The sequence below is a fragment of the Hemicordylus capensis genome, chromosome 1 (genome assembly GCF_027244095.1).
Source record: "Hemicordylus capensis ecotype Gifberg chromosome 1, rHemCap1.1.pri, whole genome shotgun sequence".
Classification (NCBI taxonomy): domain Eukaryota; kingdom Metazoa; phylum Chordata; class Lepidosauria; order Squamata; family Cordylidae; genus Hemicordylus; species Hemicordylus capensis.
Genome location: NC_069657.1, coordinates 377,897,286 through 378,022,775, shown reverse-complemented (window position 1 = coordinate 378,022,775; position 125,490 = coordinate 377,897,286). Strand labels below are relative to the sequence as shown.

The window sequence follows — 125,490 nt, the reverse complement described above, 5'->3', positions numbered from 1 at the left end:
CCAGGGCAGACCCTGCTTAGCTATGAGGACAAGTCTTGCTTGCTACCACAAGACCAGCTCTCCTCCCCGCCAAAGAAATTATTGATGCCGCCAAAGAAATAATTAAACAACATATTGTGGATATGGAGAAGCAATCTGATTTAAGCCTCATTACCATCAGTAGTATTCCAGGTGGCTTCTCAAACTACCCTCAGCCAGCTGCATACCTCACAAATCTGTCTACTCTCAAGCAGAGGAGAGTTTTCTTGCTGGTGCCGTTTAATGCCCTGCCATTTCAGGTGGCAGATTTAAGAGAATACCGCTCAGGAACTGGCTATGTCCATATGGTCCAGGCAATATCGAGTCCATCTCACATGTTCTTTTATACAGTTTATATTATAGGGACATTCTCATTGCCTAGATTGAACCACTTCTATAAAATATGCCAGGTTGATCAAAAGAGTATTACACTTCCGTTCTTCTGGAAGACCAGTATACAGTAATTACAGCTGGGGTAGCAAGAATATGTGTACAGCATGTAAACTGAGATGGGAACAGTTAATTGTAATCGAGTCCTCTGTAGGTATAGGTTCGGATGCTCTATTACACAGTCCTGTTTTGATTTTAATTTTATTTTTTATTTTATCTTTTGATTGCTGGTCATTGACTGTAATAAAATTCATTTAACAAATATGTAGTTAAGTGATCTAGTAGACAAGATATATATGGACTTCCCAAAACCTTTTGAAAGCTTCTCACTAAAAGCTTCTCAGTAAATACAGTAAATACAGCAGCTCCTTAGCACAAGAACATAAGAAAAGTCCTGCTGGATCAGGCCCAAGGTTATCTAGTCCAGCATCCTGTTTCCCACACTAGCCCACCAGAAGCCTCTGAAAGCCCACAGGCAAGAGGTGAGGGCATGCCCTCTCTCCTGCTGTTACTTCCCTGCAGCTGGTATTTAGAGGCATCTTGCCTCTGAGGTTGGAGGTGGCCTATAGCCCTCAGACAAGAGGGTGTGCCCTATTATGTATCAATAACTAATGAAAGAATAAGAGCAAGAAGGTAGGAATAAACTGACAGCTTTCACAATGGAAGGAAGCAGTGAGATTAGGCTTGAGGTAGCATGTGACATACTTTGGCAAAAGCCAGACCTTCATAGGGCCCACCAGATACTTGCCCTACCATCCCTTCCTCTCCCGGGCAGCATTTTAAGAACTTGTGTTCACTTTTTGCTGCCCCTCTAGCTGTGGAAGTAGATATCTCAGTGGAAGCTAGTGGCCACATTTTTGGTTTACCAACAAAGCCCCGGAAACCAAGATGGTTGTTGCCAAGAACTTCACTTTCACTGCTGCCACAGATGGAAGCAAACAGTTTTTTAAAAAATTAAAAAGCATCCAGCACAATGCCAAGATAAGGTTCTCCCTGTCCCACAAATCAGGAGGGGCACACATGCTGCTGGGTGCTTTTGGGGTGGCTCTCCTTCAAACAGCTAGCCCTGAGGTGATTCCCCCATGGATCTGTAACAGTGTACAGCACTATTCCCTCTAACAGGGATTCCCAGATGTTGTTCACTACAACTTCCAGCATCCCCAGCTGAAGTGGCCTTTGGCTGGGGATTCTGGGAGTTGTAGTCAGCAACATCTGGGAATCCTTGTTAGAGGGAACATTGATTGGGAGTAGTACTATTTAACTTATTCCTGAATTATTCAGATTCAGGGAAGCATAGGGAATTAGGAAGGCTGAATTAAGGTGGTAGGAGGCCCTGGGGCACGTGCAAAACAAGCCCCCCCCCTCAAAATTCCTTCAAAATGAGTATGCTTGCCATCTAAAACAACACAAGAAATGCCACAGGAGGAGTCTTTTGGCACCTTAAGGTGCATTTTTGTATTCTATTAGTTGCAACAGTGCAAAACAGCCCTAAAATAAAAAACAGAGTGGAAGAAAGAAAGAGAGAGAAACTATTCAAATTCTCAAATTCAGATAAGTGGACAAGTATACCTTCTAAAGGAGGGACATAAGAATTACCTTGTAAACTAGTCCATCCAAAAAAAAAAAAAGACACACAACAACCTAACAAAGCTTTAAGAGGATTACACAGAATTCATAGAGGGAGAGAGGTTCATCACCGACCATTAGTCATGATGGCCATGTGGATCCTTCATGTGCTGCGGCACTGGCAGTATATTTTTGATATACCAGTTGCAATCTTGTGATTACAAGTTATTCAAATCTTCTCAAACACCTTCATCATAAAGATCGTAAGAATTACCTTGGCAAAAAGGTCCACTCAAGAGGAAAAAGCCACCAACTTGCAAGCACTCTAGACATATGAGATCTTCACCAATTTGATTTCAAATCAGATAACAGATTTGCATACATTGAATTACCCCAGTTTCTTAGGATTTATGGGTAAGCAAGCATTTTGGGGTAGGGAAGAAAGGCAGCTTTTAAAACCAATTTCCCAGGATCTGCTGTGCAAAGTCTTTTTTGATTCAAGTGTTTAAGAACACCTGCATCAGTTGAAAGTGATTTCACTCTTTGCAAAGAGATATAAACTGAAAAACTGAGAATTAAGCATTTCCTGCTCCCCCCAACAAAAGTACTTGATTTTGTGGCCTGTTCTTATACATTTGAATCAAATCATTCACCTGGCCTTAGCATGGCTGAAGCTTAAGGGGACTATAATGGGCCAGCTCTATTGCACTCTTCATAAAAACTGGAAAGGTATCAGCAAATACTGATTTTGTTTTTAATGGTGATGCTAGCTCACTGGTTGCTTTTGTGCTGTTATTGAAATTTGTTTTAAATGTTTGTTATTAGAGTGATGTCTCTAGTTGATTTGTTACTAAGGTTACTGGGCACCTTGAGAGCTTTTTAGAGGCATATGGAAAAATGTCAGTTTCAAAATATATGCATATGTGTACGTAGTGTCAAAATGGCCCTGTGGTTGGCTGAGACCTCACAGCAGTCAGCCCCATGCTGAGGCCAGCTCTAAGCTCTTGCTTGGCTTTTCTACAAGGTGGCAGCACAGATGCATGTGAACACTCGGAAATCACCTGCAAAATGGACCAACTACCACTGCATGCTTATTAAAGGGTGAGTGTCCATGCACATACAACTTGCATGTAGTCACATTTACACTGAATGCATCTATTTTTGGCAGTAATCATGAAATTCTAGTCAGTTAGCAATGCTATTTTCAACAAGATAATGTATACTCATTGGACCCCCACATCCTGTAATTTAAGAATTCCCAATGTTGCAACAATAAAGACATTCTTAATAATGAAAATAAGCAAATAAAGAGTAGTTAAAACAACTTTGCAAACATTTATGATCTACATGTAGTATTAGTTTGGGCCAGATGTTGGCTATTAGTAGACATATGAAGATAATTTATACAGCAGTCAGCTGCTATGCCAGCTACTAAATGCTGTTAAAAAATGCCTCCAAACTGTAGAATCTACAAGGTCTTAAAATATATATTGCAACACAACTAATTGCATTTCTCATGTAGTGCATACACACAGTACATACCAGAAATATTACTTGCTTGCGGTTTTATAGAGTGTTGCTTTCTAGTGCTATTGATCCCGAATTTCCATCCTACATTCAGTTAGGCACTACACACATTACTATACTGTATGAAGACGGAGACAGTCCCTGGGGAAACCTTCAAAAACCAAGAGAAATACAGTGTTGTTTAACACTTCACAGAATTGTTTAGACCTTCAGCTTAAACTGCTTTCTCTTGCCATTTGTTTCCTACGTAAAATAACTATCAAGCATATAGCTAGACCCATGTGAAAAGGCTAGGCTCAGAGGTACTTTTTGTTCTGATGCATCAAGCACAGTACTACCTACTGCAAGTTTTTTTTTTTTTGAAGCAAATACCTAAAAAGGGTGAGGGGGGTTAGGTCTTGTTGAAAAATGTGTCAATTTTTGATTCACAAATATTTAACAATGGACTATGATAAGCTTCGTGAGCAGTTATCAGGAAAGTACTGGACCTTTTAAAGTTCTCTAGCACTATAAATATCATTCCCCTCAGCTATTAAGAAAAATATTGTTCCTGGAGGACTATTAATTGGAAAGCTTGCTGACAATAATTTCCAACATTTTTAAAACAGCTGAAGAGTGGCCTGAAGGGACAGGCATCGGCAGAGCTTATTTTTGTCTGTAATGAGTGGCACACAGGGGTCCTGTAATGGGAGAGTTTTAGAACTTGGCTCAGCACAAGCAATGTGACATCCAAGACAAAAGTAGCCATTTAATGTGCCTCAAAGAATCCTGACGTAATACTGCTGTAATGGGGTACAATTAGACGCTGAAGCCTTCTATATTCAAAATTACTCTGATTTTTAATCACATCATTGTTTTTTCTTGGTTCAGAGCCAGTTTGCCTCCCACAGTCAAACATTATCAACAGGATCCTATCTATGCTTAGCTCGAGAGACGTCCTCTTGGTCTTGGTGCAAATTTCTTACAAACATGCTTACCTGTTTAGGATTTCAGCTTCTTCAAATCTTGTTTTCTAGACAAAGCACTTGTCATGAAAGCCATCAGTAGATGGAGGATGACGTAAGTGTGGCTTCGTCACATTGACAGTCCACACATTTTTCATGCTTTTCCCTTACACGTGCTTTCTGTTTAGGAAAAGCATTACCATTAAAACAGTACTTAAGATAGTAGTGCTGCTCTCAGCTTCTATTTTACAGCAGGGTGACCCACTGCCAAAGCTCTCCTTTGTGGGGTGCAGGATCCACTCATCTTTTGAGAATGACCTCTGAAGTTGAAACATACTGAATTATAAAACAGTACAGTGTTTCGCAGAAACACTGGCTTAACTTGCATGCTATCATTAAGTTAGTGCCAACTAATGTTCAATGAATAAATTGCTGATATCTAGACAAAGGAGAGATCTCATGATCTGTTTTTAGCTTTATCTACTTGCATTCATCATGTTGACCATCTGAATGTGAATAAAATCACATGATAGTGCAGTTATGTGCACATGGAATTATATAGATGATTGCCTTTTATTATACTGATTTTTAAAATTCTTTTTTATGCGCTTCCTTGAGGGCCTTTTTGGCAGAAAAGAAGACTATAACATTTAATAAAGTTAATACAATTTTAAGATAATAGCGTAAATAGATTTCAGGAAAATAAAATTAGCTAAACATCTTTGATCTGCCCCTTCAAGCATACTGAACAGTATGTTGTGGCACTTTATATTGTACTTCAGTATACAACAATGATTATACACCAAAGACTCTGCATACTCTAGAAAATTCCCAGACACTGTGCTGAGAGTCTGTGCACATGCATGGACACAAAGAAGCTAAATTCTGCATCCTAGATTAAGAACGTTTACCATGCAGATCCGTGGAATTCATCTAGCTTGTTTTAATTCTGTGAATCCTGGACTGGTCAAAGAGTTGAAATCCTTCCTTAACACCTTATTCTCCCCACAGGCCTCATATTTTACTTGGAAGTGCATTGTTGTATGCACTTCCAAGCCTTTTTAAAAAAAGCATTCTTAAGGCCAGAAGTTTATTTTAAATGAAGCAGATGTTTTTGGAATTGCAGATTCTGTGCCCCGGTACCAGTCTTAGTACTTCTTCAGTGCATCTACTGAAATGCAGAATCCACAGAATCCTTGTAGGACCTTTCTGCAACTTCTGCTGAATAAATTTTTCTAGACAGACCTTTCTCATTATTTCAGTTTGTTTCACAGTCAACTCCACTTCTTCTTCCCTTGAGTTAGCCATATCCCTAGGAGGAGTTAATCCCTCATTGCTCTATAATACCTAGAAGAAATCTATTGAGATTTTATTAGCATAGTCCACCCACTGAATTCTTTGTAGTTCATCTGACAGTGTTCAATTTGGAACAGATTAGGCTCAATCCTTGACTTTGCCAACAAAGCTCATGGCAGCTTTGGATGTTAGTCTGTGCTTTCCAGGCACAATCTGGCTTTAGGTGGTAAGACAAGGGTTTGAAATGCCAGACTCTAATATATGATAGCACTAAGAGTACAATTTACTTGCCTACCCTCTGTACGGACAGGGACAGTTTTACCCACCCAAACACCACTGTATTGCAAAGAGTGGAAAGTTCTAGTGTGTCTCAGGAGTTCACTCGTGGGTCAGTTTTAAAAGCTCTGCTTATCAGAGGCTGCAGCTTCTTATCCGAGTTGCCATGAAAAAATGCAAGCAACAAATTGCATCTCATTAAGCACCAGCTTCTTGCTCATTATAGACATGTAAACCAACAAAACTATTATGTAACTTGCTTGGATTAAAGTAATGTAGAAAGAGAGAGCCTCCTTAGAATGCTAGCTGGATCTCACCGTGGACCAGGATACAGGTGTCACGGACTCCCACCTGAACACGTCCCCTATTGCAATGGGATCCCTAGTAATTTTGGCTTAGAGGGACATAAGAAGCCTTATATATCTTTGTCTTTCTTTGATTAAAATACCATCTATTTCATCTTCTGCCTGTGTGTGTTTCTTTGTCTTGGCACCAGGAAGGGACTGTGCCCATGGCACAATACCCCCAATGGAGGACTCTATAATCTATTCATTTTTTTGCTATCCACAGTGTGTGTCCACACATACACACACAGCTTCTGTAAAGCCAGATGACAGAGTGAAAGCAACTCTTCCAACATGTACCTTCAGAATAGATTGTTTCCCTGGTTCAAGCTGAGCGAATAGCTGGCCCTGCTAACTGAGCAAAGAGGCACCTTTAAAGTAGTGATTCTCTTGTATTTAACAGGGGGAGAGCAACTGGCCTATCCAACCCCAGCACAGCATCAGTGGTTGTTGCTGTGTTTCTTTTAGGTTGTGAACCTCCTGGCATCAGGGAAGCAACTTTTTTTTTAATATTCTTTTTTCCTTTGACTTTTGTTGAAACGTGGTATATAAAGATTTGTAGTCATAGTCAATCCAATACAGATATAAGCCACCAGGCAAAAATCACTTTTAGCTTCCTACAGAAGGCAAAGCCTGCCCAATTCTACACAGAAATGCTGCCAAACCTCTCTCTTTAAACTAAATGCTTTAATAGAAAAAACCAAAAATACAAAATCTCTTTCCTGAAAGCAGAAATATCTCATCTTCTCTTTGAATGACAAAATTAGAGCGTTTGCTTTTCCCACCCCCAGATTCTGCATGCTTGCACTCTTGTATGAAGACTTCATGAAACAACTCATATTTCAGTATTTAGTGGAAAATATCAAAAATGGCAAAACTGCATCTTCTCACAATTAATAATTTAGTAACACTATTTTCCCATCTTGTGGACATCTTTGTCAATATTCATTTGCAGAAAATAGTTTTGGTGAGCTGAAGTGTGCCCCTTTCTATTAAGAGGCCAAACGTGCCGCTAGCTCTTTTCAGCAGGCACAATACTTATCATCCTATCAATCGCCTACTATTTTGTGACTTCACCACAGTGCAACCAGGTTTGGAAAAATCCCAGATTTCTGATCTAGAAGAACCCCAAGTGTTATAGCCTGTATAAGGAATCCGACAACAAAATAGGTTTTTCTTTCCAATATGATGGCAAATAATCTGGTCCCACAGAAAATTCAGTGGAGAAATTGCGCTACACAGTTGATACAGACACACATACACAAACAAACCTCACATAGCAGAAAGTAGGAGGTACCCATTAATGCAAGATATTTAAGTGCAAATGCCAAGTTGATATTTTAGCCGTTTGGACCAGGTTTTGGGCTATCCCTATAGCAGAATGTTCTGGGTTGCTGGCTTTCCCCCATTGCTTCCTGCCTTTGCACTTAGCATACAACTACACTGAAGTTCTCCTATTGCCTCCTTTTCTTATCTTTTTGCAACCATGCAAGACATTTTCAAGTACAGATGGCCCTCGTTATCAGTGGTTTCAACAGCCACAGTTTCACATAACTGTGTACGGGTCTTAGAGACCTGGCTTCTTTATCCACGGTATAAAAATAGGCTAAAATTCACCTTCCGGTGTCATTTCTGGCCATTTTACAGTGCAAAGCCATTTTGTGGCTCTTAAAAAAAAATCCTACGATTTCTTGTGAAAATTGGAGGAATGGGGTTTTTTTTTGGTGGGCATTGCTGGAGACCTGGAGAGTAAGGTAGAATGCTTTATTTTTCTTATTTATGATCTCCCTCTCCATTTTTAGCCCTTTTGTGTGTGTAGGAACCTAACCCCTAGATTCCCATTGGAGTAAGGTTTCATTATTCGCGGTTTCCTTATTTGCACCTATAGGCGAGAATGGAACCCCCGCGAATAACGAGGACCACCTGTACAGTATTTCCATCATTCTGGACATGTCCATCAGGGGAAAGACAAAAAAAATGTTCACAGTCAATTATATATAATTTCAGTTTATAATAGACTCTGGTTTTCAATAACCCCACCCTCCCCCCATTTATGATAAAAAAGTTAATGTTCCTGATTCTCTTGTGCAATTCCAGTCACTAGGAGAAGGTTGCAGGCCATGAACTGTACACTCAGTACATTATTTATCTGTCCAGTATATACACCAACTAGCTCACTGGAAGAGCCATCTACGGGGGCATTGCAGTAAGTGTTTCGAATATCCCAAACCCGAACAGAATTGTCCATAGATGCAGAAGCAATCAAACTGCTGTCCGGACTAAAGGTAAGGCTGGTGATATTATCAGTGTGTCCTCTCAGTTCCTTGTAAAGCGTGCCAGAAGCCAAGTCCCACAGCTTAAGCCGCTGATCTTCACCTGCTGAAGCCAAATACTTACCATTTGGAGAAAATGCAAGTGACAACACTGGGCCACGGTGACCCGTGAACAGACGCACTGTGTTTCCTTGCTGGGTACTCCACAGTCGCACTGTTTTGTCTGCAGATCCTGTAGCCAAGTAATTAGAATTGGGATGAAACTTAATGCAGTCCACGTCTGCCAAATGACCTGCATAGATCCGCAGTGGGTACGTCCGATCAAATGACCAGAGCCTTGCTGTGCGGTCATGGGAACCACTTGCAAAATACAAGCTGCAAGGACTGATGTCCAGATCCCACACAGGATAGGCATGCCCTTGGTACAACACTGTGTTTGTGAAACATCCAAGGTCCCAGTATCTGATGGAGGTGTCTTCTGAACATGACAAGAGCCCTGAACTGTCCGACAGAAACCTTGTGCTATATACTGGCCCACAGTGGCCTCTTAGTATCTTCATTTCTGTACCCACGTTATCATCTTCATCCTGGATGGAGCAATAAAGACAGTTTGTTAATTTGTTTAATGCACATGCCAGAGAAAGGTTTGCGGTCTACATTCAAGAAAGTTATTGGGAAATCTTTCTTGGATAGAGAACTCTGTGTAGTCACAGAAATGTGACATTACTGTACATGCAATATAAGACTGTCTGTGGAATTCTTACCTATTGTATATTTTCGCTACCATATTTATTTAGTACATTTGTAAACAGCCCTATACAAAAAATGTTCCTGGGCAGTTCACAATATAAAAACCATTAAAACATTAACACGATTAAAACAATTTAACATGCAATAAACACTCTAAAAACTAAAGCTTTAAACCTATAAACTAAAAGCCTGACTAAACAACTATGTTTTCAGGTCCTTCTTTAAAACATCCAGCAAAGGGGAAACTAATTTCATTAGGAAGCACATTTCAGAGTCCCAAGGCAAGTCTAGAAAAGGTTTCACCACCAACCAAGCCAGTGGCAACCGCACCTCCCTAGATGATCTTAACAGGTGGCGAGGTTGATGAAGAAGGCATTCTCTTAAATCAGGCCTGCAGAACATAAGTCCCGGGAGCCGGATTCAGCTGGCAGGGACTATTTTGCTGGCCCCCAGGTATCCTGCAGCAACACAGGAGCTGGAAACTGCCTTATAGCACCATCCTGTGCATGCTTTCTCAGAAATATGCTCCCTGGTGTGCCCAGTGAGGCTTATTCCCATGTAAGCATGCCTAGCATTGCAGCCTGAAAGCAACAACAATGTAGGGAGAGGAGAGGACTCGGCATTTGTTTGAGGCTGGCATGCACTCTAGGAGGCCCACTGATTGAGCAGGGACAGGACCTATTCTCTGGCCACTATCCTTGGTTAAAACTATGGGTCCATTGACTGGGGGAATAGATCCACAAGTAACTAATAATATCTTTAATTTTAATGTAATAATGCGCTAACAATTTGACCTCGGCCACCAGGGCATTTGAGTTGTGAAGCTCTGTCTTAAATGGTTCAGAGAATTAAACAATAAATAGTTCAGACTCCAAGATATAAGCATCAATATTTCAGGGATTCCCCCACTCCACTGCAGCCCCCAAAGCCATATCTTTCACCATTCTCAAGGAATCCCCTGACCCCAAAGAGCCATGTCCTGAGGGCTAAGGAGGTTGGGCATGTCCCTGGAATAAACTTTGTTCTACTTATGCAATTTTGGCTCCAACACATCTTTCTTCACTTCCAAACACATTGCTTCACTTTCCTAAAAGTGCTTTATGGAAGTGAAAATCAGAAGGTGTGTGCTTATGCACTAAGTGCATTTACAACCACATCATAATTCCCTGTAATATTCCCATGTTTATATGAAGAGGTTGTGTGTTCTTTTGAAAGCAGCTTTTCTACTTCCATTGTGCAGTGAATCTCAGTCCTCTCTCTGTTCAATAGCATCTTTAATTCTCAAATCACAAAGCAAAAGAAGCCCAACACAAGTCAGTAGAAATTCAGGCACTCAGTGAACTTTGGGGGAACGTAGCACTTCAAAGTGATTATCAAGCCAAGTGTCTCACTTCTGGAAGGGCAGACTAAGCTCAGAAGCCGCGGGTGGGGAGTGGGGAGCCTCCTTTTCAAGAGCAGTGCAGCTATCAGAACAGAAAGCAAACAGTCATGTGTTACCCATCCCTTACATTTTATTATTCAGCTTATCAAAGTCTCCAAGAGCAAACTAAGACTTCTCCTGGACTTACAGATGTCTCGTTTTTAATAAAGCACATACTTGCTTGTCTTATACAGTATTATACATCTGGCTGGGTTTAATATTCTGAGGAACAGTCTTCACACTGAACTCTTTAAAACACTTTCCATCAACTTTCTTCAGAAGTATTAAAAGTTTACAGGGCTTCATAAACAAAGCTATGTCCTAGCATGCAGACCACATGTCCAAGTTATGGATCAGAGGAGGACAACTTTTTGAGCATGAAAGGCTGCTACCATTCCTGTCTTCCTTTTGTGGGCAGCTTCAGTAAAGTTGTAAGTGCTCTCTCACATGGCATCCTCTCTAGTACAAATGTGGTTGCTTTTAATGCACACTTGAAGAAGAGTTGGAAGGAGGTCAAGACATTTCTAAAATTGGTCAGTAGACAAGGACAAACCAATACTGGTGGATTTTTTGTTGGAATATAGATAAGATCTATGCATTAGTTTGGAGAAAAAAGAATCAGGGTACAGTTTTTTTTCCTTATTTCTGTGGTTAAGGAAAACCTCAAGGCCAACAAATATTTATAATAATCTGATACAACAAAGGGAGTGCAAGATCCAGAATAGCAATGTCAGCCAAAGCAATTTCACTAGCATGATATAGTTTAAGGATGCAGAACAGAATGCAGTATGATATAGTTTAAGGATGCAGAACAGAAGAAAGTAACTTCTGTTCCAGACTAGTTTTGCCCTAGTGGAAGACATTGCACTACCGCTAACATGGAACATAGGAAGCTGCCGTATACCGAGTCAGACCATTGGTCTATCTAGCTCAGTATTGTCTTCACAGACTGGCAGCAGCTTCTCCAAGGTGGTAGGCAGGAATCTCCCTCAGCCCTATCCTGAAGAAGCCAGGGAGGGAACTTGAAACCTTCTGCTCTTCCCAGAGCGGCTCCATCCCCTGAGGGGAATATCTTACTGTGCTCTAGCTAATTGTTTCACAACCTCCTATATGTCCCCGAAAAGATTTTCCACTAGCAGGGGTACAACATCGCAGAACAGCACAAACCACTTTGTAGTTTTCCTCGCATTATATAATTAGTCTGGATCCTTCCCTAAGTACTTGGGATAATATTAAGAAGTTACTTCTAATTTCTCCCCAAGAATCACCACCATACAATGTCATTCCTAAATGAGAGAAAGTTACAAAGAATTTTATCTGCAGGTGCTCCTTATGGACGGAAAAGATTTATAAATTTTATAAAGAATGGCTGCTTGAGCTATGAGGGGATACGTGCTTTAAAAGTGGGCGAGGGGGGCACTAGACTTCCCTTAAGTCAAGACAAGCATTTTGTATGAAGAAATGAGTACAAAAGAACCTCAGTATTCGCAGGGGTTCTGTTCTCTGCAATTACCGCTGATAAAAACACCGCAAATACTGAATCAGGTCTATGGGATTGTGGAGGTTAGGATCCTGGAGGTCTCCTCCAAAAAATAAATAAAATAAAATAAAAAAAGACAACTGTAAAAATGGTCCTAGTAACACACATGGTGGGGGGAGGGGGGTGGCCTACCACACTCTGCGGGTCCCTAGCGATCCAGCAATACACCCCACCCCCAAGAGTCTCCATTCCACCATTTTTTGGTGAAAAATCAAGTTTGTTTTTCTATTTAAATGACCACAAAATGGCTCCTGAGCTCAAAATTGCTGCCAGAAGTGATCTCCAAGGTAATCTCTGGCCACCCCCAATCCGCAGTTCTGTGGATTAGGCCCTCCCCTGTTTCCCTCCCACGTATACTGAGGTCAGGTGTCAATTACCCAAATGCGGATCTGCAAAACTGCAGATGCTGGATCTGCGAGTAACAAGGTCCTCCTGTACAGACACTTAACATGATACGAAGACATTATTTAATACTGTGACTCAATCAGAGGTTTATTTTCCCATTATAATGGTATTTTGGTAGAGATAAGCTGTTCAATTTAACAGAAATTTAGATTAAAGTGGGAATGATCTGAACTGTAATATTGTTATGTGGAATCATCATACTAATATTTACCCAGTAAGTTTAATATCCTACTGCAGATTCAGGCAAATCCTTGCAAACTGATGCATAGATGGTGCAAGATAGTGGTTAAGCGAAGAACAATGTATCTTATACAAAACGAAAATTGTTAAGTAAAGCCATTTATTCTAGTTAAGTCTGTGACTGAGACTTTCTTGGGAAATTGCCTGTTTAATAACCGTGCTTAGAAGTCCCATAAGGGGAATAGGGGTTCCCCACATAACACAGGGACATGGAAGCTTTGCATTAGATACAGTCTGCAATGAAGACTTATATAGCCAGGCATCCACAAATCCATTTGCCAGTGGCGAGTGCTCCCAGCTCTCCAGAAAGAACACCCATCACTACACAGATCTCCTCACCAGAAGTCTCATTCCTACCTTCTCATTTTTGAGAAGGTAAGAAACAGCAGGAATCCTTTCTGGGCAGTAGGAGAGAACTCCCATTGTTTCTTACTATCTCCATACCCCAATGCAAATCTGTCGCAGAGTCTCTCTTTCTTTTTACCCTTTTTGCTGTGCTTCCAAGGATAGTAGCAGATTAAACAATGCTGATTGTACTCCTGGAGATTTGGCTTCTGCTGGCTGCCATCTTTTTACTCTATGAGACAGGAAATGGCTCTGCATCATGTTGTAAAGTCATTTCCAGCCTCATTTGAGAATAAAAAAAGATGGTAACTGGTAAGAGCTAGCTGCCAGGAACAGTACCAGTCCTTCATACACTGTTTGTTTCACAGCTGCCTGCAGAGGAGTGGCAAAGAGAAGGAAACAAGTACTGACATGGACAGACACGTTGTGTAACATTTAATTTGTCTTGTAGCAGTTGCGCAAGAGCTGTCTTGTACAAGACTTGCACAAGACTTGCACCAACACAGTAGCATGATGGATGACCATGAACCATTCTGCACAATGTCAGCCAGTTTCACTAACAAAGTTACCCCCCCCCCAAATGCAGTGAGTAAGTTTTCTTGGAAAACTACATTTGAGGGGCTTAACTGAAGGGCTACTACAGTCTGAATCACCCCATTCCACTTTTGAAGTTGGAATTTATTAATGGAAACCCACAAGAAGCACGAATCTGCCACACTCTATCAACATACGACGGAGGCATGTATGGGCACCCGTAATGCTCACCTGAACGCTCACCCAACCAGAGCTGTTGCTATCTATCACCTTACTACTGCCCAAAAGCTGCCTGGGTCCAGGCTATTTAAGAGAGCACCTCCTTTGCCACGAACCCTCTCGTCTTTTACAATCTTCTGGAGAGGTTTGGTTACGGCTGCCACCAGTTCATCTGGTGGCAACTCAGGACCGGGCTTTCTCTGAGGCTGCCCCAGGGCTTTGGAATAAGCTTCCTGCTGAAATAAGAGCAACTCCTTCTCGGTTTGTTTTCAGCAAGACCCTCAAGACTCTCTTGTTCTCACAAGCTTTCAATTAGAATTAATTTTAATAATTTGTTTTATATTGTTTGTTGCATTTTATGTATTCTCATCTGTGATTTTTAATATTAAAATTTCTACACCGCCTAGAGATATATGTATCAGGAGGTATAAAAATATGATAAACAAATAAAAATAGAAATAAAATAAGCTACAACTGGGAGGCGGACAAAACACACTGGTGATGCAATTTGCATGGATGGAGAGGCTCACTATGACAAGCTCTGAGAAGCCCTTAAGTGAACTATTCCAATATGGACACAAGGCACTCCACCCACACTCCCAAATATATAAAGGCGACAAGATATTCTGACCTCCTCATCCAACATATCACAAGCCAGGCGGATTCGGGACACATCTACCAGATGAGGTTCAGATTTCAGCTTCTTGGACCGCAAGCTCCACAGCTTTACAGACGAATTGTCAAAGCCAGCAGCCAGCAGCTTGCTATCTGGCGAGATCTCTGCTGTGTTCAGCAACTGCTCAGTGTTATAGAATGCATAGAAGCAGATAGTGGTGAGCGAGGGAGGCCCATCTTTGACTCTTTTAATGCTATCCTGCAGTATGTCCAAGGCTGCCTCATTCTGCAGGATGGAAGCAGGCATATCAGTGGGCTCCAGGCCATTGCTTTCACTTCGTGAAGAGCCACCACTAGCATACAATTGGTAGTCCATCCTCTTGGCTGGTTGCACATCTAAGTGAATGTGCAAGGAGAGGACTTTGCAAAGAGCATTGTTGTTGTCACTTTGGAGGTAGCGAAGGAGGAAGTTGTAGCTGTCTTCTTGGAGGCGGATGACGTACTTGTTGTCCAGAAATGCCCGGAGCTTGAAGTTTGACAGGATGTCTTGAATTGTTAGGGTGGTTTGCAACTGCTCAATGATATCCTTCTGGCTGGCATTCTGCAAGAACATACCATGGAAGCGACTATAGAAACTGTCCACTGTGCTCTTTAGGCCATTTTGGACCATGTTAAGATGGAGGTAGACAAAGAGGGGATACAGAAGAGGCATCACTTCATGGCTGTGCTGAGAATCTGAATCTAGAAATCAAACAAAAGAAGAATCACTTTATTCCACTTGGTTCTTGCACGGATTACAATGAAAGATTCACCATTTGCAAGAGCTGCTGCAATTAGCCTTTATTTGTGCTATTAAAATGCACATCACACGATATTCGATGCAACTTTCAGCTCACAAGAAACAATCCTAAAACAAGAGCCTTCAGATCTGCTCCTAGTCACAGTTTACTTTTAGTTATGTATCTTCCCTATCCAAGATTATTTCTAGAATGCAGTTAACACAGTTTAGGATGTGAAATCCCCCACTTTATCACTTGCATTTAAGGGCATGCTGTAGACTTGGGAGTGGAGGAAAATGAAGCCACCAGCACAGTTTGTTTTGAACCTGTACTACAACATGCTGTGCTTCACAGTTTTATCTCTGTTTTTGCTCGCTTGTTTTCTGTCTCTCTGCCAAAGTAAATCCCAATGGTAATTCCAAGAACAGTGTGTAATGAGTTCCTGATTAGGATACACTGTTCTCTGTAGACATCTGCATAAGCACCCTACCACATTCTATCTTTCCTGGGACCATTTTCTTTCACTATTCAGTATGCTGCATGTGCTGTCAGGTCCAACATGCCCGTTTGCTAGGACACAGAGACAAATCTGTAAAGGATGCGTTTAAGATATGAAAAACCTATTCTGCCCTCTAACCTGCATTTATCTTCATGGAACCTCTTCACTTTCTCACCTTCATTTTAATGATTTTTTTCCAACTAAGTATATAGAGCATTCCAGTCACAAAATTATGTGACAGGTAGTGAAAGGTAGTGGATCTACCAAGTAAGTATTACCAAATGAATGAACAAATACATAATTTGCTGTACATATGCCATGAGTACAAAGTAAGAATATAGTGTCAAAAAGCATGAATATCTCTGACACTTCCTATCCCAACGTATCTCACCAAAAATAATTTTGACTAGAAGGTGATCTCGGGCAATCCTGCATATTGTTGAAATAACTACATAGGAAGTTGACTTATACCAAGTCAGACCATTGGACTGTCTAGCTCAGCACTGTCTACACAGATTGGCAGCAGCGTCTCCAAGGTTATAAGCAGAAGTCTCTCCCAGCCCTATCTGGAGATTCCAGGGAGGGAACTTGGATCCTTCTGCATGCAAGCGCTCTTCTCAGAGTGGCTCCATCCCGTAAAGGGAATATCTTACAGTGCTCAAATGCAGTCTCCCATTCAAATGCAAACCAGGGCAAAACCTGTTTAGCAAAGGGGACAATTCATGCTTGCTACCAACTAATGAAGGCACTACTTGTATTTAAGAACTTATCTTGTATGGTTATTCTCTTAGCTATTCTTAATTGTTGTGCAAGTCATTCCTGATAATGCAATTGCTCATATTCTAGTGTACCATACATTGCTACCCTATGTTACTCAACCCCCAATGCAGAGTTATTTCCATTCTAACTGCTGCCAGTAGTATTATTCTTAAATCTTCATGGAGGAGGTCAGAATCTAAATGGTCTGAAACTGACATGATTGCTAATTGAGGGTCTGGAGAGAGTTTGTTTCGTAATGGTTGCCATACATCCTCCAAGTATTTTGCTACCACTGAGCATTCCCTCCACAAATGAAAGAAGGATCCCTTCAACTCACATCCTCTCCTACACATAGGGCTGATGGATTTATGTTGTGTAACTTCTGAGGGGAGAAATACCACCTCAAAGCTGTTTTAAGTGTATTTTCTCTTAATTGGGATGACAGATCTACATGGTAGCAGACCACATTTTACGCCAGGGCTCTGGTGACGTTTCTTGTTTTAAATTGGGTCTCCATTTTTATTCCATCTCCTGTCCCTAATGCTTTTAATATAAGAAAATGATAACTTTTGGAGAGGCACAAAGGCTAAAGGCTGATCTTTATCTACAAGCATTTCAAAGGCCTTGTGGCTTGTTCTCAGATGGTAGGTTTAGAACTGAAGTATGTGATCTGGAATAACTGGAACAATTGTACTGGAAGGTCCCCTAACCTGTCCTTTATTTCCTGTCTTGATAATGCTTTCCCTTGATTGTAAATGTCTTTTGTTCTAGTCAACTGATATTTAGACCATTTCTTAAAGCTGCCAGTTTTCCCAGGGTCTACAAATTATGGATGGAAAGTGAATGGTAGTAGTGGGAAAATATTTGGTACAAGTCTGTTTGCCCACTGTTTCCATATATGTGCCAAGTTTTTCAAAAAATGGTTATGTATTGGGATCATCTGTTTTCTTCTGTCTGATAGAAGCAATACTTCCTCCCGGCCTTCCCCCATTAAACCTAACCTCTAACCCTAACCTCTATGCTCAAGTATCTTTTGGTTGCATCTCTCAACAAATGGATTGCCTGGGCCAGTTGGAATGCCTGGTACTATAGGCTTATATTGGGAATTACCAGTCCTCCCCATGAGGTTTGTCTATACAATAATGCTTTGGTTAACCTTGGTCTTCCACGGTTATGGATGAAAATATTGATTTTCCTTTGCAGCAGGCCTATCATTTTTCTGGGATTTCTATTGGCAATTGATAGAACAGAAAATTAAGCTCAGGCGAAAACATCATTTTGATCGAGATTATTCTTCCCATACATGACAGTGAACATTTTTTTCACAGCCTAAGTTCCTGTATTAGCTTTGACCAAAGTGGACTAAAATTTAAACTGTAGAATTCTGAAAGTTTTGAATGAATGTGAACTACCAGATGTTTTATAGAGCTTTGAGTTGCTGGTTTACCTAACAGAATTTACACTTGTGTAGGCACTCTGACAGATTAGAGTTTGGAGGGTCTGATTGTGTGTAATTAATTTGGAGCCCTGCTACCTCACCACATTTTCCCACCATTTGTTTTAGTTTTGGTGAGTCTGATTGCGGATCAGATAGGAATAAGATGTCACCTACAAACAAGCCTATCTTATGCAAGACACCTATCTCCCTTAACTGCAACATTGGTGTGTAGTTTTTGCTGCTAAGGGCTCTGGCACTAAAATGAATAGCAATGGGGACAAAGGGAATCCCCGTTTTGTGCCTCATCATAAAAGGCAATGGTTTAGAATCCAACTGAGTAACATGCACCATAGCTTTCAAGGGTTGACACAATTGTTTTACATGCAAGACTATCCCCCCCCACACCACCGCTCCAATATATTCTAGTTAGCAAACAGGAGGAAATTCCAGTTCTGGCGATCAAATACTTTATAGGCATCTAATGAAACAACTGAAATCAGAATTTTGTAGAGCTGAACATGATATACCACATTAAGGACACTTTTCACATCATCTGACAATAGATCCCACTTGAGCATGGTGTACATATTTAGGAATCACTAAGCCCAACCGGTTTGCCAATATTGATGTGAGAAGTTTCATGTCCTGCATTTTCTTTCCTTCTTGGGGAAGTGTTGGAAAGCTTTGGGATTTTTTGCCTGTTACATATGTATCCTTCCTTCAGTCCTGCCAATTGTTGCAAAGCCTGCAGCGCTCTCACCACCGCCCCACAACCCTGCTCCAAATCCAGTTCTAACCCACTGTTAGGAGGACCATGCAGGACTAACAATTGCTCCTGACCATTTTTTATTATTTCAATTTCTATACCACCCTTCCAAAAATGGCTCAGTGCGGTTTACACAGAGAAATAATAAATAAACAGATGGCTCCCTGTCCCCAAAGGGCTCACATTCTAAAACGAAACATAAGATAAACACCAGCAACAGTCACTGGAGGTAGTGTGCTGGAGGTGGATAGGGCCAGTTACTCTCCCCCTGCTAAATAAAGGGAATCACCACGGTAAAAGGTGCCTCTTTGCCCAGTTAGCAGGGGTGATTTCGTAGGTAAAGAGGCATCCAGGATAATCTGTGGTGCCCTTTACAACCTACAGAGAAGTAGTTTAGCCAAATCATCATGAGTCTTTTCTTCAGGCTTATAAGTGCTAGGCTGGGAAGTGCAGTGCTGCTCTTTACCAGGCCTAAAAATGCACCAGATATCTAGTGGAGACGTGGCAGGGACATAAGGAGGGGCCATTAGTAGCTTTCCAGGCTAGGATTGGCCTGGAAAGTCCAAGAATCAGACAACTTGTCCAAGACGTAGGATAAGTGTCATCCTGGATATGAAATATTTAGGAATTTGAGTGGGAAGATAGCTTTAATGAATCTCGCCCCATTTTCCTGTTGCTTCTCTCCAGGCACTGTAGCTACATGGTATAAATGCTTGAAAGCCCCATCTGCTTACCCTTTCACTGGCACCAGGACCGCTGACTGGCTAGGTTGGCTCTCAACATATGGCTCAGTAAACCCCTTCCCCACTTTCTGGATCATCTCTTTTAGAGTTAGGGCGGGTGGTAGTAGGCCTCTAGATTTAGCTATGAAGAACATGGCCTCCTTTTTGAGCACTCTTTCCAATCCCAGTCAAAAATGCAGGGTTTTAAAATTTGCATCCCACCTTTTGATGGTTGTATCCAGGAATTTTCTCTGACGGATGTGGCAACCCTAACCTATGCCCTCCTCTGAACTTATCCTCATGAGTGGTGACAGAAGGTCAGTTTGTGCTTATGCTGTGCACTGAACTTCACCTTAACGGATCTGGTGTTTTGCTTCATTACTCCATTCTTATTTTTGCAGTGGAGAATAAAATATCACCAGAGTGAAGATTAACAGTTAGCAAAAATGCCAACTCTGTAGCTTCAGGAACTGATGTCACAAAAGTCATTTGGAAAGGATAGGTGAGTAGCAGGCTCCCCCTCCCTGAGCCTAACCTCTTTATGGGCCCAGTGTCCACAGCTGCAGCACATACATTATGTTTTTGACTTGACAAACACATACTTCCTATGAAGTTGCTACCTACCTGTAAGAAAGTTGCGTAAACGCCCAAACTGTACTTCATATTGTTGTGGTTCTGCTAGGCAGGGTGCAGCAGAGACAATGTTGGCACAACCCGACTCAGATTGAACTGAGGGAATAAATGAGGGTTAAGCAAATTAGTTTCCAAAGGGCACTGAAAAGCTTTGTATAACACACTACCATTCTCTTACTGAATGATGCAAGGTGAATTCACACATGCAACCAATTAAATGTGCTGCTACAAAGCAAGGACAGTCACCAACAAGCCACAGACTCTGTCTCACCCAGTATCACTATCATCTCAAACACAATTTTCAAATAAGGCTGTTCACATGTTCAGTGGAGAGTCACTGTCCCAATACAAATATTTGATAAGATCCAGCAGTGAATCCTTCTCACAGTTGTGAATGTCTCCCTCACGCAGGTATCATGATTACTGATGATTCTTCAGCAAGGCTATTAAGACAGTCCAGCACCACCCATGACTCTACTTACTTTGGGAGATACACAGCCAATTAAGTTATGGCAGGCTGGAATGCTGTTTGATCATACTATTAGAGCCATCAGCATTCTAGGAAACTCAGAGGGGATTCTGAAGTGAGCTTTTGAGGCAAAGTTACTCAATTTACTCAAAGTTACTCAGTTACTCAAAGTTACTCAAAGTTACTCTGGCTACCACGGAGAAAACTTAAGTCATATTAGGAGTACAGTATACAAACTAATTTGCTATAAGCAGATTGTATTACATATTGAATTCAATCCTTGAGCAATTTAAGTCAAACAGAATGTTGCCATTAACACAAATACATCCAAAATGTTGTGCGGGCTCACATAAATTTATTATACAAATAAAGTCATACTCAAGACTAAAGAGCATGGTTACATTTTCCTTCATGAGTTAGAAGAGAGGAATGTGAGGTTTATTTCCCCTTTGGAGGCATTTATTAATTGGCTAGAAATAAAATAATTGTCTATTTGCACAGATTTATAAATTTTATGTACTATTTCTAAGCTTTTAATGTTCTTGTTTCCAATTTTTTAGCTGACATTATGGTGTTCTGCCTCTATTTCCTCCATCCTTCTAGTCTATCCAGCTCCTCATATTTAAATTAACATTTATTTTCCATCCTACGTATTCAACAAAGTCTGATCCAAAGACCTGCAAAATGAGTACTTTGGATAAGATATACTGTACTGCGCTATCCTGCTGGTCCCAGGTGCTCACCATGGAACATGTTATGGGTAAAGCCATTCAGCATTAAGGTTTTAGCAGTAGCTTACTTAAAACCATTCTTCCAGCACACATTGCTCCATTGCTCTTTCACCCCTTACAGCAAAAATACTTTAAATTTTAGTTTATTAGAGGCCTATAAACAAAGCTATCAGTTTTGTGCATTGAACAGGAAATGATAGTCTCCATTTCATCCACTGGTGGTTGATTTGATTAAGTGCCATCAAGTCGGTGTCGACTCTTAGCAACCACATAGATAGATTCTCTCCAGGATGATCTGTCTTCAGCATGGCCTTGAAGGTCTTTCAGTGGTGCATTCATTGCAGTTGTAATCGAGTCCATCCACCTTGCTGCTGGTCGTCTTCTCTTTCCTTCAACTTTTCCCAGCATTATGGACTTCTCAAGCGAGCTGGGTTTTGGTATAACGTGTCCGAGCTTTGATAGTTTGAGCCTGGTCATTTGTGCCTCGAGTGAAAGTTTTGTTCTATGATCCAGTTGTTTGTTTTTCTGGCTGTTCATGGTATCTTCAAAAGTCTTCCCCAGCACCTAAGTTCAAAAGCATCAATGCTTTTTCTATCTTGCTTCTTCAAAGTCCAGCTTTCGCATCCATAGAGTGTCACAGGAAAAACCATCATCCCAACTATTCTAATCTTTGTAGGTATAGGCACGTCACAGCATCTAAATATCCTTTCCAAGTCCTTCATTGCAACTCTACCAAGTGCTAGTCTGCAGTGTATTTCTTGACTGCTGGATCCTTTACTGTTGATGGACGATCCTAAAAGGCAGAAGCTATCCACCACTTCAATGTTTTCATTATAACTTCTGAGGCTGGTTGCTGTACCTGTTGTCATTACTTCAGTCTTCTTTACATTTAGTTGTAGTCATATATTTTCACTGTGCTCCTTGACTTTAACTACTAGAGCCTGCAGATCATCCGCATTCTCAGCTATCAGAATGGTGTCATCAACGCAGCACAAGTTACTGATGTTTCTTCTCCAACTTTAAAACCACACTCATCTTCTTCCAATCCAACTTCTCTCAGTATATGTTCAGCATATAAACTGAATAAAGAGGGAGAAAGTATACAGCCTTGTCTTACTCCTTTGCCGATCTGGATCAGTCTGTTTCACCATGTTCCATCTGGACTGTGGCTTTCTGTCCTGTGTATAGGTTTCTCATGAGAACAATGAGATGTTCTAATCCACAACTTGACATGGTTGATGCAATTGAAGGCTTTTCTGTAGTCCATACAGCACATATTGACTTATTTCTTGTATTCGTTGGCTTTCTCAATTATCCAGCGTGCATCAGCAATAATGTCTCTTGTTCCTCGGCCTTTTCTGAAACCAGCTTGGACATCCGGCATTTCCTTTTCCACGTAGGGCTCTAATCTGCATTGGATGATCCTGAGCATTATTTTGCTAGTATGTGAAATTAAGGATATTGTGCAATGGTTTGCACAGTCTGTTAAGTCTCCTTTCTTTGTATGGGTATGCAGACTGACCTCTTCCAATCTGTTGGCCACTGTGGTGTTCTCCAAATTTACTGGCATAATTTGGTTAGAGCCTTGACTGGTGGTACTAAATCCTAATTGTTGGGAAAAACCAAACACAGTGGGCAGGTTCAAACTGTCCTTGGATGGCACTCAATTAGTTGCCCAGCAAACTCATTTTTTTGTTCTAGAGAAACACATGCAATTAGTGTCCCAAATGCACATGCCTAAGCTCCATAAGATACACTGTCAGATGCTCCAACATGCTTCTCCTGCATTCAAAAAATATAGCAATGCATAGCAAAAAAAAAAAAAGTATGAGAAGATGCTTCTATAAGTTTGTCTTAACGGATGTTTTACTTTGTTTTTATTCTGTTGTAAACCGCCCAGAGACATAAGTTTTGGGCGGTATATAAAAATGTTTTAATAAAATAAATAAATAAGTTTGGCATCTGGTAACCCTGCCCCCAAGAATACCTAAGCTTCAAACGCACACTCATAACACTAGCATTAAACACTTTGAAATGTCATATCACACGAAGCTGTTTTCCTTATACTGTGGTGTTGACTTTATAAATGTTTCCAAGTTAAGAATTATTAGTTCTTTGGATCCAGATTTATTAGACTTAAGCTCATAAATATTGTTACATATGCTCTGCAGACTTCCTTATATTAAGTCTTCCTTATATCACTCTTATATTAAGACTGTCTCCTATGCCTGAATTGGAATATCACTGCTCATAGTTTTAGTTAATTTAACTTCTAACAGTCTATATGTTTTGCTTAATTTGATTAATAAGCTATCATTGGAAGAAAATAATGGGTGGACCATATCCTTTGAACAGAAAAAATATTTATCTATTGCTTAATGTGAAACATTGGCAACAAATTGTCACAGGAATACACTGCATTTATGGTAAAGCTGATCCCACTATTTAGTGATCAAATTGATCCCGCTATTTAGTTATAACATATTGTGTGGCTTTTGTGGTGGACATGGCCTAGAGCAGGTCTCAATCATTTAGTTCATCTCAATGAACATGCAGTTCTCTTTAGAATCCCCAAATTTAATAATTTAACCATATAATTCTCAGCCGAGTCATTTCAGAGCATTTTGCCTTTTTCAGACTTCATAGAGTTTTTGTACAATTCTCAAAACTCAAAAACTTGCTGTTCCTATATATCAGGGTCCCCAGATGTTGTTGGGCTACAACTCCCATCATCTCCAATCTCTATGATTGACAACGGATGCTGCAATCAAACAACATCTGGGGATCCAAGATTGGGAACCCATGCTTTAAAACTATGAGGAAGTCTTACTAATTACCTGTTAGATTAGCTGCCATTTCTTCTGCAGTCTGACACAGGCGCAGCCCTTGTTTCAGAGGACCTTCTGAGTCTACGTACTGCCTGCGTTTGAGGTAGCAGGAAACTGCCATCTGAATCTGTTCTGTGCGTACACGTTTCATGACCTCCAAAAGAAAAGCAAGCAGGTTTGCATCACAAAGAAATGGCAAAATTACAGAGAGGTTATGCAACAATGTCTTAATACATGGTTATTGGATTAGAAGTTGGCATGGAAACTGAATCAACATTCCTATTTTTCACTCCAAAGGCTGATATAGTACAAGATGCATCACTTACCTATTCACTATGCTGGTTAAGATGTCACGTGGAACCTTGGTTAGACATAGGGCTTACTAGATCTATACCTAAAGTTTCAAGTGAGTTATAGATCTCTGGTTATTTGAAGGAAGTAGATTAGAATAAGCCAAGATTGGTGGGGTCAGAAGACACAGCTAATCTTGGCTTAAGTTAACCTAGATAGCAACCAGACACTTGCATGGGGGTGGAAAGGAGAAGCATGCATTCCCAAGATTCAGGGATGTGGCCCAGCTCTAACTGAGGTTCCATGTGACAGGTGAACCAGCCTAATGAAATACCTGCATATCACAGGAAGTGATTGTAGATCTCAAAAGCATTATGAAGTAGGAGTCTGAGGCAAATGAGATTGATGACCATGAAATGCTTTTAGGATTGCAAGTAACTGAACGAAACATTGACCCCATGTTGTTGCAGGTGTCAGAGACAATTTGACAGTCATCACTGGCTCTACATGTTTTCCTTACCTTTGCTACTCTGTACAGTATTTTTTTAAAAAACAAATTACTTCAATTATATGCCCACTGGAAGGGAACACATCATCTAGTGCTTAGCATACTGGAGTATTAAAGATACTCCAGTTATTATATAATAGGGGTGTGCAAGGTCCAGAGTCCCCCCAGTCCGGCACGGGGTGGACTGTTACTTTAAGCGGGGGGGTAGTACTTACCCCCCCGGCCACTCTTCCCCCTCCGGCGCTGGTCCGTTTAAACATCTTCTTGGGGCGGCAGAGTTCCTCCCTGCCACCCCTGCCCACGTCGTTGTTCCTTAAGGCTAAAAGAGATGAGAGCTAGCGGCATGCAAGCGCCCTGCGCGTGCTTGTTTTTGATGCTGGCGCGCGCGCGCCACATACGTCACGTGATATATGTGGTGCGCGCCAGCGTCAAAGACGAGCGCGCGCAGGGCGCATGCATGCTGCTAGCTCTCATCTCTTTTAGCCTTAAGGAACAACGACGGGGGCAGGGGCAGCAGGGAGGAACTCTGCCGCCCCAAGAAGATGTTTAAACGGACCAGCGCCGGAGGGGGAAGAGCAGCGGGGGGGGGGGGAGTACCACCACCACCCTGCTTAAAGTAACTTGCCCCCGCCCATCCGAACCGCCGGACTGCCAAACCGGTCCGGAGGTCTGTAACGTGTGCCCGGACCGAACCATGCACACTACTATTATATAAATGACTATTTATTTATTCGCTCATTCATTCATTCAATTTATACACTGCCCTTCCTAAAGTGGCTCAGGGCAGCTTACAGTGAAATAAAAAACACATAACAAAACAATTAAAATAAGAAAACATTTACACCATATTAAATCTCATTAAAATTCAAAATTCAAACTAGTTATCATTAAAAGCCAGGTCTTTAAGTCTCTCCTGAAGGTCCTGAAGAAAGATAATCCTCTTGTATCCACAGGGAGCGCATTCTACAAACTAGGGGCAACAACTGAGAAGGTCCAATCCCAGGTCGCCACCAGATGAACCAGTGGCACCCAAAGACGGACTCCTCCTGATGATCCAAATGAGCAATGGGAATCTTGTAGAGAAAGGCGCTCTCTCAGGTAACCTGGACCTAAGACATTCAGGGCTTTAAAGGTAATAGCCTTGTACCTTGCCCAAAAATAACTGGCAGCCAGTGCAACTGTTTAAGAACAGGCATAATGTGGTCTCTTCAGGATGCCACAGAGACCAATCTGACCAGTTTTGGACTAACTAAAGTTTCCAAACTATGTAGAAGCAGCCCTACATAGAGCTGCATTGCAGAAGTTTAGCCTGGACGTTACCAGCTGGTGTGCCACTGTTTTCAGGTCATTATCCTCAAGGAATGGGTGGAGTTGTCAAATCAATCATAGCTGGTAAAAGCACTCCTAACCACAGCCTCAACCTGAGGCACCAGGGTGAGACTCAGGTCCAAGAGCACTCCATTGCTACGAACCTGTTCTTTCTGGGGGAGTGTAGCCTCGTCCAGAACAGGAGGTTCTATCCCGTCTTGCAGATTACGAGCACCTCTGTCTTACCTGGATTCAGCTTGTTTATTATCCCTCATCCAGCCCATTACTGCCTGTAAGCAGGCACTTAAGGGGCTAATGCCATTTCCTGATAATGACAACAAGGAAAAACAAATTTGGGTGTTGTCAGCATACTGATAACACCCAACACCAAATCCCCTAATGACCTCACCCAGCAGTTTCATGTAGATGTTAAAAAGGATCAGTAACAGAATGTAGCCCTGAGCAACTCCATAGAGTAGCTCCTGTTTTGAAGAGCAACTGTCACCAAACACCACCATCTGAAATCTACCTGAGACACAGGAGTGGGACCACTGTAAGACAGTGCCTCATATTCTCAAATCCCTCAGGCAATCCAGGAGGATACCGTGGTCAAGGGTACTGAAAGCCATTGAGAGATCCAAAAGAACCAGCAGAGTCACACTCCCTCTGTCAATTCCCTGGTGTAGGTGATCTGTCAGGCTAACCAAGGCTGTCTCAATCCCATAGCCCACTGTGATGAGATGGAGGTTACGCCAGGTTTTCCTGAGAACTACCTGCAGTAGAAAGGAGAGGTCTATCAATGGCTACTAGTCAGAGGGCTGTGGGCCACCTCCAGCCTCAAACACAGGATGCCTCGGAATACCAGTTGCAGAGGAGTGACAGCAGGAGAGAGGGCATGCCCTCAACTCCTGCCTGTGGCTTCCGGAAGCGTCTGGTGGGCCACTGTGCGAAACAGGATGCTGGACTAGATGGGCCTTGGGCCTGATCCAGCAGGGCTGTTCTTATTGCTCTGATCCTAATCTAGGAGCATGCCGCTTCTTTGAGGTAGACTGCCACCACCAGTTGAAGATGGATCTAAAGCCACTGACCAGGCTTAGACACGACTTCAACAACCTAGAACTGTCTGGCTTGGGACTTACAGGCACTGTACAGCCAGAGTCCACACAACCTAGCTCTCTAGACAACAATATATTATTCTGAAAACAACTCCAGTAGCGAATGACCTTCTGAGGCACATGGGGAAGAGTTTTGCAAGTAACCCTCCAGAACCCTTTAAATCAGACTGAAACCACTTCTAAGTATATGACATTGATGAGGTTTTCCCTAGAAACTGGAGGTTCCTCCTCTTTAATGGGTCTGAACTTACATGTCTAAAGGTAGGTCTGGTTTGAGCTGGTTACTTATTGTGAAAAGGGCTTTACGCCTGTAGCTTGATTCAGGTGGTAGACCATACCACTCCAAGCAGCTGGTCCATGTTCTCAGGAGTCAAACTGGAAATGATCCAATCTAACCTTGCATAAAGGATTGCTGGGACATCTCCATAATCCGCCCTGCAGAACTACTGGAGTCCAGACCAGCCAGAATGTGAGATATTTATCTGCAGAGAACTCACTGAATGCATCACAGTGAGACACTGTTTCTGAAAAAAGATTTGAAACAGGAGGGGCTTGAGTTAAACCTCTAATAATCCAGAACAGCTCTGCTGGATGAGAATTTGCAGATGCAATATGTGCCAAATAAAACTGCTTCCTTGCTGCATGTATTGCAATAGCATATGCCTTCAAATGGGCTCTATGCTGTGTCTTATCAAATTCAAGATGAGTCCTCCTCCATTTGCGATCCAGACTGTCACTTCAGCTCCTGTAACTCTTCAATATACCATGAAGCTGACTTTGAAGCGGATCGGAGAGGACACTTAGGAGCAATCATCTACTGCCCTGGTAAGTTTCCTGTTCCAGGTATCCACCAGGGCATCGACAGAATCACCGGCAGAACCAACTTCAAAACCCTCCAAGGCCCTTTGGAAACTACTGGATCTAGCAGCCTTCTTGGACAAACCATTCTAAAAGGTTCACCACTCCTGTAGAGGTCAGACATGACTGTGAGACCAACCTTAACCAGGGAGTGGTTAATCCATAATAATGGGGAAACTACAGGAGACGCCATTCATGGAACATCCCCCTGATCCAAGTAAAGGTCCAAATCAAGCATGTGACCAGCAACATGCATAGATCCAAGGACTAATTGGGATAGGTCCATAGTTATCATGGCCGCTATCAACTCTTGAGCAGCACCATACAAGCCAGTCCCAAAGAGGACACTGAAATCACCCAGCACCAAAAGCTTGGACTCCCCCCACACCAACTCAGTGACTAGCTCCATCAGCTAGTTAGGGAGTCTGTTAGGCAGTGGGATAGATGGTATACTAACAGAATCCCCAATCTATCCCAAGTCCCCAACCTAAGGTACAAACACTCAGTATAAGTCAATTCTCTCACAGGGATCCTGGTAAGAGAGATATTATTCTTATGGACCACAGCCACTCCTGCATCCCTGCTCAGAAACAGAGTACCTTGGGTGAAGATGTTGAGCCCACACAGGACTATTAACCTCCACTAACCAGATCTGAGTTATACAAGTCGTGCCAGCTCTTTCATACACGATGATTTCGATCTTATTTTGAATTGGCCTGGCATTACAAAGGAGAGCATGGTTAAGTTCAGTGGGGAGTTGGTGGGGACTACTCCCCGAGGCTGAGAGCTGACCGTGCAGCTGGAAGGGGAAACACTAATTAAATCCCTGGATTCCCTTCCCTTTTAAAGGCATGCCAGCCTGCCAATGCCCAATCCTCTATTCCCCAGAACTACTGAAAATAGCTGGCCCAATCTCATTGAATGGGCCACCTGCTCCATCCTTAACAAGATTGCCCAGACACATCCCTGTGAGCAGCCTGGCACAAGTCACTAAAACAAAACACTAAAACTGGAGAATCTTGAGCATAACTTCCCCTCAGACCTCAGTCCTACACCTAAGGTCGGGAACCAAAGGTCCCCTTTGGTGACCATCTGCAGGTGTGCGCCTACCAGTGGCTGCACTCTGGCTTGCTCCAGTTCTTTTAAGCCAAACTCCCCAGACCCCACCTCTCATGTGGACTCTGGAGCCTGGCTGATGGAACTAGCCCTCAGAGCTGCAGCTTGTCAGGCCAATCAGACAGTGACTCAGCTGGCAGAAGGAATTCCAGCAGCTGCTCTTCTCTGCTGGTCAAGGCCAAAGGGTGGAGGCAAGGATGGCTCGGTAAATTTCCCGGCTCAGGCTAAGGAGATTCAGGCGGGGAAAGAGTCCAATAGCTCTACTCAGCATTATTTATACCATTTTCTCAGACTTTCTCAGTCTGAAATGTGAAAAGTCAAGAGTTAGTTTCCATTTTCTTCACGTTTTTCTCTTTAGGTTTCACAGTTTGCTGGCAGTGTCAACTTGCTTAAAAGTTTCTATTTCCAGATCATTATCCTGTTGCTATAACCTAAAGGTTGATGTAACAGGTGTCATTCCTGTAGATATAAGTTTAAGACATGGAAGAATTTTCTAATTTCCTCCATAGTCATGGAACTGAAATGCACAACACAAAACCTGAGAGAAAGTTAAGCTATATGGAATGCCAGAAAAGTGCTTGAGGTGCTGTGAAACAAAAGCACCCTGAGTGTAACAAGAACTGTTGGAGATGGATTTGTTCACCCAGAGTGGCTTATTTCCTACATATATATCCTGACTCCCCTCCAGGGAGTTTAAGGCAACTTACACAGAGTTATTATCAGACAGTCTCTCATGCAGCCACACAAGAACCAAAGCTTAGTTAATTTTACTAAGATCGCTGCATGATGCGCCCTGGATCATGCCCCTGGCACTGGTTCTGGGGGCACAGAAAGGCTTAGTGTTAGAACCAGTAAGGCTCTGTGGGAGCAGATCTGATTTCAATCTCTAGCCTACAAAAAATACGTCTGAACAAGTTTGAAGTCTCACTGAGCTAATTTTCAACTTCAAATTTCCCCCAATTAAAACTAGCATTTGCACAGTTCTAATCACCATTTTTGTATTTTGTTCAATTTGAAGAGAGAGAGAGAAATTACTACTTTGCTAGTTACATCTACTATCTCCTGAAAAACATAGTTTTTCATATAGTTTAACATATATGTTAATAGTTTTAACCTCGTTTTAAAACATTGTTTAAAAATTTTGAACTGTTGTAATGTTTTAACTGTTTTGCTATCATTTATTTTAACTAATGTTTTAATTTTTCTGTTGTCATTTGTTTTGTTTTGTTGTAAACCGCCCAGAGACATAAGTTTTGGGCTGTATAAAAATATGTTAAATAAAAAATAGATGAATCTATGGCTACAGCAACACCCTAGAGATGGTTAATTCCACATGACAGGCAAAGGCAAGAGACGTCTGCACCCTTCTTAGATTTTAGGCTCAATCTGCAACAACTACGGAAATGTAATCTGTTACCTGCAAACTGAGTGAAAGAATTGAAAGCTTTGTGTTTCACATGATCTGAATCCAACATGTAATTTGGGAAGAACAAAAGTTCCCTCTTCAAAGATTTATGTGCATGCAATCACACTACTTTCACTAATAATTACCAGAGACATGCTATCAATGATAATCAAGAGGAACTAGTTATGAATCTTCTTCTCCCTTACAGAGATAGAGAAACCAGCAGTACTTGATTGTACCATCAAAACTATGTCCCTAACACAAGTGATAAAACATTTGCTTATGCACCATGATGCTACTAATAACTGCTGCACCATATATTTATTTTGACTGCAAACTCTTTGGGATCAGGCCACATTTTGTTTAAAATGTATGTTATTCTGTATACTAGAAAGTATATTGATGACATAATACAACACAAGCAAATCCAAACAAGTAAACCCAACCCAAAAACAAACAAACCCAGAACACATTTCACTTTTTTTAAAAAAGAACGAATCTAATCAGAGGCTTTTAAAGGGAAAAAAATTATAAAGCAAAGCCCACAGCTCGGCTTGCTCCAAACAGTGCAAAAGGCGCCGGTCCTTTTGCATGCTATCCCCACAGCGCATTTGCAAAAGAGATTTTTGAAAAGCATGGGGAAAGGGAGGACAGGAAGCTGAAGAGGAAGGATGCACTGGGACTGAAGTCCAGCTCTTCCTACCGGCAGCTCTGCGTTGAATGGATGGACAGAAGCGGCAGCTGCAGGGGAGAAGAGGACTGCCCGCCTCCACCCAGGGAGGGCCCGAGGGCGCTTCCGCGCGCCACACTTGGCTCGGCTCTGCTCATCCCGCCGGGGAAGAGGAGCAGCCGCATGCCAAACAGAAGGGAAAGGGGGGGGGGAGGAGCACTCACTGGAACATCGCAGGCGGGGAGAGAGAGAGACGCGATGTTTGACTCGCAGTCGCCGTGCAGGCACGAGACGGAATTCCTGGGCTCGCTCGCGCCGTCAGTCACTGCGCCCAGTGGCGCGAGACGCCACTATTGCTACTGCGGACCCCGGCGCGCGCGCGCAGTCCGTGCAGGTTCTTCGCGTTGCAGCGTCTTCTGCTAACAAGTCTGGCTTGGATGTCCCGGGCTGCGCGTGCTGCTGGTGGTAGGGATGAGGATGGTCGTGTTACTGCTATTGCTGCTGCTCCTGCCGCCGCGGCTCGAAGCAGCCGCTCCATGACTGACGGACTGACACAGAGGGGGAAGGAGAGTGGCTGCGCAGGCGCAGCCTTCTACCCAATGGGAAGGCTTGCCTTATCGGCGTTCGGCTAGGAATGCCTGCGAATCTGCTCGGCTTGCTCAGCTCGCTTGTTCCAGTTAAGGTTACGGAGAAGAGAGAACGAAGATGAGCCGGAAGAAGGAGCACGTGCGCGAAGTGACCGGGAAGGGGGCGGGGCCAGAGCGTAGAGGCGAAGCACCGTGAAAGAAGGGAAGAGGCGCCCTCGCTACTGCTGCAACTGCGTGAGTAGATGGGTGGACGGTTCGGTTGGTGGCTGTTAGTATGCTCGGTGCAGAAGGCAGCGTGTGAAAAAGTAGTAGAAAGGGCGGTTGGGAGCGGTAAAGCGGCTTCCAGTCGTAGTGTGGACCGATTCCAGGCATGTTTACTCATCGAAAGGATTCTCATTCGGTTACATGGGGTTGCTCTCAAGTAAGCGTGCTTGGGACTACAATCCTAGTGATACGTGGGACGCTTATACTTATTAATATTTATACATAATCTCAACAAAAAAGAATGAGAAGGTGGTTCTCTGTCCCCAAAGAACTCAAATCTGAAACGTGGGCAGGGGGGCACGAAGGAGAGAGACGCCAGCAACCTCTACTGGGAGGGATGCTGTGCTGTGATGACTGGAGGATGTTTTGTGTCAGAATATTTAATTTTTTCAGAGAGAGAGAGAGAGAGAGAGAGAGGTGCTAAAGCACCTCAATGGAAGTCTTGCCATCTAAAACTCCTGCTCTTTAATTTTTAGGACATGTGGTGTCAGGAAGGCACTCTTTACATGTCTAAGGGTCAAATGCCTGTTATGGTTCTGACATTACTATCTGGCAGGGGATATTTCTCTACACACAAATGTAGCTGCTCAGTGAGCACCAGGGTGAACTGTGGGGGACTTCAGAACTGTTCTGAGTGTTGTCAGTATGATCTGAGAGAATGAGAGATGGGCAGGGCTACTCAGTTGGAAAACCGTGAGAGTTCTGTGGCTTGCTGGGATCAGATATGATGATGAGGCAATCCATTTCACTATGAACGTTCTGTTAGGGCTGAAACTAGCGGTTTCTGCCTTTGATGAAGATATCAGGATTGGTTTGGGAAATGTCATCGGTTTTAAACTCGCTTCAATTGACCTAACCCTGTTGGGTTTTAGTGCATTTTACGAATGGAAATGGGATGCACTGGAGTAGTGTTAGAAGGCAAATGTGCATGTTCATACCTGTAGAAGTTGCAGCTGCAGCCTACTAACTTTGTGTGACTTGGTTCATTGTTTTGGACAGAGGCTTATGAAGTGTCTGCACAGGTGTGCCCCATGGTCCTAATTCAAACTACACCAGAAGTGTGGAAAGCTGTCTCTTTAAAAGGAGAATATACAGTCATCCCTTGCCAATCAAGGTTTTCCCAGTCATGGTTTTGAGTATTGGTGACTGGGAAATTCTGACCAGTCTTGTCAACCATGACCTGAGTATCCACAGTTTGGTGAGATTTTTTGTGATCGGGGGGGGGGGGGGTTCGGAGGATCAATCCACACATTTCTCTTGCTGATCCTGCTGACTACTTGCTATTTAACATGATTTTTACCAATTGGGTGTGTGTGTTCAAATTACCTTTTAGCTTTTAAAAAAAAATGTCCAGAGGTTCAATCTGTGCACTCCTCTTGCTGACTCGGCAATTTTAAGGGAGTTTGGGGGCAATTTTTGAGCATGTTTTCGTTTATTTTTCAGTCTTTTCGCGACCACAATCCCCCTAACTCCCTGTTTCCCATAGATTTTAATGCCTTGCCAACTGCGAATTTGCCAGTGATGAGGCTTTGCTGGAACTGAATCCTCGCGGTTGGCAAGGAATGACTGTATTACAGTGCAGGAGACTCCCTTTCAGTGGTGTATTATGGGCAGTATAGGTTGTTCCACTGCTGCACCTATCATTGCTTTAAATTGCAGTGAAGTAGGGGCACCACAGACAACTGTGAGTGTCATACAGCTTGCTGGGGTCAGATGCATTAGATCAGCTAAGCTAGTTATCTAAAAATGCATAGTCACTTTTGTATATTTATGATCTCTCATAGATTTGGCTTAGGGCTTGATCCTAATTGGGAAAGAAGAGGGATCCCTCCTCTTTTCTGTTGAGGTTGTGAATCTCAATGTGCACCTTATTTTCTTGTTCTTTGTTTCTTGTTCCTGGTTTAACACCATGATAGTCATAATTATGAGTAGTGTTTTTTGAATGTTCAAAACACCTCATCTACATTAAGTAAGCCTTTCAACAACATTGTAAAGCAGATCAGTAATTTTGTTGTTGTTTTAATCCCAGTATTGTAGATTGGGAGAGGGTGGGGTTGAGATAGGCTTGCCTAAGCCACTTAGTGAATTCTTAGGAGAAGTGAGGCTTGAACCGTGGGCTTCCTAGTTAACTCCTCATACTGTTAGCCACTACAGTACACTAGCTCCATGCTGATCAATTATAGAAACCAGGATTTTTTAAAAAAAACTGCTTTGAGGAAATGCTCCTGTGATAAGAATAAATTAGAGATTTGTTGCACAAATAAAGCTTATTTTTTATATTTGTATATATATTTTAGAAACTGTTACCATGGCTGCAATTTACTCTGGCATTCATCTGAAGCTGAAAAGTACAAAGACATCTTGGGAGGACAAACTCAAATTGGCTCAGTTTGCATGGATTTCTCATCAGTGTTTTCTTCCAAACAAAGAACAAGTAATTTATTTTCCTTGTGATAGGAATTTCCAAAATATTGTTTGTGTATACAGAGCTTTGATTTGATAGGTATACTGTAATACATAGTTATATTGTATTTTATTATTTATTTTTTACATTTATATCCCGCTCTTCCTCCAATGAGCTCAGAGTGGCGTACATGGTTATTTTTATCCTCACAACAACCCTGTGAGGTAGGTTAGGCAGAGAGATACGTGACTGGCCCAGAGTCACCCAGCTAGTATCATGGCTGAATCATGTGATTCAAACTCAGGTCTCCCTGGTCCTAGTCCAATACTCTGGAAGTGTTCAAATATCAAAGTTACAATCACTTGCATGAAGCCTACTTACTTTGTTTCATTTTTCATAAGCTGTTTTCATTGATAGAAAACCCCATTGTTAGTACGCTGCTGTACATATTTCTGTTATTTTTAGACGACTTTCCATAAGTATTTGCATAAGTGCAGCCTTTTTTCTAGTTTTTATAGAGGCTCTATAGGCTTGTCTTTCCTGGAATATTTCTCCTATTTCAGGATGAAAGTACATTTGTTGGACCATTTAGTGGCACTGTGTATAGAATAGTTGTGTACAATCTGCATTTAACTAACAGCATGATTCTGTTCATGTCTAGTTAGAAGTAAGTTCAACTGAGTTCAGTGGGTAAGTGTGCAAGGGGATTGCAGCCATATAGTATGGGAACATGCACAATGCCGTGGGTATTTTGTGATGAAAGCAAACTACCTACACTTTTGTCTTAAAATACCTCAAACAATAAGAAAAAACATGTTGGCAGTCTGAGAAACTGCTCTAACTGTCATGCTGATCTGTGAAAGTTGTTAATTAATAATTAAATGATAGATAATAAACATTTTGCATAAGTGACTTTTACTACAAGTTTTGCATAAGTTTTTTTGAGAAAAATGAACTACCTTACACCTAATTAATATTACAGCATATGAAAAATGTTCATAATTTTAAAAAGTTTTGTTTTTTTGCACTTTGGTGCATCACATTATTATGTGTGCTTCTTCCTAGAGATCATCATCGTCTTCTTCCTCTAGTTTCTCGTCCTCTGGAGCTTCATTCTCCATCATGTTGTCATAAGCATCCTCTTGATTCTGTATGTTTTGAGATGCACAGAAACACATGTTGCAGCAGATCAACTCTGCTTTACGAACAAGCTGCATCTTGTTCCCTAGCATCTGGAGGTAGTGTATCCACACCTCACCAATTGAAGTACAGCCTTTGGAGCTGGGAGTTGATCTGTCATTATTGGTATCCAGACATCCCCTTCCATTTTCCAACCATATTTTTCAGGTGATGGGATTACACACTTCATTATTCCAAATGATTGTTTAATGGTGTGCTTGTAGTATTGCACGGTGTAATACATCTCTTGTAGGTGGAAGGCTCTCAGACTGGGCTTGTTTCTTGGTGAACAGCCACCACCTTAACCTATCAACCTGTGAGATCTGTGTATGAGACAAGTAAACCTGACATATAAATTCCCAGGCTTGCAAGTGCACTTATAATACGATCATTGGCATTCTTGAAAGCTTTCTAGGCTATGTGGGAATGTTGCATTTGCTAGTGTCAATTACTTTATCTTCATCATTAGCTTCATCACCTACTCCACTGTTTTTGCCTGTACAAGGAATGCTGCTTACATTTAGTTTGTGAGATCTAACTACTGATCATCCCATAAGCCAGCTAATGTCTGCAAGACAGGATTCTAGTAATTGTGGTTGGGAGTGATCTTTTACATTGAATGAGGTGTATACCAAACTTGGTTTTGCTGATGGTTTATGACAATCCAAAAGTTTACTTATTGTACTTGGGCATTTCTTCAGTGAGTGGTTTTGGGTTCTGCCTGTTAGCTCAGTTATTGGTGCCTCCTCTTCATCCTCACATCTCTGATATATAGCCATTGCTGTTCCAAGAAGGGTTCGTTTACTATGGGGCATATCTTCAGCTAAATCAATATTGTCTGTTGCAAAGAACATGAATCTTCCTTCAACTACATCAGGAGGCAAATAGATGCCATCATTGACCAGCATTCTTTCTACAACAGTTGTAGCTATCTATGCCTCAAGTCTTAAAATCCTGTTATAGACAACACACAAACCAAACTGATGCAACATGTTGACAAGTTTCTTGCTCCGAAAAGCTTGGCGATCTGCTATTGCAATTCCCAGTTGTTGAGGCATTTCATGGGTGGTCCTTAGAGTCTGACTTCTTGATTTGGACCTGGTCCTGGGACAAAAACAAAGACACTGTAGTCTGAGCTAAAATCATGGCATGCTGGTTGACTTCAGTCTTTTTCTCCCCTGTGGATAGGCTTGTGTTTGGTCCCTTGAGAACCCAACCGAAGAAGCTATACATTTCACTTGGAACATTCCGATCTTTAACTTCTGTAAGAACCAGAAAAATACCCATCTCTCTGCTTTGGTAATAAGTTTTCATAGAATCTTGGCAGCATCATAGAGTATTTTCATGTCATCATTTCCGTCAGTGTTGCTTTCTTCTGCTAACTGAATTGTAGGTTCTCTTAAAATCTTGATAGAAACATGTTCTAATTCATTCACTCACTTAGGTTTATGGAATTCTACACTTGGTATATCGTGTTGTATAAGTTGCTTTATTTTTTTGCAGCTGGGATATGTCCACATTATTTACCACAAGGATTCCTCTGTATGCCTCTTGAAGATGAGCCATGGTGACTCTATTTCCATCCACCAATGTATTCTCAAGCAGACTAAGGAATTCAGTTTTGACTGCCACCTCATTCGCCTTGCTTGGTTTTTGTGGGTTAAGTGCTGAGAGATTGACATTTGTTACATGTGTTGCCCAGTAGCGTTTGTGGTATTTAATGTCAATAGCACGTGCATCTTGAGGGTCAATGGATGTACAAAGCTTGACAAGCAGTTTCTCATTCTCACTTTTTTCAACTGCATCTTTAAGTGACTGATGAGCATTTTTGTAGCAACTAAATGCAAAGGGTCCTTGTAACCCGGTCCATTCTCACAAAACAAACACAATTCCCTTTTGTAAGGTGATGATCGAGATTGAGTAAAGGTTGACGGTACTGGGTCTTCCTCAGTACTCAATTTTATCTTTTTTTCATATTGTTCTTTGGCATGTTTGAACATTTTGGTATGAACAGTCTCTTGATAACATTTTCTATGCTTGAAGATCTTGCCATGTGACATCAAGTTTCCTACTAATCTCAGGAAAACTTTTGTCTCCATTCTGAGCACGCTCCCTGATAAAGCTCAGTCATTTTTCATAGGATATAGCAACAGGCTTCTCCACCAATGCCACATTTCTCTCTCTCTGACAGATGATACAAACTGAGTAGTCATTGTCATATCTTGCTACCTTAGCTCCACAAACTTCAGGGTGGGAAATGCCTTCTATTGTTAATCAATGAACAACAGTCTCAGCAATATTTGAGTGGCTCTGAGAATCTGAAACACACAAACACAAATTGAAAACTATATTAAAACAAACTTGTACATGCCAAAAACAACCTCAAACTAGGAAAATGTCATGATCAGCTGAGGTTCAGCTGGTTTCCACAACATGCAACTCCCCTTCCCCAAATCTCTGATAATGTTGAATTACATTTATATGTTATAAAAGGAGTTAAATCACTGACTAACTGTGGTTAATTACCTTGTTTGTTAGTTTAACAGACATGAATATTGCTTTTGCATTACATTATAAAGACTCAGCTCGAATCCAACAGATTGCAACATAGAGCACATTTGAAGATCTATGTTCAGGCAATACATGTGGCAAAGAAGCAATTCTTTACCCCCCGTATTGCAGCCCCAAGTTCACGTCCAGCGGAGTTGTTCAGGACTGTGAGAGGGCTAGTATGTGCCCCTCCTCCCTTGAATCAGAATCTGGAAGCATCGGTTACCCACTGTGATGTGTTTAATGAATTCTTTGTGGGGAAAATATCTCGTATTTGAGCCGACTTAGACTCCATCTCCACAATTACTTCAGTGTCTGATGTGGAGGTTTGCAGTGCCTCCTCTTGTGTGATTAGGTTTGATCAGTCCCAGTTTGTGACTTCTGAGGATGTGGATGAGCTGATTGGAACACTGCAGCCTACCACCTGTTCTCTTGACCCTTGCCTGACATGGCTTATACTATCTAGCAGAGGGATTGTTGGAGGAGGCCTGGTAGAGATCATAAATGCTTCTCTGAGGGAAGGCAGGATGTCTCTTTAAGGAGGCAATTATTAGACCATTTCTGAAGAAGCCTACCTTGGATCCCTCAGAGTTGAGCAACTGCAGGACTGTCTTCAGCCTTCTGTGGCTGGGTAAGATAATTGAGAGGGTGGTGGCCTCCCAGCTCCAGACCATCCTGGAGGAAACTGATTATCTAGACCCATTTCATACTGGCTTTCAGGTGGGCTATGGGGTGGAGACTGCCGTGGTCTGCCTAATGGATGATCTCCAATTGGGAATTGACAGAGGGAGTCTGACTCTGGTCCTTTTGGACCTCTCAGTGGCATTCGATACTATTGACCATAGTATCCTTCTGGAGCGTCTGAGGAGGTTGGGAGGCACTGCTTTGTGGTGTTTCCGGTCCTACCTCTCGGGCAGGTTCCAGATGGTGTCCCTTGGAGACTGTTGTTCTTCAAAATCTGAACTTTTGTATGGTGTCCCTCAGGGCTCCATATTGTCCCCAATGTTACTTAACATCTACATGAAACCATTGGGAGAGATCATTCAGGATTTTTGGTGCAGGGTGCTATCAGTATGTTGATGACACCCAAACCCCTGCTAACTTGGCAAAGAGGCACCTTTTAATGTGGTGATTCTCTTTATTTAGCAGGGGGAGAGTAACTGGCCCTATCCACCCCCAGCACAGTACCTCCAGTGACTGTTGCTGGTGTCTGTCTTATGTTTATTCTTAGATTGTGAGCCCTTTGGGGACAGGGTTCCATCCTTTTTGTTTATTTCTCTGTGTAAACCGCCCTGAGCCATTTTTGGAAGGGCAGTATAGAAATCGAATGAATGAATAAATCTATTTCTCCATGTCAACATCATTGGGAGAGGGCATAACCTCCTTAAATGCCTGCCTGGAGACTGCAGACTGAATCCAGATAAGACGGAGGTACTCATTGTGCAGGGTCAAAACTTGGGAGATTAGTTTGATCTGCCTGTTCTGGATGGGGTCACACTTCCCCAGAAAGAACAGGTATGCAGTCTGGGTGTCTCAGGTTGAGGTAGTGGCCAGAAGTGCCTTCTATCAGCTTCGGCTGATATGCCAGCTGTGTCCATTTCTTGAGATAAACGACCTCAGAACAGTGGTACATATGTTGGTAACTGCCAGACTGGAGTACTGCAATGCACTCTATGTGGGGCTTCTCTTGTATGTAGTCGGGAAACTACAGTTGGTCCAGAATGCAGCAGCCAGGTTGGTCTCTGGGTCATCTCGGAGAGACCATGTTACTCCCGTACTGTAGTTTTTAAAGGCACATCTTGTCACCCAGACTTTTAATTAAATATTGTTTTAAAATATTGTTTTAAATTTTTTAAATGGTTGTAATGTTCTAACTTTACTGTTATTTGTTTTGCTTTGTTGTAAACTGCCCAGAGACGTAAGTTTTGGGCAGTATAAAAATATGTTAGATTAAATAAATAAAATTCCTAAAAAAACACCTTTCTACTTTAATGAGGGATTATAAAAACCAGAGCAAATTCTCAGACTGCCAACATGGTTTTTCTTGTTTGTAGAATTATTCTGAAGATAATTACATAAGTGTTTTGCTTTTATCACAAAAATCCCACGTTTCCAGATCAACATATATGCTCCTGCACTAAATATTGTTATCATTATTATCATTAATTTTATCATTATTATCATCATTGTCAATTTTATCATTAATGCATTATTTAAAGCATTACTAAAGACTTGATCCAGCCACAATTAATTACTTCTAATGACCCTTGATATCAATGTGATAATTGAGCACATAGCCAACTTTCTTCCACTGAAATCAGTGAGACTGTTTATTTTATTTTATTTTTTTGGCTGCAGGTATTACTGGATTGGGTGAGTCACACACTTGTTTCTTGTTATAAGAAGCTTGAATTGCCAGATGAAATAATTGAGAAGCTTTGGGTATACCTGGACAACATTCTTCATAGCAGGAAACTGCAGAATATTTTGAAGGATGGAAAAACAATCACCCTGCGTTTTTCAATTGCACAGGTACAGTAATTCAAGATGTCTGTATTTACAGAGCATTATGGGTGGCCTCTATCCTCCTGCGCTCTGCTTTCCCCCCTCCTGTTATAGTTTTTCTCTGCTAATCTGCATGTCTGTTTGCTGATCTTGTCATGTTCCCTTATGATACTGTGTTGTATCCTAACTAGTGTGAGTTCAAGCACAAGTGCTCTTCCCTGCCCGCTCCCTTCCTATTGCATCTCTGAGTCCCTTGAAGAGTTCAGGGACTTCTGGAAACCAGTTACCAGTGCCCAGTTTCTGGGGGTTCCCTTCTCCCACTACAGTCACACTGCACTGCATCCCATGCTATCCTTGATGGTCCTCTCAAGTGGACTTTAGGAGCTTTTTTGCAGTGGGAGGGTCTTGGGGAGTTGCAGTAGAGAGGAGAGGACAGGAAAATTGCTTACCTGAATGCTATTGCTCATGCACTAGATAGACTATAGCCTATTGGACACACTGTCCTATAATGTGTAATAGCCACTTATACACGGCGGCCAATATTCAGACTAACCATCCACCAGCCTGCCAGGTTTTTCCATCACACAAGGGGGGTGGGAAGAGAGATTTTCAGTGATCTCCTTTTCCCTTTTCAGTTGCCTGTGCCTCCAAAAACTATCTTCCTGAGGGTCTCTCAGTCCTCAAGGACATTGATTCTGGAGACAGGGTGACTGCATAGGGAAGGAGAGAGTGCCGGAAATCACACCACACTTTGCTCATTAGAAAAACTGGGCAGACAGCAGAGGGTTTCAATGTTCTTATTTAGATTCTATCTAGCTTTTGACCAAAGGTCCCAAAGCGGGTTACAGTGTCAATAAAAAAAGCAATAAATACATTAATATGTCTGTCAACCTCTCTGATGTTGGCTGCTGTGTGCCTGTGTGTGTGTATGTATGTGTACAGCTGTACCTCATTATCTGTGGGGGTTCAATTCCCTCAGATTATCATGGGTAACGAAACAGTGGATATTGAGTCTATGGGATCACAGGGATTTGGTTCCCAGACCAAAAAAACCCAACAACACTAAAAGGCAACTACTATATTTCAGTAGGCCTTCCTCTATTAAATTTATTCGGGATATCAGACAGTATCGTTGATCTTAATTTCTGTGTTAATTAATTTCTTAATTTCAGAACATTGACCATGATTTCTTTGTTTCTTGTTTAATCTTCAGGTCATAAATGAAAGGCTTTCCATTTATTACACTCAAAAAACCCTGAGGAATATCAACACAGTGCTAAGTTGTTGTAGCGGCATCCTTTCCACACCGCTCTCCATCGTTTATACCGCAAAATTTGAATTGCTGGTGGATCTTCTGAGCAAGTTGTCCTGGTTAGGATGCTGGCAGTTGTCATCCAAAGATGCTATATTCTCCCAGTTGTTCGATGTCCTTCAGCTGACCTTCAAGCAGTACCTCCTGATTCAGAGGCAGCAAAGCAATGCAAATCGTGTATTTGGACAAGTGACTAAACACCTGCTTCAACCTTGCCTGCTCCTGAGACATTTGCTCACAGCTGGGGTGTGGATGCAGTCAGATGATGGTCATGGCCACCAACATGTGAGCAAGGAGATTCGTAACTGTGTAGACACTTTGCTGAGGGCTGGACTCTTCCAGTCGGAGCTCTTGCCCTCCTATAGAGAGGAGCTGATGCCTGAGAAGGAATCCTGCAACATAAAGAAAGGGCCTCTGAAAAGTCTCCTGCTGCCAGCCAGCACAATCCAGGCTGCGTTAGAGGATGCAAGTTTTTGTGAGCCAGCTCTTCATGGGAAAGTGGTAGCAAATTCAGTGCCTCTGCTCTTTAAGCTCTTTTTGGAGTCTTATAATAAAGCTGAAAACCACCTAGTCTGTTTCCACATGCTGACCAGACTTTTTGGCTGCCTGAGGATTTCTTGTCTAAAAGGAGATCTTTGGAATGACAAGCTTTCTCCCTCTGAATGGAGCCCAGAGCTCCTATCAGTGGAGCAGCTTCTGAACTCTGTGCTGAGCAACAGTATCTATAATGTTGCTGTTGACAGGATTCGGCATAAGGAAGTCCAGTTTCACTTTTACCGCCGATTGGCACAGACTCTGATAAATTACTCACAGGCTACTATACCTGCCTGGTTTAGATGCCTCAAGGTCTTGATCTCATTAAATCATTTGATTGTAGAGCCTGATTTGGATGACTTGGTGGCCTCTGCTTGGATTGATGCAGAAGTCCCTGAGCCACGTACAAAAAAGGCTCAGGAGGCTCTTGTTAACGTGCTCTTCCAGACGTATGCCAAGTTGCGGCAGTTCCAAAAACTCTTTGAAGAGATTGTGTCTGTCATCTGCCGTCCGGCTGCAGAAGAATTAAGGCTCCCAGTTCTGCCTGCTGGTATCAGAACCAAGCTCTGTGATTGCCTTCTAGATCTGCCACCTAATCAGATACTGGACATCTTATCTCTCATATTGGAGAAATGTCAGACATGCATTATTCCAGAAGTCAAAGGTGATTCTGATGCAGCCTTGAAACTTCATTCCATGAGTGTGTTGCTGCATTCGATTCTGTTCAATATGAGGAGCTTGGATGATTCCACCCCATTGCCTGTTGTGCGTCGGTCTCAGAATCTGTTGGAGACAATGAAGGGAGAGGTCATCCAGGCTTTGTTGGACCTACTGAAGGATTGCCAGGCAGAGGAAGGGGATCTGGAACTTTGGGCAGAGAAAGTTAGGGACTCTACTCTCCTCCTTGCTTGCACTTGGGTAATGACTGATACACTGTTTGAGTTAAATTGCAGCAAGTATGTCTCCTCACTTGCCAAAACAGCTCTTGCAGGTTCTGATTTGACTGTAAGCTGCTGGGACTTCTCGGCTCTTCTCCCTGGCTTGGATGTACAGTACTGGGAGAAGATAGTAAAGCTTCTAGGCTCTTCATACGCAGGGAGTAGATATTGCATGGAATGGCTAATGCTTCAGAAAATGAAGAAAATGTTGATGCATGCCAGCTCTCAGACTGAGGCCTCATGTCAGACTTTGCAACTTGCTGCAGCTTTTGTCCTTCATTCTGGAAAACCTTTTATGACCGGAGAGGAGACTGAACCGTGGGATGGCAATGCAGGCACCATAGATAGTTTCACTTACCCAACTGCACACTGGCACCTTGTAGTCTCAAACCTTCTTATCCTACACCCCTATCTTTCCCTGAATGATACACTGTATGTTGCAGAAGTGCTCCTGAAGACACTGCTGGTGAGTCAAATGCAGGTGGCTCTTGCTGACAACAATGATTCTTTAATCACAGTTGGAAAGGTGTCCAGAGATCTTCTCTGCAGTCCTCTTCTTCCAGAAATGCAGCTGCTCCACTCATCTTTCATAAGCCACATAATTCAGCATTGTTCTAGTGTGCTATACCCTACAGTTCAGAATGCGACCTACCAGCCTCTTAAACAACTGTCTGCAGAAAATATTCCCTGGTGTGAAGGCATGCCATATGGCCACAGTGCCAGTTTAGGGCCTAGAGATCAACCCTCCATGTGCTGGATAACGATGGAGGAAGTTGCTCAGAATATATTATCCTTGGTGAAAGAAAGACCTGTTGCTTTGGAAGAGCAGGATATCAAAAAGCTTTTGAATTTGCTGGAGATAATGTCCTCATTGAATCTGGACAGCCTCTTCCCTGTGGACCACATTCGATGTTTTCTTTTGCTGGTATCTTTGGCTGCCAACACCAGAGCAAATGTTGCATGCCATGAGGCTTTATCTTTGAAGTTCCTGGCAACCTGCTTCCACCTCCTAGCATGCCTACAGACTGGCAGAAATGTAAACTCATCCTTCAAGGTTTTGCATGCCAGTGATGTTCTTGAAGTTCTCCTAACCTCCATGTTTTCAGTCTGTGAGACTTTTGTCGGCATTCGCTTAACAGCTGCTCCTTGGGATGAACTTCTTCGTGCGATCCAAACCTTTTTGGAACTTTATCTTCAGATAACTCTTGAGAGGAGGCAGAGTGTGCAACTAAACATGGAAAAATTCACATCTTTCCTCACAACATGCCAGCTGTCGGCAGCGAGAGGGAAACACTCTGAGAACTGGAGCCCTGCAGCCGAGCAGCTTCTGTTGGTGGCACTAACTGCAGAGTGCCACGTTCTGACTTTGCACCTCCAGCAGCAGCATGGCAAGCGGCAGGCTTCAGGAATGTTGCCTACTTTGCTTGAACAGGCAGTGCTACAGACAGGAGCAACCATCCAGCTCTGCCTTAGAAACAACACAAAAGGACAGCCATTGCCTTTAGCACTGATACCGTGCCTTGCTACCCTTCTGAAAGCAGATTTAGCTTGTGCACATCCGGTGGGCCTTGGGACTGGGGAGGATGAACAAAACAGTCCTAAGGAGCCAACCAAATCTCAGCTCTCTCACAGTGAATTGTACCAACAATTTTACACCAAGATGTTGAAAGAGCTTCACTTGGCAAATGGCAACATCCAGTTCCTTTGCTCTGCACTGCAGTTCTTAACTGCCTTCTGTTCTGTGCCAGACTTGTATCCTGCCCAAGAAATGCCCATTGCTGTATTTCACACCATCAGGAAACTACTTGCGGGTATGGAATTGTAATGCTCCCTAACCCCTCTATCAAATATAGGAGCAAGGTGACGGGTTAAAACCATTTAAGAAAGTCTGTCTAGTGATGCTAGGATTGACCAATGTGTGTCGGTTCCTAAATCCAGGAATGGTTGATATTAGCACAGAAGGTTAGTGCAGAAATAGTACTAAAGTCCTTGGGGGAGAACCATTTGGCATAACTTTACAATGTATCCCCTGTGGTAGGTTTCCTGGCACTCATTTCTATAGCTCTGCTGTCTAAAATTCAACATTATTTCAGGCTCTTCACAGACTTCAGATTGTGGCCACTAATGTAGAATTTGAGAGTTAAGAACATAAGAATAGCCTTCTGGATCAGGACCAAGGCCTATCTAGTCCAGCATACTGTTTCACACAGTGGCCCACCAGATGCCTCCAAGAAGCCCACAGGCAGGACGTGAGGGTTTGCCCTCTCTCCTGATGTTGCTCCCCTGCAACTGGTTGCTCAAAGACCTGAGCATTCTTAAACTTGCCAATAGATTTTTCATCATCTCTTTTTTTAAAAAAAGAAGAAGCAGTTTCTGTCCCCAATTATTGTAAGCCAGAACTTTAAAGGGGGGAACGTATTGTGGATTTTCTGCTGAATATTTGCAGATCAGAGGCAGTATGGATCAGTCTTCAGACCTGGGTGGGGAGCAGACTTCCAGGAGAGCTCAGAGGCTGGACAAAGGGGGTTGTAAGTTGGGTCTCAAGCGTTCTAGGACTGAAGCTCTGGGAGCCAGAAGCAGCAGTTAGGTGAGCTGCTGTCCCAACAGCAAGAGCCTGCTTCTGCAGGGCTTATCAAGGCAGAAGATCTGAGGCTGTGTGCCACCTCATTCGTACTGGCAGCTGGGTCTGGCCTCTCCCTTGCACTTGAGTAGACTCCCTGCTTCCCAGGAGACCTTTCTGTGAAAACCCAGGCCGTGCTTCCAGGCGCTCCTCCACCGTACTTGTAATTCCTCCCATGTTTTTTTATGGTGGCGAGCAGGCTGCCTGAGAGCCTCCTCAGGGTCTGGATAGTTGAACGGTAATAAAGGGTCAGCTGGCTTGCTTGCACTTCTAGAGGATCACCTAAGGACCCCATTGAGGGGTCATGCGCCGGGGGGGGGGGGGGGACATCTTCCCTGGGGCCTGCAGACCTGTCAGGCTCTTCCAGGCTCAGGTCAGCTTTCGGTAAGGTGCCTTCTTGTGAGTCGTGTGGACCCTCCTCTTGGTGTGGGGGGGGGCTCCTCAGAGGAGTCCTCTGTAGATTCATCTGAGTCCATCTCCCTGCTCAAGTCCTCCTCAGGTGAACCAGGGTCGATCATGACACTGGACCCCACTGGGTCCTCCCATGCTGCCTCATGGCTAGATGAATGCAGGAGGCAATGGGCAGCATCTAGATAAAGTCAGTCATGATTAAGTCCCACTAGCTGGCATTTCATGCAGAGGAATGTTGTGTGCTGTTCTGAATATTTTGTACTGTTTTTATGCTTGTGTTTTAATTTTTTTAATCAGATTTGTTTTTATTTTATTTTTAGCTCAATGTTTTAATGTGTCTTTTTTATAACCTTGTTTTTAAATTTTATTGTGAGCCGCCTTGGGATTTTCTTAATGAAAGGCGGGGAATAAATTTCACAATAAATAAATGTCAGTGTTATTTGAAATCTGGCAACTGCCCAGATTAAGTCATTCCACAGCAGCCCTGTTGCCAAACATGGGGCATGAGTGGGACTTCGTCATGGCTAACTTAGCTCCCCTTAATTTCAGATAGTCATGGCTACCTTACGTCCCATTAATTTCAGTGGGGCTTAGTCTGGATGCTGCATTGTATACTTAGTTACTAGGAAACCTCCCATCTCCTATCTACAGCAGCTATTGAAGACTTCCAACATGAAATTCATGTGGCAGGAAAAGCTTGACTTTGTGAATATAGGAATCTGCCTTATGGCACGTCCATCTCATTCTATGCTATCCATACTAATGGGAGCAACTCTTCAGAGTTACAGACAGGGGGCTCTTCCAGCCCTACCTGGAGATGCCAGGGATTGCACCTTTCTCTGCTTACAATGCCGGTGCTCTACCACTGAGCTATGATCCCTCCCCTAACTGAAGAATAGTGAGGGCCTGGTGAATTTCTCAGCTAAGTGAGGTTTGAACCTGGATATTCCCACTGCACAGTACTATGCTGACTTCTGCAGTTGAGGCCTATGCCAACTAGAGGGTGGTTATCTAGTTTGGAAGCATATATATGTTATGAATAGTAGAAAATAGTTGATTGCTACTTCAGTACAGTTCTGTATATTAAGTGTGACGGGGAAAGGGTGTGTTCTCTGCCTGAAAAACATTAAGGCTCATGCAAATCCACTTTATAACTGATCCTTAAAATGGTTCAGCATCTAACAGTATATTCCATGGGTCTAAACTTTCCGATGATTGTTTATTTTGTACCTTTGCAGGTCCTGGAGTCACAGTCCAAGTGATTCAAGATCTGGAAATGCAGCTAATGGAACTGATTGCCCAGCTGGTGAAGAACTGCACAACTGGTGACTTCTGCACCATGTTGAGGCTGTTGCTTGAGGGACTAGATGTTTGCAACATGTGGAATATAAATCCTCAAGTAGGGACATTTCGTTTATTTGCTTATCTTTCAGATGGATAGCCTGTCATGAATCAGTAAAGGCCAACCCCATCCCACCCTGCTTTTCTATTACAAGCTCTTTCTTAGTACCATATGAGGAGACATCCATGTGTAACTTCTTATGCACATATTAAACTGCCTCTTACTGAGTCAGACCATCTTACCCAGTTGCACTGGCAGTGACCTTCCGAAGTCTTGGCCAGAAGGCTTTCACATCCCATCTTTTGGGGAGACCTTTTGCATGCAAAGCATGTGCTCTTCCAACTGAGCTAGGAGTCCTCCCCAAAAGCACTTTAGCCTTTCCTGTGTGAATGAACGCCTTAAGTGGGGAATTGAAGCCAGGTCTCTGGACTCAATATATCATTCTATCTATGTTTGCTGTATAATATGCCTTAACATTTGAGTATCGGCAACTACATGACCAAAAACACAGGCATGGGGCTGTTGTTTCCAGAACACATTCCTCTTTCCTTTGTTAATTCTTGAGCCCAGCTGCAAATGCACGCACAACTTGTCAAATGTCAGAGTAGCTGTAATTCCAAATAGTTCACTTTGCTCTCTATGCATGCACAGTCAACTCTTGCTCTTTGCTGAGTCTACATCTCTTCCATGATAGACTAGACTGTGCCGGGTGACTCTGATCTGCCTTTTATAAAATAAAAAGGTTTTGTCAGTAATATATTTCATCTATGGGTTATTACAATGATGTGTTGTAACAATGAAGAATTTTAAGACATGTGCAAAAGACCTTTTCTGATGAGAACTCTATCAGAGAATTGGCGATAAAAGAAAATTTTCACTCAAAAACATTGAAACAAATGAGTGAGCATTTACTCATTATTGCGGGTTTTTCTCCCTTTGTTTTGTTTAGGAAGTATTATCATCTGTTATGCTAATCAAAGTGCTACTTGAGTGTCCTTTAAATGGAGAGAAAGAGAAGGCATTCTGGCTTTCCAGTCCCCAGATAATCACTGCTTTAGTTGTAAGTATCACTGTAATCAGAAATGGCTGTTTATTGAAAAGATTTGTATTTATTGAAAATGATACTTCCAAAAGCCTCAAGCCTATGTCAGTGACATGACATCCAATCCCCATACAGTAGCTGGAAAGTGGAGAACTCTTCTTGCTCCTGTTCTCTCTCCCAACTTTTTTTTTTGTAAAAGAGGATAGATTCATGCTTTGTCATAGGGGAGAAGTGGCACACCATCTCCAAAGAATCAAAATTTAAATAAAACATTTTAGGTAGGTGAATGAAGGAATAGCCTTGCTGTTTTGTGCAGCTTTTTAATGTTTTGTTTAAAAGGATTGGATTGGCAAGAAAGGAGGCACCCAGTGCTCAGCTCCCGAAAAGACCAACAGCCTGAGACAACATTTTATTAATCTGTTGTTTGCTTCTTTTAATATTGTAAACCACTTTGGGTGCCTTTGTCAAGGCAGAAAGGCGGTATAAAAATGTAGTAAGTAAATAAATATGCTATGCACAAGAGTCAAACAGTAGGAGAGCACCCAGTTTTTGGATGAAGTGGGTAATGTTGCTCCCCCCCCCGGATGTGTATGGAGCCAGATCCCTTTTTGCTGGGGTGCCTTTAAGGGCAGGGAAGGGTGCACCCTACCCACCACATTCCCCCCGGTACTCTGTGTATAAATAGTGCGGCAGGGCGGCAGCGTACCTCCTTGCTGCTCCGTTGTTTGCACATGATGCATTATGAGCCCATGATGCAGTGCTGCTGCAATATCAAATGAAGGGGTGCTTTGCAGTGCTCTCTGTAATAGAGCACTACTGGCAACAGTAGATTCTTCCTGTGACGCTTGTCCAGTCATAGTAGTAAAGGATATGCTTTTTGGGAAAGTATTGCATTTTCCCCAGGTACTACATGTAATATTCCCAATGCTGGGAAAAAGCAGTATCCCTAGAGTAGAAGTGCAGCATCGCAACATCTGGAGTGTGTGCATCAAATGAGTAAACTCGATTGAGCTAAAAATTGATTATGACTTGCTGTCAAAAGCATATGTAAACATGTACAAAGTCAGACTTGAAATATGTTGGATATAGCTACAGAGTTGATCACACTGATATACAATGGATATTTATATTCCGCTTTTCATAGATATAAATAAATAAAAATGGCTCCCTGTTCCCAAAGGGCTCACAATCTTAAAAAAGAGACATAAGATAGACACCAGCAACAGCCACTGGAGGGATGCTGTGCTGGGGATGGATAGGGTATGCACACAGACATGAATTTACAGTTATTGTTGCACGTTCAGAAAAATATTTTGTTTCTGAATTTTAATTGCATGAATGCCTGCTTGGAGTGGAGAAGAAGGCACATACTTCCTTTTTCGACTGCCTTTTTTCCTTCCTTTTGACATAGGTGCAGACCAAAGAGGCTTCTCAAGATCAAGCGATGGTTCCTTCACTCATTGTGCCTATACTGGAGACAGTGGCTATTCTCCTGCGTCAGGGAGAAGGGATTATCTCCAACCCTCATCATGTTTCTCTTGTCTTCAACATTCTTCTGACTGTTCCTCTTGACCATCTGAAGATAGAGGACTATGGTAGCATCTTCCTGGGAATTCATGAAATTCTCTTTTCCATACTACAGTGCCACCCTAAGGTAATGGGCAGATAGTCTTTTCATTGTTTTGCCTTGTCTCACTTTTAAAAATAAGATCTGGGAGTTCTGTAGTGATTTCTGCTTGTTCAACAACAGCTGTAATACAGATGGGTAGCAGAATATTATAAGGCTATTCACATGAGAAGCCTAACCCAGGCTAGGGCAGCCCAGCCTGGGTTAGGTTGCTCGTATGCTGCACTGGGATTGTCCCGGTGCTGCTGCCTCACCTAACCCTACTTTTAACCCTGGCCTTTAGCCAGGGTTAAGGGCACAAGGATGTCCTCAGTCCCGGCACCTTGTGTATGCTTGTGTTGCACTCAGTCCAAGTGTACACAGAGTTGGGTGCCTAGAATGTCTGACTCCTGGGTGAATCACCCAATATACATTGCACGGTGCATGGAGGGATTCCTGGAGACTGGGGAAATGAGTCCCAGCCTCCAGGGAACCATGCTGCACAGAGCAGTGTGGCTCATATGGGCTCGCGGCAGCACACCAAAGATTTGCCAGCCAATTTGTCTGGTGGGAAGGTAGTTGAAACTCTGCCTGCCCTCGCCACCCTGGTGGCGATCATGAGTATAGCCTTTCTATATTTTACTGTTAGGAGGAACTGTATCTCAGTGACTAAATTTCTATATTGAGACCTAAGGGATATCCAAAACCCATCAGAGGACCACTTCTGAGGTTGCACTTTACGTGATGCAGGTCTTAAGGCTACATTTGCATATACTTGCTGGTTTAGAATGAATGAATGAAAATACACATACACACACTCTCTCACACACACACTGAAGTCCAGGATTTACAGTAGTTCATAATAAAGAACTGCGAACAGTACACACAAAGGATTTGAGTCTAGCAATCTTATGCATGAAAGAAATCAGTGTGAAGAGCTAGTCTTCAAATGCTGTAGAGCAGAGGTTTTTCAGCTTGGATTAGCTGGTATTCTATAGTATTTGGGGACTCCTTCAGTTTATGTACAAGTCTGCTGGACTCAAGTCCTTCACCTCTACTGTTCACATTATTTTATAATGGATTTCTGTACATCCTAACTTCAAATTAAAGTAGTTAAGTTTTGCTTCCACAGTCTGTCTATGCCAAATCTTTGGCAACCTTTTGTAGATCTTACAACTCGACATTTAGGTTTGGGGTATAATATTAGATTGCCCCCCCATCCTGTCCCCCCCCCCCACAAGTGCTACAATGCTGTATTTAATTGTTTTGCAGGTGATGCTCAAGGCAGCTCCGTCTTTCCTGAACAGTTTCTATAGACTGGTTATTTCTGTTATGCATGATGGAAGACAGAAAGGAGATGGAGGTTTGATACTGATTGTTTCTGTATCCCATTTGTTCCTTTGCTATGATGCAATACTACCTTATGTAGAATACTTTTGCATAATGAGGCAGGCTGCGTATATCAAAATTTGTACAGAACAGAAGTTTAGGCTCTTCAGCCATGCAGTGGTTCTTCAGATAGTAGCCACTTGTAGAACAATGAAAGATGGCTGCCAGATTAGGCACTACAGGCAGTTCTGACAGCAAGAGCCAGTTCCTACATCACACCCATGTGTTCCCTGAACATATGTATACATAATGCACGTATACTCCTTCCATTTGCTACTCATGACCACCTCTGTCTAAACTTTTACTGCACATGACCATGGGTTAGCTGCCTGCAGAAGCATTTGCCTGTTGACAAGCAGCCAAGAAAACTTGGTCCTATGGGTTAGGAAATGGATTTCAGACTAGGACTCAGTTCTGCTGATGTCATTTTGGAAAGCAAAAGTGTGAGAGTTCAGCTCAGGAACATTAAGGCAGTACATCAGAAAGTTGCTGTAGTGCCACCACTATTATTTTCCATGAGTCTGACCACAAAATAGCCTTGGTCCTCCTGCCAAAGGTGCATTGTACATTGTTCATTCTCACATTAGCCAGTGTTGCTACAAAACACAATTACCCACCGTTTGGTTGGTCCATGTATGCACACAAGTTCTGATGCACTCAAGAAGCTCCTGTATGTACAAGGCACGAAAGGTTCTGAGCATAATTTTGAGTGTATTTGTGAAGTTCCCAACATTGAGATGAATAGGAAAGTCTACATATGAAGCATTCCTTGTATATGTTGGAACTTCTGTGTATATTTGGGTAAGAACCTGCAATGTAAATTCCTGTAGCCTGTAACACAGTAAGGGGGGACAAAGAGAGAAGAGCTGTTCTTCTGGTAGCAAGCATGACTACCCTTAGCTAAGCAGGGTCTGCCCTAGTTGCATATGAATGGAAGACTTGATGTGTGAGCACGGTAAGATATTCCCCTTAGGGGATGGAGCTGCTTTGGGAAGAGCAGAAGGTTCCAAGCTCCCTCCCTGGCTTCTCCAAGATAGGACAAGATTTTTTTATTGAACCAACAAACTACCAAAGCATACAGTGTGTTACCAAAGCACAATTATATACAAAGTGGTTGTTTGTACATGATATATCTACAAAGATTTACACACAATGATTTGGAAACCCACAAGGTTGTGGAAAAAAATGTGGCTTGTTCGGGAGGGTCGCAAGGAGAAAGCCACTTCTCAAAAAGGCCACATTAAAGTTCATTTGAGCTTTGCCAGAAGGCATCTTGAAGATTCTGATGCCAAATGGAAAAAGGTCTTATGGTCAGATGAGACCAAGATTGAACTATTTGGCCTCAACACCAAACAGTACACCTGGCGTAAATCCAACGCAGCTCACCATCCACAACACACCATACCTACAGTGAAGCATGGAGGTGGCAGCATCCTGTTGTGGGGGTGTTTCTCTGCCTCAGGGACTGGGGCTCTCGTTAGAGTAGAAGGAAAAATGGATGGGGCAAAATACCGTCAGATTCTGGAAGAAAACCTGCTACCCTCTGCCAGACAGTTGAGGATGGGCAGAAGATTCACCTTTCAACATGACAACGATCCGAAGCACGCAGCAAAATTGACCACACAGTGGCTGAAGGGGAAAAAAGTGAACGTCCTCATGTGGCCCAGTCAGAGCCCAGACCTAAATCCCATAGAAAATCTGTGGGGAGATTTGAAGATCGCAGTCCACCAACACCTACCATCCAATGTGACCAAACTTGAACAGTTCTGTATGGAGGAGTGGGCAAATATTGCTCTGTCTAGATGTGCAAGGTTGATAGAGAAGTATCCCAACAGACTCAAGGCTGTTATTAAAGCAAAAGGTGGTTCAACAAAATATTGACATTGGGGTGTGTGTGATCCTTTTTCAATCTCAATAATTCTTGTTTTTTATTTCTGACACTTTTTCTGGACTGTAATTGTGATGTTCTTCAGTTGGGTGTTATAGGTTGCATTGGATAAGTACAGCTGGTGAAGGGAATTTTCTTTGTGTTTTCATTTCAGGATGTAAGGGAACCAGAATTTAAGGTCTATCAAAGGGGGTGATTCTTTTCAATACCAACTGTATATGCAGGTAGTACTGTAACTTGGGGGTGGGGGATTTCAAGGCACATCAGGGCTGAGAGAGATTCCTGCCTTCAACCTTGGAGAAGCCGCTGCCAGTCTGTGAAGACAATACTGAGCTAAATAGACCAATGGTCTGACTCAGTATTTCTCCAATTTTTGGAAGCTTTTACTGATATATTAACTGGCTGGAAATGATCATCATAAAATGTCCTGTTCTCTGCAATCCCATGTGAATGTACAAGAATGGTACTACTACTACTGTGAACACTTATATACTGCTTTCAACAAAAGTGCTCAACATGCTTTACATGGGAAAATACAAAATAAATAAGATGGTGTCATGTCTCTCAGCACTCAGTTTAACAGGAAATATGAGACTGACACCGGCAACAGCCACTGGAGGGATGCTGTGCTGGGGTTGGATAGGGACAGTTGCTCTGTCCCTGCACAATAAAGAAAATCACCACTTTTAAAAGGTGCCTGTTTGCTCAGTTAGCAGGGATAACATGTTTGTTTGTTTGTTCTCCTTTTAAATTAACATAACTAAAGTGTCCGTACAAATTAAGATGAGATTCAAATGTCAGTCTCATTCCTCTATGTAGAGCTCTCTTTTGTAGTAAGGGATAACTTGGATATTTTATTAAACAATTTATTTTAAAAGCTCTTTTATTTCTCTGCCTCTTCAGTTTGGCAAACTGCAAAACAAATATAAAAACCCAATGTGGTGGTAGGTTAATGTTGGTTTCTCTTTATGTTTATGTTTCTCTTTATGTTTGCAAGAATAAAAAAATCATGTGTGGGTGTGGTTTTTTGTTTTAATATAGATATTAATCTCAGATTTTTAACTTGTTTTTTCTAAGGGACCACAGATGAATTTGGAGTGATATTGAAATGTGCCCACTTGGTGGAGCGGATGTATAGTTACATTGCTGCAAAAACAGAAGAGTTCACTGCATTATCTGCCTTCATTGTGGCCCAGTATGTGATTGAGCTGCAGAAGGTAATAATCAGCTATATATGCTAAGGACATATTTATTTTTAAGAACAGGAAGTAAGATATAATTAGGAGGACATGTTGGGGAAAATAATGTGTTCAGCATGCATCAGATGCTATAAAAAGACTGTAAAACTGTGCAGAAAAACTCTGGAACATTACAGAAATTTGAAACCAAGGTAGAATTTTATTAAGGTTTGGACATGCATCATACTAGTCTTTTAAATATTGCTGTAGTGTACAAGTAGAGAACAGACTGAAATGTTGCAACGCTGAACTTATTTCCTTGCTTAGAAGCAAAATCCATAGATCGAACTCATTAGGAAAGATTTATTTCTGAGTAAGTGTGATTAAAATCAAAGTGTAGTATGCAGGGCACACAACTGACACATGCATGCCTTGCTTCAAAAAATGATGTAATATTTTTGGAATTGCTTTAATTTAGTCTAGGTTCTCACTTCTGTGCCAGTTATACAGCAGGCTGATTTGTGTGTTGTGGGGGAATACTTTAGAAGGAATCTCCACTGCTTCTGATTTTTAACCTGCCTCCTGCTGTTTCTTCACAGCCTGTGAGTTTTGCCCAACTGTGCTTTGAATGTTAGAAATTAAGGTTTGTGTGCTTCTTCCGCCCCTTGCACACTCCAGTTGGCTCTCAGACTTCCTTTTTTGCTTTAACCAGAGTTTGCTTTAGTGTCCAAATTGGTAACCATGGTGTAAAGTGGATTTCCAGTTTTGGTTTGGAGGCAAACAAAGCCAGAGAACAATTTGTTATGGGATGGCTAACAATGTTTATTTTATTATTATAATTTGTGGTAACCCTAGTTTGTCTGATATGGATGTCATGACAAACTATGGTTACAGCAAACCTGGAAGTGTGTGAAATCAAAATGTGAGACAAGAAGAAGAAATCAAAATGTGAGACAACATGAGCCTGACGCATGTTCCCAACAGCCAAATATGGTTTGGCCATGACATTGGAACCAGTGTCTCTTCTGCTGATAGACTAGCTTAATTTGGGATGTTCACTTGCTCAGAAGCAGGTATTACTATCTGTATTCCAAGTTGCTCTTGGCATATCTCTGTTGTGTTGTGTTTTCCTCCATTTTTAACACATATGTTAACCAATTCATACCCATTTCAACATTTGTGGCACCTTATTGGGGAAGAACAGGTAGAGAGAGAATTCTGAATTAAATCAGAATTAAATGATTTAATTCAGATTAAATCTGAGCCATTTTTGGATGGTTGATATATAAATGAAATAAACCAGTGGGAGAAACCCTTCTCACAAACACTCAAATAATAAATTTCCCGAAGTTGCCAACACATAAGGGTTGCTCTTACAATTCTTAATTGGGTGGAAGCCTCCTACTCAAATTTGGGAGGCGGTGTGGTTAGGGGGCACATGCTAACGCACAAACCTACTTAAAATGGGGATGGACCTGGGGGGCGGGGTGTCACCAGAGCACCCCTCCCCCCCCAATGTCATGCAGACATCCACAAGCTCATGTGAAATACTGAATATCACATCTGTCATTTACAGAGAGCAATTTCCTGTTACTAATGCGGGCAGGGGGGAGACAAATACAGAAGAATCTGAATATGTGAAGATGCTCTCTACACAAACACTAGCTAAGTGGTCAGAGTATAGGAAACTGCCCTTCTGCTCATACTCCTGTCCCTGGTCACAGTCCCTGTATATTACAAGTACCATCTCTCTTTCCTTTCTGCTATTATTAAAAATTTTTAAAGTCCATGTTATATGCAGAAGACTGCAACCAAAATAATATTCACAACTGGATTTTAAGCCACGATCTTGCTAATTCTGGTTTGGTATTTGGAGAATTCACCAACAGCATCAACCTATGTCAAAATGTTTTTTCTGGCTCTCTACCTACAAACATTTAGTATCAAAATGGCAGCTGTAATTGTTTGCTGAGATATTTATTATTATTATTATTATTTATTATTATTATTTTGATTTCTATACCACCCTTCCAAAAATAGCTCAGGGTGGTTTACAAAGAGAAACAATAAATAAATAAGATTGCTTCCTGTCCCCAAAGGGCTCACATTCTAAAACGAAACATAAGATAGACACCAGCAACAGTCACTGTGCTGGGGGTGGATAGGGCCAGTTACTCTCCCCCTGCTAAATAAAGAGAATCACCACGGTAAAAGGTGCCTCTTTGCCCAGTTAGCAGGGGCACAGATTGACAAAAGGAAGCTCTTCTACACACAACGATAATCAGCCTATGGAATTCTCTGCTACAAGATGTGGTGTCAGCCAACAGCCTGGATGGCTTTAAGACAGGTTCAGATAAATTCATGGAGGACAGGTCTATCAATGGCTACTAATCGGGTGGCTGTGGGCCACATCCAGCCTCAGAGGCATGATGCCTCTCAATACCAGTTGCAGGGGAGCAACAGCAGGAGGGAGGGCATGCACATACCTCTTGCCTGTGGGCTCCCCAGAGGCATCTGGCAGGCCACTGTGTGAAGCAGGATGCTGGATTAGATAGGCCTTGGGCCTGATCCAGCAGGGTTTTTCCTGTGCCCTTAAAATGTTTTGTCTGGTAAACGGAACCAACATTTCTTGACTCCTAGCCAGTGATAACCTGTTAGAACCCCATTAATAAGTTGCATATCATGAACGTCCACTTTCTAATGGCTTCAGGACTACCTTTGATTATTTCTGTTGATAATTTGAAAGGCAGCTCTCTCTTCTTCACTGCTGCTGTACTACATGGACTGTCCTAGCGATTCTAAGTTCCATGCGTTAAGGAAGAGTTTATTATTTGTCTGAAGAAGAAAGGGAAAGGCTTGGATTTTAATGACAGCTTCTAGTTTAATTTCCATTATTCTAGGAACTTAGAATGACGGATCTGGCAGCATGAAGCTAATTTGGGCTTTCGGCACAGAGAGAGTTTTTTCTGTGGCAAAAATAACTTGATTTCTAAGGGCTAGCTTCAGCAGTAAGATGCTGCTAGTGCTGACATTTTGTGGCAAGGTTTGCGGGGAGCCTGGAGGATACAGCTGATGCTTAGGTGGAGAAGGCTTTACTTCCAGCTCTGCCTTTTAACGTTGATTATTAGGTTTTCTGGTTTAAGAGGATAACACATAATGAATGCAAATCTCGCTTGAGGGGACAGGTTGTGTCTGTCAGTGGCACTTTTATGATGCAGTCCTATGCAGGTTTGCTTGGAAGTAAGTCCCGCTGTGTTCATTGGAGCTCATTCTCTCGTAACTGTGTGCGGTTGGCAAACTGCTGCCAGCCTTAGAATACAGTGGCCTTCAGTGGCCTTCAAACCCTCAGGAGCATATTTTCAGGGGTAACTTGGGGACTTCAGAGGGAAAAGGAAATTATGGCATGGTAATAATGAAACAGGATATAGTCTCTTAAATTTTAAGGATTATTTCAAAGCCTCTCAGAATTGACCATTTGCAATATTTTTTGCTGTTATTTATTTGGAAGGGGACTTTATAGCTATGTTTAATAAATCTGTTTTTAAATGTTATTCTTATTAAAAGGTGTGTGTGTGTGTGTGTGTGTGTGTGTGTGTGTAATACGGCAAACAAAAGAAGATCTTACAGTCAGATGGAATATGGCAAATAAAAGAAGGTCCTAGACTGTGTTGGGCCTGCCAAGAATATATCTTCTCAGCACTTTTCCTAATGAGGGGAAAGTAAGTGTGTGTGTGTGTGTGTGTGTGTGTGTGTGTGTGTGTGTGTGTGTTTAATAACAAGTTTTAATATATCATATATGTTTTGTCTAGGTGACCTTGCACCCTGCTGTAAAGAAACATCTAACTGAAGGAATGTATCACATTCTTGATCTGTGCATTGAACGTGATATCAAGTTCTTGAATGCATCTCTACCAATGGGAGTAAGAGAAGTTTTGAAGGAGCTGTATCGGGACTATACTCACTACCACAAAGCTCTGAAGCAAGGAGACGAAAAATATACAGCATGAGCAACCCTTTCTTTGGGTTCAGAATCTCGTAGGGATTTTCCTCATGATGAGCACCTGCTGTTCTTAAGGATTTCTGTACTGGTTTATGGCACTTGAGTTAGTCTGAAGTCCAGGGACTGTGCTCATCTTGGTAGGTACCTTTGGAACTTTCCCTCTGGCTGTAGCAAACGTTTGCATTTCTCAGGACAGCAGGAAGCATTTATTTTTTAAAGAAATTTTTTTTTTGAAGAAAGTAATATAAACCAATTTGTATATTGCAAGGACAAAAATTAGTTCCATGAAGACAAAGTCTATTTGATGTTCATCCAGATTTGGCTTGGTACTTCATGTTGGGGATCTTGTTCCTCCTTTGTGCCTGAGTTGAGAACCTTCAAGAGAATGCAGCTTTTCTGTTGCTGCAGGCAATAATCATTTATACTAAAGAATGCAACAGTTTCATTATTTTTATATTTAGGCCAAGAACATCTGTAATTGTATGATGTTATTAACTAATTGTTAAAGCTAAGTTTTTGTTTTTTTAAACTGGGTTCTCTCTTCTATCCATCAAACTGAGACTCTAGTGAAGTACAGTCTTGCTGCAGCATGTATGCGCTTTGCCGCTGGCCTGTGATGTGTGAGCATATGATTGCTCAAATTGCCTCACTGTCCTTCCAGCATAGCTTCATGGTGGTTGAGACTTCAAGATCTGCCTTGTCTTAAAGGATAGCTGGGGGAGGACAGGAGTGGGAAGGCATCCCCCCAAATCATTCCTTGTTTGTCACATTTGTGCCTTGGAGCAGCATGCATGGGCTTAACCCTGCGAGGTAAGTTAAACTGGGAGACGGTGAGCCTCCCAAGGTCATGTAGTGAGCTTTATGGCAAGTGAAAGTTTGAAGCCAGATGCCTCTGGTCCAAGTTCCAACACTTTTCCCACCAGCTGTACTTTACAAAGCTACTCTGCATAACATACTTTGAGAAATCTTTGCCAAGTATCACTTCTTCCTTGTGGCTTCTTCTTCACTTCTTCTACTGTGGCTTCCTTGTGCCACAATAGTTTAGCATGTGGTTACTTGATGTTTCTCAGGATGTTACAGTGAAACAGAAATTGGGGAACTGGTATGTTGCAGAGCCTTTCCCTCACCCCCGTTTGGAAGCACTGGAGAAAGGTGATGGAAAGGCAGCAGGCATGTTGTAGGGGAAGAGCAGGAGCAGGGGAAATATAAGGGGGAAGAGACCCTTCTTTCTTCCCAGCCCTCTCCCAAATGCCTTTGTGCTGTTTGCAGTTTCACGGGCACTTATTTCATCAGTAACATAAATCCTGCTTTGAGTGTTGTGATTCTGCTAATTATGCAGACATCTCTTTCCCCCTCAACTTCTAGCTTCCCTAGACTTGATGCTTGTCAGAATCAAGCAGAAAATGGAGTCCACAGTGAAGGATTCTCTTTGCAGGAACAAAACAAAAAGTTTCTGACAATGCAACTGAGCTGTTTCAGATCCCTCAGGGAAAATCCTAAGAACTTTCAAATCTCACATGGAGGAAAATTAGATACCTGGCAGCAAAAAAAGGAGCAAGACCATGACTGTGAAGCAAAATCCAGAATATTTTGGTGGGGCAGAAATCTGCCTAGCCAGTATCGTGTTGCTAGGTGTAGTAGTCCTGGGCAACTCTTGAAAAATTTAAAAGTAAAGGTTTGAACTTCAAACATAAAATACTGAAAACCTAAAACCTCAGTCAAACCTAAAATACTGTTTTCACAGTAAAGAATTTGGAGGCTCTTCTTCCAAGGTAACAACCTCAGTCTTTGTACAACAGGGATTTTAACAGTGTTCCAGCTGTATAGCCTTTTTGACTTTCATGGGTCATGCATTTGAAGAGAGGTGGTCTTGTGGTAGCCCCCTTAGCTAAGCAGGGTCTGCCCTGGTTGCATATGAATGGGAGACTGTAAGATATTCCCCTCGGGATGGAGCCACCGCTCTGGGAAGAGCAGAAGGTTTCAAGTTCCCTCCCAGCCTTCTCCAAGATAGGGCTGAGAGAGATTCCTGCCTGCAACCTTAGAGAAGCTGCTGCCAGACTGTGAAGACAATACTGAGCTAGATAGACCAATGGTCTGACTTGGTATATGGCAGCTTCCTATGTCATTATGCTTTTGGAGAACTCTTTGGGCCAGCTATCTGTGCATACCACAGATGATGAGCCTCCTGAAGCTTTCATAAGTGATTCTGGGATATAAGATGAGTCAAGAACCCTTGATTTTGCAGTGGCTGTCCCTCTTCTGCCAGTTTTCTTCAGCCTCTGAGTCATCCCTTTGGCATATAAACACTGGGGAATTGAAAGTGAGTCAGGAGGTTGCTATCCTTGGATAACTGATCATGTAAACAGCCTCAAGACAGCAAGGAAAAAGATGCTAAAAGGAAAGCCAAATACAGTCCTTATATTAACATTTCTTGCAACATCTCAATGATTAATGGATTGTATCCAAAGGCTCCCTTCCTCCAGATGAAGCTCTTTCTGTTGAAGGCAGGAAACCTTTGTGTTCAACCTAGTTAATTTATTCTTGCCACTGTTTCTGTGGTAGTAAATTTCCTCCATTATTGGGTCCACACAAGAAGCAGAATGAATGGTAGTATCCTGAGGTAGGAGTGTCGACTGTGTCACTCCAGGATGCAACTGGGTGTGTGTGGGGGGGTGTGTGTGTTCGTGTTCGTGTTCTCCCATCCTCTTCTTTGTAAACACACAACTCTCTGGTGTTTTTGCTTGTGAGGAAATTTTTGTTTATGTAGGGAAGCATTCAAAAATGTGATTCCCCAACTGTAGTAGGAAGTGATACTGTCCATTCTGGTCCTTAACTTTCCTAACTGAGAGCTGGTATACCTGTAATTGTAACCTTCACTGTGTGTTGTATGTTATGTCTGTGGTATTTTTCACATGGTGGTTTAGTATTGGTAATCATAACACCATGGATAAGTCAGGACATGAATAAAGAGCTGCATTGGGCATTGTAGCTTGTGTTTTTGAGTGTCTGAGTAAAGTTGCTATGCTGATCTCTGTGCCTGGATAGCTATTGCCAAACTACCAAGGGTGGCACAGGACTAAAGGAGAGCTTGGACCACACAGGACAAACAGGGCCAAAAGAAACACCACAAGGGCACACACATGTGCACACAACCTGCACTTCCCATTCTGTGGGATCAACATTTTACAATCCTTTATTTGAACTTTTATCACAAGAGGGAGCCATAGACAAGAGTCCATGACCTGACTGCAACAATCGAGTGCAAAATTGTATTTCTTAAAGTGCACTAACTCTTGAAACAGCAGGGGGCTTATAGAAAAACTGATCTTGTAAGAAGCCCTGTTTCGATTGGCATTTTAAGAAATGGTGAATGGTATTACCAGTGTGGGGAGAAAAAGATGAATGCATGTGCACACACTCTGCCTTGATACTGCCACTCAGAACAAAACTCATTCTGCACACAGATGAAAAAAATTAGAGAACATTGATCGTGCCCAATGTGTTCCCAAGCAAACGTTTGTTTAAAGAACGTTTCCTTTGAACCAAGATCTCCATTGTCCATTTCAGCAATTATGACAGCATATGTTTCAGATACTACAATCGTAGAAATTGTCCCTGAGAAGCAGAGGTTTGTCAGTGATGATTGGAGAGTTCAGTTCATATGACCTTTGTGCATCCATGTGTCTTCATGGGTATAAAATTAGGGCTTATCCAAAATGCACCTCCATTTTCTACACCATATTCTCACACAGCAAAAAGGGGCTATTTCAGTTATTTTTCAGTGGAGGCTTGGACATTCTGAGACAGTTCTCAGCCCATGGGTGGCTGCCGTTTTGTTCCCCAGAGGTCCCCTCGGAAACACACTATGTGCAGCATTATCCACAAGGGATTCTGAGGGGAAACTTAAGTTACTGATGAAAGTCACCTGCTGAGGAAAGCCCCATAATGCTGCCACTGCCACCACTCCTGTCTCCAGAGAGGCAACAACAAAGAATGTTAAAAAGGATAACCACCTACAACTAAACACAAGTAAGCTGCCCCCAAAGGTGTCTCAGAATTTCTCTTAGCCCCCCTCAAAACTTCCCATTTCAGCCCCCCCCCCGCAAGACTGAATATTATTCAATGAGCATTTTCAGCTTGGCACTAAAACAAATGAAGCATCTGATGTACTCCACTATGCCTGTGAATTTCTTGGATGATCTCCATCCATCTGGTCACTAGTCTTCCTCTTAATGTGAACACACACACAAAGTTTGTTTATGAGGTGAGCAGCCTTGCCACATAGAATTCAAATGTACCTCTCCCTTTCAAACGTTGATCTTTGAGTGGTGGGGGGGTAGGGAGTGGGAATGACCACCAATCAGTTCAGCATATTTTGCAAAAGAGGTTGTCAGTGGATCGTGTTGATTGGCTGCAGCTTGTGAAGTTACAAACTCACCCCATCTCTAATCCGTAGAGCAATTTTACAAGTCCTCTAAACATTATTTGCTTTGCTTTACAAAGCAAAAGATGGACAGACAGATAAATGTAATTGTGGTACTTTTTTTTAAAAAAAGTGTAAAAGGTGCACAGCCTACCTGAAGAATGGGAGAGGGACAAGACTGACAGCAGTACCTAGAGAGAGATTTTGAAAAGACAAAATATATCAAGCCTTCACTTCAAGTTCCCACTTGAGTGCTGTTATATGTGGGACAAGAGCATGGAACCTCCAGGTGGGAGCCAGAAGTGTTGCTATCGCTTAATTGAGTCTGATCTCTTGGCTGACCCAGGATTCTGGTGTACATTAAACTGGAAGTCTGGAAGGATCCAGGGGGTGTAGAACCTGCTACAAATTCTGCTTCACCAAGTTAGGTCTGTCTTTACCCTTGGTCTCTTCTGTCCATCAGCGGCCGATCAATGGGTTTTCATTGTTAACCAGTCTCCCTAACTATTGGTTCCACTCCTTGACACCCAGTCCCTTTTCATCACTTTGGTTTGTGATCCCATTCATTTCCATGTTTTTCTGTGCCTCTGGATTACACCTGCTTTTTCTCCCCAGTCTATGAAACTTCTGCAAAATATTTGCAGAAATCATTATCACTAACATGTTACATTAATCAAATACTTTCCTTTTTTAATCCAAAGGGCCATATGGTGTCCAAATAATTAGGAATTATATCCTAATTCCTTTCAATTTATTTTCTCTGGTTTACTGAACTGTACTGAGAGGTGCCTCACTGTTTCCCCCCCTCCCCAGGGAAAACAGGCTCCTATTTCAAGACTGGCTATGAATGCTTTCTTAATGCTACTACCTAGGTACCATGTTGAGTGTGGAGGGCACTTCCAGAGAAGGTTCTTGATTGCTGCCTATAGCTATTGAACTGCCTTCCACTGAAGTTTACCAGAACCTGAGTAATCTACTGTTTGTGCTTGGATTTGGTGGGCAGAGGTTTAGCCACTAAGAAGTTATTCTAATTACCTACTTTATGTGTTACCTCCTGCAATTCTTCAGGATGCATGTTTTAAATTAGTTAATCCACAATCAGTTACTGTTGCGTGTGGTTCGTAACAACTCAACTGGGGTAGCCTGACCTTCCACCACACTGCACCAGAACTGGAAGTTGCTCCAGTATTTCCAAATGGAACTCCAGTACTTTCAGAAGATACTGGTCACTGAGACATTCGGGGCACACTTTAGTTTACACAGATTGGGATTGATCTACTCTACACATTGCCTTATGTCCATGTCCTGAGCTTCTTAATAATCATGCACCTCATCATGGCTGTAACTTTGATGTGGCATGCTATATGGGTCTTCTGGATTAAACAATGTGAACACTTCTGGGGGAATGCTTTGAGATATATTGAAAAGAGTAGGTGAACATGTTTAAGTTGGTGTTGGTGGTGTTGGTTGGAATCAAGGGATTGGTTGGGAGCTACTGTTTTGTAGCTAGTGTTTTGTTTTGGTTGGGAGCTAACTTACCTAGCAAGCAAGAGGTTGCCGGTTTGAATCCCCGCTGGTATGTTTCCCAGAAAATGGGAAACACCTATATCGGGCAACAGTGACTTAGGAAGGTGCTGAAAGGCATCATCTCCCAGGTGGCGGAGAATGCCGGCTTCCGCCAGCTGCTCTGCTTGCTCCTGACTACAAGATCCCCTCCTGCACCCCCTTCAGCAGGTGGGTAGTGTCCTCCCATTACCAGGCATGCAGGGAGATTGTTTTGGGGACACAGCACTGCGGATCTGTGAGCCAACCACAGTGGGCTCCGCTCTGCTTTCCTGTCCCTCATGGCACACTGGTGGGAGCGGGAGAGTGGGGGGACATCTTCATGGCCAGCCCCTCACATCTGGCCAAATCCAGGTGGGCTGTGGTGCATGTGGAGCTGCTGGACACTGACCACATGGCAAATCAGCTGTCAGTGATTACCGAACGCCAGGTGGAGGAATCGCTGTCCAGGCAGCCAAACATTTGCCGCGGGTTCCTGGTCACCGACAATGGTGCCAGTATGTTGAGGGCAGCTTTTCAGCAGCAGTTTGTATCTATCTGTTGTATGGCACACACTATGCACCTGGTCGTGTCAGATGTGTGGGTTAGTTGGACTGAATGGTCAGCCAGTCGGTTCAAACGAACTGGTTTGTGAACCCCACAGTCAGATTCAAATTCAAACCGAACCGTGGAAAATGGTCCACACCCACCCCTACACCTTATTTCTTTTAAAGGGACCTCTGCTTAAGAGTTCATTTCACAAACCACTGTTTTTTTAGCGTAAGTATACAATCTTGCATTAAAACAACTTAGTTATACAAGTGCTTTGTTAGGATGTCAGCCAATGAATACAATGAAGTCTATAGAATACTTTTGACATGAAAAGAGTTTATAAAAATTATTACTCTTAATGAATAATGCTTTCATTAACAAGCGTGCAGAGTTATAAACCACAAACTCAGTAATGGCTTTTTTGGTCTAAGAAGTAATAAGTTAGAAGAGCTTATGCACACAGGAGGAGATTTTACTTCATGGTTCCTGTTTTTCCACTGGGTAGTTGTAAACCCATACAAAAGGTTCAAGATGAGCATAAACATGGAGGGAAACTGAAGTCTAACTTTTGAGCAGTGTGAAATTGTGGTGAATAGAAGCACATGAGAGCTAACACTTCTAAAATGTGTTGGTGGGTTGTGTTGGTTCCTTGTACAACCAACCCTGAAGACAAAGACGAAGTATCTTCAGGCCATGGGAAGAATCGTGCAAGAGAGTCTTACTTTAAAGAGTGAAAATAAGACATTTCTGAGGGAAGACTCCAACAAGCTAGCTACGTGACTGGAAGCGGACTGCATGCCACAGGAAAGACGGCTGCAGAAGTGTGCCCAGGTGTGGAATCAAGGGGCATACTGAGTGAAGCCAACATTCTTTAAGTCAACCCACAAGCAGGTAGCTACACCTCTGCAGCTTGCACTTGATCTGTCCATGCATTGTACCTCCTGGGAGCTTTCCAGACTAGCTGCTGAACAGCAGCAAAATGCCTCCATTCAGGCAAGTCACATTCGGAACGTAAACGGCAGGGGGAGCAGCAATTAACAACCCCCAAACCAGCAACGTTTTCACTCCGGATGTACGACGTCCTTGCTGTATATCACAGCAATTAAATTTTCAACAAGGCATTGGAAATGTGAACGGCACCCTGCTGTCTCTGTAGGGACTGCGGTGTCACGATGCAGGAAGTGTGGAAGCACACTTCAGGGATATGTCCTGACCCCGTTGTAGGGTCTAGTCTGGAAAGTGCCCTGGCAGAATATTTTTTTTTCCTGTGCATTCAAATAAGCAAAAAGAAGAGTTGAAAAAATACAGCTCTTTCATGAATTGAAGGGCTATCTGTCATGAACAAATCCAACAAAATATGGGAAGAACTGGGTGTCGTCTGGTTGTCCCACTTTGAAATAAAAGCTGAAGGTGGAATAAATCTCTCTCTGACTGGTTCCACCCACCACAAAGTCTCTTGGCTCCTTCTCAAAGCTCCTCTTCCATGCTCTAACTCTGATCCTCCAAAGGAAATATTTTAGAGCCTTAAGGTTCTTCGATGGAGAGCATTATAAAAATGCAACTTAACATTTTGATCACTAGGAGCATGCACAAGGATTGAACCACAGGAAGCATTTGCACTTCCAGAAACATTACTCCATGAAACATGAGTGGAAATTACCATACAATAAATGGTTGTGTGAATGTCTGCTTATCTTGTTTAATAGTATCTGGAGAGTTATTAAATCTCTTTCAATTGGATATTCATGCACTGGTTTTCTGAGCTGACTGCAACCAGGACATTTGAAATAGCCAAGCAGTGCCCACATGAATACATCATTTATCCAACATCCTACCTTGCAAGGTATCTCTCATTAAAATGCATTGATTGGCTCCTTGCTCTCTTTCACACACACATTAATCTTCCCACTTGTTTCAGCTGCCATTTTAGCTGCCTAAGCCTCTGGTTGAAGCCTTTCAAGAATGTGCAAGTGTTTTCAAGGGAGGACAGGTATGTAGATGTGAATAGCTTGGAACTAATTTCCATACTCTGACATTTTCAACTTTGGTAACTAATTATTTAATGGCCTAATGCAATGACGAGAGGATATAGTATATGTCTCACAAGAATGCATCCAAGAGAAAAGTATGCCTTTAAAAACCACCTCTCTCTTTCTATTATTAGCCCAATGCATCCAGGAAGTTTTTCACATGGGGCTTTTAAAGCCCTTTAACTTGCATGTCCTCTGGAATGGAGGGGTGAGTTCACATAGTGACCAAATTTACCCCAAATTCTCTGCAGGTTATCAGGGAGCAGTTTACACCCAATTCAGGTTTTTCACTGCACGTTAAGAGTGTAGCCTGATTTATACCAAGGGTGAAAAAAACACCCCACTATTTGCGTCGGTTTTTTGGGACAACTTCGAGTTTGTAGTAAAGCCTGCTCTGTGTAAAAGTTGCAGGTGAGCTATGCAGTGATGTCTAAGGACCACTTTACAACTTATATGAAATGTGTTATTATGGTTGATATGCGTTCCCACCCCCAATAAATAGCAACAGTGAGGGGGGCTGATCCTATTCTGCACCATGATGTATACTAGGCATTGTATACACAAATGCCTAGTATTTGTGTATACAATGCCTAGACAAATCCACTTGCCAGGACAAGTGCCTCCAGCTTTCTAGTAAGCAGGACACCCAGCACCATGCAGATCCTGCCCCCCGAAGTCCAGTTTCTACAACTTTGTTTTGGGAAGGTAAGAAATGGCAGAAGACCCTTCTAAGCAGCCACAGGAGAGGTTTCTACTGTTTTTTTTACTGTCTCTATATCCTAGCTCAAATTAAAGACAACTCTCTTGTAGTACATCTGTAGTGTAGGAGTTTTGTCTCTAGATTGCTGAAATAGTTTAGTCACTTTTAGTTACTGAGCATGGTCAGTATATATTCCTGTATTGCTTGCTGCAGGCTTACAAAATGGACACAGAGGCCTGTGTGTTTTAAAGGTAAAGTGTGCCGTCAAGTCGATTTTGACTCCTGGCGCCTACAGAGCCCTGTGGTTTTCTTTGGTAGAATACAGGATGGGTTTACCATTGCCATCTCCCGCCGCAGTATGAGATGATGCCTATCAGCCTCTTTCTATATCACTGCTGCCCGATATAGTACCAGCAGGGATTTGAAACAGCAACCTTCTGCTTGTTAGTCAAGCATTTTCCTGCTGGGCCACTTAAGGTAACGTGTGTGTGAACCTGTTACTAAAACAAAACTATTTGGACCTAACAGTACATGCCTATCTGTCTAGTATGCCAAATCAACATGTTCTATGTGGCTGTCTAGCATGCCAAATTAATCCTCTGAGACTGACTGTCCCTGCCACAATCCGGATCTAAAACACAATTTCCTCCCATTGGGAAAAATCACTCACCAGATGTTGCTTTATTGGCCATTCAAAAAGTATTGCCTACCCAAAGAGTGCTCAGGTTTCTTTTACAGTCAGATCATCCTGGACACCAGACTCACAGCATGCTTGTGTCTTAGCATTTGGATTGTGGCAGGGGAGAAGAGAAGCCCCAAATGGTGCCCAAATCCTGCAGCTGGAGACAGCTTTGATATTCCTGCACCCTGCAGTCAGACTTAAGGAACATTTCTGTACATTAAAAGAAAATCCTGCCACTTGCTTCTGTCAACTTCTAAGGCCAGAATTTCACCCTTGGCTTGTGTGGCCCTTTTAAATCTTCAAAGTGCTTACAAACATTAATGGCATTAATTAAATGTCCCCTCCTTCCTTCCTGCTAGCACAGTTTATTAAGCTGAATGCATTTTTCTGTGGGCATCTCCGGTGAGCAATCAAATGAATACATTTCTTGCTAAATTTAATAGGCAAGGTATGAAAGAGGAGCTGACAGGAAGAGAGGAAGATGAACAAAGCTCTGTTGCTGACAGAGAAATCACTGAGCTGCCCCCTTCAGCAGCCTATGCTTGTATTGTTTATGTATTCATTACTTTTAATGTATTTATTTGAAAAACAGATACCCCACTGCTAGGGGCTATGAGATGCCCATAGCAGTTAACCATCGTCACATTAAAACAAAAACAAAATCAAATACAGTAACGTTAAAAGCAAGAACAAGACCAATACAAGTCTGCAGTGAACGCCATATATAAAAGGACAAATGAGATTAAAAATCTGCTTCCTGCAGCATTCTTTTAGTTCATTACTTCCTGCAGCATTCTGTTTGCAAAGCAGCCCCTCAACCAAACAGGCATACCCATCTCACACCTAGAAAACTCCTTCCAAACCCCTCTTCCACTGCTGCCCTCCTAATCATTTCATTTAGCCCACTTACAGTACGATCCTGTGTGTGTTTATGCAGAAGAAAATTCCACCATGCTCAGTGGGGCTTCCTTATCGGTAAGTGTGCCTGGGATGGCAGCCCTAGCTCACTGGGAAGTAAACTGCTTGAAACACAGTGCTGGGACCTGCTTCTGAGTAAACAAGAACAGGATCAGGCCATCAAGTCTTCTGCCACTTCTCTGCAGCAATTTTGCGTTCTCCTTTTACCTTATAATATTAAAGGGAGTTGGTTATGAGTCTGTGACTAATACAGCCTACTTCACACATTACATTTTAAAGTGTGCAGTACACTTAAGATATCATTAGGAATGTGCACAAGCCGTTTGTGCAGCTGCTGGCAGGGCGGGGAGTGGTTCCCTCAAAAAGCAGGTAAGGAGCTCCTTACCTGCTTGTTCACCGCTCGGCTGCTTTTCCGCCACACACGGTTGTGGCACTGTCCCCTGCAGCCTCTGCGTGGCATCAGCACACACATGGTCGGTGCCTGAGTTGGTTCGATGCTTCTGCGATGCGAGCTGATTCGGCACCCAAGCTGGCTCAGCACTTCAGAGGAGGTGCCAAACCAGCTTGTGCACATCCCTAGTTAAAACGTTTCCAGCCAAAGGTGTTAACTATGAAGGTAACAAACTCCTGTTTGCAAAGATATACATCATATATAGGTCCAGAAGACACGACTGACTGCATTTCCGTATTGACTGTTCAATCCACAGCAAATTCAGGTTTGTCTCGGTATGAAATGACCCTTTTGCTAGCCATATGTATTCAAAAGTTAGTTATTTTTTCCCTACAGCTAAAACAAGCACAAAACTAACTCAATGGGCCCTTTCTCGCGATCCTGTGAGAAGGCTAGTGGGTGGGCAGCGGGGAAGGCTGCTTAAACTCCTCTTCCCTGCAGATGATTGCTCAGTCCTTGCTGGGAGCGCTGATTGTGTGCCCAGACGGTGACCGGCTGCCCCAGGCAGTGCGGAGGTTTGGGGGCTGGGAGCCTGCTCCTGTGTCAGCACTGCATGGCACCGACACACGAGTAGTTAGCTTCGGCTAACAGGTGGGCTCTCTAAGTGGGCTTGCTGCCAACAAACTTCCAGTGGTTCATGCTCGCAGCCAAGCTGCATGTGAGAACAGCCTCATTGTTTACAATTGCCTGTGTGTTGGCTCCCACCAAAATTAGCTAGAAATGGATGAATGATACCCGAGATGGTTAAAATAGGAGTAATGACAATGTATTCCCTTTACTGTCTGTCTTGTTTTCTGAATTTCCATAGGTGGAGCTTTTTTTTGTTTTCTTTTTTATCTCTTTGTTCTTTGGGATGTTATTTGTGTATTTTTGCCATGGTCACTGACTTAAACAATAATGTTTAATGATGCCGAGTCTGTTGAAGGATCTTTTCCCCACCTTCCAGTCTTCCACTCTAAATGGTCCCTTTGTAAGGGTGAACATGTATCTGGAACCACACTATTTTTCTCCCTGTGTGGTTCCATTACATGTGCAAATGTGTCTTAAGAACCCTGTATGGGGAAAAGCTGTTCTTTGGGACTGGAGGATTCTGCGTGTAAAAATAGCTGGCAGACAAAGTACTCCTTCCCTACTGTTTTTCTGCTCAGAATTGCCCCCTTCTAAAACTGCTTTTCTCTACACAATAATGTATCAGGGATTTATGTCAATTTGCATGCAATGTGTAATTAGGCACTTGGTCAACTGGAGGCATGGCAGTTCTGGGTTTACTACGTGACTAGAAGAACCACCTCCTTGCTTCTATAAGGACTTAGATCTGCCACTAAGACCACTTTATTTGTGCCTTTCCAGGTGTGTTTGCCACTGTTTCTACTGTTCTCACACTGGTCTGGGTTTAAGGAATTTTGTATATGTGAGTCAGCTTCCTAAATTCCTGTCGGTTGCTGTCTATACTAGGAGTCGATTGACAAGTGGTAGGGAGATTATCAGGATCTAAGGCTGCTCTCCATTTATGGGTGTTAGATGAGATGGCAGCAACCAATATTTTCTGTTGTTTATTGCTACAGTGTGTTCTTTCCTTTTAGTAGCAGTTATTACTTATTGAGGCTGTTCTCACGCACACCCTAACCCAGCCTGGGTTAGGTTGCATGTGAGAACTACTGGGATCGGGCCTGATCCCCACTGGGAAGCGCCACCTAGCCCAGCTTTGAAACCTGGCTCTTAGCCGGGGTTAAAGGCTTGAGCAAGCCCTTAATACAGGATTGCGTGTTCACTGGGGCCATGTTCAGCCCCAGCAGACACAGAGATGAGCACCCATCTCCTGGGGGAATCTCCCAATGCACTGTACATGTCGCATGGTGGGATATTTGGTGGCTGAGATGCGTCATCCCAGCCTCCGGAGCTCTGCGTTGCACCATGCAACTCAGATCGTCTGTGCACCCCTTGCACACCCCTGCTGGCCTGTGCCTCCCTTTGCATTTACAATTGCAATATCATCCCTGTTTTGCATAGCTGGGATACCTCTGCTTTACAAAGCGGGCACAGCTCTAGAAGGACAGTAACCCAAAATCCTGTACATACTTGACATTTTGTGCTGAGAGGTTCTTATAATTCAGCACACAACCAGCAGGAGTGGCTGGTTGTGATGTGCACAGACCACGGAGGCATGGTCCGACGCCGGCGGGCGGGGGTGTTCTTGCTTTAAGGGCGGGGGGGTTGTACTTAGTCCTTTCCCCCTTCTGGCGCTCCATTTTTAAGAGAAATTTTTGGGGTGGCAGCATTCCTTCCTACTGCCCCTACCCCCTTGTTGACCGGTAAAAGCGGAAGTAACTTCCGTGCATGCGCCCTCCACTGATGCGCGCACACCTGCCACACACGTCACATGTTGTGCATGTACATCAGCAGCGGGGGCGCGCATGTCAGCTGCAGGAGCATACGCAGAAGTTACTGCTGTTTTTACCTGTCAACAAGGGGGCAGGGAGGAACGCTGCTGCCCCAAAATTTTCTCTTAAAAATGGAGCACTGGATGGGGGAAAGCGATGAGAGGGATAAGTACAACCCCCCTCCCACGCCCTTAAAGCGAGACCCCCCCACCCAGCATCGGACCACCGGACCGGGCCACTTGCGAACCGGTTCGCAGACCTCTAACATTGCCTGCGGACCGGTTTGTGCACACCACTAGTGGTAGTTATTGTCTGGGTGCCAACGAACTGTAGAATAGTCATGTTTTTGTGTTAATTTAGAGGTATGACCTTCATTTTCTTCTCTCCCTGTTCTCTCTCTTGTGTAGTCCCCATTGTCTTTCCTGTTGTTTGTATTCCCCACAGACTTTTCTCTTTCCTCTGTTAAACAATTCCCCCCTATTTTCTAACTACTTGTAAAAAAATAAAAATAAAATCTAAATGTAACCAGATCATCTTCTATTTGCATAGTTTTTGTAGCTACAGAATTTGAGATTTTGTTGGTGTGGAATGAAAGGAGGCCCTGAAGTATTGTTTGTTCCTGGCTCTGAGTATTATTGTTAGTCAGACGCCTATAATAACAAAGGTAAATGCATTTGTTTATTTAATGGTGGGTGAAGTGATTGCTGTTTACACTGTATAATGTTCAGGCTCTCGTGGGTTGGAAGATGCTGTTAGATGCAAGGTTTTATTATCAAGCTTCTTAATTACAAGCCAAATCTGAAAATCAATATTTACTGCCTAGTTTTTCACCATATAATAACCTGCAATTCTGTTCTGTTACTTTTCTAGGGTCTGTCAGACATCACAGGGCTTGAGAAGGGAGCTCTGTGGGTCAGTAGGTCCTGATTCCCTGTGCCCTACACCATGAGGCAGGAGTGGCCCTTCCAGGAGGTGAGAGGAGCCAGTTACCTCAGGCAGCCAATTATTGGGGTACCAATGAGGTGACAAGATGCCCCCCTCACTCCTCTTTAAATAGAAGGACAGAAGGCTGCACAGAAAGGGCAGCATTTGGCACCCTGCCTCAGGTGCATAGAGGTACTGGGCCACCACTGCTGTTAGGGCCAGGAGGTGGAAGAGGAAACTGCAGGTAGTTCAAGCCAGCATATTGACCCCATAGACCAGAATTCTCCTGGTCCTAAGAAAAGCCAATCTCCTGCCATTGCCTGTTGTAAAGCTCTAAAATAGGTCTGCACACCTGGTGACTTCCCAGAACGAAAGTAGCCCACCAACCATTTCTTGTGATTTGCCAGGTGCTTGACAACTTATGCCAAGGGTTCAAGACAGATGGCAATAATATCTTAACCAAAAGCCAACCATGAAGGCAAGCAAAAGAAAACACAACAGAAGCAGTTCAAATATTCAGAGAAGGTGCATGATAATACCATATTACCTCAGAATGTGCATGAGCCACCAGAGGAGTGGGGAGCAACTCAGGTGCATTCTGAGGTAATATGGTATGACATACCTTTTCTGAACATTTGAAATGGTTATGATGTGTTTTATGTTGCTTAACTTCATGTTTGGCTTTTGGCTAAGAGGCTATTGATGGATTGTTGTCACCTGTCTTGAACCCTTGGCATAAGAAAGGGAAAATAAATACTAAAAAAGACAACCGCTGTTACCGTCTTTCAGAAGACAACTGTTGTGACCATTCAGTTTATCCCAACTGAATTTCAATATGTGGATAAGAACCAAGGCTTTATTCTAGGTCTTGACTGAAGTTTCTTATCTTAAGTCAAATACCTCCAGGAGTACAGGAGATCTGACCAATAAGGAGACTAAAACGAGAGCAATTCTGGAGGAGAAAACTGCTGTCTTCTGCCAATAAACTTCTGCTGTCAGGGCGTAAGCCAGAAAGACAGACTGATTATAAAGATGAAGGCTCTTCCGTCCCATCCCCCCCCCTCCGCTTTGCCTGAGAAAGAAAACCAGCTGTGGAATGAGCAAGAGCAATGAATGCCTTGGCAGCTATTCAAAGACAGCCTGCTCCAAAAATCATCACGCGGATCATGCAGCTCTCACAGCGTACTAGGAAACAGGAGCACATAGAACAATAGTTGAGTGCAAAGGTCAAGCCAGCTGGCATGGGTGGCTCTCTAGAAAACAAATCCTAACGTGAAAACAAAGATGGCACTCAGTAAGAGCACACAGATACTGCCTTACTAGAACAGAACTCGTGAAGGCAATAACCGAATAGGCACAACTATGCCATGTTATTTCATCAGGTTGATTTCTTTAGTTTTTCCTTCTTCCCCATTCTATTGGCCGGCAATCAACTTGATGTCTCTGCCTTGACTGTGCTGTTTCTAATTCAAGTCTCACCTCAGCCACAAACTCACTAGGTGGTCAGAGCCAAGCTGCTATTTTCTCTGCCTCAGCTCCCAAACTGTAAAATAGGGATAATAAGGGCCAAATTAGCCATTATTTAAAACATGCAGCCATAGGCATCCTTAGGGCTTTTTTTGGGAGGAGGGGGGCAAAATATACACATACAAAGTGTGTAGATAGAAATAAACATAACAGGCTGTATCCAAGGTTAATGTTGGCTTAATAATAACCAATATTAAGGACAACTGGCCTCTCCATATGCCTGTTGAAAATAGCAGTCATGGCTGACATGATGCATAGCCTAACACCAGCTTTTCCCTTCTGCCTGGGCTGCTGCCCATGTAAAAATCTAGCTCCAGTGGAGTTGCATAAGAGCACAATTTATGTATTTATTTTTTCTCTTCCTCTGAGGAGCACAGAGTGGTGTACATGGTTTTGTGTTTGTCCTCACAACAACCCTGTGAGGTAGGTTAGGCTGAGAGAGAAGTGACTGGCCCTGAGTCACTTAGTGAGTTTCATGGCTGAAAGGGGATTTGAACTTGGGTCTTCCCCAGTCCTATTCCAACACTCTAAGCTCTATACCATGCCAGCTCTGTTGCATGACAACTCAGAAATGACCACCCTGACTTGCTCAATGAAGCTTCTGTTGTTTTCAGTGGAAGTGCCATTGTGCAAGTTGTAGTGATCAGCCACCCCTCCCTCTAAAGCGTTAACAGGAAGTGAACCCTTGTCTTGACTGACAGGCCGGTGAACTCAGTACACCAAGTGGATAGGACCTAGAGAGTATTTGCTGGAAATTCTGGGAACAAAAAGGGAAGTTCTGTGCTGGAGGAGCAAGGGGATATGTGGCAATGGAGTTTGCTGCAACTGGATAACTGCAGATCTTGGAAGATAGAACTGCAGGGGCTTCATTCTCAACAGGAGTTTGGTGAGTTCAAGGAGAAAGGAAGCCAAGGCTAATGGCTTTGTAACTTTAGGGCAGGAGAAAGTGGTTTAGGAAGAGTTTGCATTAGAATTTCTGTTTCTTTGGTGTATGCTTTTATGTTCCTCCTACTGTTCTATTATTGTTTACCTGTAACGTAATTAAAATAAGAAACACTAGCCTATGCCCACCCTACCTAGGGTATTTCAAAAGACTCTATAAACATTGAAGCGTGCATTAAGACAACCTATTTTTGTAATCCTACTAAGTATTCTTAACTGTATCTAAAAGCTGAGAAAGCCTCAGAGGGAAGCAGTCTGTAGTATTTTAATAAAACCTTTTTAAAAAAAAGTTATTTTATTTTATTTTTACAATCCTCTCCCAGTTGGTTTTTAACTCAGGAAAGCCTGGGGATTTCTCTGGTGCAAACACATCTGCAAACGTTCAGCAGCTATCAGTTTTCTCATGATGTGTAGGCTTGCACATGGAGGATTTTTGTACTTGTCCAAGAACCAAATTAAGAGAGGTTTCTTCTTCTTCTGGGTTATTCCACCCCAAACCCAGAGAGTTTCTGTAAACAAAATGGGTGGTGGTGGCAGCATTTTGAACCTACTGATAATACAGAATAGTTTTAGGAGAAGCCTAGCCAGACAGCTAGCAGGGATGATTCAGCATTTCTTTCCCTCGCGTGAGATTGCTCTGAGACAAAGTCTTTAATCTACTACACAAGAGCAGGCACGTTTCCTAGTTATTAGGCAACTGTGCCCTTGTGCAACTCCACTGAACTAGTTTATGTGCACAGCAGCCCCAGTGAAAAACAAATGCTAGTGTTAGGCTGTGTGTCATGTCAGCCAATGTGTTTTGCTCTCCTTTTAACCTCTATCATGTTTAGTAGTATGCACCTGTGCGGTGATTCCAATGATACTCTGCATTTTCTTACCTGCCATCCACATCATTGGTTGCTATGTGTGGGGACAGGGCAATGTAGACCATCATGACAGCACAATATAGATTGGTTCTCCTAGATGTTATGGAGGATGAGAAGAAAGCTACACTCACTACTCCTGTTTTTAATGGCAGCTGCATACTTAGAGTAATAGCTAATCTGGCCCTAGTGCTCTCCTACTTTTGGGGGCTGTTTGATTACTGAGATATAATGCATGTGATGCAGTTTGCATTGCAAACCAGACTACATCAATGCTATGTTTTATTGTTAAGTTGCAGATTTATACTCTCTTGTGCTCTTTGGTCAAATTCATCCAACTCATAAAGATTTAATTTTTTAAAATCTGTACAAGGCATACCTAACAATATGTTTAGGTTTGGTTTTTGAATATATATATATGACAATATATTTTAATTCCTTTTCCTGCAATGCATTTTTAAATATAGGAATAGTAATAGTTTAGTAACAGTGCTTTTGTCCCTTCTCCCAACACTTTGTCCAAAGCAAAAAACAAAATACACTCAGAAACCTGCAATGAAATATTAAGGGTTTTGCCTCTGAATAGACCTGCTCTAAATAAATAATAATGTAACAGATGAACAGATTACATGCAGTAAAAAAGAATTTCCACAAACCTTCATTCTATTGTTTTATAATGGGCCTAGTGACCATCTTCTGTATGATAGCAATTCCATAGTGGTTCTCTTTAATTTCCCGATAAATATCCCCCCCCGCCCCAGTTTTAAACATATGCTAAACAATTTTATGAAATGCTGGGAAAAGAGAGGCAGGTTGAGAGACCCACAACACTGTTGCTAATTCAGCACCTTGAATTGCCCCTTGAACATAAGTGCATATACACATTAATGCAGGAGTTCTCAAACATGGGCCCAGATGTTGATGAACTTCAAGTTCCATAATGGGAGTTGAAGTCCAGCAACAAAGTTCTTTGGCCATTGTGGCTGGGGATTATGGGAGTTGAAGTCCAACAACATCTGGGGACCCAGTTTGAGAATCCTTGCATTAATTGGTTTTTCAGACTGATTGCAGAACATATGCAGCTTTGATTAGAAGCTGGATTTAAGACTTGGCCGCCAAAAAGTCTTGTGAAGGAAAGGACTTTAAAACTGTTCTGATGGGCGGTAGGTAGGTGGGTGGAAGCTCAAACAACTGGAAGATTAGTAAAGGTAACATGTGCCATTGAGTCGGTGTCAACTCGTGGCGACCACAGAGCCCTTTAGTTGTCTTTGGTAGAATACAGGCGGGGTTTACCATTGCCTCTCCGCATGCAGTATGAGATGATGCCTTTCAGCATCTTTCTATATTGCTGCTCCCCAATACAGGTGTTTTTCCATAGTCTGGGAAACATACCAGTGGGGATTCAAACCAGCAACCTCTGGTTTGCTTATCAAGTCATTTCCCCGCTGTGCCATTAGGTGGCTTGGAAGATTAGTAGATGAGTGCGATGGCTTTGAGAGCCAAGTAAATACCATCTTTTCCTTATACACATACAAAAATAGTAAGAAGTGTAGTTCACTGCTTTCAGTTGCAGGGCAACCATAGGGCTCAGCGTTCAAGTCTCTTGGTTTCCTCCACTGACGATAGGTTCTTAGGACCATAGCTCTGTGATAAGTATGTGCCTTGTGTGTGTAAGGTCTCACATGCAGTCCTTGGCAAGGGCACCTCTGTTATGAGGCAAACTGAGGTGATGGCCTCAGGCAGTGTGTGGGAGGGAGAGTGTGGGCTCCTGGCCCTACTCCCCTGCCATGAGTGTCATTCCACCTGCTTGCAGCTGATTCTGCCATTGTCCTTCCTCATCTCTGCTTTCATGCCAGCATTTCTGCCCCCTTTCCCTCCTCTCTTCCCCTTCTTGGATATGATCTGCCTGCTCTGCCCCGTTCCATGGACCGTTCCATGGACCACTGCCTGTTGCTGGCACCCCGTTTTTCCTTCCTGCATCCTCCTGCCGGGGTGGCCACTGATACCACCACCACCTCCTCCTAGCGACTGCTGTTGTTTGGACTTTGAAGCAGCATCTGGCTTGCCTGCCCAAGGACCATCCACTATGTGACCCTTGGGCATCAGTCCTGTGCCAGTGTAAATGCTGCTGCACTAGAGCAGTGGTTCACAACCATTTCTTTTATGTGGACCACTATATTGCCATCAAAAGCTTTCTGCCACTATAGTTTTCTCAGCAAAAGGAATATGCTGGGACCAGTGTTCCCGCTAAGGCGTGCTCACATGTGGGCACACACAGGTTTTTGGGGTTTTTTTTTTTTAAAAAAAAATCTGCTCAGTTAGTTAAAGTTTTAGCTTTAGATCCTGCTCAGACTGAATCAGGATGGTCCCACTCTGAATGTGTGCACACACGGCCTTGATACTGCCACCCAGAACAAAACTCATTCTTTACACAGATGAAAAAAATTAGAGAGAACACTGGTTGGGACCTGCTGGGACTTAGACCCAATAAGATCTCCCGTGAAGAGGGAAAAACTCAGTCCGTGGGAATATTACTTGCCCACCCAGAACGTTCGTGACTGAGTAGGGATTTGGATTCCGATCGACTTGGTCCATGCCCATCATTCTGTTCTTTAGATCCATGATCATACTTATCACTTTATCTTGTTGTAATCTTTACAACAATCCTGTGGGGTAAGCAAATATTATTTTCATAGTACAGATAATAGGCTGAAGCTGAAAGGGAATGGTTTGCCCAAGGCTACCTAGTAAGTTCATGGCAGTGGTGAGATTCAAACCAGGGACTTCCTGATTCATAGCTCAGACACTTACAGCTACACCAGACCAGACTTTTGGATAGCAGTGTGGTTGCTGAATAATGGGTGTAGGTGGTGGTTATGGGGTGTGTCAGAGGCTTAAAGACTATATCATGTCTTTTGAAGGTCTGGTGCTGACTTCTGCTCTGTTACTTTGGTTACCTCATTATCCATTTTAAATGCATTTGCTTGCAGCTGGTAGTTCTGTAATCTTTGCCTCAGATTTGCATTGCCATAGAAACAATCTTCCTCATCCCTGTGTTCCCCTCCTTAGCAAGTCCTTCTGGTTTGCTTATCCTCTCCATCTATTCATTTACTACCTACCACATTTCTCATTATGCTGTTACAGTCCCCCCACCTTTTTTCTTATTACACTATAGCAAAACAATTCTTTCCATAATCCTATTTCATTTACAGCCTTTATTGATGCAAGTGTCAGAGTCCCCTGGTGATGGCTCTTCTAGTGCTGAGATAAAATGGGTTAGTGGTGGAAGAGGAAGCTTATTTTGCAGATATGTTCTACCCTATGAAATACACCACTTTGTGAAAGGGTGTGAAACACCTTGCAAGGGAGTGGGTGTCATGAGAAGAGGGAACTGAATGGGGATTTGAACTCGGGTCTCCCCGGTCCTAGTCCAGCACTCTAACCACTACACCATGCTGGCTCTGGTATAATGGTTAGAGTGCTGGACTAGAACCGGGGAGACCCGAGTTCAAATCCCCATTCAGCCATTATACTAGCTGGGTGACTCTGGGCCAGTCACTTCTCTTTCAGCCTAACCTACTTCACAGGGTTGTTGTGAGGAGAAACTCAAGTATGTAGTACACCATTCTGGGCTCCTTGGAGGAAGAGCGGGCTATAAATGTAAAATAATCAGGGGAGTATCTAGGGTAGGGCAGGCAGGGCATGTGCCCCGGGCGCCACTTGAAGGGGGGCGCAATTTTTTTAAATTAATTTTTTTAAAAAAAATGTCCACCAAAAACAAAATGGCCACCGTGCATGCTCAAATGGCCTCTGTGGGACCCTAGGCCATGCCAGGCCTTGCAGAGGCCATTTGAGCATGCATGGTGGCCATTTTGTTTTCAGTTGTACACCGCTCTGGGTTCCTTGGAGAAGAGCGGGATATAAAATGTAAAAATAAATAAGTAAGTAACCTGGGGTTGCTTCATTGTTTGTTTACTCATACCCTCCAACATTTTGCAGGTGAATACAGGGATAACCTTGTAGCAACCAATTCTCATACCAAGGATTACTGCGCAAGCTGCCCAGTCACTATTACACATAGCTGGGGATTGGATTCCCCATGTTATATGCTGTACACTGCATAGTGCCTTAGTATTGGGCATCCATTCGCATGCAGGGGCACTAGAGGCATGATGATGCATCCACCCACCCACCCACCTGGAGATGTAATTTCTAGAGACGCTGGGGAGGAAGCTGAATCCTGAGGAATGACAACTCTAGTAACTCATGTGAAAAAAAACTGAACAAGGCATACCCAAGAGGCATAAATAGGGACCAAAAAGGAACAGTGATTTATCATGGACAAATTACGGAAAGTAGGGACAGTCCCTGATCAATAGAGATAGTTAGAACCTATGACTGACTCTGCAGAAGAATCTACCAACAGCATCATTTATTATTCATTCATTCATTCATTCATTCATTCAATTTCTATACCGCTCTTACAAAAATGGCTCAGGGCAGTTTACACAGAGAAATAACAAACAAATAAGATGGATCCCTGTCCCCAAAGGGCTCTCAATCTAAAATAAATATAAGATAGACTCCAGCAACAGTCACTGGAGGTAGTGTGCTGGGGGGTGGATAGGACCAGTTACTCTCCCCCTGATAAATAAAGAGAATCACCATGTTAAAAAGGTGCCTCTTTGCCAAGTTAGCAGTTAGCATGAATTGTGCATGTGCATAAATTTGGGCTTTTGCTAGCAAACCCTGCTTCAGCACCAGACTGATAAGTTGCCCCTCTCTTATGGACGTTATTTGCACACACACCCCACACACCCCAGTAATACTATATGTGTCAATCATAAATAACTCTGTGTTCATGTATTTTCTGCTTAGGAATAGATTCCAAAGTACAGAAAAAGTTCTCTATAACATTCTTTAACCACATTTTGTCACAATATGTGGCTATAAAGCTGATTTCCCCCAGCCTTTCAATGAATGCTTATGGATGAAGAGAAGGTTTCTAATTAATGTGGATTAAGAGAGAAGAGATCTTGAATACGATGCCAAATACCAAAGGCCTCCTGAGCTTAAATGGGAAATGTAACTGCTTCATTTCTAATGGGGAAACAAAATAGATGGACAAAATGGGGCGAGAGGGAGGGAGCATGCTGGGCTTTGTGTGTACAACAGAAAGAAGCAATAAAGGCCACAAATCCAATTTTTCCCTTTCATTGATCTTGAAAGCACAGTAACAGGCATGCAGGTCTTGTCTTGGTCCTTTCTGTGTTAAAAACCTCTCCATGCAGTTAGGACCCTCTCTGGCTTCTTGTGCTGTGCAAAGTCCAGCCGGGCTTCCCTTCCCTTTTGCCCTGGAGAAGTATCCAGGCACCATCATCTGTTTAGAGTATACAGCTATTAGGATCATCCAGAACACTAACCTCACATGACAGTTTTATCTTTTCAGAGCCAATTCTTAGTATGAATGAATGCTGGCCTTGTCAGATTTAGTGGATGATGACAAGGTCTATCCATCCACCCAGCAGTTGCCAGGAGGTCAGTTTCTTCTTCTTCTTTTTTAAAATAAGGGGTAGTAGTAAGAAAAAGAAACTTTTTGCAATGTCTTTCATAAACTCACAAGTCTGGGGGTAGGATGCCTAGAAGGCAGGGATACAGGGTGGCCCTTTCATGAGGTGAGGCAGCCACCCCAGGCAGCAGATCACTGGGGTTGCCATCAGGGTAGCAGCGGCAGCAGGATGCCGCTGCTGCCGCCGCTGCCATCAGAGCAGCTCTTTGGAACCAGTCAGACCTCTGCTAATTTGGCAAGGAGAGGCTCTCCTCATGCTCACTGCAAAGCTTGCACAACGAGGGAGGACAACTTTCCCTCTTCCCTGCCAGCATGCCACTTCCAAAGCTTGTAAGGGTCAGTTCTGAAAGGGGGTTTACCCTTCGCCCCACCAAGATATGTGGGTCAAGGCAGCATAGGGATATAGGAAGCTGCCATATACTGAGTCAGACCATTGGTCTATCTAGCTCAATATTGTCTTCACAGACTGGCAGCAGCTTCTCCAAGGTTTCAGGCAGGAATCTCTCTCAGCCCTGTCTTGGAGAAGCCAGGGAGGGAACTTGAAACCTTCTGCTCTTCCCAGAGTGGCTCCATCCCCCGAGGGGAATATCTTACAGTGCTCACACTTCTAGTCTCTCTTTCATATGCAACCAGGGTGGATCCTGCTTAGCTAATGGGACAAGTTATCCTTGCTACCAAAAGACCAACTCTCCTTTGGCACCTTGCCCCTGGTGCCACAATACCTTGGGCTGTGTCTGCAGTTATATACTATTAATATACTATAATATATAATATAGTATATTAATATTTTTTAAAACCCACCCATTTCTTCAGAGCGTCCAGAACTGCATACAAGCCCCCCTCCGATGTTATCCTGACAACAAACCTGTGAAAGAGTTTAGCCCCTTCCACCAGTGATTCCACTACAGGAATGTTGAAGTGCAAACTGAGTGGAAAAGTCTGTTCCTGCACAGATATCTTGTGTGGAATAGATTGTTAAAAAGTGCAGTGAAAAACAGCTAAAAGGTTCATATACTTTGGGTCACTGTCCGGGATTTCCCTCAACTGGGATCCCAGAGAGTCATCTGAGGAGGAGCCTACAACCAACAGTTTCTTTGATTTGGAACTAGAGATATCTCTAGCCTAGCTCTACCTCTCATAGCTCAATGGGAGAGAGAAGCCCCAGGGAGGACTGTATTCTGGAGGCCCAAGGACCAGTCCCCGCTGGGAAGCCACCAGCTTCACCACCAGATCCTCAGGAGTGCCTGCACCGTCAAACCTGGGACCAATTGCAACAAAGATGATGGAGCATTTGACTGGCTCTGGAAAGTTTCCTTGTAAGGTAGGAGGTCACCTTGGGAGGAAGAGACAGGAACAAACGCAGCTGAGGTGGATGAGGCAGAGTAATGCCAGAGAGTGGGTGGAGTCTCTCTGGTTTCTATGTAATGGCCTCAGTTTGGTTGCTAGGACCTAAGGAGTATACTTGTGGGTCAAATGGGCCGTAAGCCAGAATTTGGCTTTAAAAAAGCAAATCTGGCCACTCAGCGACTCAGCAACCATTTCCAGGCTATTCTCTCTCAGTTCTGCAGCTTAACTCCTGCTCCAGGTTAGTTAGTTAGTTAGTTACATATTTTAATACCACCCAAAACTTATGTCTCTGGGTGGTTTACAACCCTTGAACCCTTCATGCTTCCAGCCCAGTCCCATCCATAACGGCTTGGGTTGTGCGGATACTGACCAGCTGTGATCAGCTTTCAGAAGGTGGGACCAGGATAGCCACACAATAATGAAAAGAAGGAAAGAGCTTCTTTATTAAAGTAACTGTATTAATCTCTTTTAAAACAAACAAAACAGTGAATTGTCTCCAGCACTAATGCACAGTTTAGAGGCATTCTGCATATGGCTTGATCAATACTTGAACAAAGTGTGATAGACAAAATCTCAGCTGCTTTTTGCTGCCTAATTCCTTTGATTTCAGCATGACTCCCAAGACACCCCAGCACAGTAAAAGAAGACTTTTGTGTTCAGTATTATCTGTGATATATGTCTATGCAATATGTAGAAGCCAAGTCTTACCCAGAAAAAAATTGCTTTAGGAGGTTTATCATTTCTCTGGAAATTTCCAGAGTTCTGTGATAAATGGTGATTTGTCTTTAAAATGTCCATGCTTCCTTTTTGAGGCTACAAGTGAGTGTTTTAATGTGTTATCCTAAGGCAATCTCCGCTTTCATGAAAATATGTGGGTCAGTTTTACACTGATGCATAATTGACCCATATGATCTGTATTATGCCATTGACTAGTTTTATGTCAGATGTTTGCTTGTACAGAACTGCCCTGAAGAATTTTCATTACAGTTCAGTGTGAATGTCTACATGTGCTAACAGCTGTGATTTATTTATTGTATAGTTAGATATTTATGCTGCCTTTCATAAATTTTAATCCCAGGGTGGCTCACAGAATTAAAAATGCAACAGTAAAATCCTTATAAAAGATCAAATCAAAACAACCAACAATACAGACAATACAACACAACAATCGAAGCAGTAAGAAGCAAAAGAAAGCAGCAGCCCTTGAGGGTAAAAGGCTGGGATAAAAAGCAAGGTCTTTACTAGCAAGGGACACTAAGGAGGGGGCAGCATTCCAAAACCTGAGGGCAATAACTAGGAAGGCCCCCTATCCCGTGTGCATGACAACTGAGGCTCTCTGAATTTCAGCACACAGAGCAGAGCCCCCTCTGATGACCTTGCTGGGTGGGGGGAAAACACTGCAAACAGGAGACCCTTCAGGTATGTATCCAGGTCCCAAACAGTTAAGGGATTTAAGGGTGATAAACAGCACCTTGAATGGAAACAAATCAAATAGCTGGTGCAACTATTTCAAAATGGGGCATAATATTCTCCCAGTGAGCAGCCCTGGACAGAACCCCAGCCACCCTTTTGACTCCAGAAGGTCCCACACTCTTCTTGACTTAAGAGAGATCTGCCCCGGACCTGTGGGAGAACTAGTGCAGAATTTCCTAAGAAAGGACTGACATCACTGTGCTTGTTTCCCCGCCGCTGTGTGCGTTGCTTAATATAACTAACCTTCACCTTAGATGCTGCTTTGATATTTGGCCATTTGGTCCCCTTGAGTCAAATACTTTCCCAAATGCTCAGCTGCTGCACTCTGCCCCAGAGCAATTTCCCCCCTGAGAACTTCTCCTGTTCCTGGCTTGGCACTCTAGGAGAGAAACCATTACAGAGAGATGCTGAAGGCCCCAGATTCAGTCCCTGATGCCTCCAGTGAAAGGATTTCTCTCTATGAAAGACTTGTGCCTGTGATGCAGGAGAATGTTCTGTTAACCGGAGCATCAAATTCTAGGCTAGCTAGACCACTGGTCTAACCCAATATAAGGCAATATAATCAAACAATTAAATGGGGCTTGTTATGGAGTCTTGATTTTAGACTGTAGTGTCTGTACACCCCCTTGACACTTCTATAGAGGTGTCCAGTCTGACTTGGCCTGGGTTTGAGAGAGTGAGTCCAGGAAAAAGAACAGTGTTTTAACACTGGCACTAAGGGTAGCTTAGGAAGGCAAGCGAGGAAGAAAGCACGGCTATCACATTCTATTCTTGAGGGGTCTGAAAAAGACTTCCCTGCATCCCAAATTCGTCTTTCTGCACAGCCCCTAAAGCATTTTCTGAAACCACAAACCAGGCAGCCATGACTTGAGTTATTTTCATGACTTGAGTTGTTTTTCAGCACATCTTCATTTTTGGTTTGCATTTTGATACACAGGCAGTAATTGAACCTAGTTTCTGGATCCAGTCTAAGGCCTGTGGAGTACACAGACCCCTGGAATCCTCCCTAGGAGGTTCCTGCCATATTTGCCAATAGGCTTCCGGACAAAATACAAAGTGCTAGTTATGACTTATAAAGCCCTAAACGGCTGAGGCCCTGGTTACCCCTGCTAACTGGGCAAAGAGGCACCTTTTACTGTGGTGATTCTCTTTATTTAGCAGGGGGAGAGTAACTGGGCCTATCCACCCCCAGCACAGTACTTCCAGTGACTGTTGCTGGTGTGTGTCTTATGTTTCTTTTTAGAATGTGAGCCCTTTGGGGACAGGGTTCCATCTTATTTATTTGTTTGTTATTTCTCTGTGTAAACCACCCTGAGCCATTTTTGGAAGGGCGGTATAGGAATTGAATTATTATTATTATTATTATTATTATTATTATTATTATTATTATTATCATCATCATCATCATCATCATCATCATCATCTAAGAGAGTGTCTTCTTCATTGCGAGCCCCACCGCCCATTGAGGTCATCTGAGGAGGTCCATCTCCATTTACCACCAACTCGTTTGGTGGCTACACAGAGACGGGCCTTCTCGGTCGCTGCCCCAAGATTGTGGAATGCACTTCCTGCTGAGATATGATCCTCCCCATCTCTGGCAATTTTCAAAAAACACCTGAAAACCCATCTTTTCACCCAAGCTTTCTCAGCTTCCTAAAATATTTGGGTTTTAATCTCTGGTTTATTTTTAAATCATTAAATTGTTTTAAGTTTTTTGTATATGTTTTTAACTGGTTTTATGCTATTGTAAACAGCCCAGAGATGAAAGTTTGGGGCGGTGTATAAATTTGATTAATAATAATAAATAATATTTGCTAATTCTCATTTCTTTTATGACACCATCTGGCAGCTCTTTGTCTTTATAAGAACAGCCCTGCTGGATCAGGCCCATCTAGTCCAGCATCCTGTTTCACACAGTGGCCCACCAGATGCCGCTGGAAGCCAAAGGCAGGAGTTAAGGGCATGCCCTCTCTCCTGCTATTACTCCCCTGCAACTGGTACCCAGGGGCATCCTGCCTTTGAGGCTGGAGGTGGCCTATAGCCCTCCATATAGACTAGTAGCCATTGATAGAACTCTCCTCCATGAAGTTATCTAAACTTCTCTTAAAGCCATCCAGGTTGGCACCACATCTTGTGGGCAGAGAATTCCACAAGTTGATTATGCGTTGTGTGAAAAAGTACCTCCATTTGTTGGTCCTAGATTTCCTGGTAATCAATTGCATGGGATGATCCCTGGTTCTAGTGTTATGTGAGAGGGAGAAGAATTTCTCTCTATCCTCTTTATCCACTCCATGCATGATTTTATAGACCTCTATCATGTCTCCCCTCAGTCGTCTTTTTTCTAAACTAAATAGCCCCAGGTGTTGTAACCTTGCCTTGTAAGAAAGGTGCTCTAGGCCCCTGATCATCTTGGTTGCCCTCTTCTGCACCTTTTCCAGTTCTACAATGTCCTTTTTTAGATGTGGTGACCAGAATTGTACACAGTACTCCAGGAGTGGCTGCACTATAGTTTTGTATAAGGTGAAAACAAGTCTTCACATGCCCCTTCTTTGTCTTCCCACTGGAAGTGTCAATGAACAAACGTTCCCCATACCCGCAGCCCTGGCTTCCAGAATCATCTTCCTTCCCCTATGTAAGCTAGTCAAGCCACACCATTTTGTGGTGTTTTTTTTGGGGGGGGGGGAGGGACAGGCCCTGGGATTCATCCCAGACTGTTGCCATCCCCTTCTTCCATCACACCAAAGTGTCGCCATGGAAAAATCCAGCCTTCATTTCAGACAGGTCATATAATGTTCCTTTCCCCCTTACCCCTTGTGTTTGTGTGTTTGTGCTTGTGATTTGTTAGGCTAGACTAGAAGGCCACATCCTCCAGCTTGGAACATCCTTAGGGTATCTCTACTAAATTGGCACATGCAACCTTTTTTGCTTCATTAACTTCAAACCCCAATCATAGGGATTTTGCGTTTTGCTTCAAGCTTGAAACAAAATTCAGACAGCCAAAATGTTTTGTCGAAACAGTGGTCAACCTGGTAGTTTCAACGGAACATAACTTGAAATATTTTGAGTGTTTTAGGCAACAATCGAAAACTCGAAACTCTCCATGGTTCCCCATGGGTAGCTCCTAGGGACACCAAAGTGGGATGAGTAGTAGGGCACAATGGGTGATACTTACCACCCAACCCACTAAAGAAATGGGCAAGCAGGAAATGTTTAACAAACGTTTAACCCCTCCTCAATACCTCTAAAGGATTAGAAGCCAACCCATTAGAAAACCAATCCACAAGAGAGAAACGTGGCACTTGAAATGTTCAAAAGTTTTGATTCAAAATGGGATTGTTTTGTTCCAAGTGCTAAACAGGCCCTTTGTTTTGAGCTCAAAACACTAGAAATGGCCTTTTTAAAAAAGTCCAAATGGTTTGCACATCCCTACCCTATCACTTCTCCTCCTGAGCAACCTCCATTGCTGCTTAGTCAGTTCCTTGGGGTGGGTCATCCTTCCTCCTTTATCCAAACTCACTGGTTGCATTCTGATGTAATTTTGGAACCAGAGTTAAGCAGGGCAGAGAGTAGAACTCAGTTTCATCCAAATGTTGCAGCTGCAGTTACGCGGTAAAAGCAACCTGTGGTTTGCCTCGACAAACTCCAATTTGAACCTTTTGGTTTGCACAAAAGTTCACCGCCAAAACCAGAGGTTTGGCAGCTGCAGTGTTACGCCTGAATGCGGATGGCATCATAACTGTGGTTCCGTGCAGGTTCTGGAACTGCAATCATAGAGACAGTGGCCCAGACCCTCCCGGGATTGCACCTACTTCATGCCTGTGGCATTTCTTGCTGGCTGCCTCTCCGAGCACTTGCCCTGCCCCTCCGCTCCAACAAATCTGTTGCCTGGCAACAGGGACACCGCCCTGTCACAGCCCAAGCTTGCCAGCCTGTCAAACAGCAAAGTCACACTTTCCCCACTCTGTCCTTTGCTACCCCTCCTATGGAGAGAAAGTAGGAGATAAAGGGGATGGGATGTCAAGATGGGCACAAAGTGCTTTGCTCCCTGAAAATGAAGCAACAAAGATGTACACAAGCACTCCAGGTGGCAACATAAGCAGGGTACCCCATTAGAGTGCTGAAACAGAGACATATGGCTGGGCGGGGATTCCCCGGGGTAAGGTTTAATGGGCAGCCCCAACCAGGGATACTTGAATGGCTAAGGTCAATTTTTTCACAATGATGTTAGGGACGAGGGATCTAGCCCCTTCCCCTTGGGGGACCTGTGCGGTCCCTAGGCTTACTCATGAGAAAGGCCAGACAGCAGGAACAGCATTGCCAACACTGAGAGGGGAGATTCCTCCTCTGTGATAATGGTGGATGCTGATCCTGAGTGGGCCACTCACTCATGAGAGTGTAAGGCCATGGGAACGCCCCCACACAACTCATGAGAAGAACCATCTGTGGGAACAGGGGTGTCAAGCTGGTTTACTAATAATGTGTGATGACATCTCCGTTCTCCCACGAACCGCACCCTCGTAAGAGTGTCAGGCTGTGAGGGCCGGAGAGCAGATGCTGCCCAACCAGGTTGTTCAATATAGGATAGCTGCGGGGATGGGTACCCCAGCAACTGCTCCTCCTGCTTTGACAACTACCACCAAGAAGATGTAAAAGTGTGCCCTCTGCCAATCCGTTCGCCTATTTGGACATGTCCACCCCTTGCTTGTGCCCCGAAATGGCTATTCCACTCTCCAGGGGCTCCTGGAAACCAGGGCACCCCTCTCCCTCAATTCCCCGCAGGGGCAGATCTGCATACAGTGCAATGCTGGTCTGAACCTGGGAATTTGGGATGAGAGTAAAGATCCATTCCTGCACCGGGTGTTTACCTTGTCTGCACATGGGGTGAGGTTCTGACACATTGGGCATGAAAATCTCCATTGGGTGCATGCAAGGCTTCCCAGGGGAGGAGGGGATTGCTGTGCAAAAGTTCTATCATTAAACACAGAGAGTGTGTGCCCCATGCAGGCAGGGCCCCCTTTGTTGGGTTAGCTCAACTCATGAGCACGCAGTCCGATGGAAGACCAAAGGTGTTTTACCCCAAGGTCCTCCCCAGTAGACTGGCCCTCTCATGGGAGTGCAGGTCTGCTGGCAGGAAGCCATCAAGGGAGCAGGAGTGTGGCTTGGTCGGCATGGACTGCTTTGCTGGGGTCAGCCCTTACAAGAGCATTCTTGGTCACAGCGGGCCAGACTCCAGGAGCCTTTGTCCTCTGTCATATACATATCCCCTCCTCGGAAGTCATCCTGTTCCCTTTCCTTTCCTTTCCTAACAGGGAAGTAGTGTGCACCCAACCCCTAAAATTGTACTTGTGCAGGACAGTTTTGTTTCAAGGCTCTTAGGAAGGCAGTGGTGCTATCACTGTCAGAAGAAGTGCTGGCATGGCATGGCATTTAAATGGATAGTGATAGGTAAGGAACCAGCTCAGGCTTTGCTTGGGATGTTGGTGGTTACTGGGACTGAGTCCAGTGGTCATATTTTACAGCCCATTTTACATATTTTACAGCTAGATCAGCAAGGCAGATAGCATGTTCAGTGTGAGATCCTGACATCTGATGACCTCTGGGAACCCATACGGGTGGGTCTTGGAGAACGAGATCACATACTGGAAACAGCTCCTGAGAACTTGGCCATTTTGAAAACCAGCTATCATGTTTTGCTATGCCTAGATTGCAATGGCAGATTCTTACTTGAAGTAATTTCTTGCAAGACACAAGATGAGCCCAAGTGCACAATGTCTGGTTTGCTAGCTCTCAAGTGCAGGAGGGAAAGAACGTTGAGTTTTCAGCAACAAGCATTCTCAAACAGGCATTCTGAAACCCCCTGCAGAAATAACATTGCTTTACATTGAAAACGTATCTTCAAAAACCCGCTTGGGGCCAGCTGAATTCACATATCAATTCTACCAGCCGGCTGGTGCCCTGAGAGTGTGCCCTGCCCAAAGCAGTGTTTGGGGGTAAAGTGCTCTCAAGCAGGCTGCCCCTCGGAATGACACTGATAATCCACCTACAAAGACAGCCCTTCACCTCAAAATAAGTCTTTGGCCACCCTGAACCATGTGGCCTGAAGACTGTGCTCAGAGGAATGCCCTGATGTCAAGTCTGGCCTGAGCAGGTGACCCCTGGGAATGCCAGCCTACACTAGAGATGTGCCTTCATGTTCAAACAAGGAACTCGCCCTTAAAGTTGTGCCGTTGAATTAGTGTCAACACCTGGCGAGACCTGTGGTTGTCTTTGGCAGAATACAGGAGGGGTTTCCCATTGCCATCTCCTGCGCAGTATGAGATGAGGCCTTTCATCATCTTCCTATATCATTGCTGCCCTATATAGGTGTTTCCCATAGTCTGGGAAACATACTAGCAGGGATTTGAACTGGCAACCTCTTGCCCCTAGACAAGTTACTTCCTTGCTGCACCATTAGGAAGGAGAGAGAGAGATCGAGAGAGATCAAGAGAGAGAGAGAGAGAGAGAGAGAGAGATCACTCCTGCCCTGGTCAACCGTGCCCTTCAGGGGTGCTGCTTTGGCAGTATTTCTGGATGAAAGCCTTGTTGTGACATTAACTGCCCCCAAGAATGTCAGCAGTACGTTATTCATCTAGGAATAAGGAACTGTCTTCTGCACCGCAAAGAAGCAAGCAATCCAAGTCATAATCCCTCCACTGGCTGGCTGTGTCCAATGGCCTGCAATCACAGTCTGTCCAGCACAAACCTTCCTTTTGACACAAACCATTCTTGGCTGGACTCCTCCTGCCCTGGAGTGTCATTGATACATTACCAAGAAGCATGGAACTGGGCTGAGCATCCCCAAATAAGCTCTGAGCCTTCCTCTTACAGCCTTCCTCTTTGTGCATGGGAAGGACACAGGAGAGAAGAATTAAACATGTGACAGCTATTAGTCAAGTCTATAAATATGCGGCTATTAGGTGCTGCTAGTATACCACTCTGATTCTGAATGCCACAGAAGCACCTGCTGGAGACAATAGAATAAAGTACTTGAGGATTTTCTGCCTACCGGTGGTGCTGATGCTGCTGTATAAATAAATAATCACATAAGCAAGTTAGGAGAAACCATTTCAAAAGAAAGCACTGCCAGGTGCTTCAGCTGTCACCTCTTTGATCACGATCAGTGACACTTGTCTGACACTGAATACATTGAAATGAGCACACTGTTGAAGGGCATATATTAAATGTTGCTGTTGGTTTGTGGAGGGCAGAGGGAGAATGAGATCAGTAGACAGCAAGGAGGAATGTGGACTGCAAAGGCATTACATAGAGAATATTGAGCCTTGCATCAAGAAGATGGTTGTGTGTCTCAATAGGTGTTTTTACATTGTCCTCAGCTTTTGCCATGGTGTGTAAAATGTTTATTCTTCTTTAAGATGAAAACCCGGTTGCTAAATCCTGCCAAGCACCCTTATCCAGTCTTTTTGAATTTTTGTCTGTGCAGCCATGCAATCCATGGACTGCATTTTGGATGTCCCCATTTTGGAAATTTTCTTTTTGCTGGATCATGTTGAGCCCTACTAGGCAGAGGGAAGGGGAAATGTGGGGGTTGGGGGGGTGGCAACTGAACATTCTGTTGATGGGGTTGGGAAAAATAGAACCAATGGTCTGGTTCTCTTGACTGCTAAAATTAGTGGGGGGGAGGAGGGCTACCCAGATTTTCGTGATTGTGAGGACCCGTGCTTCCCCCTCCAGCCCAGACTACTCATGGCAGGGCTACCCAGCTTTTATACTCAGAACTGTAACAAGGGTGGAGGGGAGCAGTGCTCTCCTACCCCAATTGGGTGTGAGGACCCACATGCTGCTCCTGCCTGGGCTACCTGCATGCAGTACACCCTCACCTGCACAGCAACCATTGAGAGCTGTGCCTAGAGCAGCCACCATCAATTAATGTGCTAGGCTTCAAAGCACATTCCATGCTCTCACAGCCAGAACAGTGTTGGCACTGCATCTGCCTCCTGCGCCTGTCATGAAGCTTTTCCAGTCTGTGGCAGCGAAGGGGATGCTGGGCCCATGGAGCACCTTCCATGGAGGGCAGAACTTGAAGCTGGCCTGCTGCCAGCCATGATCATAAGAGCATAAGAACAGCCCTTGCCAGATCAGGCCCATGGCACATCTAGTCCAGCATCCTGTTTCACACAGTGGCTGACCAGATGCCACTGGGAGCCTACAGGCAGTTGTTTAGGGCATGCCCTCTCTCCTGCTGTTACTCCCCGGGAACTGGTCATGTGCTGGCTGGGCTTGCAGAGCCCAGCAGAGGTGGTGATCATGTGCTGCATACTGCGTAGCATCTCTCCTGGCTCCTACCCACCTCAAAATAGCCCTATAAATGTCAACGCTGCTCCATGGGCTCGAGGGAGTTCGCTCCAAAGTGCTCCATGGGCTTTAGGGAGTTTGTTGCTATCAGGGTATATCTTGCACAGGAGCATCTCCCAAAGTTAGACCAACCAGGAGGTGGGCTGAAAGACCTGTATCGTTTAGAAGCAGCAAATTTAGATCAAAAATTATTTAAGCAAGGTTACCAGTTCCAGCCTCTGGTAATTTCAGATCACCTCTTTGTTTACCCTATGCAAGTAAATAAAGCACAGTGGAGAAGGTGGATTTTTCCAGTACATGGCTATGGTGGAGACATTGGGAGAAGTGCCGTAAATCCTGCCAATCTGTGTAGTTCATTCCAGATCCAGTATCTTTTTGATACTTATTGAGCCCTTTCTCACAATCGGAGAAAGGGCCCAAAAGGGGCAAGGGGAGGAAGCCTTGAAATGCTTACTTCCCATACAGACAATCCTTTTCTTCTGGCTGGACAAGTGGATCACTTGCCTAGACATTCGCTGGCTGCTACCAGCAGCTGGGAGGTTTTGGGGCTGGGAGGCCCCCAGAACTCCAATCATGCACCACACAAGTGTGCAGTGCATTATGGGAAGCCTTCCGACGCAGGCTGGGAGGCTGCTTGTGTGTAGGTGCCATGTGGAGCTGCACGTCGCTAATGCACCATCAGTCAGCCAGGGGTGAGAGCGTGCTTGCGCCCTTAACCCTAGCTAACAGCTCCCTAAAGAGTTTGCCACCATGTTGCTGTTGGGGGCCATGTGGCTCCCGGCGGTTCTCACACACAGGCAAAACTGGGCTGGGCTTCCTTAGCCTGTTTTGCCTTTGTGTGAGAATAGCCTCATTGCGACTCTCAAACATGACTTGTGTTTGAGACACACATTAATGGGTAGCTAAAAGCTTGTTTGCAATAATGTTTAAGCTGAGGGTAAAAATATATATGTTTATGGGCTTGATCCAGTCAAAGTTAAGCCCATTTAAGTCCCATTGGGTGGGTTTCCAATGTTTCTTCCACGAATGGAAGGCATTTCCATTTGTGCAATGAGGGGGGATTAATTTTACTGATCTCCCCTTCCTGCTGCAGCCTCCCTAGCTGCATGCCATCCTGTTCTGGAGCAGTGCTTGAATGAAGTGGGGAAAGACTGGGGAACTTTAATGAAATCGACAAGCCCAATGCCTGAGCACCACCAAAGGCAGCAAGTTATGGCCCTCCAATGGCACAACGGGGAAGTAACTTGCCTAGGGAGCAAGAGGTTGCCGGTTCGAATCCCCACTGGTATGTTTCCCAGACTATTTTAGCACTGTTCCAAGAGTCCCCCATCTTTCAGGAACATATTTTCAAGGGTCTCTGGGGAGACTACATAGGGAAGGGGTGCGTGCAAATGAAAGTGCCCTTCATTCACAGAAGAAATACTCAGGACCCAAATCATTGATGCCAACAGAAGGGATTTCAGTACATGTTTGATTCTCCAATGAAATAAATGGAGCTTTTAATATTGGATGGACTGTGCCCAAGTCCCCCCGGCCTCCTCTTTTTTTAGCCTTGGTTGAGTACTTTTATCATGCCTTTGCCTTGGAAATACTTGCTTTTCCAAAAGAATGCTCAGATATATCCCATTTTCTGTGTAACCTATTAGCATGTTTAAATGCTTTAACTCCATCCCATTTTAGTTCTCTGTCCATGTGTATCTTGTATGTATAGATACAAAAGAAAAACATATGGGACCACTTTGGTTTATACAGGCAGATTTATTGCTCTTGGATTGAGAAAGAGGAGTTGGCCTTGTGGTTAGATATATAAAAACACTCATTTTTAATCTGAGTAAGTGTTAGAGGACTGCACTTGGAAAAATAATTTTCCCCCTTATGAAGGGTATAGCACATGGTTTAGGGATGAAATTCTGACTTCTCTGGCAAGTTTTTATTTCAGTGGTGATGATGACAGTTAATGACTGTGGTGGAATGAGTACTGTATTTCATATTTCTCGTGTTGGTCCTGAGGACTTTGGTTTATGAATTACTTTAATGCCATCATTCGTGTGACATTTAAAAAGAAAGGGCATGATCCCACCAAAATTAAACACCTTAAAATCCCATTATATTCAATCAAGTGATATGCTGAAGTATCCCCCATTGAAATCGACTATGCCTTTTAAGTGCTTAACCTAACTCACAATCACTGGATTGTGCCCAAATATAATATGTACAAATGCATGAATCTTCTGTGTGGCTTTTGTGACAAAGTGTAGGATTGCAGGATCACTTTGGCATTTACTTTCATCTTCTTGCTTGCATAGAAGCTGGAGAGTGTTAGAGGAAACATCTTTCAGGTGAGATCTCCACATACAGTACCTACTTTGAAGAGTGGGTAGCTGGATACAAGGCTGAGGAAGGGGTTTTACTTTGGTTTGGTTTGGTTTTTTTGCAAGTATCCAAAAAGTAAGGTTGTGAGGCACATTGTCAAGTCTGTCTTAAGGGAAACTGGCTCAAAGTCATGTTTACCAATGCACTTCTTTTAGCACACCTGGATATCTCCTTGCATATTCTGTTTGTGCTGAGCCATTCCAAAGCATCTTAGAGTCCTAGGGGCCTGAGATGTGTTATTGCACACAGACATGCTTGGTTGAAGAGCTTGGTTGAATGAAGCTTACTGCATCTCAAGGAAGATTTTCTGGAGTGGATATTATCTTTCAGAAAGCTATATGCTTGTTTTGTCATTTGAGGTGGTTAAAATCTAGGGTTTCAGAGGCATATGTGGATCCAAGGAAGATCACATTGTTGTCTCTCAATCCATCAGATACAGGGATTTGGTAATAAAGGGGGAACATATGTGATTATAGCAAATGGTTTTGGAGAAGAGCCTATGAGTTCAGTATCTGGGGAATGGTTCGTGAAGTGGTCAGTCACAATGCTGTTACTTCTCCCCTATGCATTTGAGATTCAGTACCTAACTCAGCACGAGCTATTGGAAGCATTAGCTACAAAGACCACGACTGAAATGACTGGCCTGCTGGATTGGAGCCTTTGGCAGATTTAAAGGGACACAAACAAACACCAAGCTAGGCATGACATTCTTTAAAAGACTGTAAAATCTCTACTTAAATGACTGATGTTTGATGTTTGATCTGTGATGCAATTTTATTGTATTGTATGTGTTTTAAAACTTCTATTGTAGCAAGCTGCCTTGTAAGATTGTTGAACTAAAAGGTGGGATACAAATAAATAAATGTCCTTCCCTCCTTGTGCTTGCACTCATGCTGCCATCACCTCTTCCAGTCTTGCTTCCATCACCTCTGTTGCATAAGACTATTACAAGTATGGCATATTCCATACCTGCCAACATGTTCCTATCTTCTCATTCACCTGAATGGGAAAATAGGGCCATGTTGGCAGGTATGTTATTCTGGTACAGATGACCACTCTGCCATAGTCTGATCTTGCAAGAAGAGTGCTCTGTTGGGCAGGGCCCTGATTGTTTGCCTCTGCTCCACCCTCTCCAGGTGATACAACAAGCTGAACCAGGAGTGCAAGCTCTCAGCTGAGTGGGAAACAGCTGGGAGTTCTCCACACAGCAGGCTTTACCATGAGTTTTCTGTGAGGCTTTATTGCAAACTCAACACTATCCAAAAAACTTGATGCAAAAAGTGGATTTTTTTACCCCAGATATAAATCAGGTTGCACTCTAACAAGCAGCGAAAAACCTAAATTGTGTGTGAAGTGCTCCCTGATAGCTCGCAGGGACTTTGAGCTCGCAAGGACCTCCAAGAAAAGGGAGGTTGGAGATTGGTCTATAGTTCTCAAGGACATCAGGCTTGAGAGAAGTCTTCTTCAAAAGAGGCTGCACCACAGCCTCTTTTAAGGCTGCTGGCACAGACCCCTCATCAACAGAAGAATTCATTAATTCCCAAAGCCAAGATCTTACATTCCCTCTGGCTACCCTAATAAGCCAGGAGGGACAAGGGTCCAGGCTACAGGACCCATACCAGAGAGAATCCTGTCCACGTCCTCGGCCTCCATAGGCTCAAAAGTATCCCATATGACATCACAAGTCAAGGTCTCTCTCATCTCATAGGATCCTGTGCAATTGGAGTCCAACTCCTGCCAAAGGCGAGCAAATTTGAAACAGCAACAGTAATTCTGATTGTGGTTTTAGCCTGGACTAAAAACTTTAAAACTTGTTTGCTTAATTTGTTTCATTTGTTTAATTTTATTAGTTTGATTTTATATTGTATCTATTTTACAGTTGTGAGTCACCCTGAGCAGCAGTGTACTGGAGGGGCAGGGTATAACTATTTCAAATAAATAAATAAAATTCTGTATTTATTTATTTGTGCATGCTCCTGGTAGTCCCATTGCATAGTACTAGCTTGTTTGTCATTTGCACTCAACATGGAGACCGATCTTACCCAAGTTTGTTCAGAAGTCAGTCCCAGTGACTTCACAGGGCATGTTGCCAAGGACCTGTTCCTAGGACTGAAGCCTTAATCCTCTCCTCCTTCACATGGCCCTTTTCCCACTTTCTGTCATGACCTTTGAATCCTTCTGAGAGGCATTTTATAGAATGATCCACCTAAGGAGAAGATGATTATTGATGCTTTTCTTCATTGTCTTCAGTGGCAAATGACTTGATTAGCAAGCCAGAAGCTGCCGGTTTGAATCCCCACTGGTATGTTTCCCAGTAAATGGGAAACACCTATATCGGGCAGCAGCGATACAGGAAGATGCTGAAAGGCATCATATCATACTGCATGGGAGATGGCAATGGTAAACCCCTCCTGTATTCTACAAAAGACAACCACAGGGCTCTGTGGTTGCCAGGAGTCGACATCAATTTGATGGCACACTTTACCTTTACTCCAGATTGGCACATGTGCCAGGACAAGTTTTGTGTATGCCCATAATGACCAAGTCACCTTGAAGAGCTCCCTTGAAAAGGACATCAGAAAGATGTAATGACTCTTTAGGCCTTGCATCATCCTTGCTGTTTTAATTTTCTAGCCTAGGAGACACTGACTGCTCTGTTACTGGGGCATACCAAAGCCTGCCTGCCAGATCAATTCAACAATGTGCCATTCACTTTTCCAAAAGACAGCCTTTCTACTGGTTCCCTGATGTGCTGTGCATTCTAATAATGGCTTGCTATCAAATAGCATACTTATATGGCTGGCTGAGCAGAGCAAAGCAAAGCAAAACAGCCTGCCTTGAATTCCTTCACTACCAAATGGTGCTATCCTGCATGCACAGCGATGACCTTGCACAAAAAGGGGAACACAGCAGTCCGTCTCCTAGTTTTCCTTTCTCTAGATAAAGTCCATCTAAGTTTCAACAGTTTTTAGATTTGGAATAAAGATTACTTCCTGTGGGCCAAGTCAAACTGGATGCTATGATAAAATGTGTAGTTAGACCCTACATGGATTTTTAAAAAAATGAATAGTAGTCTTGGAGGAAATGGGTTTTATTGGGACTGTGGCCTGTGGGTAAGACATAGGCCAAATTCATATGGGATAGGAACCCAGAGTTCCCTTCACCTCCGGTTTCCAAAGCTACATGTCTGATTTCAGCAAACTGGAGTTAAGGGCAAAAGGGGACCTGTGGTTTCCCTCACCAAACTCCATTCTGAACCTTCAATCAGAGTGGAGTTTCACCGCCCTTAACTCTGGTGCCAGCATTACATCTGAACACTGACACTGCAGTTTGGGCCCATGAAAGCTCAGTTTGGGTCCTCCCTCACTCTGGCCCAGTGAGCTGTGTGGGTAGTCCTTTTATCAAGAAGGAAGTCCACACAGTCAGCTTATGCAGTCTCCCACCTCTCTGCAGTCTCCTGAGTGCAGAGAGGCAGCTCTCCCTGTCATCCGAACACAGCAGCTCTCCTTGTCATCCATTGGGCCTGCGGTTCCACGTTACATGTGAACTGGGCCACATTTGGTGCCAATGGAAGGTTCCTTGTAGGGCTAATAGCAGCTTTGGAGTTGCAATTTTTACTGAGATCATGGTGTGGTGGGAAGAGCTTAAAGGTTATGACCCCCTCCCTGTACCCAGCTGCTGAATGAGGTAGGAGGAAAAATCCTCCAACCCAGCTGCTGCTTACCACGCCATCACAAAAGGTACTCCTGAACTAGGATAGGAGACATCTCCTACCCTAGATCACCAGGAGCTCCCCCATTATCTAAGGGGAGCATCACAAAAGCTGAAGGAGCCAGGCAGCCTCTTTGCCCCCCCCCCCCCTAATTCAAGCATTATAGCCCCAGTGGCTGGATCAGGGTTAGTGCTATGCCAGTGCTAGCAGTAGGGAGCACTTTGCAGGATAGTCTGTGCAAGCCTCCGAGTTCTTTGATTATTATTAACTAGCACATAGACCATCATTAGAAGGTTACAAGTTCGATCCTGACCAGGGGGTCAAGGTTGACTCAGCCTTCCATCCTTCCGAGGTCGGTAAAATGAGTACCCAGAATGTTGGGGGCAATATGCTAAATCATTGTAAACCGCTTAGAGAGCTTCCAGCTATAGAGCGGTATATAAATGTAAGTGCTATTGCTATTGCTATTGCTATTGCTATGTGTCTGGAGCGTGGAAGGAGAGCCTGCAAGCTGCATGTTGTTTTGACAGTGGGCCCATTTCTTTTGCAAAGCCATTTGTAAACTCACCTTTCTAACCATCCAGTCCAGAGGGGGGGAACCAAATTAAATGAATGCATTGTGAGCAAAGTCTTTCTGCAGATACGCTGGATTCTCTGATCTGACCTATTTGGAGATTTTTCTGTAATGAACGCATTGGGAGTTGCTGAGTGCTTTTGAAGAACTTCAGACCCTTCTCCGAGGTATTGTTTTTAGTGCCCTAATAGCAGATGAGGGATCCAGCCCTGCTTGCACGTGCTAAGCCTTTGAAAATCTGCCTTTGAGTTCCTCATACAGACAAATCAACTGGGAGCCTATTTCCCAGGCTCTAATTTCCCTACAATGAGATGAAGTATAGTCCTATTCAGACGTTATGCTATATGAATTTACTGTACACTTGTGCCTGAATGACTGTACCTGTGATCACTTTAAAAGTGAACTTAAGTACAGGCACCCTGAAATTCAGGATACAGATAGGGACTGTGCTGCTGTACTTGTGTACTTGTGTCTAAGCAAACTCCATACTCAGTTTGCTTAGATTCTTGCTATCAGAAACCCCCTAAAACAACCTGCCACACATACACACTTGCATATGCAGAAAACAAAACCACACCAAATGTGCATCTTTCTTCCAAACTGGCTTTTTCAGGTGGAGAGAAGTTTGCATATACAGACTAGGCACAGAATGGCAGAGGATACCCTACAATCTCAGCAGCAAGGCAGGGTTTATGTTGGGCTGCCTCTTGGGTGACAAAAAGGAAAAGAAACTGCGGAGTAGAGGCAAAGGGCTGAGGAAAGCGCAGCACTTTGTGGAGGTCAACACACAGTGGGACTTGGGAATGGCTCTCCCATTGAAGGGTTTTTGTTTTGTTTTGTTTTGTTTTTGCCAAAGTGTACCTCCTTGAAAGATAGTGAAGATTCTCTCTCTTCTCCTATGACAGAATAATGACTGACATGGTGAGAAAAATAATGCCTAACTTATTCTTTTAATTTCAATAGAACTACTTTGAGTAATTTTCCTCATCATGTCAGCCATTGTTGTTTTAGTGGCAAATAATTGAACAAAAGTACACTTTCCGACTTTAATTCTCATAACAGAAGCACTATGATGGGAAAAAATGTCTGCATCCCTGAGTGACACAACATCACAACTCTTGTGCTGAAAAGGCATCCTCTTGAAAGGCCATATGGCGTCTCCTGCCGTGTTGTAGGTCTCACCTCTAAGAGTGGATATATAAAGCTCAATTATACTGACAGTTAAGGGTGACCTCCTTGTAAGCTAAGTTGAGGAGCGAAGGCTGTGAGTAGTGCCACATTGTGGGGTGGGTTGCAGAAAATCTACAACACCACCTATCACCTCAGAATGACTTAGTGGATGACTGTTTCATCATTGGCTTGTTAATTTAGCTAAGAGTGTTAAGTGATTCAAGGAGATCATTTTTAGCTCCTTCCAGAATGACACTGTTTCTGTTTCCCCCCAGTGGCTTTTTGCCAGTGTTCAAAATACCCAGTTGCTGTTAGAGCTAAATCTTAATTGCATTTGGGCTGCCATCATCAGAAGCACCAGGAGCTTAACTCTGACAGGCCACAACCTAATTGCACTGCCAATGCTCTTAGAGGAGTCCCTGCCTCTGACAAGCCTCATTACTTGAAGCTATATGTGGGAAATACCTGCTGCCTCCGTGTAGCATCACACGCCTCGATGTCTGCTTCTTCTGCAGACTTGCACAGCTGGGAAAAAGTAATTCTGCTCATCTGTTCATACCACTATAGATCAATATTATTCTGCCTCAGTCTAACAGAGTGTGTGTGTGTGTGTGTGTGTGTGTGTGTGTGTACCTGCGCTATTGAGAAAGTATTACTTTAAGAAGCAACATCAGCTGTCATTTTCCCCATCCCCATTCAGACTAAGTAATTTTGAGATGTTTCCAAATTTCATGCTATGCCATGAGTCACGTGCCTTCAGAGAGCCCAAACCACAGGCCAGTGTTCCATGGACTATTTAAAACCCCCCACACATTAACTTGGTAGCGTGGCAACCATTGCAGCATGGCTCCTTCCTGCACTGTGAAGCTGTGCTCAGAAAACCTGAGCCACTTATTATGGTCACTTTTTAGGAAACACACAGAGACCAAATCGCAACAACAATAATCTAGAAATATGCCATCGTCAATGGCAGGGGTGGCCTTTTCATGAGACTAGGTAAGGTGGACCCTTCAGGTGGTGGACTCTTCAGATGGAGGCACCAGCAGGGTAGTAAGATGCCCCCCGCCACTGCCATTGGACCAGCTCTGTGGGATCCGTCTGATCCATTCACCTTGTGAGAAGCACAAAGGGGGAAGCGGAGGTTGCTGGCAACCATCCCTCCTCCCCGCTGCCACCTTCAAAGCTTGCAAAAGTCAATGATGAAAGTGGATTGGCTCCCACCAGAGGCATGATGGAGCAAGGCAGCATTTGGCGCCCTGCCTCAGGCATCACATACCTTGGGCTGCCCCTTATGAATGAAATATCCAGCCTCCTCTAGCCCAGTACTTGCAGACAGTGACTCCCTGAACTGGTCAACTGAAGCAACTCCTCATATGGTAAAATTGTTCCTGGAATGTAACACTTCAGCTTGCAAATGAGAGGACTGAATAACAAAATCTTTCCTCTGTCTCTGTCTCTAGGGGCGTAGCAAGGTTGGAGTGGGCCCAGAGACAAGATTTTAAAATGGGCCCCACCCCCTCACTGAAGCTCAGCTCATGAAGTAAAGAAATCTTAAATGAGGCTGAATAGTGGTAACAAAAAGCATAGTTTTATATCCATCCATCCTATGTGCCACAATAGAACATCATCCTAAATTATTTTTTTTAAAGGTTTTGTGAATTGTGGACGATACAAGTCATTTACTGGTACTAGAGAAAGACGTGCTGTTCTGGTAGCTCCAGGTCTTAACACTCACCTCAATTTTGGAGGATGAATACAACGGAAGGAAGCCCAGGCGGGTGCGTGGCTGGGGGAGTCAGTCATGTGACTTGCCTCTGGAGGCCCCCCAAGGCAGTGGGCCCCCAGACAATTGTCTCCCCTTGCCCTATTATAGTTACACCCCGTTCTCTATCTCTATCTCTCTTTTTTTCGCTTTTAAAATTTTTATTGGTTTTTACAATATAACAATCTCATTGCATCCAATTAAACAAATGTTGACTTCCCGCTTGCCAATCTGTGCGAATCACTAATTATACAATTCAACCATTGCTATAGTAATTCAAAACATATATCCTATACCTTACAAACTCGATTTTACTCTACTCAACCTGCTATTATTACTAAACTTCAAACCCTGCTGAAAAATCAATATTAGAAAAATAGTTCTTTAAGTATAGTAAGAATGGTTTCCAATCTTCTTTAAAACATTCCAGGTTTTCATCCCTTATCAGTACTGTAAGTTTTGCCATCTCAGCATATTCCAAATTTTTTATCAGCCAATCTTCTTTTGAAGGCATTTCATTGTTCTTCCATTTCTGCACATATACTATTCTAGCCGCCGTGGTTGCATACATAAAGATTGTTAAATTCCTTCTGGAAAACTCTCCTTGCGTTATTCCCAGCAGAAAGGATTCTGGTTTCTTAGGAAATGTCATTTTAAAATTTTTCTTCATCTCATTATGTATCATATCCCAGAAAGCCTTTGCCTTCCCGCAAGACCACCACATATGAAAAAAAGTTCCCTCACAGTGTCCACATTTCCAGCATTTGTTTGGAACATTTTTATACATTAATGCTAATATTTGGGTGTCAAATACCACCTGTACATCATCTTATAATAATTTTCTTTTAAGGTATAACATGTGGTAAACTTTAAATCCATTTTACATAATTTTGCCCAAGCTGCCATATCTATATTGTGACCCAGATCTTGAGCCCATTTTATCATAGTCGTTTTAACCACTTCATCTCTTGTCTCCTCCAGAAGCAGCAGTCTATACATCTTAGAAACTAATTTTTCATCATTTTCACACAGCTCCTTCTCAAATCTCAACATTTGATCCTCAAATCCAACTTTAAGATCCTTCTTATAAATTTCATTTAACTGATGGTAGTGAAACCAGTTACTAACCAGATTTTGTACTTCAGTTAGGTTTTTTAACTTACAGCCCTTTTCTTGGAAACATAACAAATCCCTATAGGTACCCCAATGAGGTTGCATATATATCTCTTTACGTGCTAAAGCTTCAATTGGAGATAGCCGTAATGGAGTTTTAAATTCCAACCATTTTTTATATTTTACCCACACTCTCATTAGACTCCTTCTCACATAGTGATTAAGAAAATCTTTATGCACTTTAGTTTTATCATACCACAGATATGAATGCCATCCAAAACTTCTATCAAATCCTTCCAGATCAAGTATTCTGGGATTTCTTAATGTTATCCATTCTTTTAATCATGTCAAACAAACAGCATCAAAATACAACCTTAAATCTGGCAGGGTAAGATCATCTCTTTCTTAAGCGTCAGTTAAATTTTTAAATTTAATTCTTGGTCTTTTCCCTTGCCAAACAAATTTGGTTATGTCCTTTTGCCATTGCTTGAAACAAGTTAAGGTGTTGATTATAGGGATAGTCTGAAAAAGAAAGAGCATTTTGGGTAAAACATTCATCTTCACAACTGAAATTCTTCCCATTAAAGATAAGTTCATTCTAGTCCATCTTTGCAAGTCAGTTTTTACTGTATTCCATATTTTAATATAATTATTTGAAAACAACAAAGAGTTTTTGTTTGTCAACCAGACGCCCAAGTATTTAATTTCCTTCTCGACTTTCAGCTCACTTATTTCAAAAAGTCTGTCTTTAGATTTCTGATCCATATTTTTTGTCAACACCTTCATTTTAATCTTATTTATATAAAACCCGGCCAGTTGGCCAAATTGTTGTATTTTTTCCAAGAGTCTTCCGATCTTCTCTAATGGATTTTCTAGAAAGAACACTACATCATCCACAAAGGCTCTAAGTTTATACTCCTGTTTTCCAACTTTGGGGCCTTGTATTTGATCATCTTCTCTAATACTTCTACAAAGCACTTCCAGTACTAATATAAAAAGTAATGGAGAGAGTGGACAGCCTTGTCTAGTTCCTTTTTGTATTTTACAATTATCTAATAGTTCCCCATTTATAATAATTTTAGCATATTGCTCTGAATATATTGTCTTAATAGCCCTAATAAAATTATTTCCAACTTCCATTACATCCAGTAACCTTGACATAAACTGCCAGGAGACATTATCAAATGCTTTCTCTGCATCCAGAAAGATCATAGCTATCTGTTTATCATTATGTTTTTCGTAATACTCCAGTACATTCAAGACTGTTCTCACATTGTCTCTTAATTGCCGTTTTGGCAAAAAGCCTGCTTGATCTTCATGAATATAAAGTCTTAATACAACCTTCATTCTCCTTGCCAAAATGGCAGCAAAAAGTTTATAATCATTATTTAAGAGTGAGATTGGCCTGTAGTTCTTGACTTGCATTAAATCTTGATCCGGTTTTGGAATTACTGCAATATTGGCATACTTCCAAGACTCCGGCATAATTCCTCTTTGCAAAATATCATTCATTGTCCATTGTAAAGGCTGTAATATTTGATCTTTAAAAGATTTGTAGTACGAAGCTGGTAACCCATCGGGACCTGGCGCCTTATTAGCTTTGCTTTGATTTATTACTTCTGTTATTTCCATTATTGATATCGGTGCATTCATAATTTCTATATGATCCTTAGAAAATTTTGGAATATTTTGTGTTTTGAGAAATTTGTCAATTTTTGTATCTTCTGCTTTGTTTCCTTTATATAATTCAGAATAATATCTAAAGAATTCCCTTTTTATTTCCTTTTCATCATAGGAAAGCCCATTTTTTGTTAATATTTTGGATATATACTTATTCTTTTTCTCACTTCTAATTTTCCAAGCCAACACCTTGCCTGGTTTGTTTGCAAATTCAAATGACTTTTGCTTCACATATTTTAGGTTCCGTTCAACTTCATTTAATAATAACATAGAGAGCTGCTGCTGAAGCACTTTAATGACTTGAATAGTCTTCTTCTTGTCCTTAGCCCATAGAAGTTCTCTTTCTTTTTTAGAAATCTCCATCAGTAATCCCTCTTTTTTCAGTCCCCTTTGTTTTTTAAGGTATGCATTTTGTTGTATAAAAAAACCTCTCATAACCGCTTTTCCAGCATCCCAAACAATTTTATTGTCCATTCCTTGGTTTAAATTCAATTCAAAATAGTCCTTTAACTTCCTTTTGGCTTTCTCCACAACTTCCGCTTTTTTCAGCAAATATTCATTCAATCTCCAGCGAAAGGGAACTGTTGCCTTCTTCTTCCATGTAAAGCAAATTGTATTATGATCTGAAAAGGTTCTGGGCAAAATGTCCATTCTTTTTATACATGGCATAATAGATTTAGATGTCCAGACCATACCTATCCTTGAATGAGATTTGTATCTTTCAGAGAAATAAGTATAGTCCTTTGCATTTGGGTTTTTGATTCTCCACAAGTCATAGAGATCCATATGTTCTGCTAGATCAAAAAAAGCTTTAGGTAGCCTGCCTTGCAGATTCCTTTCAGACGTATCAGATTTTCTATCCAAGGATGTAGAGACAACTCCATTAAAATCTCCCAGTAAGACTAAATTAACATTCGATAACTCAGCCATCTTCTGTTCTAGATATTTATAGAATTCTACTCTTTTTTTCATTGGGTGCATAAATTCCAATTATCACTGCTTTAATTCCAGAAACTAAGACTTCCAAAGCTAGCACCTTACCTTCTTCATCTTTAAAAATCAACTTGGGTTAAAATTGTTGTTTCACATAAAACACTACCCCTCTCTCTTTTTTTTAATCAGAGGAAACAAATTCTTGTCCCAAGGCCTTATTGACCAAATATTTTCTGTCTTGTTTTCTAATATGTGTCTCTTGTAAGCATACAATGTCCAAACTTTGTTTTTTAAGAAAATGAAAAACTTTTGCTCTTTTGGTTCTGTTATTTAACCCATTAATGTTCCATGAAGCTATTTTATAATCCATCTTGTCTAATTAGAATTATGTGTTGAAGGCACTGGGTGCTCAGAGGTTAAAGTTTTTTTGTATTTCCGCCAAAATTCTTGAGCTTTGAGGAGCTCTGTAAATCTGTTCTTCTTCCCTTTGTAAAAAAAAAAGGAGAGCCCCTCAGGTAGTTCCCATATAAAACGTATTCCATTGGCGTTTAAAGCATCTGTTAAAAATTTGTATTCCTTACATTTCCTTAAAATCCTGGATGGTATTTCTTTCAGAACTTTAACCTGTTGAGCTTCAATGGTAAGGGCTTTGGCAAAATGTGCTTGCAGTATCCACTCTGTAATTGATTTGGAGTTGAATTGAACCATGCAATCCCTAGGTAATATGTTTCTTGTGGCAAATTCAGAATTCAGACGAAAAGCTGATCTATCTGGTGTTCCATCTCTTCACTTGTAATTTCCAAAAGTAATGCAAGTTCCTCCCTAAGTACTTTTTAAATATCTTGGCCAGCTTTTTCTGGGATTCCTCTGAACCTCAGGAAATGCTCTTTTTGCCTCAGTTCCAACAAAGCCATCTGATCTAATAATTCCCCCCTGTAATCTCTTAGTGATCCCACATCTTGCTCCAAGCTTTCCACCCTTCTTTTAAATTCTTTGTTGTCTTCCACCAATTTTTTCACTCTCTCCTCAATATTTGATGTTCTCTTATTAAGTATTTGTATATCCTGACTTACTTGTTGGAAGGTGCCAGTATTAGCTTCTAGTAACTGTTTCATAGCAACTAGTGTCTCATTTAACTCTGAAGACATTTTCCCTTCACCCAGGCCTGGGTTAGAAACAGAAAGTCTCCTCATTTGTGTTTGGATCTGTGATTGGCTCTGTTGCTTTGACTTTTGCATTATTTACAACTTACAACTCCTCCAGCAACACAGCTCTTACAGCAAGATTCAGCCTGCTGCTATCCAAGAAAGTAGAGGCCTGCAATTATTTTTCAAATAAGCTCAGCTCTAGACCGCAACTCTTCTATCTTATCACCGCCAGTTTAATTTTTCCCACAGTTCAGTAATCCACCTTCTTCCTCTAATTGGTGCACTTCATTATAGACATATTCAACAGCAAACAGCAAATCACTTGTCTCTTAAGTTAAACTCTCTCAGGAGGTACTAAACAAACAAACAAACAAACTAATAATTCCCACTGCTTTGGTTTTTTAAGTTTTGAAACTTCAGTTCAGTTTTTAAGTTCCAGCATTTAATACACAGATTGAATAGCCATCCTTAATTTATGGTTAGGAGACTTAGGACATCTTCACAGCAACGGCTTGAGATCTGTCCAATCTTTACAGCAACAGCAGGTAAAATTCCAGCACTTTATCACTAATCATGCTGAGAGGTGAGCTTCTTGAACTTTAACCATTAATTATAATCCAAACCGAAAGAAATTGGACGCCAGACCGGCTTCTGTCCATTGGAATTCCGAGAAGGAGTGTAGCTTGATGAATCCCAGCCCCCACCGCTCAACTTAAATCAAAGCTGTACTTTCCAGCGCAGCCTTGAGATAAGGAGCAGGCTCCGGGGGGATGCAGTGGTCAATCTTGATCCAAACCCTTTAATCGAGGGTGGTGTGGAGGGGGTTATGAAGGCTCAAAACCCCCCAAAATACTCCTCCTCGGTCTCCCCTATTGGGAAGAGTGCAGCCTCGTTGGCAGTCTAACCGGAAGTCTGTTCTCTATCTCTAGCTCTAGCTCTAGCTCTAGCTGTAACAATATCTATCTCTAGCTAGATTCAAGGAGAAAGATTCTTACATAACTTTCACCCTGGCATGCTAGTTTTATTTGTTTTTAATGGGGGAATGTTATTTCCCCTGCATGTTGTCTGAAGTGGTACAGTCCAGGAACAGTTTTATTGTACAGGTGGGCCTCATTATACATGGTTCAGGCACCCGCAGTATCACGTATCCATGGTCAGGCCATGTCCACCCAGCCTAGGTATACTTGGGTTTTAAAAGGGTTAAAACTCAGCTATCCACTGTTCCTAGGTGGCTGGGAATGACCTCTAAAGTCATTTCCGGCCACCATTTTGCTGACCAGAGCAATTTTGTGGCTCTTTCCTTAGGAAAAAAAAATCCTCACTTTATTGCACAATTGGGGTTGTGGGGGCATTGTTGGAGAGATGGAAACCTGCAGAGCATGGCACAGTATGTTATTTTGCCAATTTCTGCCTTTTTAATGGTTATTTATTTGTTTGTTTGTTTATTCGATTTCCTTACAAAAATGGCTCAGGGCGGTTTACACAGAGAAATAACAAATAAATAAGATGGATCCCTGTCCCCAAAGGGCCAAACACCAGCAAGAGTCACTGGAGGTACTATGCTGGGGGTAGATAGGGCCAGTTACTCTCCCCCTGCTAAATCAAGAGAATCACCATGTTAAAAGGTGCCTCTTTGCCAAGTTAACAGGGGTTCTAACCCCTTTTTTTGCCCTCCAGGAACCCAACCCCCGAATTGCCATTGACTTTTAGGTCTCATTATCCACAGTTTCATTATCTGCTGAAATTGTGGGAATGGAACCCCCGCAGTCCATCGGTATGTTTGTCTAGCCTGAGAGGGAAAAGTTTTTCTCAGTCCTCTTGTTTTTTTTTAACCGGAGGTGACATGGACTGAACCAGAACCTTTGACATGGACTGAACCAGAAAGTGTGTGTATGACGCCTGTGAGCAATGGCGTCATCCCCACTGTATAAGCTGGTCATCTTGCAGGAGTTCTGCATGGTCACAAGTGTGTGTGTCCAAAAAGATTTTTCGTCATGGCAGATTCCACAGTTGTGATATAATACCATGTTATAATTTTTCCACCAATGTAATAATATTGGCAGTCATTTACACATGCAAGCACCTGTTTATCATCAACTGCACGGTCAGAGAAAAGAACTACACAGCTATTTAAAAATTAGCTTTTAATGACTTCACTGTGATGGGTGTGTGTGTGTGTGCATCCAGAAGGCAGATTAGGAGAATTTGGAACGGAACAATTATCTCCTCCCTTGCCTCCCAAAAGTTTGTGTATTTGTGCGTATCTGTGACTAAAATGCTATGTTTCTGTGTTTACTCTAAAGTAGTGCATTTGAAAGCTGCCTTTTGTTTCTATTACATAACAGTTCTCCATTTTAAAAAATGAATGCACATGTTGGGGGGTGGGGGGAAGGAGGACACACAGATTTGCTGTGCGCTTTCTCACAGTCATAGACCTTCTTCTGTCTTCAAAGCACAAGACACGGAAGCTGCAGACAATTGTGGATGGAAAGGGATGTGGGCCTGATTGTTAGAATGAAGGCAAAAGCTGTGAGCATCAGTAAACTTAGAAGGGTACTTACAGACTTGCTTAGTGTAGGGCGGGTCATCGGCAGTGTTCCCTCTAACAGGGATTCCCAGATGTTGTTGACTACAAGCAAAAGTCATTGCAGCTGGGGATTCTGGGAACTGTAGTCAATAAAATCTAGGTATCCCTGTTAGAGGGAACACTGGTCATCAGTAGTGGCACCGGGGTGGTGGTGGTGGTTGGGGACAGAGAGGAGACACAGAAGAGGTGAAGTGTATTTGTGGGTGGCCAAGCTGTGTCCACCCACATTAAATTTCTGAAACAGAAATGGAGGGTAAGTAGCGGGGTAAAGTATTTGTCTAAGGGGGCCCTTGCCTCCTTACCCCGCTTTGGAGCCGTTCTTGAAGATAATCACCAGCTGTCACCTGCTTTCTATTCTTGCTGGCATTTAAAAGCTATAGTGGCCCCTTGTTCAGGGATTTGGTTGCTTAAGCATGTTGCAGAATGTGGAGGATGCCTACGCGGTTGCTTTCCCTCACCTTTCAGTTCAGGGAAATGTGCAGGTCAAGCTTTTCCTATCACTGCATCTGCACGCTGGGAAAGCTTAATTGGCGGATCGTCATATTGATCTTAAAAGCCAGAACAAAGTAACAACTAGTGCTAAACAAAGGAAGGGACACCTTTCTTGAAAGCTTTCACATATTGTGGCAAGTGCCCTCCTTTTCAGTGATCTTGGGAAGGGGGGCACTACATAAAGGGCAAAAATGTTTGCCTACTACAAGAGTGTCATGCTTCCTATCCTACCTTCACTCAGAATTGGCTTCATTATGACATCACATATCCAGTTCTGATTGGCTGTGCAATGATCTTGTTGATTCATTCTGCTATATGTCCCCCATTTGCCTCAGATCATGTAACCAGAAAGAAAGTAATGAAACAGCTGCTGACTTGGTAGCAAAAAGACTTCGAATTATTTGAGACTGTCCTGGCCTCGCACAGGGACACATAAGGAGCGATATGATGTCTGGAAAACATAGGCTAGTTCGTAGGACCTCACATAGGTCCAAGCAAGCAACTTGAGCCAAAGATCCAGGAGGGCATGGCCTGGAGATGACCCCATCACCATGAGGGGAAAAAACACACACCCAGAACTTGTAAGGTGGAGAGTGAGCTGTGGTTCAAGCCCTCCTCTAGACCTTCCTTTTCAGGCATTATCAAGCAATGGATGCTGTGCCCAGGTACAACACCCACAGACAGGGGAGGCTCATTAATGAGGCAAGGTGAAGTGCCTGCCTCGGGAGGCATCTGTGGGTGGGACCAATGCACGTGGACATCCTGCCCCATCGCCACCACCCACGGGCATTGCCTCACCTGCTTGCATGCCGCCCCCCACATGCTCATTTTGCCAGGCTGTTTTCCTCTGGGCTGTGGTATAAGAGGTGCTGTGAGCAGGGAGTGGCAGCTTGGCTACTGCCTCCCTGATTTATCAGCTAAGCCAAGCTGCCACTCCATGCTAAAAGCACCTCCCATGATGCAGGCACTGAGGTAAGCAGCCGGGTAAACAGGAATGCAGCGTGAGATAGAGAAGGGGCTGGCTCAGCCCCTTGATGCTGGAATGCATGGTGGGGGCCAGCAGTGTCCATGCTCAAGTCAGCCCTGCCCACAGAAGTGTGCTGGCATGCCCAATGCCCCAAGTAGTAAACCATTCCTCCCCCATTGCTCTTCACAGAGACAGTGTTTATCTGCAGAGACTTTCTGGGTGCCTAGCATTCTTAATCACTGGGAGGATCTCTCCAGACAAACATGCAGTCCCTGGAGATCAGTGTGTGTGTGTGTGGGGGGGATTGTTGGAGATGAAGTTCCAGTGCATCAACCTTTTGCACCGACTATCCTAATGACCACTAAGGGCATTGGAAGTACAGGGCATTGGGAGTACTAGTGAGGGTCTCCTTACCTTTCTTTGCTTGCCTCTATGACCTGCCTTGACTCTTCAGGCACTTCCTGTAGGGAGTCAGTCCTCTTCCTTTCCTCCTAGAGAGAAAATGGAAACATCTCTTTCTCTCCCCCTACCTAGTCATTATGTAGCTGATAGATAGGATAGGTCTTTCCTATCTCAAATGTACTTCACCAATACATCAATTTAGCTTAGACTCTACAGTGATCTCTATGAGTGTTCCTTAAATAGCTGCAACAACTAAACTCTGCACTCTGTAAGTGGAGTGGTAGCTTCCTTGGCGCTTTGCTAAATAATCTCAAACCCCAACAGGAGTGAGTGTGTTGGCATGGGAGGTGGGGGTGGGGCGTGTGTGTGTGGAACTGGTCAACATGCTCCCAGTGGGCACTGTAACGCCTAAAGAGGCCTAGAGAGAGGAAGCGCAATGACTTGTTTGAGAGGCAGAGGAGTGTGCCACCCTATGTGATATCTTCTCTCAAGAACAAGCAGTCCCAGAATTCCTTAGTTCTTCCCAATAATGCCTATGAAGAAGGCGAGGGGAGCCAGCAGGGATTGGTATTCAGCTTGCAGCAGGAGGAAGGGGCAAGCCCCGGGGACACTGTGGACTAAATGACACAGCACGTTCAATGTGTTTTAAATAACATGCTTGGAACTGTTTAGCTCTCTTTTAAAACAAAATACAGTCACAGGGACCCAGTCTGGATTGGGACTGCAGCACATGGGGAGTTTTACCCCCCCCGGTACCATTTCCCTGCTGAAAATTGTTATTTGTTTAAAACACACTAGATCCCACGGTCAGGGAACAGTCTGTGCTGGGCATTTGTCATTCATGTGTAATGAATACAAATACACACCATTTTGCCATGTCTGGCTATAAATACTATTCAGGCAGCCAGAAATGTTAAGTAGCTTAAACAGAGTTGGAAGCGAAAAGAAGCTAAAGAACACCCCTCAATTCTCCAATGTTTCAGAACAGACAAGTCCTTTCAGGAGGGGGCAAGAAGGAAGGGGTCTCTGTTACAAGTTGTACTAGGAACATAGGAAGCTGCCTTATAGCGAGTCAGACTGTTGGTCCATCTAGCTCAGTATTGTCTACGCAGACTGGCAGCGGCTTTTCCAGGGTTGCAAGCAGGAGTCTCTCTTAGCCCTATCTTGGAGATGCCAGGGAGGAAACTTGGAACCTAGATGCTCCATCCCCTGAGGGGAATATCTTAAAGTAATCACACATCAAGTCTCCCATTCAGATGCAACCAAGGTGGACCCTGCTTAGCAAAGGGGACAATTCATGCAAGACCAGCTCTCCTCCTTTGACTCTGTGACATGATGCTTGGGCAGTGTATCTTCTTGCATACTCCTGACAATTGATGTTAGTAAAGTGGCCAACTATTTTTCTGAATGGGCTTCTATGCCTTTAACAGTTTTCTGACATAGAGAATTTTTGCTCATCTCCATGTATAAAAAAACCTCTGTTACATCTCTGCATGACAGGGAACACAGAAACTCAGGCAGTAAAAGTTGTAGCAACCTGAAGTGTCAAGTCATGCCATCATATGTAACTGATACAACAGCAACATTGCCCATTTCTTAAGCCATCATCTAATATTTGCAGTTTCTGTGCGGGTTTTATTTTTGCAGGGCACACCCATGGATATATATTTGCTCACAGTAGATATATTTCATTTGATGCACTGTATTTGGAAAGAACAACTCAGCCAGTGCACAAGCTAATGAAGATGTGATTAGAATATAAAATGACCAGGGCAGAAAAATGTAGAAAAGGGAAAACAAACATAGCAATGACCTCTGTGGGTCAACTGGATGGCTCAGGGGACTGGCTGAGTAAGAATAAAATGATGCCTGCAGGCTGCCAGTTCAAATCTAGCCCAGAAGGGGAGTGAAGATCTTAAAGCTTTGGGTAACAGGAGACTGCAGAGCAAAAAGAACTCACTACTCTGTGGGGGAAAGCTGCTTTTTATCAAAGCCAAATGCACATTTTGTTCCATAGAGCAACAATGGACAAGTTTGCAGATGAATGCCCTGAAGAATGACAGGGCTGGCAAGGTTGAGTTGTGGCGAAGCTTACATGGCAAAGTCCCACAGCCGTTGCAGGAGCAGGGCAGAGAAAAGGTTTAGCAGGATTGGGCCAAGGGTGGAACTGGGTTTGGGCAGAAAGCAAAGCAAGGGCAGAGACAAACAGGAAAGGGAGGCACACAGAAGGATCATCTGCACGACCCTACGAGGTTGGGGCTGTGGAGGGCTGTGGGGGAAGGCAAGATATAACCTGCCTTCCCCATCACGAGCAAGGGCTCATCTGTACCCCGAGCACTGTGTGCCCACTCAACTGGCACGGTGGCAATGTTCTGAATAGGGTTCTGGAGGAGGAAGTCCTCCAGTATCCCAAAATGCATTCCGTGGACCAGGGCCGTAGCTAGGAGAGAGGGGGCCCGTGTTCATCCCTCAATGAAGAAAATAGGGAGGGATGGAGCTGGAGGGCCCTCAGGAGCTGGGGCCCTGTGTTCTTTGAACCCTTTTGTTCAATTATAGCTACGCCCCTGCCGTGGGCAGAGAAGAGGCTACCCATGTCATTGCAGCAGCTTCCGGCTTCCTGGCTGCTCTATAGGTGGCACTCTATGGTGGAGAGGCAGCCGGGCTGCTGTGAGATAAGATGGAGCTTAGTCCCTCTTACTTTGGTTGAAGGCAAGATTAAGAGAGAGAGAGAGAGAGAGAGAGAGAGAGAGAGAGAGAGAGAGAGAGAGTAGCCCAACTCTGGAACAACAGGGTAGGAGTGGGTCCTGGGGCTCCACACGAGCCTCTACCCAGGTTTTCTCACTCCTACCCTGCTGTGGCTGGTCATGAGAATGACCTTACAGACAGGCAAAAGGCCAAGACCATAGACTCTTCACTTTTACACTATTTCTCCTTTGCTCATGACCTTTGCACCTGTTTCCGCCCCCTCTCCCCCACTCACTGGTGAAATGTAGATTGTGAGCTTCTTGGGACAGCAATCTGTTTTTCTTGTTTATGTTGCTCTGTAAAATAGTAGGTATGTTATTTCTATTATTAGACCTGGAACATCTATTGGATGCACCTAAACCTGTAACTTTGCTTTATCAGAAGTTTAAAAACATTGATAAGGTTGATATTGATTATATCCGAGAACTTTGGAACAATGATCTTGAATACCCTATTCTATTAAACCAATGACAGGTAGCTTTGAAGGCCGTGAAACATGCCTCTGTGGATCTCAAAATGAGGCTAATGCAGCAGAAACCTTTATTTTGTGCTTATTGGACACCTCAGATAATGTTTAACAAGCGATTGTTGCAGACTTCTAGATGTTAGAAGTGTAATTTGTATGCGGGTACACTTACACGTATGGTTTGGTCCTGTCTGGTTATTGTTCCATTTTGGCTTGAAATCCATAAGATTGTTAACATGACTTTGCAGCAATCATTTCCTGTCAGGGATATTCATGTCCTGTTGGGGTACATCATCCCCAGTAAATGGAACCAAGCATTACATTAAGAACTGTGGATTCTTTGTGCTTGTGGGGTCGCCAAAAGGATTATAATACAGCACTGGGGTGTTTTCCAGATTACACGCTGCAACGTACTCACAACATATCCGCTAATTGCCCCTCCATATTGCCTGTGTTTCCACATTGGTGTCGCTGCGTTGCTAGCAGGGTGCCGTTCACATTTCTCATGCTTTGATTTGAATTTTAATGATGTGTTTCTGCCCTGCAACATTGTAAATGCGCTGCAGGAAAGTAGCTGTATTTTTATGATGTAGGGAGCCTTTCCCCGCATTTTATGCATTGCAGCATTTTGCAGTATGGACAGTGCTTTGCCCCCACCTCCCGTAATTGCTTCCTCAGCCACCTTGCCATGGGGAGAGAAAAAGGCAGGGAGAAATCTTGGCTTTCCCCTCCTTTCCTCCCCACAGATTCCAAACCACACACCTCCCTCCTCCTCCGCTTGCTTCCAACATAACTTGAGCTTGTCAACACAGAAGGGGAGGGGAGAGCAGCTGAGTAGATTTCTGAATCCAACCCTTTCTTGTGCACTTTTTACTGAAGAGGAAGCCCATTGAACTAAATCATTTACTTCTGTGCAATCCCACTTGCTTAAGAGTGTTTGTGTGGCTGTCAGGGCAAGGCTTGGCTGCCTCATTCCATTGTACTTTGCAACCCTCTAACCAGCGCAAATCTTGTAGTCTGAAAAACACCCATAAGGACAAATTTACTCTTGAATTGCAGCTTTGGATAATGGATATATGTTCCTTGTCAGCATTTGAACTGTTCCTTGTTTAAAACAAAAACAAAAACAGAAAGGTAAAGAAAAGGAATTTCCAGCAATTTGTAGGCATTTCAATGAATTCTTAATGTTTGGGGAAAACAAGTTTTATATCCTTAGAAGAAGGTGGGTTCTCCCCACCCTCCCCACTGCCCCTTGTATTTTATTATGTCAAAGTTATGCTTAAGGGTGCTTTTTATTAACTTCTTCTTTCCTCTTCCCCTCCCACTTTTTCAGTGATACACATATATGATTGTTATCCTGGATTGTGTTACACACACTGCTGTAATCATATTTGAAATAAGAGAGAGAAACAAGTAGGTAGGCTGATGGCACTAACTCACAACAAAGATTTCGGGTAGGTGGCAGGCAAGTGAAAGCATCTAGAGAGGGGGTAGAGCAGGGGTCTCCAATCGTTGGTCCACAGTTGTTGTTGGACTACAGTTCCCAACTTCAGCCCCAATGGCCTTTGGGGTCCAACATCATCTGGGGACCCAAGGTGGGGACCCCCTGGAGTAGAGCACACAAAATCAAAGTAGGCACAGCCAAGCTGAAGACAAGCACGCAAGACAAGGTTAAGTCCTTGGAAATCATATGTTCAGCAGCTTATACAGTGTTAGGATTTGATAAAATTGATTCAACCGGTGTTACACAGACATGGAATCCATCAGTACTGAACACCATGTTGGGTGTGTGGAGAGTTCTGAAGATGAAAAATGTGTTGTGCTAATGAAGCTTGAAATGTTTATAGGCTTGGTTTGGCAAGTGGAAAAATGATCACAAGTGTGTGTGCTTTCTGATGACTCATTCTGGAAGTGCTGGATAGCACAAGGAGTGGAACTCAGAGGATCACAGCCTGGCAGGATGCTTGTCCTAACATGAGCCTGCTCAAATATAAACATGCAATTCCCTCCCTGACAAGCAAACATGCTGAAGGGTATCTGTGAGGCATTAGCAAATCCTCTCTTCTGTCATTTGTTCTGTGCTGTCATGTTCTTTTCTGTGAAGTTCTATGGACCCTGGAATTTGTGACTCAGCAGTAGTCACCTAAAATTTATGACTCAGCAGTAGTCACCCCTGCTAAGTGGGCAAAAAGACACCTTCCAAAGTTATTTCTTTTTGGTTTTCAGCCGGGGGAGAGCAATTGTCCCTGTTCAGCTTAGCACAGTGTCTCTCCAGTGACTATTGATGGTGTCTTGTGTGCTTGTGTGTCATCATAAGCCTTTTGGGGAAAGGGAAACATTTTCGTATAACTGCTTCAGTAGCCTTTTTTGGTGAAAAAATCAGGCTTTAAATATTAATAAAAATGTTATCCTTATAGTGGTGCTCAGTGGTTCTTCATAAGGCATTAAGCAGGCCTCTATTCTTGTCTCCTTTGTTGCTGTATTACAACTCCATCCTGCATCCCTGCCTTGAATATATAAAAACAGCCTTGTGCAAGAAAATAATAAAGCATGGAAAATACTAGCAAGTGACTCATTATCAGCCTGGTTCTATGCATGCTTACAGAGAAAAAAGCCTCACTTCAGTGGAGTTTACTACCAAATGGTGAGTGGGCATAGGACTGCTTCTTTAGTTAAGGCTAACAAGACCCTGAATATAAATAAATTTTACATTCTGCACAAAAGGAATCCAAATTCTGTCCTTTGAATTTGCACTGAAATCTTTATCTTGCATCACTTCTTCTGCGTCTAGTATTCTAATTGAGGATTTAGATTACTTTGGCACCAATTGGCATTACTCAGAGAGTAATGGCAGGAGAGAGGGCACGCTCTCAACTCCTGCCTGTGGCTTCCAGTGGCATCTGGTGGGCCACTGTGTGAAACAGGATGCTGGACTAGATGGGCCTTGGGCCTGATCCAGCAGGGCTGTTCTTATGTTCAGTTGTGAGAAACGGCAGGGGATAATGGACTACAGGGGCACTTATCATGATATAAGGCTGTCAACATACAGACATGATGACATTTAGCAGTTGGAGCTTTTCCTGACATAGTGAACAAATGATGGGAGAAAGATGTCCTGGGCTAAGGTCTCCATGTCAGGCTACTTGTCAAAGTAAGGTTGCCAGCTTTTTATGGGCCTTGCTCATGTACCAAGCAACAGCAACAGCAACAGCAACAGCAGCAACAACATATTTGTAGATCGCCCTATCACCCTGCCAATGAAAACTTTACTTGCTGAAGATTTGTGTGTCTGGCTGCAATAAAAGACAAAAAGGTGGAACCAGGAAAAAGGTATTGTCAGCGCTATGTACAATGCAGAGGAGTATAGCCAAAAAAAGGTGTCAACCTCACATTCTGTACCGATTTCTGCACCATGCCACAGAAGTCACCTTTGCAGAGAGGTATCCTTTCCCATCTATGAATGTATTATCAAATTACTTTTGAGCCACAGAAGCAGATTCTTTTTCAACATCGGTTGATGATGCTTCATGGTAGTGAAGCATTAAGACTTCCAGAAATGATCACCAAACTATTTTAAGCATTAAGGTGAATTGTGCTTTTTCCCTAAAAGGCAGACCTCAACGGTAGGCATAGGATGCTGCTGCTGCATGGTGCAGGTGCAGCCTAAAGTATTGTGATGCTTGAGGCCTTGCCCCACATTCTGGGGTAATGGTGAGGCAGGGAGAAGGGAAGTTTGCCAGCAGCCTCCTCTTCTCTTCTCATGCTTCTTGCAAGCATTGCAAAGAGTGTGAGAAAAGACACTCCTTGCAAAACTTGAAAGGACCAGATTAGGGATGTGCACAAAACCAAGTTGCCCAGTTTGTTTCGAGTCCGGACTGGACTCGAATCGGACTGGGCATGTTCAGTTTTGTGCACTTTGAAACTCCCCCCCCGGTTCGGTTTGGGTTCAGGGGGTCTTGTGTGTGTGTCTCCAGAAGTTCTCCCCAGAGGCGTAACTGGGGAAAACGGTGCCCAGGGCAAGCTCTGCCTCTGAAATTGCGCCACCCCCGCCGCCTCCCCCACACCCTAACCCTATACCTGCGCCCTGGCCACTGAGGGAGTCGTCTTGTGCCCCCTGGGATGGCTTGTGGGGAGTGTGAGCATGGCGGTGGCGAGCGGCGGCGGATCGCCTGCTCAGCCATGGCGCCCAGAGGAGGAGGCGGCCACGGGGAGCGAGAAGACAACGGCAGTGCGGACGACGAGGAGCGCTGTGGGTGGCAGAGTCAGTCCCCCATGGGTGGGAGAGAGCAGCCCGGCTGCTACCAGGCAAGGCGTGCCTGCGCAGTTGGGAAGCGACGCCGGGCCAGACAGCAGGCCTCGGCGTCGCTCTGTACTCGGCTCGGCGATCCGCTGCGCCGCCGCCCGCCACTGCCGCATTCACTCCCGGGCCATCCTGGGTGGGACTTGCATGTGGGTCCTCCCCTTCACCTCCGAGCGCGGTGTGGGTGGCGCCTGGAGAGAGGAGAAGGAACAGGCGCGGCCTCCGGCTTGGAACTGCAGCTTGCTGACTGGTGTGGGGAGAAGCCATCATGACGTGCCCGCCGCCGCCTGCCCTTGGGCGACTCTGGTAGCAGCCGGGCTGCTCTCTCCCACCCACAGGGGACTGACTCTGCCACTCACAGCGCTCCTCGTCGTCCGCACTACCGTCGTCTTCTCGCTCCCCACGGCCGCCTCCTCCGCTGGGTGCCATGGCTGAGCAGGCGATCCGCCGCCGCCCGCCACCGCCGTGCTCACACTCCCCACAAGCCATCCCAGGGGGCACAAGACAACTCTGTCATCCTGAAAAAAATTTTTTTTGTGGGGAAGGGGGGATCGGGGGGGTCATGGCACTTTTTGGCGCCCCCCCACGTGACCCACCAGAGTGGTGCCCAGGGCACGTGCCCTGCCTGCCCCCTCTGTAGTTACGCGTCTGGTTCTCCCTCCCCACTCACCTCATGAAAGGGCTACCCCTGACACGGAGCCTACAGTTCCATGCTTGGCAACTTAGTGGTTCTCCATTAAGAGAAGAGAATTTGTCACAGAATTCCAACTCCCCCCTGGCAAGATTTCAGGTGACAGAGCTTAAAATAGCTTGGTGATCATTGCTGGAAGTCTTCGTGATTAATTTACTCAAGTTGAGGTTGGCACATTCCCTCTGTTTCGGATATCATTTGGTTTCATTTATAGCAAAAACAAGTTCAAAAGAATGTCCAAAGAGCCAAAGTTCAAATAAATGGGAGGAATCTACTTCCAACGCATACATATCCCCTTGTTAAGGCCAAACAGGATGGTGCACGACAAAAGCATTAACATTAGTCTACTGACTTCTTTGTGCACTGAAAAGAAGAGATGGTGGTTGCTAATTTCAGTGGAGACACCCCAGTGGGAGGGGATGCGTAACCTACTATTTATACTTTCAAAAGTGTCTCCCCATAAGGGGTACATGTACCAAGAATGAAGCTGTATGTGCTTTTTAGTGGGAAAGCAGCAGAGAAAGGGTTAAGCTCTGCCCCCTCCACTCCTAATTGTATCTTCTGGTGGTTTTTGGTTTTAAAATCCTAGGAAACCAATCTGTGTATCGTGTTAATATTAGCATTATTAACCAATATTTAATTGGTTAATAATGAGACGTGTGCCTCATTAGAGATGTGTGTAGTTTGTTCACAGCAAGGCCAGTTAGGATGAATCCCTTTTCATAAGGCACTGGTGCAGCAGCTGGGACAGACAGAGTGCATCTTTGTCTGAACTGCATTAGCTCAAGCAAGAGTAGTTTTTGAAAAGGGTTTGTTCAAACCAAGCGACTTTCCCAATTAATTGCTATGATTTTTTATAAGCTGCAGTCAAAGCCTCGTTTTATTTATTTCACTGATAAAGCAATCAAAGCTGTAGCCCAACGTAAACTCCCTAAAAGATATGTTCCATTGAATTGACTGAGGCTCACTTCGGAATAAAGAGCCTGTTTTATAACCGCTTCCCTCATAAACACAAAACAATTTTATGGAGATTTAACAAAGACTTTATTCCAGAAACAACTCCATTTCCATTTTCTCCCTCTCCTTTCCCTCCTTTTTCTTTCTGACCCCCACCCCCAACACACACACACACACACACACACACGATCATCGCCAAAGAACAAAACACAAAAGATTACTAGATAGAATATAGTGTTAATTAAAAATTTGGTGACAAAGCTTGAAGTCTTTTAGGAGGTCTCCTATTACACACACTTCTCCTAATTAACATAAGACCAGCCCTGCTGGATCAGGCCCAAAGCCCATCCTGTTTCACACAGTGGCCCACCTAATTCTTGGGTTCTCTAGCACAGGAACTGTTTGTGATGTTTCTTCTGGTACCGAGGATTGTCCATCACTTTTATCAGGCTCACCTGTGTAGCCAAAACTGGAGGCAAGATCGAAGTCCTCTCCAGTTCCTCTCTTGAGATCAGACTCCCTTCCCCCTTTTCTCATAGTTCGCATGCTGGAAAGTCTTGAACTGTTCCATTTCCTTCAATCATCTAATAGGACAGAATCTCCTCAGATTGTGATTATTTGTTTTGGTCCAGAATATCGGGAACATCCCTTTCTCACTTTATAAGGCAGTTGTACTCGAACAAATCCCCCCACCTGAAATGTTCACTGTTTTGCACCCCGTTTCTGATCTACATACAGTTTATATTTTTGTTGCTTCTCCCTTACCCGGTCACAAATCTCTGCATCCTCAGGGTGGGATGGCAAGGAAAGCCCTATCAGTTGTTGCCATTGGGTAAGTTTGGTGGTAGTTTTGCATCTCCTCAGCAGTTCAAATGGTGATTTTCCTGTAGTAGAAGGTGGAATAGTTCAGTAAGCAAATAAAGTTTCACAGGTTGCCTTTTTCCAGGGTTGCTGTTGCATAGTAGCCAGCTGTAAACTTTCCTTCACTAACCTGTTCATTCTTTCCACTAAGCCATTCCCTTGAGGATGGTACAAGGAAATAGTCTTGTGCTTTATCCCATGGTTATACAAATATTGCTCCATTTCAAATGAGGTAAGCTGTGCTATTGTCAGTCACTAGTTCTTTAGGAAGACCATCAAAAACTGAAGTCATGATCACCTTGTTTGTAGTAATGTTGTCAGCAAATGAAACTTCTGGCCATGTGGAATAGTTATTTACCATCACTATAACAAATCTTTGTTTTGTGGGTTGGTTATCAAAAGTCCCCATTATATCCAGAGCATTTTCCCCAAGGACCATTGGGATACTTTGTTGGAGTCAAGGGGGTGGTAAAAGTCTTCTGCGATTTGTCACATACAGCACAAGCCATACAGTGCCGGAGCCGGGTCACATTTTCAATGTATAGGTTCATACTTCTCTGATTTGCCTTTCAGTCAAGCTCATGCTCAGGAGAACTTCATGAGCAATATTGATCACTTTTGCTTGTAAGGAGGTTGGCACTACCAAATGATCAGTCCCCAGCACCAGCTCATTGAGAAGGGACAGCTCACTCACTACATGCATGTATGGTTGAAGATGTTCAGGTACCCTGTTTGTGCTTGGCCAGCCATTAGTTATGTAAGGCTTAAGTTCAGTGAGCACATGATCAGCACTGAGAACTGTTTTCCATTCAGAAGGCATGATCACTCCATGAGTGGATGAAGCTATTTGCGCAATTGCTACTCTTTCATTCTCTTCTTCTGGGATCTCCTCTTGGCCTGGAAGTGGAAGTTGAGATGAACAATCTCCAGCTGTTTTCCAAAGACCTGGAAGATATTCCACCTGAAATCAAAGTCCGGTGATCTATTTGGCTATTCTTGGGGTCACTCAACTTGACCCCTGAGTAGTCAACAAAGCAGATAGGGGTTTATGGTCTGACTGTAAAGTGAATTTTCTGCCCCACAAGTAATTCCACAAGTGCCCCCAACACCCAGAAACATGCTAGAGCTTCTTTTTTCATTCAGTTATCATTGAAAGCATGCATGTTTGACTTTGGCTTGGCTCATCCTTGTTGACTGATTCCCTGGCTTCCAATCTCCTGCTCATGTTTGACTCATCCTTGTTGGTCTGATTATCTGGCTTTGACCTCTGGCTTGTAGTTGACACTGGACTAGTTCTGCCCCTGACCACTGCTCCTTACCTCCACTTTGCCTGGTGTGCTTCTCTGTTACATACCTGCCCCACCCAGTTATGACAGAAACAGCCCTATGAAAATCAAACACATTGAATAGCTCAATGCAAATATTTCATCAGTGGTTTTTTTTTAAAAAAAAAAAACAAACAACAACATAGGTATTCTATACCCTTGACAAATTACATGGGTATTCTTGTTTTTCTCGCTGTGTATCTTCTGTTAATCATCTTGGGGGGAGAGAGAGAGAGAGAGAGAGAGGTCCACATTTGTATATAGTAATCATATGACTATTTTCATGTCATTTTCATAATCACACAAGCATCCTACATTAACAACAACAAAAATCGTTAATACAAACATAGCAACTGGAGCCAGCATCAGATTTAGGGGTAGGTCATCTTGGTGTCTGGTTGGGGCTTTAGGGTCTGCGGGGTGCTGGCCATTTCAGTTATTCTTAAAATTAAGAAGCGTTTACAACAGGAATGACCAAGCCAAGATGCTCCAGTTGTTGTTGGATTACAACTCCCATCAGCCTTGGCCATAATTGCTGCTGGGGATGATGAAAGTTGTAGTCCAGTAAAAGCTGGAGTCTGGAGAGCCTCAGGTTGGCCACCCATGTTCTATAAGGTTAGAGGAAACACATTTGTTTGGACTGGCTCATAAAAGGCATGTGTAAGTACAGACTGACAGATCAAGGAGTGCAAAGGTATTGTCTTGTGTGACAGGAATACATAATGTATGCAGGTTGTGTGTCAGAGTTGTTAAAAGGACTACAAATGCAGTTTTAAAAAAACCCCAAACAAACCCCTAGGACTTGACAAGCTGATGAAACAGAGGGGCCGGGGGCATCAAAGGCATTCCACAGCTGGGACACCATTTAGTCTAGGGTCAGCCCTGCCCACGTACCATGTTTTAAAAACTTGCTTTCCAAGCTGGTGTGTGTGAAGTATGTGATAAATCAAGAATGGCGGCACAAACAGGAAGAACTTGTTTAGCATGCACAACCTGACGGAGCCCCAATGCATTCCTCAGTAATATGCTGCAATTTGCTAACAGCCTTTCTAGTGCTGCAAGCTTAACTTAGTCGGAACCAGCTATGAACAGTTGCTGAGGAGGACATTGTGTTAGACGATAGGTCCGCAGAGAACATCAAAGGGATGGTTCTGTCAGTTGTTCTGGACATGAGGGAAATAGTTAGGATTACTATTAGGCATGTATCCAC

The 125,490-nt window shown here is 43.3% G+C and overlaps 2 protein-coding genes across 4 annotated transcripts; one reads left to right on the top strand and one right to left on the bottom strand.

The window, feature by feature from the left end:
- Positions 1-7,031: 7,031 nt before the first annotated feature.
- TAF5L (TATA-box binding protein associated factor 5 like) lies at positions 7,032-32,269 on the bottom strand. Of its 2 annotated transcripts, none has more exons than XM_053298348.1 (5): positions 31,822-32,269; positions 24,336-24,480; positions 20,290-20,394; positions 14,719-15,443; positions 7,032-9,221 (listed from the first exon to the last, which is right to left on the bottom strand). In XM_053298348.1, the coding sequence occupies exons 2-5, from the start codon at positions 24,475-24,477 to the stop codon at positions 8,427-8,429; spliced, it is 1,767 nt and encodes a 588-aa protein (XP_053154323.1). In that variant the 5' UTR covers positions 24,478-24,480; positions 31,822-32,269; the 3' UTR covers positions 7,032-8,426. The 2 variants fall into 2 exon arrangements, with proteins under 2 accessions (XP_053154323.1, XP_053154331.1); XM_053298356.1 differs by lacking the exon at positions 31,822-32,269 and adding an exon at positions 31,631-31,649.
- On the top strand, positions 31,852-62,327 carry URB2 (URB2 ribosome biogenesis homolog). Of its 2 annotated transcripts, none has more exons than XM_053298336.1 (10): positions 31,852-32,418; positions 34,746-34,882; positions 40,940-41,113; positions 42,300-45,681; positions 48,140-48,300; positions 49,193-49,303; positions 50,697-50,939; positions 52,164-52,254; positions 55,246-55,385; positions 59,156-62,327. In XM_053298336.1, the coding sequence occupies exons 2-10, from the start codon at positions 34,757-34,759 to the stop codon at positions 59,351-59,353; spliced, it is 4,626 nt and encodes a 1,541-aa protein (XP_053154311.1). In that variant the 5' UTR covers positions 31,852-32,418; positions 34,746-34,756; the 3' UTR covers positions 59,354-62,327. The 2 variants fall into 2 exon arrangements, with proteins under 2 accessions (XP_053154311.1, XP_053154301.1); XM_053298326.1 differs by lacking the exon at positions 31,852-32,418 and adding an exon at positions 32,444-32,605.
- Positions 62,328-125,490: the final 63,163 nt, after the last annotated feature.

Coding starts and splice junctions, on each gene's coding strand:
- TAF5L (XM_053298348.1), bottom strand. CDS start 24,477: ATGAAACGTGTACGCACAGAACAGATTCAGATGGCAGTTTCCTGCTAC. Junction 20,395..24,335: donor AATGGCAGCTAATCTAACAG/GTAATTAGTAAG, acceptor TTATTCCCTCAG/TTCAATCTGAGTCGGGTTGT. Junction 9,222..14,718: donor GTGATATGTTGGATGAGGAG/GTCAGAATATCT, acceptor TGCTCCATCCAG/GATGAAGATGATAACGTGGG.
- URB2 (XM_053298326.1), top strand. Junction 49,304..50,696: donor AGATAATCACTGCTTTAGTT/GTAAGTATCACT, acceptor CTTTTGACATAG/GTGCAGACCAAAGAGGCTTC. Junction 52,255..55,245: donor AAGACAGAAAGGAGATGGAG/GTTTGATACTGA, acceptor GTTTTTTCTAAG/GGACCACAGATGAATTTGGA.